Source organism: Bos indicus x Bos taurus, chromosome 15, assembly GCF_003369695.1.
Source record: "Bos indicus x Bos taurus breed Angus x Brahman F1 hybrid chromosome 15, Bos_hybrid_MaternalHap_v2.0, whole genome shotgun sequence".
NCBI classification, from domain to species: domain Eukaryota; kingdom Metazoa; phylum Chordata; class Mammalia; order Artiodactyla; family Bovidae; genus Bos; species Bos indicus x Bos taurus.
The window spans coordinates 55200087-55319272 of NC_040090.1; the positions used below are offsets into that span (position 1 = coordinate 55200087).

Genomic DNA, 119186 nt, shown 5'->3' on the forward strand with positions numbered 1-119186 from the left:
GGTAAAAAACCAAACAAGCAAAAGCATGAGAACACAGCCATCACTGCACAAGGCAAAGACGTCATAACCTGTGACACAAAAATGTAAGCCTGCTTTAAAAGCTGCATTTATTAATATCCCTAATGGGTGCAGTTATATATCAAGTTTAAAAACTGGAAATTTATTTTGAAACATTATGGGTAGAGACCTGGTAGTTAAAGGATCACTGGTTAATTTGACTTTTAAAATAATTAGGATTAGCATTTAGCATTTTCTCTTTAGCCCTATTCTCTTCTCGGAGTTCTGTCTAGTGACATCTAGAAAATCCTATTGCTTAAGACCCAGGAAAAATTATGGGACTCTAAAACAAATGATACATTATGAATCATTACTTGTTCCTGCTGAAGTTGAAGTGTCTAGTGAAACTCACATAGTGCCTCACATAACTCATGAGTTAGAGTTCAGATGTAAGTTTGTGAATAAACACATAAAAAGCAAACCATCCCCCTCTCCCATTCCTGCCCTCACAGTGCAATAACCGGTTTAAATATCCGAGCATAGAGAGGATGTAGTTAAGAGTTAGGAAACCAGGAATCAGGTCCTGCATTCCAGTTCTCTAACCCTGATTCACTCATCTCTGGCCAACGGTTCCACTTCATTTCATTCTACACTGAAAAGTGAGGAGAGCAAAATTTTGTTTAAAAACTTCTAAGCTAAGGGGCTTCTGCCAACTTGCATAAGGCCTTTGCCTTAGCTGAGGCCGGCAAATAAGGAAAACATGCAGCGATAGATGCCATTTTAAGAGAAAAGAAAGAGTTTTGCTGCTGATGTGTCCTTTATGGAGGCCTTCCCATAGACTGCTTTGAGAGCCTTGCTTCTCAGTCTTCAGAGGCAGCTTTCTTCTGGGATGGGTTGATGGGGGGCCAGATGGTGATGGTGGAGTAAACAAACTCCAGGGTCTCAAATCCAGGGCCATTTGGCTCGAGTGTTTACCTTCAGTGCAGTGGGGTGAAATTTGGAGCCTCCAGTGAAGTGGAAATTAGTTTCCCTCATGTAGCAGTAACGTGGCTATCATGCAATAAGGCATCCTTCTACTAGAAATATTCAATATTCAGATGAAATCATAACAGGATTCAAAGTAAGGCAATGATGATCAAAACATCACTGCTGATAATATTTACTTGGCTAACATTACTTTAAAAACAAAAACAAAAATCCTGGGCTTATATGGCTTTCTTTCTATGCCTCCACCTGAAAGGTCATTAGAAATGGTAACCATTTTTCTACCATCACGTTGGAATTCACTATTATCTCAGAACTATATCTATTCACTTGTTCTATTAACTTCCTTACCCTCTTGAGACCTAAAGTGAGATGACGTCAAGGTAAAAATGTAAGTGATCCTTAGGGGGAACAATAGCCATTTTAACAAGGAGGCTGTAATTCAAAAAGCATCCAACAGTGTTTTAATTGCTTTTGGACTTGACAACACTGGAATGTATTATAACTTCAAGGCTCTAAACTTTTTTACTTTGTGCCATGAGTTCAACATATAATTCCTATAAAAATCCTTTCATGGTCTGCGTGTGTAAATCCTATCAGGAAGAGTATGGTGCTACAAACTTAGGTATGATGTGCTTCTTTCAGCTCTATGAAGGACATAAATCCTGAAAGGCAGGCGTGGCAGAGAAAGAGGGAGTTAAGATGATCAATGCCGAAGGAGTTTCTAGGATTTTCAGATTTCAGGCTAGGTCTTCTGTAAAGGAGCTTCTGCTGCCACACTCTCACTCTTCCCTCCGAGGCCTTATGAGAAGGCAGCCCTGGGTTAAATTAACCTTGCTTGGTAGTGAAGGTCTGCTAATCAGAGGTCCAAACCTCTGAGGTTCAGAGTTAGAGGTTGAGATGCAGGAGTGACTCAGCTGGCATCAGCTTTGTAGCAGTCTGAGCCTGCAGGCTTTCAGGAAATGAGTCCCCCAGGCCTGCATCTCCCTCTGTGGCAAACTGCCACTAAACTCTGCTGTTTATCAACCTAGCACCAAACACAGTAAGTTAGAGTTTGCTGATTTACTGTTTGAAAACCTATGATATACAAGCCAGATAGACAATGTGATAGACTAGGATTACAAAGCTGAATTAGACACTGTACCTTCCTTAAAAAGCTTATAGTTTAGCAATGGGAATAACAAATGTTAAATGTGTCATTAGGGTACAATGCTGTGTGCTGTTAAGAGGCCCAATAGGAGGACAAAGGGAAGCAGTTTACAAAAATCAGAAAAGACTTCTCGAAGTACAACAGAGATATACAGGTAGAAAGAGGATAAAGGCAGAGGGAATAGAATTTATAAAGGTACATATTCATTAATGGATAAATTAAATTATTCATCACATCTGTATTGAGTGACTATGTACTTGAAACTTGGAATGTATCAGTGAACAAAATAGATTTTTAAAAATTTCTGGCCTTTTGGGGTTTGCATTTATTTTAGCCAGGTAAATCAATAAACATAACAAACCAGTAAATCATGTGGAATGTTAGAAGTTGAAATTTTTGGAAAAAGGCAGGGCAGGAGAGGGGTATTTGGAGGGAGGTTTCTGGCAATTGTAATTAGGATGTTTGGGGAAGCTCACACTGAAAATACTGAGTGAGGCGAGGAAGCCAGCCCCGGGAGTACCTTGAGGGAGAGCATTTCAAGCTAAGTAATCAGTAGTGCTAAGGCAGGAGTTGCCTGGTATGTTTAAAGCGCAAGGGGGCCAGTGGAGCAGCATGAGAAAGAAGGTGGAGGGAGGTGAAAGCCAGATCTTGTTGGGCCTTGTAGCCTACTGTAAGCCTACTCAGGTTTAGCTTTGAATCTGAGCAAGGCAGGAACCACTGAAGTATTCTGAGCAGAGGAGTGACATAATCTGACTTACCTTTTGATAAGATCACTTTGCCTGAAGTAAAGAATGGACCACAGACAGGAATCTTGGAAGTGGGAGGCCATGTATAAGGGCATTTCAGCAGTCCCCGTGAGAGGACAGCACTTTGGTGTTAGCAGTGGAGGTTGTAAGAGACAGACATATTTTGAAGGTAGAACCAATAGGACTTCTTGAAGGATTGATGTGGAACATCAAAGACAGGAATCAGGGATGACTCCAAAGGTCTTTAGCCTTGGCAACCTGAAGGACAGAGCTGCCATCAGCTAAGAGGGGGAAAACTGTGGAGCTGGTTTGGGGTGGGAATGGGGAAGAAAATCAGGAGTTCAGTTTGGATATATTGAGTGTCTATTAAACACCCAAGTGGAGGTGGAGAGGCATATAAGCCTAGAGTTCAGAGGAGAGGTATAGGCTAGAGCTATAAATTGGAGAGTTGTCAGTTAATGTGTCAAACCCTAAGCCTAGATGAGATCTCCCTTTAAGGCAAGTTTTTAATGGAATGATGGCAGGGAGGGGTGGGCATGCACAGGGAGAACTGAGCCTGATGTTTGGAATAGTTCAAAGGAAAGGAGACCAGAAAAGGAACTGGAAAAGTGAGCAAAAAGCAAGGAAGGAGGAAGGCCAAAAGAAAGCTCTGGAAGTCTATCAGAGTGTGCATCAAGCAGGAGGAAATAGCTGAGGCCAATTTTACTGAAAGATCAAATGAAGTGAGGATTGAGAAGTGACCCATTTAATGTGTCAGAGCTGTTTCAGTGGAGGAGTAGGAATAAGTGCTGGATTGGAATGGGTTGAAGGGAGAAAAGGATTTGGAGATATTGAATACTGATAACTTTTGAGGTGTTTTGCTGCAAAGAGGGGCTAATTTTGTAAAAAAAAAAAAAAAATGGGTTAGATAATATATATATATATACACTCTTAGGAATAACAGAATAGGGGGAGAAACTAATGATGTAGGAAAAGGGCAGAAATGATAGCAGCACAGACCTTGAATAGAGGGACTGGCTTTAAAAAGGAGCATGATCTAGGCAAGGTAGAGAATACTTATGAGTGCAGATAGCGCTATGTGAGATGATGCTGTGGGTCAATGGAAGTTCTCCAATTGTTTCGGTTTTCTTAGTGAAGTAGCAAGCCAGGTCATCAGCTGACACAAATCGCAGCCCAGAGAAACAGTGTGGTTGTCTGGTAGCACTGAGCGCCTTCTTAAGGTTTTGATCATGAATATAGTGAGGCTAGCCACCTTGGCTGTTTCCTCCAGCTGCACTCAGCTACACGGGCGCAAGTACAGACTAAGACTAAGCGGATTTGGCCAAGGATGTGGTTTTGGCAAATGAATACAACAAAATGAGAGGCAAGGCAGTTCAGGGTTTAAGACAGAGATCCTGAAAAGACTATGGAATATAAATAAACTGGGTAAGGAAGGAAAAGAGGACATCAAGTGTGAGGGAGGTGTCAATTTATTGATGGTCATGGTAACTCCAAATTAATAGTTGGGCTATTAGAGGGAATGGGCTGGAAAGATAAGTAACAGGTGATCAAGAGAAAAGGATGTGTGAAACTGGAACTATGGACTGGTTGAATTTCTTGGTAATAACAGGAATGAGTGCCCAAGGCAGGTGAAGACATAACTGTTGGACTTTTTAAGGGAACTGAGGATAGTTTGTTGGAAGCATCAGTTATGTCAAACTTTAGCATGCATCAAAAATTACAGAGAGCCAGTTGAAACAGATTGCCAGATCCCACACCTAGGTTCTAGGTAGGGCCTGAGAATTTTAAATTTCTATGTTTCCTTTCTCTGAAAACTACTGATCCATGTGTATGTTGAAATTACCCAGAATTAAGACAGAAATAGTCTTGTAGAGTGACATACAGTCAGGAGAAAAAAATTACCAAGAAATATAGAGCGGCCTGGTGAGTGGTAGAAAACCATGACAATCAGGGGCAATGGGTACATAATCTGAAAATTAAAGCTTCGAGCCTTATGGGGACTGGTTAGAAACTGTGGCTGAAACCCTGATTGGTAGCAGAATGAGATTAAAGCAAGGCTAAGGCATATTGTCAAGGCTAAAGGCCTGGCATGTATTTTATCAGTATTTTAATAGTATCAGGGCCTTTCATTTGGCAAACAGGCCTGGTAAGGGAATCTCTGGTGGAAGTGCTATTGTATTCATCTGAAAAGTGATCATGGTCATACCCAATTATATTTCAGTAGAAATGAAAACCACACGAATTAGGAAATATTAAGTCTCACAAAACTAGGTATCACTTTACATAAGATTAAGTAGCCTGACATCTAATGGGATAAAAAAGCTTAACAGTTTGATAGCAGGGCAAAGGACTGAGGATGTACAACACAGAATGGAACTGTGATTCAACGGGAGGAAGTATGTAAGGAGTAAAGGAGGGGCAGAGACTACGTGGGATCACCCCTGGAGCCCAACTGTGGTCCCATTGATTATGGGATCCTAGCCAAATCACCAAGTGTTTCTGATGCTTAGTTCCTGACTTCTTAAGTAGATCTACCATTTATGCCACATGCCTCAGAGGAAAGCTGAGGGCTAAATGAGATAGTGCTATACAAATATGATATGTTCCCCACTATCTCTGGTCTCACTTCACTATCTCTGTAATTGGAGTCAGCTGTACTGTGCTCAGAACAACCTCAAATGCACCAGATCTTCTCTCATTCACTAGTTTTGCAAGACTGTTTTACCTGCTCAGTATACTTGTTCCATTTTTCTTGGTTCTTACTTTTCTGGTTTACTTTAGATATTAGGTCCTCTGACAGCCTCCCTTTCTTTGGGACTCTGGGTTGAACTCTTCCATTCACACCTTGCACTTTCTTCATTATAGAACACCACACGTTACCCCAACTTAGAGGGTAACTTAGAGTAACCAGACCAAGCTCTGTGAAACAGTCAACAGTCTTGTTCATGAATGTTTCGACCATTCAGCATACTTGCATTTAGGAGGTGCACCATAAATATCTGAAGTACACTGAAGTTGCCAACAGCAAAAACCTGACACAAAAAACTTCAGTCAAAGACAGCCTGAACGGTTCTGTGCTACGAGGCAAGACATTTGGGGTTTAGGAGGTCAAAATCAACAGGCCTGCAGAAATGGCTGCTTCATGGAGTCCACTGCTATTTTAACACAAGAGAATGCTGTACATACACTGTTAGCCACCACACACCAGAGGTATGCCAGATGGCAAAGGAGGAGGAAGTAGTAGTGAAGTGAGTAGTAAATATTTATTTTGAGGACCTTCTGGTGTGACCATGTGGTCAAAACAAAATCACATTACATATCATGAATCAACCACACTCTGTAGGTTCTTACTAGTGCCAGCGGACCACATAATACCTTTATATTAAAAAAAAATTAATTGCACTACTCACTCACACATGCACTAGAGAAACTCATGAAAATCACCATTATTGTAGTAGGGTTTTCTCAGTCTTCTGCTATGCATATTTTAAGTTACTGAATGCTTTTGAAAAGAGGTAGTTTCAGTTTTGACCACCTGCAGCAAGCTAGGCATTATCTCACAGTTCAGAGTAGCAGTGTCTCCGTGGAGAGTTCTTGCCTATCATGAAGAAAAGCTGTGCCCTTTACTGGCTGAAGCAGCAGCATTCTGAGCCAGCTGGTGAATTTGGGATTGACGGATAAAGGTTCAATACTGTTAAAGGATTAATACTATACTGTGTGCCATGCTTTTCCAACAGGCAATCATCTTTTGGTTATCAACAACTGCTATTCCATGTTGTGCAGTGGCTGCAAAAGAGTCACCACAGATTCAGAAATGTACCAGTGAGCTATTCATAGATGGTAAGAACCCCAGGAAATGCCAATGAATGATTAAATCATTCCCAATCCTCAATAAAATGGCTCAAGATGACAGACTTATACCAATCACTTACATTTATTTCAGGACATAATATACTATTTAGACCCAAGGACAGTGCTAAATCATAACTCTGTTAAATACCTACAGGATATTTCATTTTTGCGAAGATAGGTCCTTAAAAACTGGACAGATTAATAATATAACAAATATCAAAATCAGATGAAAAATACGTTATTGCTCTCATTCACTCTGTCCTAATGTTAAAGATGTTACAAAGATATACAGATTATCATCATGCTGTTCTTTTGGGAGCCTATATTCAAGCTGATAAGAAGGTGTTGTCAAAGGGATCTTTCTCTGATTTTTGCAAAGAAAAACAGCCCAAATTGTATTCTTAATGCTACGTGATTTAACTGTATCATGCTTGGCACATGGTATTATTTCGCCTACTGGAGCAAGTTCTCATTTTCTCAAAGCCTTCCCCCCAGCTTTTCTAGAAATAAAGCTTAAATATCATTTATTTCAAGCTTTCAGAATAAAGTTAACCTCATTTATACAGGTACCAGGTTGGTGTACTCATATATATCTTTTCCAATTGCAGGCTAAGCAAAGGCATGCATTTAGAACCGTATTAATATATTAAAGCGAAAGACAAACCAACTTAATGTCAAGAGAAACTGTGACCTTCCATGTAGTGTGTGATAGAGAAACACTGATTCTGACACATTGTCTTATTTTATTCAAATAGCAGTCTGCTCACACGTGGTCCAAGAACACTTGAATAATAAAGCAAATATAATCACATGTTAAAAATTGGTCTTCAAACATCATAGCCAATGATGCCACGCTTGCCTATGATCTCGCCAACATAAAACCACATCCACACCTCAGTGGCCACCAAACCATTCAGTAGAGCTTCCTGAAAAAAGAAGCACAAATTTTAATGTACTTTTTTTCCCTTATATATTTAAAACTATTCTTTTCCAGGATTAAGTGACAGAGAATATAAGGTTGCTATTCAAATTAGAGGGCAGTTTTAGTCAAAGTCAAGAATTACTGATGTTAACTTTAACTGCTGAGAACCCTTGAACTTTCAATTATGTAAGGTAAGTAGTCCAGAGCTTATAAATTCTTTCAAAGCATTCTTTGAAGACCTGAACTGACTTAACCCTTTCATTATTAGTTTATGAGACACTTTATGAGCCCTGAAACAACCCACATCCTGGAAATAGCTGCCACATTTAGAAAGGGCATTCATATGAAAGGATGGCTATAGGAAGGCAAGTCTCTGAACAGACATTTTTGTCTGGCCAAAGAAAATCTGTTGCAAGATGAAGTATTCTCTCTTTCCCTTTAGACATCATTTTTATTCATTTATTATTTGGTTTAATTCTTTCCAGGTATTCAGCAGTTACTCAGTTTCAGAAAATGTACACAGTTACAGAAAACAGTGTTTCATACATGCACAAATATGGATCTTGAAACTCAAGTTGAAAAACAAAACCTTTCCACAACAAAATCGGGCCTTTTTCTTTTAGCACCTGGAAGTGAATTTTCCCCTTCAAATGAAACCAGAAATACTGGAAATCTCTTGAAAAACAAATATATTTTGTAGAACGCAGGTTCTAAAGTCAGCAATAATTTATTTCGGCTTTTTGTATCCTGTGCTTAGATCAAGCAAACATAAAATCCCAGTTCCAATTCTTTTTTGGGGGGATGGTGGTGGGGGGAGTGTGCCGAGAGGCATATGGGATCTTAGTTTCCTGATCAGGAATCGAATCTGTGCATCCGACACTGGGAGTATGGAGTTTTAACCATCAGTCTGCCAAGGAAGCCTGCAAATTCTAATTTTATGGTCTTTAGATTTTATCTCCACTTTTCATATCATATGCTTCTAGGTTTTGGTATTTTTATGTCCCATGAGTGTTAGTTACCTGATTGTGATATAGTCCAAGAAATCTTTTGGCCAAATTGGGGAAGTTTTAGGACTACAGACAAAAAAGTACAGAATCAACAAAGCAAGTCATCCTATTTTAATGCACTAACCCCAAATAGGAAACAAAAAAAAGCTACCCAGTAAAAAACCACTTCTTCATTATAAAATTATTAAGAATATAAGACATAAAACAGTCCAATTATTTCAACCCAGATGACAAAGTTAGAAAGGTAAATATCTTTCTCTGCAGTCAATAAAGAGATCATCTCTCATTATGCTGGTCCCAGCCTCACTGAAAAATACATATATTAATCAAAACAATCAGAGAAATCCCAAGGGAAGACATTTTCTGTACGCACATACGTTTTCATTTAGCCCATAGTTACCTTAACAGTGAGCTGTTTGAAGCTACCGGTTTTAGCACTGTTGATAATTTTTTTCAAGCTCTGAATTGCTGTAGGGATCTCAGCAGGGGTTGGAGGAACCAGCTCAACCTTGGCATAGTACCAAAACGTGGCCAATCGAGGCTTCGAGTAAGTCACAGCAGCTGGAAAACAAAACAAAACAAAACACCAGGATGAACTCACTAGAGACCGAAAGAAGCAGATGTGTGGGCTGGACACAAATATTTATTCATGCATCACATTCATTCACTGCTTATACCAAATGTGCACCCGGTGTGAAAAGTCAAAGCTGCTCCCTGGTAACCAGAGGCTTTTAAAGATACAGAACACCTGTGTCACAAGCCAGTTCAGTCAAGCAGGCAGCTATAAGCACATCCAATTATGCCAGGACCTCACCAGTGGCCAGTACCAGAATACTGGTACTTCATTTATTAATGGCAAATCTAGTTAACTACAAAGTTACTAGAGTTGGATTCAAAAACAAGAAAAGAGCAGCAATGTAACCATATTTTCCTGTAGAGACAAAAAATTGGGGGGAAGTGGTGAAGGGGAGGGAAGAAACTAAGTAGAATGGCACCCTTAGGAATAAGATTAAAACTTGTCATAATATTGGCCACAAATCCAGATGGAATTATACCAATTAGTACCCATTTTGGGTATCCTCATCAATGTGCTGGATTAACAAAAGCACAGCTGCTCTTCCTTCAAAATACCACAAATAGTAAAAATAAAACCTACATGTATTGTTAGGAACAGCCAAAACTTGAATCTGTTATTAAGCTGAAATTCGTCAGTAATAGTAAACAGTATTTACTATTGCAGGAAAAAAAAGATTTTTAATGAGGTTAGATGGGAGACTATGATAGTGATTCAGGAGGAGAAAGGTATTTCACATAAAAAATTACAAGACAGCATAATAAAAACTGCACAAATACATAAGCATCCATCAAGTGTCTGCTGTTCAAAGACTGATAATCCAAAGCTCCTGGCACTTCCCCTATTATTAACTGCCTGTATTTAGATATTTCGCTACTCTTAAAATTACTATTTCCATCATCCTCTGGCTTAGGGCCATGGGTAAATCTTCAAGCAGACACAAAGCTCTAAGAGAGAATTCTAAATAGAACTGCCAATGCCTGTAAAATGGTGTTATCAAGGAGAACAAAGTCTTAACAGTCAACAAACTGTCTTCAGGTTCGATGCACGATACTGGATGCTTGGGGCTGGTGCACTGGGACGACCCAGAGGGATGGTATGGGGAGGGAGGAGGGAGGAGGGTTCAGGATGGGGAGCACATGTATACCTGTGATGGATTCATTTTGATATTTGGCAAAACTAATACAATTATGTAGTTTAAAAATAAAATAAAAAAATAAAATAAAATTACTGAAACACTTGGAAAAAAATTATCTTCAACACACAGATATAATACTCTTAAAAAATACAAACAAATCAGTACAATGTATACAAACACTGTACTTAAGTTAGTAAATTTGCTTCTCAGGGAGCATAGGTTAAAAAGTTTGAGACTGCTTTTACATGTATACAAGGGATGAACAAAAATAAGTCAATGAATGGTGGATGATGGCAGCTAGGTTTCTTACTAAAATAGAGGAGTTTTAGATGAGGGAAAAACATATCCAGTGGTACTGGATTAGAGTTGGAGACATTCAGTATGAATTCATGTTTAGTTGATATACAGGTGGATCGATATAGAAACAATTACAGTTGACCCTTCAACAACATGTGTTTGAACTGTGTGGGTCCACTTATATGTGGATGTTTTTCAATAAATATGTAATACGGTACTTCATAATCTGAGGTTAGTTGAATGAATGGATGTGCAACTGTGGATATGGAGGGCCAACTGTAAAGTTATATTAGGATTTTCAATTGCATGGGGGTCAGTGTCCCTAACCCCCACATTGTTCAATGATCAACTGTGTGTGTCTACACACCTATGGGTGAGTATACAGATGGTCCCCAATTTCAGATGGTTCAATTTACAACGTGAAAGTGATACACAATCAGTAAAAATGAATCTTGAATTTTCATCTTTTCCCAGGCTAGCCACAGGGGTACCATACTTTCTTGTAATGCTATTTCAATGCTGAGTACTGGCAGCAAGCTGCAGTTGACAGTCAGTCATGTGTTATGGGGGTAAACAACCAACACACATTCTGTTTTTTCACTTTCAATACAGTACTCAATAAATTCCATAAGATAATCAGATTTTTTTTTTTTTTTAATAAAAACAGGCCTTATGGTAGGGGATTCTGCTGAACTGCAGGCTAATCTAAGTATTCCAAGATTAAGGTAGGCTAGGCTAAGTTACGCTGTTTGGCGGAATAGGTGTAACACATGCATTTTCAACCTACAATATTCTCAACTTGTGATAATTTTACTGGCATGTAATTTTCTTATTAGTAGAGGAATACCTATATACAGATACCTCCTTGTCCACTGTCAGGGCCTACAGGCAATGATATTCTAGTACAGCCGTTCCCCCTTATCTGTGATTTTGCTTTCTAGTTTTACTGTCTGTAAATATTACGTGGAAAATTTCAGAAATAATCTCTAAGTTTTAAATTGTATGCCTTAAGTATGATGGAATCTCATGCTGTCCCTGCTCCATTCTAATGTGACATCACAATGCCTACATCATGCTCCTCACCTCATCCCATCACATACACATAACATCTCACTCACAAGAAGGGTGCTGCTGCTGCTGCTGCTAAGTTGCTTCAGTCGTGTCTGACTCTGTGGAACCCCATAGACGGCAGCCCACCAGGCTCCCCTGTCCCTGGGATTCTCCAGGCAAGAACACTGGAGTGGGTTGCCATTTCCTTCTCCAATGCATGAAAGTGAAAAGTGAAAGTGAAGTTGCTCAGTCGTGTCTGACTCTTAGCGACTCCATGGACTGCAGCCCACCAGGCTCCTCCACCAATGGGATTTTCCAGGCAAGAGTACTGGAGTGGTGTGCCACTGCCTCAGTACAAAAAGATATTTTGAGAGAGACAGCCCATGTCCACATAACTTTTATTGCAGTGTTAGTCACTCAGTCGTGTTTGACTCTTTTCGACCCCATGCACTGTAGCCTGCCATGCTCCTCTGTCCATGGTATTTCCCAGCAATACTGGATTGGGTTGCCATTTCCTTCTGCAGGGGATAATCCTGACCCAGGGATAGAACCCAGGTCTCCCACACTGCAGGTGGATTCTTTACCTCCTGAGCCACAAGGGAATTCCTGTGGCTTGAAGCCCTGAAGCCCTTTATCACAGTATTTTATTACAATTGTTCTAGTTTATTATTGTTGTTAATCTCTTACTGTGCCTAATTTATAGATTAAAATTTATCATAGGTATTATAGGAAAAAACTAACATTTAGTACTATCTGTAGTTTTAGACATCTGTCAGCGGTCTTAGAACTTATATTCTGTGAGTAAAGGGTGATTAACACAGTCGAGTAGCAAGGAACATACCCAGTATCTAGATCTTAGCTTCAAAATGCAATTGTCCAATAAAAGGAACTAGGGGTCCTTGGAGAAAGGGCAAATTCTAAGGCTGGGGCAGGAAATACATGAGTCTGGGAAATTTCCTGGCAGTCCAGATGTCAGGACTCAGTGCTTGATGGGGCCCAGGTTCAATCCCTGTAGGGGAATTAAGATCCTACAGGTCATTTGGCATGGCAGGAGAAAAAGCTGCAATTATCTAACAGTACTGGAAAGTACAGGGGGATGTCAAAGGGGCAGAAGTGCCAAACTGACAGGGTTCTCAATGGCCAAAGCTGGAACAACCTGAGCAACAAAATAAATAATGTACTACTGGAGGTACAAGGTATGAAATAAATGTACCTGAGTCCATACAGTATGGACTGAACAAATATTAACTAATGGGGAACAGACATATCTTTCTCACAGAAGAAATTCTATTTAAATATATGTAGATATTCCCTCCTAGAGGAGATAGAATCCTGACTCTGCCTCCCCCAATTTAGTTACTTTTTTCTAAAGAACAGAGTATGGAAAGGAAAAAATAGTACCTTTAGGAGAAACTTAGTGAAACTGCCTTAACCAAGTGGTGAGAGCTAACTGCACTAGTGAGCACGTACGGATATCACTTGTTGATGCATCCTGACATGTGATTAGGGGGCTTCGCGTCTGTGGTATTCTTTCTCAAAATCCATAGCTCCATGGAGCTTCCCTGGGGGCTTAGTGATCAAGATGCCACGTTTCCTCTGCAGGGGGCGCAGGTCTCCCTGGTCTCGGAACTAAGATTCCCCCAAGCCACGAGGTACAGACAAAAAAAGAAAAAGAGAAAAAAGAAAAAAAATCCATAGCTCCAGACTCATTATGACAAGAACAGCAGACAAATCCAAATCGCGGAACATCTTTATAGGACAGATACCTAGACAGAGACCTACATAAATACCTTGAGACTGTCAAGGTCATGAAAGGTAAGGAAAGATTGGGAAACTGTCACATACACAGGAGACTAGGGAGACTGACAACTCATTGCACTGCAGTACCCTGTATTGGCTCCTGGAACATAAAGAGATTAACTGGAAAAGCTGGTGAAATCCAAATAAAGTCTCAAGTTTAGTAAGTAGGAAAAAAAATAAAAACAAAAATCCCCAGACTCTATGATCTTTTTTGGGGAAGTCCGATCAAAAAAATTACTTATTTTTGTAAGCTTCTTTGTCCTCCAGGAGAATTAACAGATAAAATCAGTAATTTTTTTAGACAGTTAACATTAATACCATAGAGTTAAGTGACAAAGCAGCTCCACTTTAACATTCTGGCCCAGTTGAGTTCTCCTGAGTACTTCTGAAAGGATAACAACGCTTATCTTTAAATTATTCATAATAATAGAGGAAATGGTTGATATAGCTCACAATTAAAATTATCTTCACATTATTTTCTTTTTGTAAATTATTATTAAAATTAGTTTGCAATTCCCCAAGATGCTCCACCAAAAAGATGTGAAAGCCATGGAAAGTGAAAGTGAAGTCGCTCAGTCGTGTCTGATTCTTTGCGACCTGATCCGTGGACTGTAGCTCATCAGGCTCCTCCGTCTATGGGATTCTCCAGGCAAAAATACTGGAGTGGGTTGCCATTGCCCTCTCCAGTGAAAGCCATGGAAGGAGGGTAAAAAATCCATCTGAAATTTGTGATTATAAATATTAGCCTCAAATCATCCATAAAGTCCAAATAATGAAGCCACTACTACTTCCCCTTGTATTATGTAAAAAAGTAGAGCTTTATCTTAGTCAAGTTGCAAACGTAAGTTCTTTGGTAAAGTGTGTAAACTGATAGTAATAGTAGTGGACCATGGGTTTCTGTAGGAGAGGATCAAGTATTTATAGTATCTGACACTGTCAGGCCTTCAGTAACTCATTGTTCCACTGCTGATGAAGAAAACGGAGGAGACAATGAATAAGAAAATACCGATCGCAGTAAAATAGGTTCAAAAATTTACACGTATTAAAAAATTCATTCTATTTACTTTCATAATCAAATCTGAGCGAAAGCCATTCAGAGATCTGTGTTTCAACCACTTACTAGAATACAGCACATACAGCACATAGCGAAGAAGCTTCCGTCTACTTAAGTGATCTCATTTGGGGGATAAAATGAACAGCTTGCAGACATGAAATATTTACTGAGAAGACTACCATTCTGGGGTATGACTATTCAGGGTTGTTCTCCAATACAGCGTTCCACCCGTGAAGGACGCATTCAGCTTTTTCAGAGTATCCCCACGAACGCTAAGCAGTGATAATAAACATTACTGTTTACACATATCCCTTTCTGTGTTTACCGGAGCAGGAATACTCGACCGTAATGCTCAGTTCCACCTAAAAATTTCCTTAAAGGGGAAGCATTTCAGTATCTGGTCAAAATAAAAAGCAAAGGCAATGTTTCGAAAGTCATCCATCCTTAGAAATTCTGCAGCCTTCCAAATACTCCAGTGAGAAGCAGACAAGAGGATGGGACCGTTATTTCCACGCTTTCACGTGTTTCTGCCCGCCGTCTCCCTCGCTCTCGCAAAAAAGCCATCCCTTCCGTATTCCTCCTCCTGGAGGTCGAAGGGCGTCATGGCGGCTGCAGATGGGCAATCCCGGCTGTCTGCACATTCCCTCCCCTCACGGTCGCGGTCAGAGTTCAGAACCTCTGGGTAGCAGAGAGAACCCAAGCCGCAGGCGTGGCCAGCGGAAAGGTAGAAAAGAACCGTAAATCTGTCTTCTCCCTCACCTCACCCCACCCCTCCCTCCTCACTTCAGGCCCGGCCAGCGGCGGCTCCCTCCGGCCGCTCGAGTCCTCTCCTCCGGCCCTCGCAGGCCTCCCCGGCGCCTGCCCGGCTACCCGTGCCGGCTGGCTGACGCCCCCGCTCACCGTTGACCAGCGCCGGGGCCTTTTCCGCGAGGTTACGGACAAACTGGGCCATGGTCCTAGGACGGAGAGCCCGTCACCCCGACTGGCCGGCTGAATGTCACCCGCCTGGAAGGACCTGCCTCAGGACCCCGGTCCGCTTCCAAGGTCAGGCCTCCCCTTTCCGCGCCGGTACGAGATATTTAGGTGTCCCACTGTCTTTCCGGCATCCAGTGGGCCAGTTTCTTTTCTTTAGTCACAGAGGAGAAAGTGGGTACGAGAAGATGAGATCAGAGAGCACGTAAAATACAACGGAGTTCCGCGGAGAAGCAGGCATTTCTCTGGGCAGCCGCTCGCAGAGGTCCGGGAGGCCGGCACGAGGAGGGAATGCGCATGCGCCGTGCGCCTCCCGGGCAGCCCGAGGCGCAGACCTCGGGTGTTTGGGGTAGGTCTGCAGCTTTTTTGAGAGAACGAGACGAGTTAGGGCCGGAAGGCACCGCTGCAGTTTTTCTAGGCCGACGTACTCGTCTTACAAAGGCAGAGAGGGTCCTAGACCAGACACGTAAAGTTAGGGGCGGAGCAGGCGCCACAACTTGTCACCTGACTCAGCCCATTGCCTTTAGTTGACCTTTTGTAATCCCTGTCTCCCTTGACTCCTGTATCAGGATTGGAATCCAGTTCCCCTAATTCCCTAACCAGCCGCAAGGAACTGTGCAGATACAAGGGACAAAATCACATTTACCTAGGGCCTCCAGTCTGTCAGCTTTTTTGGAATTTAAAGAAAGCCTGTGTGTTAGGTAGTGGCCTCACTTAAGACCGGCATTGGTAAATAAATGGCTACAGAGCTATTGAGTGGCAGCGTTGGGATTTGAAAAGGTGGCAATGGAAACAGAAGAGGCATTAGTACAGGATTATGTGTGGTGCTGATGTGGGAAGATTTCTTAGAGGAAGGGATCCTTGGGTTGATATACAATGGAATAGCTATGTACTATAGAGCTGAACTTTGCGGTTATTATGACTGGAAGAAAAGATACACGTAGGGATGTGACCTTCGATGAAGAAAATAGAATAAGTAATTACCCGGGGAAGCGTAAATAGAAGTAAAACTCTGATTGATGGAATAGTTAGAGGTGAAATGAAAAATTAGAGTGCTCTCAAGGAGTCAGGACAGTGCTTCAGCAAAGGAGTGATTCAGTTGCCTAGTACTCTAGAGTGAAGTAAGCCAGAAGGAAAAACACCAATACAGTATACTAACGCATATATATGGAATTTAGAAAGATGGTAACAATAACCCGGTGTACGAGACAGCAAAAGAGACACTGATGTATAGAACAGTCTTATGGACTCTGTGGGAGAGGGAGAGGGTGGGAAGATTTGGGAGAATGGCATAGAAACATGTAAAATATCATGTAAGAAACGAGTTGCCAGTCCAGGTTCGATGCACGATACTGGATGCTTGGGGCTAGTGCACTGGGACTACCCAGAGGGATGGTATGGGGAGGGAGGAGGGAGGAGGGTTCAGGATGGGGAACATATGTATACCTGTGGCGGATTCATTTTGATATTTGGCAAAACTAATACAATTATGTAAAGTTTAAAAATAAAATAAAATACAAAAAAAAAAATTAACGTAGGTATATAGAAACATTAACTAGAGCAGGTTCAAACAATTAGGATAGAAGCCAGAGTGAATGAGTGAAGAAATATGGCTATAAAGGGATAATGGTCAGAAAACCAAATATGAGTGATAGGAAAATCAATGGAGATTGAAGATGGAGAAGTGGGATTGAGAAGATTCTGAATGAGACCGAAGTAAAGTTGGAGTGATTAGCCTTGGAATCTTGGGACCTTTTCCACAGATGGGATGATGAAGTTTGAAAGTGGAAATTCTGCAGGCTATGAAGTAGAAGGCAAGGTCACCCGAGTGTGAAGGGCAAGGGGGAGGGTGGGAGAAAATTTAAGAGGTTGAAATTTGGACTAGCTGTTGAAGTTAAGGACACACAGAAGGGTCGTTAGGGAACATTAGTGACAAGTCTTCGGTTGTACCACTCTAAAGATGGTGTTATTTATCTCCAACAGTAGTCTGGCTGGGATACTGGAGCAGAGGGGAATGCTTGGGTTAATCTGGGCTGAGGTTTTGCATAGCAGGGGTACCGAAACAAGGGGCAAGAAAATGGAACTTGATAATGAATGATTAGAATGAAGGACCTGGGGGACTTCCCTGGTAGTCCAGTGGTTAAGACTCTGAGCTTCCAATGCAAGGGGCAAGGGTTCAATCCCTGGTTAGCAAACCGAGATTCCACATGCTGCAGTGTGGCCAAGGCAAAAAAAAAAAAAAAAGACCTGGGCTTTAGGCCAGATGAAAAAAAGTGAAGCCAAAAGTGATCTGCTTAGGAAAAAACATGCCCCGAGACTCATCTGAAGATAACTCCAGGGTCTCGAGGCCTGGTAAGTCAGGTTAGGTCAGGCAGGCCAGACATTTGTTACCACTTTTTAAAAAAAGTAATGTTGAGAGCCCTGTAAATTTTCAGAGGGATTTCTGAAACTGCTCCTAGATTTTTAATACTGTAATAAAGGAAATGATAACAGAGGTTTTAAGTCAGATGTTCATTTATTAAATACAAGCTTTGAACAAACACCCCCAGGCAAGTTTGACAAGAAGTAACCTTCCTGGAATGTTTCAAAATAGTTACGTTGATCAAGTTTTATTTCAATCAATCTTTTTGTCATTTTGTTCATTTTCTTTGTTTCCAGGTTCTTTTTCCTGTTTACCAGTTAGAGCATGTGCATTATTTCCTCACATGACATCAACAGTGCAGCATCAGCCTCTGGCTTGTAAAGGCACCCAGTAGACTTATGCTCTGTGCAATGGCTGCTTAGCAACCAGCATCAAATAAAGTAATGAAGCTTTTGTAGAGTGTGATACCAAATAGCAACTGGCACCTTCACCTGCACCATTAAAAAAAAAAAACCTTTGAAGTTTCTTTCGGTTTTCACATATCCATTAAAAACTATATTAAAAACAAACAAATCCAGATTGCTTGATAAAGCCTACTTAAATAATTTTCCAAGTTTAGTATTACCCTCTTAGTAAGCAATACTAGAGCTGATTAAAGAGTCTTCATTTTTCTATCATACTCTAGCAAAGTCAACACATAAAGCTAGGTACGTCAGAAAGTCTGCTCTAATAGATTTAGAGCTTGCTTCTGAGTTCTAGATACCACCACCCCTCTTTAAGCTTCCAAGTGTCCATATGCACCATGTACCAAGATGAGAATGTTTTAGTCTCATTTTTGCGATGTTCTTGAATCATGTCAAGGAAAGGAAAAAGGCACAGAGGACACTCGGTTTCCTTACCCACAGTGGCCTTAAGCTATGCACTTGCCTTTGGGATGAGTTTAAAGATATTCAGCAGCATTCATGGTGCCACAGCCACTCATAAAAAGTTTCAGGAAAAGAGCTTTAAAAAAAATTGCCAGAAAAGACTTACAATCTGAAGACTTAATACACAAGTGGAATACAGACACAGATACAAGAGGCAGCATTAGGTTGTTAACTAGAAAGCTGCTGGGAACAGCTGCCTTCTGAGGTTTTGTGCCCGTTTTTTCCTTCCTTTCTCCTATAAAACTCTGGTCTTTTCCTCACTTCTTTTAAAAGTAAAAATATCCTATTTGATTGGGTTTAGAAGATAAATGCAAGTAGACTGAAGCTTATTTTATACAGTTCATTCTCAGAGAAGTAGAAGATAATAAATAGGAAATGAAGCTCATTTTCAGAAAATAAACAAATCCTGTCAACCTGTGCCTTAGAGGCCCAGGGAACACACTGATTTAGTAGCATACGTTCTAGTATTTGTGAGAGTCCTGGACTGCCTTTTTCAGTTATAAGCACAGTTGACAGGCAACATCTATTTTTTATCTAGTGTGGGATGCCCTCTAACTTCAGAGTTTCCTGCTGGAACCATCAAAAACACATCAAGGACTGCTTGTAACAACTTGTATTGGATTACCATAAAACTACCGTCTTATTTGAAAGAGGCTATGGTTAACAATAATGTCCTTGAAGTGAAGCAATGACCTCTACTTCTAGATCATATCACTCTTGTTAGTTGTATTTTCGGGTTTAGAGGGATACTGGTATAGACAGTCCATAGGGGAATGAGACTTACTCGGCATGTTAAGCTGCACGATTTAGTAGGGAGCTCAAGCTCAACTTGTAAAGTGAGGGGCCCATCCACCTGCTAAATAACTATTTAGGGCTAAGTGGATATTTAAAATGGCTTGTGGACACGGTTGTGCTCAAATTCCTATTCTGTTAATTGATGACCTAAGGCTGAGTTAGAAGCAGCTCTTATCAGGTCATAAGTCCAAACGAACATGAACTATATACATTTTACAGTCTCAGAATTCTGTCTAGAGTAAATGTTAGTAAACACGGCCACATACTGCATACATCTTACCACGGAAGAGACAATATAAAGTGGTTCTCTGTATTACACTAGGCCAATACAAAAAAGTACATGGTGTGTGTGTGTATATATATATACACACAGATACACTGCTGATATTAGTGTCTTGAAATGACATGTCTCATTGGTTACAATATTTGTTGCCTAGCTTTTCTACACAAGCCTGGTCCTTGATTTCCAGTAAATAAAAAGGGCCCCAACAGCCTTCTTTTTTCACCTTGGAGTTTTCTGAATAAAGTGTCAAAACTGCAAATTTGTTCTACCAATCCTCCTAAAAATATCATAGGGCTAAGTTTCCTGTGTAATGACAACTCCACGGAGGAGTGTTTGCCCTCCAAGGCATCTCTGAGTTAGAAGAGAACACAAAACTGAGAGCTACCCACCGAAGTTGCATAAGATTCCTATTTTCATCTCATCTGTCATCTTATTAAAAAAATCTACTCAAACATCAAGGTATCTGCTTTTATATAAAAAGTTATTCTGTAACAGTGTAGAGCTGTAACAAGGAAAGGGGCTGAAGTCTGGGTCATGAAGACTAGTAAGTACCTTGATAACACAGGACTTTCTGATACCAGCTGTCACTGAAATATGTGATATCATATACTTAAAAGCAGTGCTCACCAAAGATGTTTGAGCAGTTCTTGGAGAAGAAATAGTAAGGAGGCGGGAGGTTTTAATAGCTGAAGTTAATATAATTTAAGGAAGGAAAAGGGAGAAGGAACAGGAAGAGATAACAAAAGGTAAAAATTAGTGATTTCTAAATGTGGTGATGCTATAAGAAGTATAATTTCCTGTAAGCTAGGTGCATTGTAAAGTTCTTAGGAATTTTAATTATCATAATTTGAGCAAGAGCAGTTCTCTAATTCAGTAAAGGGGAAAAAAAGTAAAAAATAAAAGTCAAGAAAAAGGAAAGGAAGAGAACCAGAAAGAGAGAAACCACAACTGTTTATCTACACTCTGGGGTTGGTTTTTGGTTTGCTTAGGTCATAGTATTTATTCAAGTTGCTCCTTCTGTTGTTGTTTCCTCTCTGCGAGCCACCGTTGGATTTTTTCTTTTAGTTCTGTGTTTGGCCGGATCTGGTCCATGGTGAGGGGACTACGGTTAAAGGGATCTGTTTGGTCACTGGGACAAAGAGAAAAAAGGAGACGGGGTTATTTCTGTAAGTTCTCACATCCTCAGCCAAAAACAGAACACCTGGGCATCTCACCCTCAGACTGAAGCTAGAGGGTATTACTCTGATTCTGAATCAAGTGCCAGCTTGAGGTTAGAAAGAATGAGATAAGAGAGAGAGTGATTCGGAAGAGGTTTCTTTGCAGATTATTTACTTACTTTGTCTCTGATTCTGAATCAAGTGCCAGCTTGAGGTTAGAAAGAATGGGATAAGAGAGAGAGTGATTCGGAAGAGGTTTCTTTGCAGATTATTTACTTACTTTGTCTCTCTGCTTAACAAACATTATCTCAACAATGCTCTTCAGATGGGGGGGGTGTGTGTGTGTGTGTGTGGGGCGGGGTGTGTGTGTGTGGGGGGGGGGGCGGGGTGTGTGTGTGGGGGGGGGGCGGGGTGTGTGTGGGTGTGTGTGTGTGTGTTAGCTGCTCAGTTGTGTCTGACTTTTGTGACCCCATGAACTGTAGCTTGCCAGGCTCCTCTGTCCATGGAATTCTCCAGGCAAGAGTACTGGAGTGGGTAGCCATTCCCTTCTCCAAGGGATCTTCCTGACCCAGGGATGGAACCTGTGGCTCCTGCATTGTAGGCAGATGCTTTACCATCTGAGCCACCAGGGAAGCCTCACTCTTCAGATGGTATTTGATTCCATTTCCCTAAGACAGAGACCCTGTACAATCATGTCAGCATAAAGAGCTGTTAGGAGTTTTAGTGACAGACTCCTGAAACAGTATAAGACGTTAAAGGATAAAGCTTTGTAGACTGACACTTGATTTAGTTAACCAACTACTCTTCAACTAATGCAGATTATGGCTTCCTCCCAGGTAAGATGATTTATAACATATTTTAAAGGCTAATATATCTTCTTTCTGTATTCTGAAGCCACAATAAAAATATAAATTCTCAGTGACACTTTGGAAAAGACATACTGCCCAGCACAGCATCATGCATATAGTGAGTGCTTAATCACAAACCATCAAGCAAAACATCCTTTTTTCCAATATTTAAAAAATATTATTTCCCTAGATCTGGTCAGCTTATATAACTTCATTTTAAATAGGCAGAGTCTCCCAGGACCCATTTCTATCTAATGTTGTACTTAGAGAAGGTAGGCTGAGGAAAACTTGAAGTCACCATGGCTGAGTCTAACAGCTGGAGCAGAATGTCGGTACTCCCATATGATGAGTGTAAAACCTGAATTAAAAACAAAAAAACCCAAATAACTTGTCTTTTATATTTTTACAACTAAAATTGAAAGTGAAGGTTGCTCAGTCGTGCCTGACTCTTTGCGATCCCATGGACTATACAGTCTATGGAATTCTCCAGGCCAGAATACTGGAGTGGGTAGCCTTTCCCTTTTCCAGGGGATCTTCCCAATCCAGGGATTGAACCCAGGTCTCCCACACTGCAGGTGGATTCTTTACTAGCTGAGCCACAATTTCCAATCAACTTATACTCCAGGTTGACATATTTTCTAATAAATATTGATAGGAATCATTTCCTTGAGGAAGAAGAGGTAAGGTTAGCGCCAGCATTTCTTAACAGAGTGTCTTATATTGGATGTTGACATCCTTAACACTCAAGTGATATACTTCCACCAAAATGCCTCCTCCACACAGCACGTTAATAAACGAACAATCTGGGGTACCTACTGGGTGCACAGTACTGCAGTGGGAGAAAAAGATGACAGCAGATAAAGGTACATGTGTACTCCTGAGGCTGCTTCTGGGGGCTGGCTCACCTGAGCAAATGTCTGGCAATGGTGGATCTGTCCACAGTCACTCTGGAGGACGGCAGCACCACAGGGTCAGACATCAGTGTGCTCATGATGGGGTCCAGGAACTCATCGCAGGCATCAGCATAGGTCTCCTCTTCCTGCTGTTGGAGGTCTGCTAGGGACTGAGCGTAAGAACCAGCCAGTTAGGGGGAATTAACAGAAGCAGCTGAGTTCAAAATGCTCTGTGACGATTCCCTAGTCTTAAGGGGTCATTAATAACCCTGTACAGAGATAGGAATAATTTTTAGCTTTATGGTCTAAACAAGCCAAGATGGATATTACAGGAGCAAATTTAACATTTAGCCCCAACTCTGAGTCTTCAGTCAGTTTGGCTCAGCTGCTAGTGGTCATGACTGGAAATGAGTTTAAGTGTTAACAGGGAACAAAACAAAACAAAACACCACAGACGACATCCATACTTCCGACAACAGCTCTGTTGTAAGGGGATGCGAGGTTGCCGGGGTTCTTATTTGCATAATTACAGAGCCATTCATGCAGTCTGTGTATGAAAAGCAGTTTCCGGTTTTAGGTACAAACAGGTATAGGAATTTAAAAGTGCCTTCAGCATTTGATTCCTTCATGACTCTAGCTCCTCAGGGATCCATCTACCTAAACTCTAGGCAAAGATGAAGCCCAATTCAATAAAAAAGTAACTCAATGAAGGGAAGACTGTTATCAATTAGGAAGGTTTTCCATTAGACTCTGCCATAATTTTTCCTTTTTCATAATTGTTAATGAAGCTGCTCCCACCAAAAGAATTAGCTGAGTACAATATAGTATTTTAATCTTTAAAATGTATGGCTATTCCTATATAAGCCATTTACAGAGAACAGAGAAAAATCAATAAAAATCAATGACCCAAAAAAAAAAAAAAAAAAAAAATCAATGACCAGAAGCTACCAATCTTGAATTCTATTCTAAAAAGTTCTGCATTAATATCACAGATTTTCAAATCTATTGGTAACCTTGTACAGAGAAGTTTTCATAAAAACAACCTATTAAAAATCTGTTAATTCTTTTCTTTTAGCAGAAGCTTATTTTTCTGTGCTCACCTTCATATTGAAAAGAATATTACTATTAAAGAATATGGTCGTTTTACTTATCGACTGGCCAGGAGGATTCATTCATTTATATTTTCTCAACACAATGCTCTTTCCCCCCATAAAGTTGGGTAAAAAAGCAAAACAGCTGAGATGACAACATGATTTTTATTGAACATGTTAATAAGCAAATTATCCTCCTCACCTTGATTCTCTCTGCTAAGTTGCTGAAAGCCACAATCATATTCCCAGGCTTATTTATTTTCTTCAGGACTCGGACTGTCTGTGCAAAGAGAGTTGGGGAATAGGAACGGCCATCCTTGGGCACAGTGGCACAGAAATTCTCCTCATCCCTGGAAGGTCAGAATCAGAAAGAAACTAAGCATCAGAGGGTAGATCAAAGAGGGCAATAACGGAGGGCTTGAGGAACAGAGTTCCCCATTACTTAGGTATCATGAATGTTCTTTTGTTATAGAATGACCTCTTCTAATTTTTAGGAAAGAAGTCTTATTAAGTACCCGGTGACCATAAAAATATACTGGTTTAAAAAAAAAGGAAAAAAAAAGTACTGCTTTTCCAAACAATGAAACAATTAGTAAAGTTTATCTTTGAACAGATCAAGGCAGAATACTGGAAATTCTAAATAACATCCCACAGGTCATACGAAATCTCATGATTTAAAACTGCAGAAGACTACTTCGTCAGCCAACTAGAAACAAATCTTTTCTACTTCCACATAATTACCAGCTAGTTATTTCATTTTATTAGCAAAACCCCCAGTTAAAACATGAGCAAACCCTCTGGCCTGCCCCATTTATATCTCAGGTACCCAAGATTTAAGTAGATGGTGCAGATATCTGAAACGAGCTGCTGGGGTTTGAAGTCAAATTCACTGAAATCCTTGACTTTTAAGGCCCCCATCTTGGGGCCAACCAGGTGCTGCAGGAAGTAGTTCAGCATGGAGATGATGCGCTCGGCCAGGAAAGGATGCACAAAGAGGGACTTGATCTCTGGAAAAAAAGCCAAAGCCTGTGAAAACCCAATCCACTAGAAATCTTCAATTTACTGTGTCCTAGAGTTTTACTCGGAGAAGGCAATGGCACCCCACTCCAGTACTTTTGCCTGGAAAATCCCATGGATGGAGGAGCCTGGTAGGCTGCAGTCCATGGGGTCGCTAAGAGTCAGACACGACTGAGCGACTTCACTTTCACTTTTCACTTTCATGCATTGGAGAAGGAAATGGCAACCCACTCCAGTGTTCTTGCCTGGAGAATCCCAGGGACGGGGGAGCCTGGTGGCTGCCGTCTATGGGGTCGCACAGAGTTGGACACGACTGAAAGTGACTTAGCATAGCATGGCAGAGAGTTTTACTTAGAGACCTCTGGGGACTGCTTTTTTTGAAATACATTTTCACTGCAGTAATATTAGAAAATATTAGATAAGCAAAGCAAACAAAATACAAAAACAACCACTCAGAGTAAACACTAGTTACATTTTGCTAATATGTCCTAGCTTTTCTGTCCATATTTACACACACATACATTTTTAAAACAAAGTGATTATCATATTATATATACTTTTTTCATTAACAGTATCATAAATATCTTTCATTTATAGGTTCCTGTGCTGTCCAACATGGCAGCCACGAGCCACATGTGGCTATTTAAATTAACCAAAACTAAGTAGAACACTCCAGTTTCTCAGGTACACTAGCCACATAGCAAGTGTTCAATGGTCACGTGTGGCCAGTAGCGGTAGTATTGGACAGTATAGATTTACACATTTCTATCACGTAAAGTCGGCTTCCCAGGTGGCTCAGTGGAAAAGAATCTGCCTCCTAAGCAGGAGAGGTGAGTTTGATCCCTGGGTTGGGAAGATCCCCTGGAAAAGGAAATGGCAACCCACTCTAGTATTCTTGGCTGGGAAATTCCATGGACAGAGGAGCCTTGTTGGCTACATTGGCGGTAAAGAGTTGGACATGATACAGCAAATAAACAACAATCATATAAGGTACTATACGACAGTGATGATTTATACCCTTAATGGCACCCCACTCCAGTACTCTTGCCTGGAAAATCCCATGGACGGAGGAGCCTGGTAGGCTGCAGTCCATGGGGTCGAGAAGGGTCGGACATGACTGAGCGACTTCACTTTCACTTTTCACTTTCATGTATTGGAGAAGGAAATGGCAACCCACTCCAGTCTTCTTGCCTGGAGAATCCCAGGGACGGGGGAGCCTGGTGGGCTGCCGTCTATGGGGTTGCACAGAGCGGACACAACTGAAGCGACTTAGCAGCAGCAGCAGCAGCAGCAACCACCAATATGATTGCACCATGAATTATTTATTTACTCTATCTCTGTTGCTGGATATTATGATTGTTTTAAATATTTTCCTGTTAAAAGTATTATACTAATTAATGAACTTCAGTGTGTATACATACACCTTTTAGACTTATTATATCCTATAACAAATTTATAAGAAACTGACTGCTAGGTCACTAATTCCAAAATAATTACATACATGCCAAGTGCAACAAGCCAAGTAGAGTACAGCTTGTTTAGTATTGCTGGTTCTTAATTTTTCCATTTTAGTCATTATATATTGACTCTACTACTGGTGAGAGTTTAGTTCATATTCTTGTCCCTCTTCTCCTAATATAAATTTCCCTAATATATAAACAGATCTTTGGAGAAATAATTTAATTTTTCATTAAGAGCGTGAAGATATCACTTACAACAGAGCCACACAGTATTCTAAAAATTATATAAAGTAATAATTATATATATATATACACATATATACATACATACCTTTTTTTTGCTGATATAGCAAGATAATTGGAAAGGGGTGCATGGGTGGAGAGCAGGAGGGTAAGGGAACCCAGGACGACTGCTCTGCCATGTGGCTCACAGTCTCAGGTTTTATGGTGATGAGATTAGTTCCTGGGTTTTCTCTGGCCCATCATTCTGACTCAGGGTCCTTCCTGGTGGCACATGCATTGCTTAGCCAAGATGGATGCCAGGGAGAAGGATTCTTGGAGGGGGTAGGGCACGTGGCATCTCCTTTTGACCTTTCTCAAATTCTTCCGGTTGGTGGTAGTTTAGTTCCATGCTCCTTACCAGGACCTCCTGTCATAAAATAACTCACGCTAATTGCTACTATGGTGCCTGGCCAGGGTAGGCAGTTTCAGTCAATGTGTTTCCCCTAACAACTCCCAACTCAGAGACTTCATACTCAAGATACTTCTTGGGAATTGGGGTAGAGGCCTCTTTGTTCTGTAACTTGTTTCAGCGGACAGTGCTGCTGCTGCTAAGTCGCTGGGGTTGTGCCTGACTCTGTGCAACCCCATAGACTGCAGCCCACCAGGCTCCTCTGTCCCTGGGATTCCCCAGGCAAGAATACTGGAGTGGGTTGCCATTTCCTTCTCCAAGGCAGGCATGCATGCTGAGCCGCTTCAGTCATGTCCAACTGTGCAAGCCTATGGACAGCAGCCCACCAGGCTCCTCTGTCCACAGGATTCTCTAGGCAAGAATATTGGAGTGGGTTGCCATTTCCTCTCTAGTGAGCTGAGTGGGTATACTTTTAATAAAAATTTTAATCATTTTTTTGCTTACTTTCAGAGTACCTATCATTAAATCTTTCTAAATTCTCCACCAGAAATGCAGAATTCTAAAAAACAGTTTTTAGAGATGTTTTTTGGAAGTTTCCATTCATCACTCCAATCTGGACTCCAATTTTATAGGCCTATAGTGTGGTGGTCACACAAGCTACCTCCACCATCAGCCTGGGAACTTCCTTTGCATCTCTCTTATGGGATTCCACTTTCCTCCTTCATTTTGATGGAGTATGTTTATCTCTCTGTAGCTTCTCAAGAAAGGGTACACTGGAAGTAAATTTGATATCATCACCTCTGAAAATTTCCTTACATTTACCCTCAAACAGGATTGACGGTTTGGCTGGCTATAGAATTCTAGGCTGAAAAGATAGTTTTCCATCAGAACTGTGTTACAGCTTCAAATGTCACTGTTGTGATATTCGAAGACATTTTGACGCTTAAACCATTGCACATTACCTGATTTTTCTTGGGGACCTTTTATTTTTTTTCTAATTTTATTTTTAAACTTTACATAATTGTATTAGTTTTGCCAAATATCAAAATGAATCCGCCACAGGTATACATGTGTTCCCCATCCTGAACCCTCCTCCCTCCTTCCTCCCCATACCATCCCTCTGGGTCGTCCCAGTGCACTAGCCCCAAGCATCCAGTATCATGCATTGAACTTGGACTGGCAACTCGTTTCTTACATGATATTTTACATGTTTCTATGCCATTCTCCCAAATCTTCCCACCCTCTCCCTCTCCCAGAGTCCGTAAGACTGTTCTATACATCAGTGTCTCTTTTGCTGTCTCGTACACCGGGTTATTGTTACCATCTTTCTAAATTCCATATATATGCGTTAGTATACTGTATTGGTGTTTTTCCTTCTGGCTTACTTCACTCTGTATAATAGGCTCCAGTTTCATCCACCTCATTAGAACTGATTCAAATGTATTCTTTTTAATGGCTGAGTAATACTCCATTGTGTATATGTACCACAGCTTTCTTATCCATTCATCTGCTAATGGACATCTAGGTTGCTTCCATGTCCTGGCTATTATAAACAGTGCTGCGATGAACATTGGGGTACACGTGTCTCTTTCCCTTCTGGTTTCCTCAGTGTGTATGCCCAGCAGTGGGATTGCTGGATCATAAGGCAATTCTATTTCCAGTTTTTTAAGGAATCTCCACACTGTTCTCCATAGTGGCTGTACTAGTTTGCATTCCCACCAACAGTGTAAGAGGGTTCCCTTTTCTCCACACCCTCTCCAGCATTTATTGCTTGTAGACTTTTGGATCACAGCCATTCTGACTGGTGTGAAATGGTACCTCATAGTGGTTTTGATTTGCATTTCTCTGATAATGAGTGATGTTGAGCATCTTTTCATGTGTTTGTTAGCCATCTGTATGTCTTCTTTGGAGAAATGTCTATTTAGTTCTTTGACCCATTTTTTGATTGGGTCGTTTATTTTTCTGGAGTTGAGCTGTAGGAGTTGCTTGTATATTTTTGAGATTAGTTGTTTGTTGGTTGTTTCATTTGCTATTATTTTCTCCCATTCTGAAGGCTGTCTTTTCACCTTGCTAATAGTTTCCTTTGATGTGCAGAAGCTTTTAAGGTTAATTAGGTCCCATTTGTTTATTTTTGCTTTTATTTCCATCTTGGGGACCTTTTAAAATCTCCTCTTTACCCTGATTTTCTAAAATACCTCAATGATATACCTTAGTGTGGGGGTCTTGAAGATTCCCTGTGTTGGGCACTTGGGGGCTCCTTTTGATTTAGAACCTCTTAGTTTTGGGGAATTTGGAGGGTATCATTTCTTCGCTCCCTTTCATTTTTCTCTTTTGAGACTTTCTAGATTGATATTTTCTTCTCTTCTAATTTCCACCTTTTTTTTTTTTTTCTGTTCTGCTTTTGTTGAAGAGTTCCTTGAATTTATTTTCTAACTGTCCTACTGACTTTTCAAAATTTCTGAAGTTGTATTTTTTCAACTTGTTCCTTGGATAATCTCTGGTACTGCCTCTTTGTTCTTGTCTTAGGTATGCTGTATCTTCTTTCATCCCTCTGAGACTTATAAAGATATCTGAAGGCGTTTTCAGCTATTATTTGTGTTAAGAGGATTTTCTCAAATGCCTGGTGATCCCTAGTTGTCATTTCATGTGTGTGTGTGTGTGCTTAGTCACTCAGTTGTGTCTAACTCTGACCTCATGGATTGTAGCCCGCCAGGCTCCTCTGTCCACAATTTTCCAGACAAGAATACCGGAGTGGGATTCTCCAGGGGATATTCCCAACGCAGGTCTCCTGCATTGCAGGGAGATTCTTTACCATCAGAGCCACTAGGGATGCCCCCATTTCATATATAACCAATATAAATTATTAATGGAAGTTTTTACTTTTAGATACAAAGTTTTGCAGTGTGTATTTTCTACTTACAGCACATCTCATTTCTGACTAGCTGCAGTTTAAATGCTTGACAGACTCATGTTGTGAGTGGCTACTGAACTGGACAGTGGAGCTACAGAGGGAGTGGAGATAAATGTCTCTGATCTACCACATTTAACAAGAGTTCAAGGATATTTTTTCAAGTTAACACAAACATCCCCAGATATATTTATATGGCTATGTTGTCCTCAAGAAAAATGACACTAACGTGCTTTCTGGCGGCTGTGTGAGGGTGACCATTTCCTCATTTCCATGTCAACAATGGGCAACATTCTTTCTGAAGCTTCTCTAGTGATTCACTTCCTCTCAGACTGTGGAGGAGGATACGGTCACCAGAGCCTCAGTGGGGCTGATCCCTCAACTGAAGCAGATCTTAACCACTGCATTTTTGGGGAAAGCAGTGTGTTGTGTCTTTACCTGATGTCAGAAACGCAAGGGTACCGATTGTTTCATTGGACATGATGTTATGGAAACGTGCTAACTGTCCAAACATCTGTAGGCCTGCCTCCTTCTCTCGGCGGGCTTCTGGAGTCAGATTGTCCCATTCACCTCGGTCCTTCTCAATTTGCTGAATCTTTATCTTGCTCAGATACTACAGAAAGCAGAGGTGGAATGGATCAGAGGACAAAGCGTATTGAAAGGAAGATGATATTTAAGAGGTCCTATTTAAAATCTAGTCCACTAAGCTGGGAAAACCAAGGACTACAGAAGAGACAGGAGACTATTAAGTTTAAAAAGAAATTGTGGAGAGATTTCCCTGGTGGTCCATTGTTTAAGGTTCTGTGCTTCCATGGGTTCCTGGTTTGGAAACTAAGATCCTACATGCCGCATGGCACAGCCTTTAAAAATTTTTTTAAAAAAGAAACTGTGGAAACATTGTTTCAGTCTGGGGAGAGTAATGGGTTATTCCCCTGGAAATATTATAGTCTATGAAACAGAAAGGAGGATAAACAGTATATGAAACATTGATAAAAGCAAACAGGCTACAGGGAAAAAAGGTTGACCCCGTCCTGAAAGAAGGAAAACAAAACCACCCCCCAAAACTGCTTATGAAAAAACAAAGCTCATCAAATATGCAAGATGTCTGGAAGGAGAACCATAAATATTTAAAACCCTCTACTTCTCATCACTCTTGCTGTTGCAGCAAGCATGTTATGCTTATAGTCCCATGGAGATGCCATCTGTGTCATCTGTTCTGTTATATAGCTTTTGCTGAGAAAGGTCTATTTATTACAGGACTTGTTTTCTAAGGCAACAGATCTAAAAATCTTCAAGTATGGGATTATGATCAAAGCAGAAGCATTTTTTCACAATTTAAATACAAGTTACTGGGAGACCGCTAATCAACACGAGGCCAGTGTGGGCTATCCGACAGGCTACCCTCATGACTTACCTGCTCTGTCTCCCTCTGGGTCACTGCCCTGTCTTACACCTGTTGCAGATAAAGGGAATTTTTATAGGAGCAAGTAGCAGCTCCACAAGAGATGGTTAAGCTGAAGGAGCTGAGTGGCCTCTGGTGTATATAGTAAAACTCATGTTTCAGATAGAGCTAAAGATTTGGGAAGCAGTGTACAAACGAAAAATACTGATGATTTGGAGTCTCTATGTGAAAAAAATTACCCAAACCAGAGACTTTTTTCAAATAGTGGCATAAAAGTCAGAGTCTTTTAGGAAAGAGGGGTAAGGATCATTGCTTTAGTTGGTCACTGTTACCAATGTCTTGCAATGGAAGAAAGCTGAAAGTCACTAACTGAATGAAGATTCTCTGATTTCTTTCTGTAGTGCTGGACTGATTAGTTGGGCCAGTCTGGCCTTTTTTCACACTTTCTTTTCCACTCTGCCAAAATCTCATCCTAGCTCGTAAGGCTTCGATGACCCTTGATCTTGGTCTCTAATGGAAGAATATCTATCAAATTAAAATGGCAAGGTTGGCAGTAATTACTACTTTCAAAATTTTGGTGTCCAAGACAGGTGCTTGGGGCATGAGGATTGCTCTGTTATGACTAAGAGGTAAAAAGTATGTATGATGGTATAAGAGCAGTTAAATCTGTTTGTTTTACCTGTATGGCTTCATCCAGAAGGAAGATGGCATCATTCATTAGCAGGTTAAGAAAGCGGAGGAAGAGCGGGGGATTCATGGCTTCTAAATTCTTAGAGGCATAGTCAGCCAAATCCTGTAAGACCCAGCCCAAGAGAAAACCAGTTTAGTCTTGAATCACAGCCCACTGGGGCTTATCTGCAGCGAAGATAACTCAGTTTTGGTTTCAACAAAAACACTCTCACCTTAATGCTCTCTCGATAGGTATCTGTTCCCCACATGTACTTGAGGATGGGATACATGGGGCGGCGGTAATTAAACTTCTGCTCAAACTGATGGGGGTCTCCTGGAGTAAGGTAGAGCAAAACATCAGCAAAGCCAGTGCCATTAGAGAAAGAATACGAGCTTATGTCTATGTGCGGACAGATGGATATCAATCCTGTCTAACTCTTTGCGACCCCACATACTGTAGCCCACCAGGCTCTTCTGTCCATAGGATTTCCCAGGCAAGAAAGATGGAGTGGGTTGACATTTCCTCTCTCCAACGGATCTTCCTGACCCAGGGACTGAACCTGTGTCTCCTGCACTGGCAGGTGGATTCTTTATCTCTGAGCCACTGGGGGAGCACTATGTCTATGTGTAGCCATTTTTAGAAAATTCTGAATGTGTTAAGGATCCTGGTAAAGCCAGTCCTGGGAGTTTATAAAGATCTAGAGTTGTAGCCAAGTGTTTACTTATTTCCTTATCGACAGAACAAGAGGGAGACAGATATAAAGGATACAGACCTCAGAAAAGGATGAGGACTGAGCTGCAAAATAAAAGCCAAGGGAAACAAATGCTTTCACATCCAAACATAGAGTGCTTATCTGACTCGGAATGAGGCCTCTGAGCTAGCCATTGTGGCAGTGACAGCCACGTGCAGCATGGGCCACTAAGTAATCCCCACATTCTTCATGGATAACATCCCAGCTCTGGGGCCAACTGGGTCCTGATTACTCTGAAAAATCAGGCCAGGAGCTGAAAATCTGAGGCTTGTACAGCTTTTGACATGCCAAAGGTACCACTAGAGCTCTACAGGCTGGGTCATAATAATAAAGGAGGAGTGTGGGATTTGGAGTCAGAAGACTTCGGTTTTCCTTCTGGGTCCACTTAATGCAAGTCTCTTAAATCTTTTTCAACTTCTATTTTCTCAGAAAATAAAAGTTATTATAATTCACCCTCGGGATTTCCCTGGTGGCCCACTGCTAAGACTCTGCATTCCCAAGGCAGGGAGCCCAGGTTCATTCCTTGGTCAGGGAACTAGATCCCACATGCCTCAGTTAAGAGTTTTCGTGCTGCAACTAAAGATTCCACACGCCACAACAAAGACTGAAGATCCTGCAAGCCACAACTAAGACCCTGAGGAGCCAAATAAATAATTATTTTATAATTCATCCTCTAGTATTACAACCAAAGAGTTGTAGTGGCCATAAAATAATTGCAATGTTCACTGTGAAACTTCTTATATATATATATATATATGTATATATATAAAATTAAAATTTACATATACTATCTCAATCATCACTTCAACCCCATTTTATAAATGAGGAAACGAAGTCTCAGAGGTGAGCAAGTAACGAAGTCCAAATTCTAATACAGAAAAGCAGTCAGTAAAATGCTAAATCTCTCTTTAATGTTAACTGTATTTATCACCAGATGGTAGGACACTCCCTTTAAAGGGGTCTTAAATAACTGCTTTGCTATCTTGTTTACTGCTTGAGATGGGGTAATGCTTAACTCAAACACAGCATCTCAAGGTTAGAGCTCAAAAGGCCATGAGAGAAATTAGGCAATGTTTCCTGCTGTTATTCTTAATCTAACAAACTAGGTGAGTTAAGACTGTCTGGACAAGGTAAAAGAATACGTCAATCAGTACACTGTCTTACTCTTCACCATTCTGTCATTTTGAGGCAAGAAAAATATACAGACTCAGGTTTTAACTGGACAGCCATCAGTCGTGTCCGACTCTTTGCGACCCCATGGACTGTAGACTACCAGGATTCTCCATCCATGGGATTTTCTAGGCAAGAGTACTGGAGTGGGTTGCCATTTCCTTCTCCAGGGGGAATCTTCCCAACCCAGGGATCAAACCTGGTCTCCCACATTGTAGGCGGACACTTTACTGTCTGAGCCACCAGGGAAGTCCATCAAAAAATACAGTAAAGTTATTAAGAGTATATGTCTTTCTTTTTTAAAGTGAGATAGATCTGATTCTACCACTTAGTTGTATGACATAAACAAATAATCTTTTTTAAGTATCCATGTCTTCACAGGGAAACAGGGATAATACAGTAAAACTTTCCTGTATTTTTGACAAGGAAATTTTGACAAGGTGGTGACAAGGAAACACTGTGAAAAAAGCACTTAGCATCAGGTAGCACATGGTAGATATTCAGTAAATGATGGCTTATGGTATTTTCCATTTAAAAACTGATTAAGCAATGCATTAGCTTCTTGGTTCTAGATTGCTTTACCTGTAAACTCAATGTCCACAAAGACCTTGATGAGAGCTTCTGCAAGGTGGGATGCATAGGGAAAGTTGCAGAACACACGTTTCCGGTGGAAGACACTGGATACTAAAGGATTTGGGGTCTGATCCATGTGGGGCATCACTGCTTCCAACACCTCAGCCAGTTTGGCCCTTAGGTGGGGATTCTTCATCCTATGAATAGGACAGAAAGCAAACTGAGCAAGCAGAAAACTTTACTCCCAAATTTATAACTTGTTTTTCTCCACATGAGGAATCAAAACATCATATCATCATATAATATCTGTAGAGAGAGTTACAGGAGAAAACAGTACTGAGCAGTTTTGAGTCTGTCACTTTCTTGGGGATATGCAGAGTATACCATTCAGTTCTTAAGATCACAGCTTACCAATCATGAGGGTGAGTATGTAAGTTTTTATTTAATGCTTTGCCTTTCTGTTTATTTCTCTTTAATAATGTATTACTTACTGTTTACTATTCTCTGACAGCTTCACCTGGGATAAACTTGCCTTTCCAGGCTTTCTGGGGGTAAGGACCAGGATATAATTAATTATTCTACATTATTTACAATGCATACCAGGTGTGCCTAACACTTGTTGGTTTAGAATTTCTCACTAGGCCCGTTCAGTTCAGTGGAGGAGTGGGTTCTATCTACATCTCCCCGACACGGCTCAGGGGACTGTGGCTCTGTGCAGAAAATTCTCACTTACGTACACATTGTTTCCTTTGGTCTACCACCACCAGGAAATCAGAGAAGCAACTCTACAGGAAGTCAGTGAGCATCTTCCTTTGGGAAAGAGGACTGCTGCTGCTGCTGCTGCTAAGTCGCTTCAGTCGTGTCCGACTCTGTGCGACCCCATAGACGGCAGCCCACCAGGCTCCCCCGTCCCTGGGATTCTCCAGGCAAGAACACTGGAGTGGGTTGCCATTTCCTTCTCCAATGCATGAAAGTGAAAAGTGAAAGTGAAGTCACTCAGTCATGTCCGACTCTTGTTGACTCCATGGACTGCAGCCTACCAGGCTCCTCCGTCCATGGGATTTTCCAGGCAAGAGTACTGGAGTGGTGTGCCATCGCCTTCTCCGGGAAAGAGGACTAGAAGCTGTGAATGTAAGTCTTGAGATCAGAGAGCATTTACCCAAGTTTACTGCTCATCCAATTCAGGACTGTAGAGCAAACTTTGTTATCAGATATTAGAAGATCATCAGCGCCTGGCAAGTTCTCTGGCATGAAGGTTAAGTATTTTAACCAGGGACTAGCAGGGGAATTCCCATCTGGTACCTTATATGCAGGTTCAAATTCTCTGTGGGCAAAGTCCTTTGTTTATTATGCCTCTCAAGTATGGGATTTTGGGCTACTCATAAGGATAGTCAGGTGATTCATTAATGTTAACACAACTTCTGAAGGCAACCCCTTATGAGTCAGGCTTGTTTATTTCTTGGCTTAGAAGTCTTCTGAATGTTTCACAGCTCTGCACTGTGACAGAGCCACGCTTTCAGCACTTCACCTTTCTATGCTTCCAGTGAAAATGGTGATAAAATGAAGGACATGTTCCAAGGAATCTGCCGATGTCTCCAAGATGTCATCGGCAAAGCGTCGGAGAAAAATGAGGAAATCACCCAAGTTATCTGCAAAAAATTCTGAGAAAGAAAATTTTCACTGGAATTAGCCAAACATCTGACTCTCTGTATTAAGCAATATTTATATTCTTCTCTTTTACTCTACTTAGTGAAGGTTTACAAGAACCCCAAATGTTTTACAGGTACTAGGAAGGATGATAAGTTAAAAAAAATGCAGAATCTCCTTTGAATGTAAGGCAATTTTTAGTTTTATCCAAGTAAATTGAAGAACAGTAGAGATATAAAACGTTAACATACCAGTGCAGTTTAAGAAAGTACACTGATGGATATGTATTTCCACACTCAAGGTTAACTGTGAGTTAAAATAACCCTTCAGATGAAGAATCTTGAATAGAGATGAAAACATTAGATGACTATGGTCATCAGTCTCTGGGGTGCTCCACTGATCCTAGCCTTCTTGTATTTATGCCCTTGTATATCTCCTCCTCCACTACTCCAGATGATGGCATGTCATTTCCATAATTAGGTTATAAAAGCCTACAGCTTCCATTTTTTCCCCTGATCTGAGAGACGACAGCTGCCATACCATGAATAGTTACTAAAGAGAGTCCTGTGTGGCCTGGAAAAGAAGCCAGCAAGCAACTGCGATCTGCCAGCAACCACATGACGGCTTGTAAGCAGATCCTCCAGCCCTGGTCAAGTCTTCAGATTCCTATGGCCCTGGTGGATAGCCTGGCTGCAACTTGGACCATGTAGCTAAGCTGATCCTGGATTGCTGACCTGAGGGAACTGTGTGTAATAATGTTTGTTGTTTGAAGTTGCTATGTTTGGGGTAATCTGTTACTCAGCAATAAATGACTAGTACAGGGATTAAAAGCATGTAACCTGTACCAAGGGGAAAAGAAGTGCAAGCGGATAAATGAGGAGTTTGGGATTAACACATACATACTACTATATGTATGTAGGACATACTGTATAGGTCCTGTGCTATACAGTAGGTCAACAAGGACCTACTATAGCACAGGAAATTTCTCAAATTTTCCAATTATATGGAAAAAAAATCTGAAGAAGAATGTATGTATGTATATATATAACTGAATCACTTTGCTGTACACCTGGAACCAACACAATATTGTAAATCAACTATATTCCAAGATAAAATAAAAATTAAAGAAAAAAAATGTAACCTAAATTTGATGGACAATATCTGCTGACCTCTCAACCAATATAACAGACATACACACTCTCCGTTCTGGGTTAACCAAGAGGAGATGACTTTTTTCCCCTAAAGACTAGCACAGGGGGGAGGGTTAGACAGATAAATTTATAAGTTGAATGACAAACTATATTAATGATAGAAACTAACAGCTCAGAAAACCCTGACTGCACTTCACCCTCTGAAGACTATTTTCTGATCTGCAGAGCAGTGGCAACATAACTGAGGAACCAGCTGTCAGTTCTCCCAGGCTCTGACCACAGACATTATCTACGAGTTTGAGTTGTTTCTCCAAAAACAGCTGAATGATAGCTAAGGTAGGATATTTTGTGTATTATACTTTCAAAGTGACCCAGTTAAACTCAGATGGCTATAAATAGGAAGTTCCCAAGGGACAGCCAGCTCACCTGGCACGTAAGCCAAAGAACTGTAGCCATCTGGCAAAGGAAAAGTCAGCTCCATCAGCTGTGAGCCCTCGTTGCCTATGGCCAGCTGAACCAGGAGAACAGCCATGGACACCTGCAAGTTTAGGCAGTTTTGTAGCATCTGTGGCTCAGTCATGGCCGTCTTGGTAGAAAGATAGACGGTCATCAGTCGTTCAAACTGCTCCCGGAGGTTGTCAGCAGCAGGGCTGGAACTTTGCTGAGCGTCCCGCCAGGCTACCTGCAGCCGATGCAGATTCTGGTTGATTTTTACCATCTGATCATGCAACCTGCCCTCAAGAAAGCAGAAGAGACTGGGTCAGAAGGCTCACACACAGATGGCTGAGTACAGACTGTTTCTGAAAAACAAATCCTCACGTATTTATTCTTCCCTTTTAGGATGTAGGGCTGCAGTTGTGATGACACAGATATCACAAAAGTTACTGACAGGATCGGGCTGGGAACAGAGCACTGGAAAAATGTTATTCAACATATAGTTAGTTGCCTTTGGCTGAAATGCACTATCCAAAGAATAGTGGCTTGGCTGAGCAGGGTGTAGACTGGGCTTTTATTATGTACGATATATAATGATTAGACAAGGTACAAGATAGTTTGACACCACCCAAGGGCAATGATTGTAGTTGGATGTGGGTATATGGACAGTCTTTTCATGGTTAGTAGAGAACTAAAGCTGGTGAGAATGGAGTCCAGATTAGCAGTGGTGGTGATGGTAGTAGTGGTTTAGTCACTAAGTTGTGTCCGACTTCTGCAACCCCATGGAATGAGGTCTGCAAGGCTTCTCTGTCCTTGGGATTTCCCAGGCAAGAATACTGGAGTGGGTTACCATTTCCTTCTCCAGGGGATCTTCCTGACCCAGGGATCAAACCCAGGTCTCCTGCACTGCAGGCAGATTCTTTACAGATTGAGCCACCAGGCACGTCCCAGATTAGCAATGACCACATGTAAACCAGAAGCCACCTGGAATGCAACCTAACAGCAGCTTCCAGTTCTCGGATGGTCAATAAAAATTAAATGATTCTTCAAAAATGGTCATCCAAATGTTCTCTAATGAAAGGAAGACCCAGAGTTCAATGTCATGGAGAGTTGTGTCTGCGTGTACAGTCCAAACTCATTCTCTCTGGCCCCGTGGATGATGTCTAGTGTTAGCTAGCCAATAATGAGAAACTAGATGACTTTCACTTTCCGTTTTAATAGGTTAATAAATACATGGTAAGTTGTTATCTACTGTCTCATTTAAAATATCAATGACAGAGACAGAAAGTAATCTCTAGTAAAGATATAATTTCATTTTTTGAAAAATCTGATGAGCTTTGAAAAATGCTATGTCATTTTAAGTTTCCCAAAAAGGCATTAAAAATTGCTGTCCTCAATATGCCTTCCTATAGGCTATAACTATGAGTGAGTAGCTATTTTCCCCCTTATTTATAAAATGTTCGTCAAATTCAGCTAAATCAGAGCAGGGAAAAAAAAATCATAGAACGACATGCGGTTAGCCAGAACCAGACCATTTTCGGAAGTTACACACCTTAGCTTTCAAATTTTCACACATCCAGAATCCTCTTTGATACACAGATTTTTATAATCGTTCTGAAATCTCTTAAAACACTTCTTTTTGTCAATTTTGTCTCTCTATACCACAGAATAAAGCTTTCTCTTTTTTCATCAGGCATAGTAAGTAATGAAAATTGAAGAGCAGAATGTGAAATATTAAAGGAAAATTCCACTTGTGGGGATGACAAAAGGAAGATAGTGATTTAAAAATGTGCAGATCAAAAGAAATATATAGTGTATCTTTACACTATATTTATATAATATACTGTATCTTTAATAAAAAAGCTTAACAGGTCAAAAATGTAAAATAAATTCAAGGTACATGGATAAAGCCAGTTGATCTAGACACAGATTAATGCGTATAATGCCTTTTCCTTTTAGATCCTAATGTAAGCCTTCAGAATAAAGTGAGATTATTATAATACTCACTTTTAACCTTCTGATATCAACACAACCAAACAGTTCTTTCCTAATGACATCAGAGGAGCTACCTGTGAAATCCCAAGTACAAGGTGTACTCTGTCAGGACAAGGTTCTCTGTTACAAGGTTGTAGTTCTGGGGAAACTTTGGCTCCTGTACAGCTGGAATCAAACAGGTCTCTTTGTCCAAACCTCAAAGAAATGAAAAGGAAGAGTAAATGTCTTGCCATAGACATCTATCTTGGCTCCAGTGTCCCCTTATTCTAGTTCAACTTCCATCCTGCTTCCAGTGAACTGAGTAATATCTTCTTAAAAACAGATCTTGTAACATTCCTACTCTCTTGGTCTAAAAATGTCTTTTAGCTTCTGTCTATAGCAATGCAGTTAAATCTTTTTAGCTTGGTCATGAAATCACCAAATATTAAAAGGAATGATAGACAGCACTGTAGATTTTTCCAGGAGATAGGTAATCATTTGTTACTATTTTGTGCTTTTTTGTATATAAGATTATTTGCTTTTGAGCATGTGTTATTTTTATAATTAGAAGAGCTAAAAAACTGGGAGGAAGTACATAATAATTAAGAGTGATTCATTCTCAGTGGTAGAACTAAGAGTGGTTTATTTCCTTCTTTTCACTTCTCTGTATTATTTGAGTTTTCTCCAATTTGGCTTCAACATTCTTTCTCCCCAGGCTTATTTCCTGCCAGTTTCCATACCCCTTCCCCCAGCTACCCCATGTTCTAGCCATGTGGAGCTTCCCACTGTTCTTAGTTGTTTCACAGCTCTGTACCTTCACAGTTATTTCCTCTATAAAAGGGATTCCTTTGCTTGATAAACCCAACACATTTTTCAAGACTCAACTATGAAGACCTCCACCTTCTGCAGAATTCATCATTTACTCCCTTCTCTGGATTCCTAGCCCTAGACCGTATTATGATGATCTGTTAACATATCTGCCTCCTTTTGGAGCCTTTGAGTTCAAAAAGGACAGGGACTGTCCTTTATTCATTTTCCTAAGAATGAATGAATGAGTGAATATCCAAGTCTGCCAAATTCAGAGAGAAGGTCTCAGTAAAGCATAACATCTAAAACTATCAGTTTTTAAAAGTCTGCCTTTTAAAAATTTATAATGGCTTTTCTTTTTGCCTTATCTTCTTTGAGAATGAGGGACCTTTGTGGAAAAGGATATGGAAGTGAAGGCCTTATGTTACACACACACAGTTTTGAGAAGACCAGCTCCCCCCTACCTCTCATGTGTACATTTTTAATTTTTCGTTCTTCATCATTCAACTCCTTCAGGGCACAGTAAGTAGGATTAAAGGTGAGGAGCCGAGAGGATCTGGGTTTGCAAAATGGCTGGCATAGCTTCAGGAGAGCAGCACCCAGATTCAGAAAGAAGGCATCCGAGGCATACATTTGGAAGAAGATTTCTGGCATCTGATTGGCCCAAATCTTGGTGCGGCCTGCGTTTGCATGCAAACAGTTTCCGAGCCAGGACAAGATACAGTGTTTGGTTTCTGGAGAGAGCTGGAGTAGGTTCTTCAGCATCTGGTAGATCTTTTCATGGTACCGAGCCATGAACTGTTTAACCAGAAAACACAACCACAGAACATTCCAGTTGCACAATCCTAATATTTGTTACTCTCAAACCTTAGCCACTGGCAATTTCCAAAAATACATGAATCCTGATCTTTCCCTTACTCTCCCTGTGCCTTACCCTGCCCCCCACCATTCTGATTTTAAAAAAGTAATAATAATTCTGGGCATGTGTAAGTCTTCCTGATGAGCTGCCAAACTACAGCTAGCATTTACATAGCTTTAGAGTAGGGGCAGAGTAGGGGCTGGTAAACTTTCTCTTCTGAAGGCCAGATGATAACTATTTTTGGCTTTGCATGCCATATGGTCTCTGTAGCACCTATTCAACTCTACCACTGCGGCATAAAGTCAAGCCATAAACAATACACAGAAATATGTCTAGGTTCAATACAACTACTTACAAAAAAAGGCGGCAGGCTGGATTTGACCACTGCTATAATTTGCCAACCTCTGCTTTAGAAAGGTGTGATGATGGCAGATTTAAACTGCCCCCAGTTCAACCACTGATTGCCGTATGTTGGCCAGACTTATACCATATAATTTATGCTAGGAAGCCCAAACAGAGATGACACAGGGGAAAGGAGGAAAAGGAAAACGATTTGGCTTTTAAGCTGGAGTTCATTCAGAAGATTTTAGGACCTGAAGTTTTAAGAAATACCTTGGTGAGGAAAATGAGAATTGAGAGCAGGTGACTGTGCTACAACACAGGGCAAAGAATAGTAGCAGCTCATTCTGAACCAAACAAGGGTCTGTCCTCTGCTCTTAGCGCACGCTAAAAAGAGGGCCATTTCTTTACACGATTACGTAGAGAGTCACCCAGATCAATCTGCTTTCCCAAAAGGCTCAAGTAGCCTTGTCTGCATTTGCTTCCTGAGGAAACAATACTTAAGAGATTGGGGACTGGAATGCACCAGGAAATAGCTCCACCTGATGAATGTTGGCCTCTTGTACTTTGATCTCCTGGGGACTGGAACGAGATGGGTTCAGGAAGTAGCCATGATTTTCTATGACTCCCGGTGTCTTTAATAAGCAGGAGATATTCAAGATTACTCCTAGCAAGGTCTTCTGGTACATCTGTCCATTACTTGGATCCTTGGGCTGAATGTAGTCTACAAAAACCTGTAGGAAAAGACAAGTCCTAGTCAATTGTCTGTATGATGAGGTAAGTGATGGGGTGAGAGAGCTTCAAAGAGTTAGGACTATACAGCAACCAGGACTTCCCTGGTGGTCCAGTGGTTAAGGATCTGCCAATGCAGGGGACGTGGGTTCGATCCCTGATTGGGGAACTAAGATCCCACAAGCCACATAGCATAGCCAAAACAAAACAAAACAAAAAAAGACTATGTAACAACCAATGTACCTTTCTTATACAATAGGTAATATTACAGTGCCCTCAGGACAGGGAAGCATAAGCTTCCAACTCAACTGAACACATGTGAACTTTCAGACCTACCTTGGCCATATCCTTCTGCTTAGTGAAATAGAGAAGAATGTCCAGATACGCGTACAGTAGAATCTGGCAGAGTTCTAGATCTTTGATTCGGCTCGATAAAATGTCAAACACTGGAATCATGACTTCTGGAAATGTTCGAACTTCCTCATCTAGTATCAAAGCTTCGATGACCTCATCCAGAAACTCAGCTACACTTTCAAAATCTGATGGAAGACAAACAAGAGAGAGGAGGCCAAAGGAATTTCTATATGCCTTTACACACAACTCTTTACTTTGCTGAACTTTTGATAATTCTACTGGTATTGAAACCCATTTTATTCATTTATGCTGGAACCATAGTGCCTCTGAGGCTTTTTAATGCAATCAGAGGAATGTTACAGAAATCAAATGCAGACGCTCACAGATCTTGCTTATGTACTCACGGCCTCCTAGGATGGCTTCCACCATCAAATCTACCAGCTGCTCGTGGATGTTTTGGTCAACATAGATCTCTGGGGTGAGGAGGACTGTTCGGGTATTGGACACAGTGAGGTTCCTGCACTGTACTGCAAAGGGTAGCAGGTTCTCTGGAACTTTGGTAATCTGGAAACAGCAACAAAGAGAGGGAAGATGCTAGCTCTGTGACCTGGCACAAAGGCAGATACAGCAAACAGAAGGGGAAAGACACTGTGTCTCAAAACAATAGGGCTTTGGTATGGATGCTTGAAAAGCCATGAGAGTTCATTCCTTGGGTTAAGGAATCACCTCTTAGAAATTCTATTGCTGGAAGTGATCAAGCTTAGTCTACTCTGTTATACACACCTCAGTAGAAATGAATTTATCAGATTTTTTTTTTTTATAAAGGTGTGATTTTTTAAAGACATTTGTAGAAAGAATAATAAGAGGCATTTGTTAACTGGGGAATGGGAAGACCCCAAGCCACAGAAAAGAAGAGATTAAAACTTCAGAAAACAAACTAACAGGACCTCTGATATCCAGTTTCAGATACACTGTGATGTATACAAATTAATATAAAAGACACTGATCCAATCCTCTGGGTTACATCATACCCAAGAGTACTTAATGGCAATGATTCCTTTACCTCTTCCTTGGCTCTTTGAAAGCAGGAATAAAGGTAACAAAAAATGTGCTTCTCCCCTGCATCTCGATCAGCAGAGAGATTCAATGTTGTAGAAGAAGTCATGTTAATCAAGTGGTTGCCTGGATCTTGAAGTAATAAGCGAGTGAAGACAGCCTATTAGGAAAAATAAATAAATGAGAATACTAAATCACTGCAAAGTTAATGTAACTTTGCATTACATTTTTGTTTTACATAAATAATTTTTAAATTTTTATTTATTTTTACATTTTATTTTTTTACTGAAGTATAGTTGATTTACAATGTGTTAGTTTCAGGTGTACAGGAAAGTGATTTAGTTACACACACACATACATATCTATTCTTTTTCAGATTCTTTTCTATTATAGGTATTATAAGATATTGAATGTAGTTCCCTGTGCTATACAGTTGGTCTCTGTTGTTTATCTATTTTGTATACAGTAGTGTGTATCTGTTAATTGCAAACTCCTGATTTATCTGCCTCCATCCCTGTCCACTGCAAAGTTAGTTTTAGAACATCAAGACATAAAAGATAATTTTGACACAGGTAATTATGAGAATCACAGAATGTAAAAGGGAAAAAAGGGCAGGAGTATAGATGCAGACATAGAGAATGAACTTGTGGACACAGGGGAGGGAAGGGGAAAGTGGGGTGAATTGAGAGAGTAGTACTAACATAATACTGCCGTGTGTGAAATAAAACGCTAGTGGAAGCTGCTGTGTAACACAGGGAGTTCAGCTCAGTTTCAGAGAGGTGGGATGCGGAGGGTTGGTGAGAAGGCTCAAGAGGAAGGGGATATATGTATATAATACTTACAGATGATTCATACTGTCGTATAGCAGAAACCAACACAACATTGTAAGGCAATTATCCCTCAATTAAAAGAAATTATGTATACAAATTTAATTGTTTATATCATTATCCTAAAGCAAGCTTAAGTGTCTAGCATAGCCCCAAGCACAGAGTAAGCATTAAAAGAATATTTGTTGAATAGTGTGGAGAATGAGAGATTAAACTTATATGTGAAATCTACTACTCTTCATGATTGCTGATTTCATTCAGACTTTATATAGACAGTTTAAACGTATGAAGTTAAACTACAAGTTGTCAAGTGTCTTCCCTACTAAACTTTCATCCATTTAATATTAATTAAGCACTTGTAAGGTAGAATGTAGTTTTGATTTTGAAAAAGATATAAAGAAAGAGAGGGGCCTTGGCCTCAATAAGTTAAGTGTCTATGGGAGAGAGAAGAGAGGTACATAGAAAAGCCACAACTTGGGATGGAAAGAGACAATTCTTATAAGAGATGCAAGAGATTACTGTAAGTGCCCAGAGAGAAAATAACAACTTATACCTGGTGAAACTTTGTAAACGGGATGACTTGTTAACTGTGTCTTGCAGGATGGGTAGATTTGGACATGGGACCATGGGTAGATGAGCACATCCAAAAGAGGGACAACACAGACAGTGTAAGAGACAGAGCTAAGAAAGCCATGGTTGGAGAATGGAGAGCAGAATTCAGCTGCATGGCTCATTTTTACTGAAGGCACATGTAAGGAATGGAAGAATGGTACCTGCTCTACGTTGTTCATATCAAGCCAGTCTTGATCTTCCAGGTCTACTGCCATTTCTTCCAAATACACACACCGGCTGGGGATGCCATTCCCACTTTTCAGGCTTGGGTCACCTGAGAAATGGTTTTAGTCTGACAGGTTAAGAATAATGCTTCTGCCTTACACAGACAACTGATCTTGACAGCATTTCTCTCGAATCCGAAGTGTGACTCAGGTAATATCAGAGTGATCTTGACACACAGAACAGTATCTACAGATTTAACCCCCCCACCCCGACCCCAAAGAGCACGTGCTTTGTTATAAACCTAACATCATGACATTTAAAGAGTAAATCCCAGACATCAGGAGTAGTTTGGGGGTTTAACTACAGACAGCGCACAGAGGGGAAACATTATCTAAATCTTCTTGGGGCTTGCATCAAAATGTTTAGATCACCTCTGAGAAGAAAACAGACTTGGCTACCATGCCCATCACCCTTTTTAAAGTAGAAAAGGCAGCAGAAGCTACACGGTCCAGTCAGAATCAAAACAGAAATGAAAGTTGTATGTGTGTCAAAATACTGCTTTAACAAAAGCTTCCTGGAAAATATAAATAAACCCTGTGTTCCTGGGAGTTTGGTGGGTTTGTTTAACCATCAGATACAGTAAGTTTCTAAGACTGAATCCTTAGCCCAAGCAGGAAAGGCAGAGTAGTGAATCCACTGGCTGCAAATCTGTAACTCACTGTTGTCCAGAGTGATGAGGAAGATCCTTTGGATCATGTGATTGATGTTGAGTTGCTCACATATTTCCTGCTGTGAACGGAATGAGCGGCTGATCTCAGCCACAGAGTAATCAAATTCATCCAGGCTCTCTGACACACTATTATCCGAGTCATCTGGGCTGGCTGGGAGTTCATCTGCCAGAAAATGTAAGTCATTAACAGTTACAATCCTCTCTTTAAGAGAAAACCAAGTATACATGATAAATGTCACCAAGTGGGGGAGGTTAATTTTGGATGTTAACTTATTAGTGAACATCTCAAGTCAGTCAACATCTTGTTTTTTTTTTTAATTAAGGTATCATTGACATATATTCATTCCAGGTGTACAACATTACAATATTTGTATACATTGTTAAATGATCACCACGATAAATCAGGTTAACATCTGTCACGGTACGTGCGTGTTTGCTAAGTCACTTCAGTTGTGTCCAACTCTTTGTGACCCCATGGACTGTGTAGCCCGTCAGGTTCCTCTGTCCATGAGATTCTGCAGACAAGAGTACTGGAGTGGGTTGCCATGCCCTCCCTCAGGAGATCTTCCCAACCCAGGGACTGAACCCACGTCCTCTTGTGTCTCCTGCGTTGGCAGGTAGATTTTTTACACTAGCGCCACCTGGGAAGCCCCTATGTCACCATAAATAGCTACAATTTTTTTTCTTATGGTAAGAACTTTTAAGATCTACTTTCTTAGCAACGTTCAAACACTCATGTAATACAGTATTGTTAACTACAGTCACCATGCTGTTCACTGCATCCTTATGACTGTTTTATTACAGGAAGTTTGTACCTTTTGGAAGTCTTCACCCATTTTGTCACCCCCAACCCCTGCCTCTGGCAAGCCCAAATCTAGTCTGCCTGGTTTTTTTTTTCTTTTTAAATATTCCAATATAAGTGAGATCATATGGTATTTGTCTTTCTCTGACTTATTTGCCTCACACAATGCCCTTAAGGCCCATCTACTGTCCACCTGAATAATGCTGCAATGAACATGGGGGTGCATATATCTTCTCCAATTAGTGTTTCTGTTTTCTTTGGATAAATACCCAGAGGTAGAATTGCTAGATCATATGGTAGCTTTATATTTAATCTTTTTAGGAACCTCCATGCCGATATTTTCCACAGTGGCTGAACCAACTTAAAATCCCACCAACAGTGCACAAGGGTACCCTCTTCTCCACATCCTTGCCAACACATTATTTCTTGTCTTTTTGATAATAACCATTCTAACAAGCATGTGTGGTTTTGATTTACATTGCCCCAATTAATGATGTTGAGCACTTTTTCATGCAGATGTTGACCATCTATATGTCATCTTTGGAAAAACGTTCATTCAGATCCTCTGCCCATTTTTAAATTGGATTGTTTGGCGGTTTTTGCCATTGAGTTGTATCAGGAAACATCTTAAGTACAGAATTCTGAAATCCCTGGTTATAAAATCTACCATATTTCAAAAACTAAGTTTTATTTTTTCTACTCATAATTAATTGTATTCCATAATGCCAAAAGTAGCAACACTATCTTCCCTAAAGAATCCTAGTGAGCAAAGAATTATCTAATAGATCAATAAGCCTTTACTTATATTAAATATATGGTTTTTCCCTGATTTTAAGAGAACACGTTTTTCTTATTTTTAAATTTTTATTTATCTATTTTTGGCTGTGATGCTTGGCTTGTGGGATCTTAGTTCCCTCACCAGGGATCAAACGTAGGTCCTTGGCAGTGAAAGCAGAGATATAACCACTGGACTGCCAGGAAATTCCCTTGCCTTTTAAACTTAATCAGCACCAACACCTCTCTGTTAGGTCATTTATAAGCCAACCTCATTCTTTTCAATAGCTGCCCTGTATTACACTGAATGCATACAATGTGATCTATGTAGCGACTTCTCAACTGATGGACATTTGTATTGTTTCCAATTTCCCATGATTTCAAACAACACTATACCACATATAACTTATTATTTTTGTGCACCTGTATAAGTACTTCTGTAGGATAAATTCACAGAAGTAGAACTGCTGGGTTAAAAAGCCTGAATATTTAAAAGTTAACATATATGTATTACCAAATTACTTTAAGAGAGACTACTCTGGGACTTCCCTGGTGCTCTAGTGGCTGAGATGCTCCCAATGCAGGGGGCCAGGGTTTAATCCCTGGTTAGTGAACTAGATCCCACATTTGTTGTTTTTGTTTAGTCCCTAAGTCACGTCTGACTCTTTGTGACCCCCAAGGATGGTAGCCTGTCAGGCTCCTCTGTCCATGGGATTTCCCAGGTAAGAATACTGGAGTAGGTTGCCATTTCCTTCTCCAGGAGATCCCACATGCCACAGCTAAAGATCCTGTGCAGCTGGACCTCATGCAGCAAAAAAGAAAACCAAAACCACTACAATTTACATGGCTACGAGTATATGGGGCTTCACCAGTACTCAGTGGTAAAAAATCCACCTGCAAAGCATGAGACTAGGGTTTGATCCCTGGGTCAGGAAGATCCCCTGGAGATCTTCTCCTAGAGAACGAAATGGCAACCCACTCTAGTAATCTTGCCTGGAAAATCCCTGGACAGAGGAGCTTAGTGGGCTACAGTCCATGGTCACAAAGAGTCAGACACAACCTGGCAACTAACAGCAGCACCAGTGTATGAGAGAGTGCCTGTTTAAAGCTTCACAAACTGCACAGACTAAAACTATCTAATTGTTGTCTTAATGGGCATTTCTCTAATGATTAGCTAGATTGGATTTTTTAAAGTAATTTGAGTATATATAAATTGTCCCCATTTTCAATTAGTTATTTTTTTCTTATTGATAGAATCCTTTTACTTTTTTATAAAGCAACTTAAAAGAGAGCTTCTCAGAATGGTGCTGATGCTAAAGGGGTGTATAAGTAGTGTTGCTCACTAAAAGGCACATGCAAGCCTGTATCTGCATTTTCCTTTGCTGATAAAATGGTTACTCTGAAAGTCTGGGCAAAATTCTCAGGTGCAAGAGTTGCTTCAGCGTGGTGAACTGAGCAAAAGTGAAGCTCAATACAGGAGGTCAAAGGTTTTGCTAGAGTACTAACTGCTGGAGGAAAACAGGTTAGACCTGGTGACCTGGCAAACTCAGTGTAAACAAACTAAGACAATGAGGTGCCAAAATAGTAACAGAAGGGCATGCACCTGACTTGTTCCCACTGCAATGCTCCCAGTCCTAGCCAGCCTTACGTCTGTTTATGGCCAGAAGGATGAGTGTTCAGTTGCTCTGTTCCTATACCATTAAGGTCTCCTCTGAATTCCAAGAGTGACAAGCGCTGATTACCAGAACTTTCCCCAACCACATACTTAAAATTTCTCATTTCCTTATTTTCCCAATTCCACACTTTTCAATCTCCTAATCCAAGGGTTCCCATTCTGAGCCTATATTTTAGAAATCTGGGAAAGTTTTCAGAGACTGAGACTCAGAGCTGCCTCTTTCCATCACGTTAAAAGGTCAGCATTACATGTATTTCTTCTGTTTCATCTGTCTCTGTCTACTACTCATCTGTCTTGCTCTCACTTCCTTTTTATTCAATCCTAATCAGAGAGTAAGGCCATATGTACACAGTAGTATACATATCTGAACACTTCTGAAATAAACACAATAAAGGCAAAGTATAAATGTTTCTCCTTTCCTAAAAATAAAAACACATCTTTTTTGGAGGGAGGAGAAAGGGAGCAATTTCTGGCCTGAAAGTTTGTGTATACGCTCAGAAAACTAATATATTTGGGAAATAGCATCCTAATTCTTCTAGTTCATATATTACCTATAGGGCGGAAGCTAGACTTGATCTTTACTTTGGTCCCAGATGAGGAAAATCACTTTTCTGATTAGTGAGATATTGTCCTAATTTTTTTCACATGAAGGGTAAGGATCAGATTTTCCTACAAGTCTGTTCTAAAAGCAGTAAGCTATGAAAGTGTAATGAAAAAGCATTTTACTTGAGATAAGACTCTGAAGCACTGGGCTTAAGAACAAACCTCATTTCTCTATAGGCTAGAAGGCTCTAAGTCTTCCTTTAACACACCTGCTGTCTATAGCTGCATGTGACTTGTTTCCCACACCTACAACTATAACCTGTTTCTTATGTTAAAAAAAATTTAGCATCTTTGTTAAGAATCTTTCGCTAGGTGATTTGTAAAACAAGAAAGCTTGACAGCTTTGGGAGCATGATGGGCATCTGTTATTCCAGAACCACCTGTTCTCTGGTCTTTTTAAGCCAGGGATAGGACAAGGAGAAGTCCCCCAAACCAAACAAACAACAAATATGAACAAAATGCCAACTTCTGCCCTAAATATAAATTCCAGTTGCAATTAAGGACCCAAAGGATATTTAATTTGGGAAGACCCCATTCTAGGTCATCTCATCCACTGCTACTGGCTCCTCCACTTACCAGACTGCTGCTTCAGCTGCTCTTTTTGGATTGCTGCAAACTGTTTGGCATCAGCCAAGGAGCCAAAAAGAGCAGCAAAGGGGTTACTTGAGATGTTGTTGTTATTCTCCTGGTCTGTCATTTCACTTTAAAGTATCCTCCATCCAGACCTAGGGGGAGGGGCTATAGAAAGGACAGGTATTAAGACGTGGAAGGGCAGATAACACAACAGTTGTGATAAAATCATTGTTGTTTCTTTTCCCATTCCTTGACTATGGTACATTTTAAAAGGCTTTGGGTAAGACTTGCCAACTTTTGTTCCAAGATTCAAGGCATTTTTGGCAAAATGGTTACAAACCGACCAACTGGACGAGCTGGCCTGATTTGGGGGTGGCTAAAACCAAGAAACTTAAAAGATGCTCAGGAATGCATTTATCTGTTGACATGTTCTATTTGCTATACCTTTAAAAAAAATAGGTTAAATAGAGAGGATTATTAAAGTCAAAGAGGAAACTGAGCTACTAGTTGTAACAACAAAGTAGCACTTAAACATGACAAAAATTTCCCATAAATCTCTAGGCTGGTTGACTAGTTCTCATTCAGCATGAGCATAAAGTGGTGCTTGTGCTTGCTCAGGCTTCTGTGACTTAAGGGTTGGAGCCAGGAACTCCTCAGCTACACAGAAACTAAATGGAAGCCTATATGTCAGAAGTGGAATTGCAAACCAGGATAGGAATCAGATTAGGAGCATACCATGGGTTTTAAATCTATATTAAACAATCCATCTCTACTTCCTGGCTTATGACTACTGATGTTTCTTCCTCCAAGAACTAAATGGTCTTTGCTTAATTCTACATTTAACCTTCCCTGTTTATATGGTTTTGACAATACTGAAGAAACACAATTCCTGCTGTGTAATATGAAATAGATATATACCTCAAAGGTATTTAGAGGAGCTGACTGAGCCTGCATTTGCACTCTTCTGATAAAATTTCCTCATCCAAGCGCCAAGGGGACTCAGGGGTATAATGGGATGAGCAGAGCTCCCTGAAAGGCTTTCTCCCCTTTTGAAATTTTAAGCCCACAGCATAGAAATACAACCCTGAAAAGGGTGAGAAGAGACAAAGGGTATGAATATTCTGCTCACGAGGATGCTGAACTGCTACAAGGACAGAGGTTCTTAGAAGGAGTGGGGTCAGGGATACAAGGCAGGAGGCAAAAAGAACATTTGGTTTACCTTTAATTGAGGTAAGACTCCTTACGGAATCACACTAACAAAAGCTAATACAAGTTGAAAAGTTCCTCTTTTTTGGAGAGAGACTATAACACTTTTTTTTTTGGACAGTGCTGAGGCATCTCTACCTGTTGCTTCGTGCTCCTCTGTTGAGCTTTCTGCCTAAAAGCTAATGGTTACTGAGCTGTAATGACAGTCTAGTCTCGTCTCAGCATGCTGCTAGTCTTGACTACTTCAAAGAACTCAAAGGTTAGATGTTGCTCTATATATTTTACTTTTTATTATGTATAGTTTAGTTGAGCTTAATCATGCAAAAAAGAAAGACAGCATAAAATTGGAGTTAACAATCCTTGCGAGGTCTTTCCTTCCCTTTAAACACTGCAGTGTTGTTCAGTCGCTAGGTTGTGTCTGACTCTGTGACTCCAGGGACTGCAGCACACCAGGCTTCCCTGTTCATCACTATCTCCCGGTGTTTGCTCAAACTCATGTCCATTGATTCCGTGATGCCATCCATCCAGATCGTCCTCTGTTGCCCCCTTATCCTCCTGTTCTTAACCTTTCCCAGCAACAGGGTGTTTTCCAATGAGTTGATTTTTTCCAACAGGTGGCCAAAGTATTGGAGTTTCAGCTTCAGCATCAGCCCTTCCAATGAAAATTCAGGGATGATCTCCTTTAAGATTGCCTGGTTTATCTCCCTGCTATCCAAGGAACCCTCAATCTTCTCTAGGACCACAGTTTGAAAACATCAATTCTTTGGCGCTCAGCCTTCTTTACAGTCTAACTCTCACATCCATACATTGCTACTGGAATAATCACAGCTTTGAATATATGGACCTTTGTCAGCAAAGTGATATCTCTGTTTTTTAATATGCTGTCTAGGTTTGTCATAGCTTTTCTTCCAAGGAGCAAGTGTCTTTTAATTTCATGGCTGCAGTCACCATCTGCAGTGATTTTGGAGCCCAGGAAAATAAAATCTGTCACTGTTTCCAATTTTCCCTCATCTATTTGCCATGAAGTAATGGGATCAGACGCCATGATCTTCGTTTTTTGAATGCTGAGTTTTAAGCCAGCTTTTTTACCCTCTTTGTTCACCTTAATCAAGATGCTCTTCAATTCTTCTTCGCTTTCTGCCCTTGGGTGGTGTCATCTGCATATCTGAGGTTCCTGATATTTCTCCCAGCAATCTTGATTCCAACTTGTGCTTCATCCAGCCTGGCGATTCCCATGATGTACTCTGCATAGCAGTAAAATAAGCAGGGTGACAATATACAGCTTTGACGTACTCCTTTCCCAATTTTGAACCAATCCTTTGTTTCATGACAGTTCTAACTGTTGCTTCTTGACCTGCACACAGGTTTTGCACGAGACAGGTAAGGTGGTCTGGTATTCCCATCTCTTGAAGAGTTTTCCACAGTTGTGATCCACACAGTCAAAGGCTTTAGCACAGTCAATGAAACAGATGTTTTTCTGGAATTCCCTTGCTTCTTCTATGATCCAAAGGAAGTTGGCAATTTGATCTCTGTTTCCTCTACCTTTTCTAAATCCAGCTTGTACTTCTGGAAGTTCTCGGCTCACGTACTGTGGAAGCCTAGCTTGAAGGATTTGAGCATTACCTTGCTAGCACGTGAAATGAGCGCAACTGTATGGTAGTTTGAACATTCTTTGGCACTGCCCTTACTTATTTCCCTTAATTCACATAGAAGCACCAAGAATTGTGTCACTGTTAGCTGACCACCACCCTATCTCTATCCTGAGGTACCCAGAAGAATGCAAAAAGTGTAGTGAGCTCTTTTTATTTTTCTGTCTCCAAAATATCAATTTCTTTTCAACATGACACCCCCAGTTTTCCTTTGAGGATCCACTCTGCTCCCAGTCCATGTGTTCAGAAGGGATGAGCTCGCCCATTAGCTCTAGGAATGGGCATATGAATCTGGCTTGGCCAAAAAGAATACAGCAGTCTCTAGCCAAAGGGACTGATTCAGGAGTGGGCACTGATTCTCTAGCAAGGCCTGTTATTAGATTGGTGCAAAGGTAATTGAGGTTTCAGACCATGAATTTTGTATCATTATAACTAGGCTCTAATACATCTTTATTAATTAAAATAGGAACCATTACAATCAACACATTTTTGCCAACAAGAAATAAATGTTTGTTCCTGTGGCATAAATGCTTCAGGATTCGATGAACTCTTGGGAAGCATTTTCTGCATCCTGCAGGTTGTGGAAATGTTTTCCTTGCAAAAAGTTGTCGAGTGCTCGCTTCGGCAGCACATATACTAAAATTGGAATGATACAGAGAAGATTAACATGGCCCCTGCGTAAGGATGACATGCAAATTTGTGAAGCGTTCCATATTTTTTGGACACCTTATCTTTGACAAAGGAGGCAAGAATATACAATGGAGAAAAGACAATCTCTTTAACAAGTGGTGCTAGGAAATCTGGTCAACCACTTGTAAAAGAATGAAACCAGAACACTTTCTAACACCATACACAAAAATAAACTCAAAATGGATTAAAGATCTAAACGTAAGACCAGAAACTATAAAACTCCTAGAGGAGAACATAGGCAAAACACTCTCTGACATACATCACAGCAGGATCCTCTATGACCCACCTCCCAGAATATTGGAAATAAAAGCAAAAATAAACAAATGGGACCTAATTAAACTTAAAAGCTTCTGCACATCAAAGGAAACTATTAGCAAGGTGAAAAGGCAGCCTTCAGAATGGGAGAAAATAGCAAATGAAGCAACTGACAAACAACTAATCTCAAAAATATACAAGCAACTCCTACAGCTCAACTCCAGAAAAATAAACGACCCAATCAAAAAATGGGCCAAAGAACTAAATAGACATTTCTCCAAAGAAGACATACAGATGGCTAACAAACACATGATAAGATGTTCAACATCACTCATTATCAGAGAAATGCAAATCAAAACCACTATGAGGTACCGTTTCACACCAGTCAGAATGGCTGTGATCCAAAAGTCTACAAGCAATAAATGCTGGAGAGGGTGTGGAGAAAAGGGAACCCTTTTACACTGTTGGTGGGAATGCAAACTAGTACAGCCACTATGGAGAACAGTGTGGAGATTCCTTAGAAAACTGGAAATAGAACTGCCTTATGATCCAGCAATCCCACTGCTGGGCATACACACTGAGGTAACCCGAAGGGAAAGAGACACGTGTACCCCAATGTTCATCACAGCACTATTTATAATAGCCAGGACATGGAAGCAACCTAGATGTCCATTAGCAGATGAATGGATAAGAAAGCTGTGGTACATATACACAATGGAGTATTACTCAGCCATTAAAAAGAATACATTTGAATCAGTTCTAATGAGGTGGATGAAACTGGAGCCTATTATACAGAGTGAAGTAAGCCAGAAAGAAAAACACCAATACAGTATACTAATGGATATATATGGAATTTAGAAAGATGCTAACAATAACCCTGTGTACGAGACAGCAAAAGAGACACTGATGTATAGAACAGTCTCATGGACTCTGTGGGAGAGGGAGAGGGTGGGAAGATTTGGGAGAATGGCATTGAAACATGTATAATATCATGTATGAAACGAGTTGCCAGTCCAGGTTCGATGCACGATACTGGATGCTTGGGGCTGGTGCACTGGGACGACCCAGAGGGATGGTATGGGGAGGGAGGAGGGAGGAGGGTTCAGGATGGGGAACATATGTATACCTATGGCAGATTCATTTTGATATTTGGCAAAACTAATACAATTTGTAAAGTTTAAAAAAAAAAAAAAAGTTGTCAAGATGCTTGAAGAAGTGCTAGTAGGTTGGTGTGAGGTCAGGTGAATATGGTGGATGAGGCAAAACTTCTTGCACTGTGGTGGGAATGTAAATTGATACAGCTACTACAGAAGACAGTATGGAGATTCCTTAAAAAACTAGGAATAAAACTACCCTATGACCCAGCACTCCCACTCCTAGGCATACACCCTGAGGAGACCAAAAGTGAAAAAGACACATGTACCCCAATGTTCACTGCAGCACTATTTACAATAGCTAGAACACGGAAGCAACCTAGATGTCCACTGACAGATGAATGGATAAAGAAGTTGTGATACATATACACAATGGACTATTACTCAGGCATAAAAAAGAACACATTTGAGTCAGTTCTAATGAGGTGAATGAACCTAGAGCCTATTATACAGAGTGAAGTAAATCAGAAAAAGAAAGATAAGTACTGTATACTAGTGCATATATATGGAATCTAGAAGGATGGTCGGAGAAGGCAATGGCACCCCACTCCAGTACTCTTGCCTGGAAAATCCCATGGATGGAGGAGCCTGGTAGGCTGCAGTCCATGAGGTTGCTAAGAGTTGGACATGACTGAGTGACTTCACTTTCACTTTTTAGTTTTATGCATTGGAGAAGAAAATGGCAACCCACTCCAGTGTTCTTGCCTGGAGAATCCCAGGGACGGGGGAGCCTGGTGGGAGGCTGTCTATGGGGTTGCACAGAGTCGGACATGACTGAAGCGACTTAGCAGCAGCAGCAGCAGAAGGATGGTACCAAAGATTTATTTGCAGGGCAGCAATGGAGAAACAGACATAGAGAACAGACTTATGGACATGGGGAGAGGGGAGGAGAGAGTAACATGGAAACTTACATTACCATATGTAAAATAGATAGCCAATGGGAATTTGCTGTATGTCTCAGGGAACTCAAACAGGGGCTCTGCATCAACCTAGAGGGGTGGGATGGGAAGGGAGATGGGAGGGAGGTTCAAGAGGGAGGGGACATATGCATACCTATGGCTGATTCACGTTAAGGTTTGACAGAAAACAACACAATTCTGTAAAGCAATTATCCTTCAATTAAAAAAAACAAAACAAAAACTTCATAGCCCAATTCATTTAACTTTCGAATCGTTGGTTATGTGATGTGTTGTTGGGAGCTGTTGTGGAGAACTGGGCCTTTTCTGTTGACCAATGTCAGCTGCAGGCATTGCAGGTTTTGGTGTATCTCATCGATCTGCTGAGCATACTTCTCAGATATAATGGTTTCTCTGGAATTTAGAAAGCTGTAGTGGATCAGGCTGGTAGCAGACCACAAAACAGTGACCATGACCTTTTTTTGGGTGCAGGTTTGGCTTTGGGAAGTGCTCTGGTGCTTCCTCTCAGTGCAACCCCTGAGTTGGATGTCACTGGTTGTCATATAAAATACACTTTTTGTTGCATGTCACCATCTGATCGAGAAATGGTTCGTTGTTGTTGCATAGAATAAGAGAAGACGACATTCCAAAAGGACGACTTTTTTGATTTGTGGTCAGCTCATGAAACTTTTCAACTTTCCAATTCGTTTCAAATGCTGAATGACCACAGAATGGTCAGCACTGAGTTCTGTGGCAACTTCTTAAAACATGTAGTTGTAAGAGGATCAGCTTTGATCATCCTCTCAATAGGTTGCTGTAACTTCTGACGGCTGGCCACTACGCTCATCTTCAAGGCTCTCAACTCCTTTGCAAAACTTGAACCACCACTGCATTGTACATTTATTAGTTCCTGGGCCAAATGAGTTTGATGTTTCGAGTTGTCTCCACTGCTTTACGACCCATTTTGAACTTGCATAAGAAAATCACTCGAATTTGCTTTTGTCTAACATCATTTACATAGTCTAAAATAAATATAAATAAATAGCAAGTAATAAGTCATTAGCAAAAAAATTAAGGGAGAAATGCACATTAAAATGATGTAACCATATTTAAGAATGTATTCCAATATCAAATGGTAAACTTCAACAATGCAGAAACTGCAATTACTTTTGCACCAACCTAAAAGAATCAATGAACACTAGCTTCAGACCTTTGGCTAAATCAACAGAAAAGGGAACTCTTTTTATTTTTCCTGCTTAGGTTGCTAGGCTGTAAGACAGGAACCTGGAGTTGCCGTCTTTCCACCATCTAGAGAAGGCCTAGCCTAAAACTAAACCAACATGCAGGAAAAGACATGTGAGATGGAAAGAGAGCCTTCTCAGGTATAAAAAAGCCAGTAGATTTCCCTACACTGTGGGAGCCAGTTCAAATGGGTTTTTAAAAATACAACTGAAAAGAGTTCAGATTAGTACAAAGGAGATGCATCATCTGCACCATGCAGAAAGGAAGGAAATCAAAAGCCAAGAATTAGCATGTAGGACACATATGGGCTCTAAGACTATCAAGAGACATAAAGAGGATTTATCATCATAAATGGCATTATTTCCTCCTTTCTCAATACTACACTGTCACATTACATAAAGCTAGCTTAAGACTTCCCTGGTAACCCAGTGGTTAGGACTTCACCTCCCAATGCAGGGGGTGTAGGTTCAATTCCTTGTCCTCCCTGGTCTGGGAGCTAAGATCCCACATGCCTCACAGTAAAAAACAAAATATAAAACAGAAGCAATACTGCAACAAATTCCATAAAGACTTAAAATGGTCCACAAAAATTAGCTTCCCATGACATTTTATCTATATCAACAGGACTTATAACTTTCTACACTGTATTTCTAATGTAGATCTTCTTTTTACTAGAAGGTAAGCAAGCTGAGTACAGGCTCATACCTAATTATTTTTTTCTTGTGTCTGGTATATTCCATAAACACAAAATCCCAAACATGCATCAAATGAGTCAATCTTACATGTAATTACTCCTGACCTTCTTGTAATCAATAGCAGCACCCATAATCCTACTTTAAGGTAAGGGTTTTACTGTTTGTCTTGGGTTGCAGTGGAAGGTCAAGGTATCAGGCCAGGCACTTGTGGCCCTTTGTTATCTCAGCATGTGTAGAACAGAGAATGGAAATAAATCTCTGCTGTCATCCATGATGAAAGATAAAAGAGCTTTGCCTACCTCATTAAGCTCATCTTTCTCATATGTACTTCAAATCTGTGCAACAACTATTTTCATGGAAAAAGAGCTAACTGTGCAACCAGGAAAGTTTTACACGAAAAGGGAGGACTGATCATTTGATGGAACCTTTGTAGGGAAGTCAGTTTAGATTTGGTCAAGGATCTCACAAATGTAAAAAGAGCACCCAGATGTGACCCACTCCAAAAGAAAGGTCTGATAAAATGGAACCTTGATATTGTTTAATATTCAATATCACTGGGAATTTATAATCTCCTTTCAACTACCATACAAAGATAAAGCACTATCTTGTCGTCAGCCTTTGGCATGACACATCTACCAATTCTTAGAAGTTTTTGGATTTGATTTTAAATACATCCTCTTTATTTATTTATTTACTTTTGGCCGTGAGGCTTGCAGGATCTTGATTCTCCAACCAGGGATTGAATCTGGGCCCTTGGCAATGAAAGTGCAGAGTCCTAACCACGGGACTGCCAGGGAATTCCCCCAATACATCCCCTTTAAAAACACATTTCTGATAGATGTGCTGCAAGGCTCTACATTTATAAAAGTTGTCTACCTCCAGTCCTATATAATCTTTTTCCCCTCGCCTGAGTTAATCTTTTGTTTATAAAGAATATGGCTAATCCTCTCAAGGGGGCACTGTCAGCCTTTAAAGAGATGACCACATAAATGTTTTAACATCAAATTTGGTATTGCTTTTAAACAGAAATACTTGGAATACTTCACAAAAATGAGACTGTCAAAATCAAGCTTTTTTAAATCATACTCCACAAGGTTTCTTTCCTGGCGAGTAATACGTGTGTGTGCATGCAATCGCATGGCTGCCCAGCTGTGTCTCACTCTGGGACCCCGTGGCCTGTAGCCCATCCAGATCCTCTGTCCATGGAATTTTCCAGGCAAGAATACTGGAGTGGGTTGCCATTTCCTACCCCAGCGGACCTTCCCAAGGCACGGATGGAACCCGAGTCTCCTGAGCCTGCCTGCATTAGCAGGTGGATTCTTTACCACGGCACCACTTGGGAAGCCCCGAGTAATACATAGATCAAACCGAAGAAGAAATTGTAAAAATGATTTCACCGTTACATGCTCCACCCAATAATCCTTTCAGGCCTCTACGTGCCAACAGATCCTTCCGTTACATCAAACTAGAAGGATCTCATCAACTCACAAAGCAGACAGCATTCCTTCCAGTTTTTAAAAATATTTATCTATCTTATTTATTTATTTGGCTGTTCCTGGCCTTAGCTGCAGCATATAGGATCAAGTTCCCTGACCAGGGATTGAACCCTGGCCCCCTGCATTGGGAGCACAGAGTCTTAGCCGCTGGATCACCAGGGAAGGCCCTGGGTCCCATTTTCTATGAGGGCTCCCATGTGAGACCAAAACAGCCTATGGCAGTGAGACTAAACATACATATCCTTATTCTTGGGAGTGAAAAGCTGATTCCAAAGAGAATACCCATCAAATATAAGCTTCTGCGCTCGGTTACTTAATTTTAGCAGTGTCCTCTAAACCCAAATGTTGAGGAAGCAAGAAGCAGAGTAACAGGAGAGTTTTGAGGGGTGAATGATCACTTGCCTTAACAAATGTCAACACCTTGCCATATGGATTCAACTGGTTTGACTACAGGGACCCAAGTTTAATTTTCTCTTCTTTGGTACCAGGGTATCTGTTGTCTACTCTTTATATTTTATCCCCCCAGGTTCCATAAGGGATTCGCGGCGCACAGGGAGACCTACCCACTAGGCGCACGTTCTAAAGAAAGAACGCCAAAGATAATGCAAGGCCAGGATTCTGGCCTTTTCCAGGAGCGGAATGGCAACGAGGGGCAGAAATGCCAGAAACAGGAGCACTGTAAGGGGTTCCCAAACCAGACAGGGTCGAAGTTCATGAAGGAGAGCCAGTGTTCAGGAAAGGACAGAATTTGGAGGAGGTAAGCGTGCAGAGATTTGGACTGGTATCCGACTAGGAGAAAAAAAAAGTCCCACTGCAGACTCAACGATCCCCTCCCCTCCAGCTATACCCTCTCTTACCAGAGCCTGAAAGGCCAGCAGCGACGACACGACAGAGTCTCAGCGGCCGAAGAGCTCCCACTTCCGATTCAGCAAGGCAACCGGAGCTGACGTCATGATTAGGCGCCAAGCCTTGTGCAATCTCATCCGGGCGCCGGAAGCTGGGTGTGTCGCCCTGTGCTGGGAGCGGGCGCGCAAACATTCCCACAGCGCATGCACTAACTGGCTGCTGCCGGGCGGAAGCGGCCGGAAGCGGCCTTGGGGTTGGTTATGTTCGGGGCGGGTCGCGTTGAGCTGGCAGAAGGGTGTTTTGGAGGTCGGTAGGAGTAAACGGGCCTGGAAAACCTATGTATCGGCAATAGCTATGAGGTGGTGAACCCTGGCGCTGCTAAGGCTTCTACGGACTTATGCTTTCTATTTTTCCCACCGATATGCCTTACTGAAACACCTTCTATGATTCTTCATAGATCATTTTTGTCTGTGAAGCAACAGTAGCATTAACTGAAACTTGTGAGCTCTTATTAGGTGCCAGGCAGCGTGTTCAAATATGCTTTGATTGAGTTGCAGTTTTCCTGTTTGTCAGGTGAAGAGGATGCAGATCCTCAAGGGTACTTTGAAGTTACACAGAGGGAAAAAATGGAGCATACTTTTCAAGTGCAAGTGAAAAGACAATACCTAGAGTGATGGAAAGTATCTGTAAATCACATTACTGATTTAAAAAATTATATCCAGTTATATTAAAAAGAATATAACTCAACAATAAAACCTCAAACAACTTGATTAAAGAATGGACAATGGGCTTGAATAAATATTATTATATAGAAGATATGCAAATAGCCAATAAGCCCATGAAGAGGTGCTCAGTGTCACTAATCATTAGAGAAGTGCAAGTCAAGACTACAATGAAGTACCACCTCATCCCTCTTAGGAAGGTGATTGTGAAAAAATAAAAAGAAAATAAGTCTTGGTGAGGACGTGGTGAGATAGGGACCCTTGTGAATGTAAACTACTGGAGTACTTCAGAAAAAGTTTGGTGTTCCTTAAAGAGTTAAACAGAATTATCATGTGATGCTGCAATTCTACTTCTGGCTAAATACAAATAAATAGTTTTTTTATTTATAAACAAACAAATAGTTATTTGTACAGCACTGTTCATAGCAACATCATTTGTATTAGGCAGAAGGTGCTGCTGCTGCTGCTAAGTCGCTTCAGTCGTGTCCAACTCTGTGTGACCCCATAGACAGCAGCCCACCAGGCTCCCCCATCCCTGGGATTCTCCAGGCAAGAACACTGGAGTGGGTGGCAGAAGGTGGAAACAACCCAAATTTCCATTGACAGAGGAATGCACATACAGAATATGGCACATACATACATGTGATTATTATTAAACCTTAAAAGGGAAGGAAATTCTGATACATGCTACAACATGAATGAACCTTGAGAACATCATGCTAAGTGAAATAAGCCAGACACAAAAGGACAAATACTATATGCCTCTACTTATATGTGGTACCTAGAGTAGGCAAATTCATAAAGACAGAAAGTTAAATAGAGGTTATCAGGGACTGGGGAGAGGGAGGAATAGGGAATTATCTTTTAATAGGTAGAGTGTTTCTTCAGTATAATGAAAAAGTTATGAAAATGAGAGTGCTGATGGCTGCACAACATTTTGAATGTACTTAATGCCATTGAATAGTACACTTAAAAATGGTTAAAATGATGTTTTACTTTATTTTAACACACACACACACACACACACAGACATGAACATGTACACACCAAATGTTGAGGAATCTTAGAGTGCCTATTATGTTCTAGCATCGTTTTAGCTTCTCAAGCTACAGTAGTGGAAGGAAAAAAAACAAGTCTTCCTTTTTGGAGCTTACAATCTGGTGAGAGTGGAGCATTTAAAATCAATGTGCACAAGATGGATTTTTCAATAAATAGTTCCAGAGTAAGTGGGTAGCTGTGTGATTTAAAAGTTAGCCAATATATTAGACCTTTACACCTTGGATTAAATTAGTCTAAGATGGATCAGAGATTTAAATATATAAACCTGGAAAATGCTAGAGGAATTAATGGAAGAAAAGTTTTAAAAGAATACTCTTAGAATGGGAGAAGGCATTTTAAAATATGAAACAACCTAGAAGCCATAAAAGAACAGTGAATTCTACTACATGCAAATGTTTGTAAAACGTGTATAGAAAACCAACCATATGTAAAGTCAAAACCCAAATAACAACACTGTGAAAATTTTTGCAACTAATATTGTAAACAAAAGGTCTAGTTTCCCAAATATGTAAAGGATTGTTGCAAGTCAATAAGACGATCAAAGGATATGAGCCTATATTTCATGAGCAGGAAAAGCAAATGATTCACTCCCATTTTTAATTAGAAAAATGCAAATTAAAATTAAGCCAAGATACCATTTTAACTCATCTTATTTACAAAGTTGAAAAAGCTTAGTAGTGCATTTTTGGATTGTGTATGAAACAATAGGAACTCTTTAGAATTATGTATTGGTCCAAGCTCTGTGAAGTGCAATTTGGTACTATTTCATTAAATGACAGGTGAAAATACATTATGGTCCTGCAATTGCATTTATTTGTATTTGTTACAAATAGTCTTAATGTTCAACATAATATTTATTGTTAGAACTAAAACTATAAAAACATCTTTGTGATCTTGGGTTTGGCAAGGATTTCTTAGACATGACACCAAGCACACAATCCATAAAAGAAAAAAAAAAAAGGGTAAAACAGATTTCAGCAAAATTAAAAACAATTGCATTTCAAAAGACACCATTAAGAAAATGAAAAGATGAATCATAGACTGGTAGATATATCTGCAAATCATATATCTGTTAAAAGACTTGTATTTGAAAATATATAAAAACTTTTACAATTCAATAGTAAGAAGAAAAACAAATAACTGAATTTTAAAAGTTTTGAATACACGCTTCACTAAAGATATGATGAGAATAGCCAATAAGCACATGAAAAGATGTTCAACATTGTTAGTCATTAGAGAATGTAAATTAAAGCCATAATAAGATACTGTTTTACATCCCCTAGAATGGCTATACTAAAAAAGATAGTAACAAACATTTGTGAGGATGAGGAGAAAGAGGAACCCCAATCACTTATCGCTGGTGGGAATGTAAAATGAAACAGCCAGTTTGGCAAACACTTTGGCAGTTTCTTAAACTGTTATAGATAAATTTACCATACCACCCAGCAATCCCTCACTCCTAGGTAGCAATCCAGAGAAATGAAAACATATGTCCACGTGAAGACTTGGCACGAGAATGTCCAGAACAGTGTATCGTATGATTCCATTTTTCCAGAAAAGGCAAATCTAAAGAGACAGAAAAGAGATTAGTGATTGCTGACTGAGCTGTGAGGGAAGCCCACAAAAACAGCACAAGAAACCTTAAGAGACTGATGGAAATGGTCTAAATCTGGATTATGGTGATGGTTGTACAACTGGGAAAATTTGCTAAAAATTACTTGGAACAGGTGAAATCATGTAAGGTGAGTGATTTTATAGCATGAAAATTATACCTCAGTACAATTTTTAAGAGCTTCCTTGGTGGCTCAGATGGTAGTCTGCCTGCAAAGCAGGAGACCCAATTTGATCCCTGGGTCTGGAAGATACCCTGGAGAAGGGAATGGCTACCTACTCCAGTATTCTTGCCTGGAGAATCCATGGACAGAGGAGCCTGGAGGGCTAGAGTCCATGGGATCATGAATTGGACATGACTGAGCAACTATGACTACTACAATTTTTAAAAATGACATTTCTACAGTCATTGTGGCATTGTAAGAGCAAAAGAACCAACTTAAACGTCCATCAGTAGAGGACTAGTTGAGAAAATTATAGGGGATCTGTACAAAGTGGCTATATTTTTTAAAAAGGAGCTCCTTTATATGTTGGTATGAAGTAGTCTTCAGATTTTATTGAGTAGAATAAAATCTTGAGAAGTGCAAGATGTATAAGACAACATTTGTGTGAAAAATATGGGGAGAATAACGCGCACTTGGCATTTGCTTATATATGCCTAGAATATCTCCAACATAGAGTATTTTATATATCTTGTAAGACTGTATTGTTATTGTTCAGTCGCTCAGTCATGTCTGACTCTTTGCAACTCCATGGACTGCAGCACGCCAGGCTTCCCTGTCCTTCACCATCTCTCAGAGCTTGTTCAAAATCATGTCTATTGATTCCATGATGCCATCCAACCATCTCATCCTCTATCATCTCTTCCTCCTGCCTTCAATCTTTCCCAGAATAGGGTTTTTTCTAATGAGTCGGCTCTTTGCATCAGGTGGCCAAAGTACTGGAGCTTCAGCTTCAGCATCAGTCCTTGCAATGAATATTCAGGATTGATTTCCTTTAAGATTGACTGGTTTGATCTCCTTGCAGTCCAGGGGACTCTCAAGAGTCTTCTCCAACACCAGTTCAAAAGCATCAGTTCTTTGGTGCTCAGCCTTCTTTATGGTCCAACTCTCACACCCATACTTGACTACTGGAAAAACCATCGATTTGCTGGACCTTTGTTGGTAAAGGTCTTTGCTTTGTCTCTGCTTTTTAATATGCTGTCTAGGTTTGTCATAGCTTTCCTTCTAAGGAGCAAGTGTCTTTTAATTTCATGGCTGCAGTCACCATCTGCAGTGATTTTGGAGCCCAAGAAAATAAAGTCTATCACTGTTTCCATTGTTTCTCCATCTATTTGCCATGAAGTGATGGGATTGGATGCCATGATCTTAATTTTTTGAATGTTGAGTTCTAAGCCAGTTTTTTTTGCTCTCCTCTTTCACTTTCATCAAGAGGCTCTTCAATTCCTCTTTGCTTTCTGCCGTAAGGGTGGTGTCATCTGCATATCTGAGATTATGGATATCTCCTTGCAATCGTGATTCCAGCTTGTACTTCATCCAGCCCAGCTTTTCATATGATGTACTCTGCATAGAAATTAAATAAGCAGGGTGACAATACATAGCCTTGACGAACTCCTTCCCAATTTTGAACCAGTCCTTTGTTCCATGTCTGGTTCTAACTGTTGCTTCTTGACCTGCATACAGGTTTTGCAGGAGGCAGGTAAGGTCGTCTGGTATTCCCATCTCTTGAAGAGTTTTCCACAGTTTGTTGTGATCCACACAGTCAAAGGCTTTAGCATAGTCCATGAAGCAGAAGTAGATGTTTTATTTTCTGGAACTCTCTTGCTTTTTCTATGATCCAATGGAAGCTGGCAATTTGATCTCTGTTTCCTCTGCCTTTTCTAAATCCAGCTTGAACATCTGGAAGTTCTCAGTTCATGTACAATTGAAGCCTTGCTTGGAGAATTTTGAACATTACTTCAATAGCATATGAAATGAGTGCAGTTGTGCGGTAGTTTGAACATTCTTTGGCATTGCCTTTCTTTAGGATTGGAATGAACACTGATCTTTTCCAGTCCTGTGACCACTGCTGAGTTTTCCATATTTCTTGGTATATTGAGTGCAGTACTTTAACAGCATTATCTTCTAGGATTTGAAATAGCTCAACTGGAATTCCATCACCTCCACTAGCTTTGTTCATAGTGATGCTTCCTTAGGACCACTTGACTTCACATTCCAAGATGTCTGGCTCTAGGTGAGTGATCAAACCATTGTGGTTATCTGAATCATGAAGATCTTTTTTGTATAGTTCTTCTGTGTATTCTTGCCACCTCTTCTTAATATCTTCTGTTTCTGTTAGGTCCACACTAATTTCTGGAAACTAGTATTATTGTTTGCCTCTGGAGAAGGCAACTGGATGGCTGGGTAGGGAGTGAGAGGGAGACCTTTCACTGCGTATTTAAACAATGTGAATTATGACTTACACTGAAAGTAAATAAAAGTGTAAAAAAAGATATTCAAATAAAGGAGGTTGTTTGCCCTTTTCATTTTCCTTTTCTAGAAAAATTACTTCCAATAGGTGGCGCTCCTGAAACACCATACGAGTTCAGTCACTGAGCTGTGTCTGACTCTTTGCAACCCTATGGACTGCAGCAAGGCAGGCTTCCCTGTCCTCCACCATCTCCAAGTTTGCTCAAGTTCATGTCCATTGAATTGGAGATGCTATCTAACCATCTCATCCTCTGCTGCCTTCTCCAGGCACCCAGTTACCCAGTTAATACAAATTTTGCTTTTACTTTGAGAGAAACCCAAATTTGCTCTGATGGCCTTTCTTCTCCATTTGTCACCTTTGGGAAGTCTAGATTTAGGGCTGAAAATTTCTCTGCTAGGATTGCTCCAAAATGTATTGCTTTGTTTCTGAGAACTGGATAGAAGGGAAAACACCTGGATTTTAAAAAAATGCAATTGGTTCAGAAAATCAAATATTGCTTGGGCCCTGTTTCCCTGATTGAAGTTTCTGTTTGATTGAATCAGAACTTCTGATTGATTGGAAGATTAATATAGGTCAGTGATTCTTTTTTTCCCCCTAATATATATATATATTTTATTGAAGTATAGTTGCCTTACAACGTTTCAGGTGCACAGCAAGGTGATTCAGTTATACACATACACAAATATTACTTTTGAAATTATTTTCCATTATAGGTTATTACTTGGGCTTCCCTGGTGGCTCAGATGGTAAAGAATCTGCCTGCAATGTGGGAGATCTGGGTTCAATCCCTGGGTTGGGAAGATCCCCTGGAGGAGGGCATGGCAACCCACTCCAGTATTCTTGTCTGGAGAATCCCGTTGGACAGAGAAGCCAGGTGGGCTACAGTCTATGGGGTTACAAAAAGTTGGACATGACTGAGCAAATAAGCACACACAGCACAAACATATTATTTATATATATGTATACAAAAGTTTTCTACTATGCTTAGTAATGGCTTGAGAATTATAGATCAGTGATTCTTAACTAAGGGCGACTTTGTTCCCGAGGGGATATTTGCAGTATGTGGAGATATTTTTGTTGTCAGGACTTGGGGGTGCTACTGGCATCTGGTGGAGAGAGGCCAGGGATGCTGCTATAAATCCTACAATGCACAGGAGAGTCATCCCCCTCCCCCTCCGAATGATCAGTCAACTCTCCCTACCCTCCCGTCCTTATAGCTGCTTGGGGAAAGGAGATAGGCTTGGCAGTAGTTGGGAGGGCAGGTAATGCAAAGGTACTTCCTTAGAATTAGTGTAGAAAGACATACCTCTCTGAGTCTTGGGTTCAGTTCTTCCTCAGGTGGCTGTATTGGTCATCTTCCCGTTCCTTAAGGGGCTACAAAGGACATTTTATCATCATCCTCTATGAATTAATTTGATATGTATTTATTTTTTAATTTAAAAAATTTTATAAAATTTTTTAGCTTTTACTTCCAATGTCTAATTTTTTTCACCGTTCTTCAGGTATACATATTTGTGCTTTTTGTCATTTTTTTAATATTTAAGTTTTATTAGAATATAGTTGATTTACAATGTTGTGTTAGTTTCAGGTATCAGCAAAGTGAGTCAGTTATGCATATATCCGCTTCTCTTTTTTTAAGATTCTTTCCCATTTGGCCATCACAGAGTACTGAGTAGAGTTCCCTGTGCTATACAGCAAGTTCTTATTAGTTGTCTATTTTAGATATAGCAGTGTGTAAATGTCAATCCCAATATTCCAGTTTATTCCTCCCCACTTTACTCCCTGGTAACCATAACTTTGTTTTCTACTGATGCATACTTATTGAGTGCTTAAGTTCAAGGTTTTGGAGTGGTTTCTTCATGGTCCTGGGGGCAGAAGAGGACAAGGATGGAGGAAGGCGCTGCATCTGGCTTCTCTGTGTGGCCCTCTCAGTATGTTCTTCAGCTTTTCTCACTAGATCCTTACCTCAGTCTCTCCGGACCATTCTCTTTGTTTCGTCCATTCTACCCAAAGGGATAACGATGCCATTGTCTGTTATGTCCTAAGCAGTTTTTGTGTACATAGTAACTTCCAAATAACTTGCCCACCCCACCCCCGTTCCAAAATTTTACCACTACTAACTAGCACTGTCTCTTTCATTTCATATTCACGTACCTGGTAGAGCTGGTCATTGTTCAACAGCGTCTGCTTGTCTGAAGCTGCACAAAAAAATAAACAAAATGTACACATAAACAAGACAGAATGAATAATAAACTGGAGTACTGAATAGCAACAAGAATTTGTGAACTACATCTACACACCACATTATGGATGGATCTCACAAGCATATTGTTGAGTGAAAGAAGCCACACACAAGAGTACTTAATGTGTGAGTCTATTTACATAAGGATCAAAACCAGGGAGAATGAGTCAATGTTGTTAGAAGTCAGGAGAATGGTTGCTTTGGGGACTAGGTAGAGGCTGGAAGTGACCCCAAGGATTAATTTACTTTCTTTAACTTGGTGCTGAATGCATGTGTGTGTTTGCTTTGTTAAAAAAAATTTTGAGCTGTATATATGTGATTCATGCACTTTTGTGAATGCAGATTTTACTTATATAAAGAGATTTTTTTAAAGTACAGAGGACAGGGACTTCCCTGGTCGTCCAGTGGTTAAGAATCCATCTGTAAGTGCAGGGGACACAGTTTTGATCCCTGGTCTGGGAAGATCACACATGCCACTGAGCAACTAAGCCTGTGAGCCGCAACTACTGAGCCTCTGTGCCCAGAGCCCATGCTCTGCAGCTAGAGAAGCCACTGCAATGAGAAGGCCTCGCACTGCAACGAAGAGCAGCCCTGCCTGCCACAACTACCAAAAGCCTGCATGCAGCAATGAAGACCCACAGCCAAAAATAAATAGATAAAATTAAGTAAACAATGAGTAATTTTTTTAAAAGTACAGAGGACAAGTCAGATAGAGTTGTATCTTGAAACAGGCAAATATGCTATGAAAACACCAAGTGTCCTTTTCCTCCTGCCTTCAGAGTCAGAGCCTCACTGGACCATGCTCATCAGCAACACTTGCCAACCCAGCCTCTTCTATTGGGTCTCTTTTGGTAGGAAGGAGGCTGAGGGTCCCAGATAGCCTCAGCTTTCATCTAAGAACATTATTTTGTTTTGTTTTTTGATGTATTTGACTGCGCCGGGTCTTACTTGTGGCATATGGGATCTAGTTGCCTGACTGTGGATCAAACTCTGGGAGCTCAGAGTCTTAGCTACGGGACCACCAGGGAAGTCCCTGAGAACATCCTTTTACCTCTTGACTGGCGAACTCCTTCCTGTCCAGCAATGAAATAGACCCCAACAGCAAGGAGGAAAATGCTGACGATTTCAGTGAAGATAAAGCCAGCCACAGTAGACGGATTCAGTTCAATGCAGTTCTGACACACTGTGGGGAGAGGGAAGGACAAGAATTCCTTCAACTCTGGATTTTTTTCTCTTCAGATAATATTTCTGTCCAGGGCAGCAGGCCTCTCTGTGGGTGGTATGGCAAGGATATTGCCTGGAAGATCCTTGGACTAAGAACTCAATGCTTTTTCATGTTCCTCTATTGTGCGGGAGTCCAGGGGAAATCCATGTGGTTTTACTACCAACAACTATTGAAATAAAAGGAAGACCATATCCCATTCTCCATGCTACAGTCGCTCAACTTGTAATCTCCCCTGTCTCCTTTACCTATCTTAACTTGGTTTATATAAACTGCTGACTCCTCCAAGCAGTGGGGCCTACATACAGGTGAGCCAGGCTTTATAAGACAGGCTACGCTTTTTCAAAATGTTGGGGGAACTGCTTTGTTAAATTAAAAGTAAGCTGAGATTAAGAAAGCTGATTCTTACATTACTGTTTAGCATCTATGTCTATACCCACCCCAGACAAGAAGCTCACCAGAGCACCCAGTACTGCTTAATTTCACATAAGCAAACCAAAGGGGATACGTACTTCTATAATATATTTGGAGTGATTTTGATTGGTTATTTGATCCTTCACATTTATATATTCCTCGAGGGTCTTTGGTACTACTTCCAAGATTCCAAGTATTTTTCTTTGTGTCTCCAGAACCTATTTGTTCCACATCTTTAAGCCATGTGATCGTTGTGTCATTCGTGACACAAATCAGAATTACGGAACCATCTTCTCGATTGTCATCCACTTTTACTGAAAAAGGAAATGCCTGTTAAGATCTTGCCTCTGAAATTCTCCTTGTCTCGGGGCACACATGATTCACATGGGAATCTGGTTAGAATTCCAGGTTCTATTCAATAGTGCTGCTAAGTCGCTTCAGTCGTGTCTGACTCTGTGCGACCCCATAGACGGCAGCCCACCAGGCTCCCCCATCCCTGGGATTCTCCAGGCAAGAACACTGGAGTGGGTTGCCATTTCCTTCTCCAATGAATGAAAGTGAAAAGTGAAAGTGAAGTCGCTCAGTCGTGTCCGACTCCTAGCGACCCCATGGACTGCAGCCCACCAGGCCCCTCCATCCATGGGATTTTCCAGGCAAGAGTACTGGAGTGGGGTGCCATTGCCTTCTCCGGGGAAAGCACCGAGAGTTGGCATTTCTAACACACTCCCAGGTGAAGCCAATGCTGTTGATTCGTAGGTGGTGCTTTGAGTAATGCCTAGCTGCTAGGGACCCGTTTCTCCTCCAAGCACCAGACAATTAATTGTTTAGCTCTAGGAAACCCAGGGAGATCAAGACTGGCCACTGATTTGGTTAACAATGGAAGGGTTTGCTCTCTATCCTTTATCATCCCATCCCTTCTAAGCTGTTCACTTGCTCCTATAGGAGTGCTGTTGTGAGAGGCCATATTTCCATGAATTTCCCCAGTTTGATGATAGAAAGAAGACATTTCCCCTACCTTCTTTCACATGGGCCATAGTACCTGTAGAGACAGAAGACAGACGATCAGCTGGGCATGGAGTCCTTCAGATCTCCTGATGTATCATTTCCACAGTCATTTGAGGCCAAGATAAAGAGAGAGAGCCTAATCTATGTGAGTGACAGTATCTATACTTATTTCCCTGGATGGTAGCCTAAACCACCAAACTGAATTTAGGGTGTTGTATAATAAGGAATTTGTCTAGTCTTTGTTCTGGGCTTCTTGGAGGGAGTTTCTCAACCCTTGGAATTTTATGAATGATAGGATTGCCTTTGTGATTCTTGGTGGACCCTTGGATCACACATGAATTTATGTTAAAGAGATGACTCAGGATGAGACAGGTCAAGACCAAACATGTGTTTAGAGAATTGGGACTTTGAGCTCTAGGAGGTGGAGGAGGGAGTGGATATTGAGTTCAGTCACATGATCAATGATTCAATCAATCATGCCTATGTGATGAAATCCCAAGAAAAACTTAGTGGCACTTCCTAGTTGGTAAACATATCAACATGCCAGGAGGTTGATGTATTTTAATTCTGGAAGGAAAAAGCATGGAACCTCTGTGTTCAGGAACCCCAGACTTCACTCTATGTGTCTCTTTATTTGTCTAGATCTAATTTTTTTTTTTTTAATAATGAAACTGTACTAGTGAGTATAGGACTTTCCTGAGTTCTGTGAGCTGTTCTAGCAAATTCTGAGGGGGTTCTTGGGAATTCTCCAGATTTGTAGGCAGTTCATCAGAAGTGTGGGTGGTCTGAGGATCCCTGAACCAGTGCCTGCCTTTTAAAGTGAGGGTAGTCTTTTTGGGGACTGTGCCCTTTACCTCTGGGGTCTGATCCCAACTCTGGATGGTGAGCACTGCGCGATTGTATTGCACTATATGTAAGGGTATTGCCTGTACAGCGTGGGATGCTCTGCTCCTTTAGCAGCTAAAGCCTTGGAAAAGATTGAGTGTATACTAGCTAAAGTCTTTTAGAGCAGAATTACTTCTATAATGTTCAGCTTTGGTGATCCATTTTTGTGTGTGTGTGTGTGTGTGTGTGTAAATCCTGAATGTCCTGAAGGAGTTAGCCACTAAATAGCCCTCAAATCTGTCTCAAAACTCAGAATAGTAGAGTTGCATGCTAGACATACTATAGAGAGCCAACACTGGAGTTCAATTCAGTTGGATTTAATCCAAACACTTACCGATCACTATTATGTGCCTGACATGAATAAGGATTATGGAAGAAAAGGGTGGTGATACAAATATTAGTTGTTGCTTCTAAAGAGTTTACAATGAAGTGGAAAATAACCCACAAATGTAATAAATGTAGTAGTACTTATAAATTATCATTTAGTACTTGTATAAATGCATATGGAAGGGGGTAGAAACTATTGATTTTGGCCAAGGGTGAGGGACAGGGAAAGCTTGACAGAGAAGATAGCAGTCTTAGAACTTCACACAGAGTTGAACTGAACTGTTTCTGAATACCACTTAGCACAGTGCCTGAAACATGGTAGGAGCATTCTATATTTTGAATGAAAGTATGAATGGATAAATGGAAAAAAAAAAAAAAGCAAGGCAAAGAATTAAGCAGATATCTAACTAGCTCTTCTCCCCAGCAACCTGGTCACTGTGAGAGAAACAAAGAGTCCTCTCATTCTAATCCTGATACCATAGAAAAGACAGTACGATTGATTGCTGGCATTTAAAATTTTGATTATCTGGATTCTAGTTCTTCTAGGACTTGAGAACTCATGTAGCTAAATTTCCTAGGTTGATGGCTGAGAGAACTGAGCCCAGAGGAGGAGGCATTGCCAAGTTCACCTGGCTCATTGGTGACTGAGCTGCACACAGAACTCAGGTTTCTATGGCTCAGTCCAAGCCTTTTTTTTGCTCTACAGAAATAGCTGCTACACAAGCTTTCAACACTGCCCCTAACTCTGTGTTGTCTTCAGTTGGCTCTTTCTCTATTCCTCTCAGAAATAAGTCTAAACTCCAACATCTCTTCTAGTCCCCCACTCAGTCATCACCCAGCTCAATTTTAGCGGGTTACACTGCTGCCCACTTAGTTCACTGAAAACATGGATGCCATAATGGCTCTTTCTTCTTCAGCTTCTTTTCCATCCACAAGCGTCTTTAAGGCTGGAGCCATCTGCGCTTCCTCTCTTCTAGTCTCAGAGGGGGAGATTGCCTTGTGCTCTGTTCCCTTGATCCCACTCTTGACTGCAGCCTTCAGTATCAGTTCCAGGGCCTCCCTCTACTCACTGTCTTCTCCTTTAGCTTGGAAATGTGCTCAAGTTTCTTTCACACACACACATTTCTTCTTAGAGTCTGCTACTTCTCCACTTACCACTCAACCTCTCCAGCCTTCTCATCCAAACTTCTTTAAAGAACATTTTACACTTGCTGCTCTTTCCCCCCTTGCCCTCCACTTTCTACTCATTTCCACTTGGCTTCCACTCACACTGCTGCTGCTAAGTCGCTTCAGTCGTGTCCGACTCTGTGTGACTCACACTACCTCACTTAAACTCTTTTAAGTCATCCATGACCTTTGTTTTGCCAACTCCCACAGACTTAAACTTTTAAATATATTCTTCTATCAGTGGATGTATCTTTAGCATTTCATACTTTTGGTGATTCTCTCCTGGAAGTTCTCTACTCCCTTTGTTTCTATGGAATTTCACTCACCTGATTATTTCACCTCTTTGATCATTCCTTTATCTCTTTCCTGACATTTTTTTCCTCTAACTTTCCTTAACAGCGATATCCTCACAGTTCCATCTTCGGCCTCCTCTTCCTCACATCTCGCATAATACTTGAATGATGTCAACAACTTTCAATGTCTAGAGTCCATATTCCAGGCATCGAGCCAGTTCATCCACTTCCTACTGTATTTCCAAAAGAATATTCATACAAGTACCCTATACTGTGCGTTATACTCAGTCTGGAAATGTTTAAACTTATCACTGCAATCAGACTATGAGCTCATGGGGGGCAGAAGGTTATTATTTACCTTTATGTTCTCCTAGCCTGATACATACTAGGATTGACCTCACACATATTTGTTGACCAGCTGACCAACCGAGTAAGTGAAGGCTCTATAAGTCTACTCCTAGCCGGAGCTCTGAGTTAAGGAATACAAACTGTTTCTCTTCAGGCTCCTGGCCTGTGCCCTTTGGGCTACATTCAAACCTAAGATGGTGGCATCCGGGTCCTCTCTCAAGTCAGTAAAGTCCTCTGTTTTGATTTCTTAAGAGACAAGCACTCCACCTCTCCCATGGAACACTGCTTCTCTCTAGCAGAGAAACTTCATTTTTGCCCTTCCTTCTTTGAACTTTAGGGTGACATCTCAAGGTTAGGGGATCCCAATACTCTTGTCCCCCTGGTGATGGGCTTCTTCCCTTGAGCCCTTCTCCGGGCTGTCAGACCCCCTAGCGGACCCTTACCTTGAAGAAGAAAGACAGCCAGGATGAGGCCAGCCAGATGCTTCCCCTGCTCCATATCCATCTCTGTTCTCCGCAGAAGCACTGAGCGGCCTGCAGCAGCCAGCAGCCAGTCAGCCTGTGCTAGCAGCTAGCCTGGCCCCGCCCAGCATCCTTAGGGCTGGGGCCCCTGTGAGCCTCCACCCTGGGCTGCTAATGTGGGCAGTGGGTGGGGGCAGGGCTCAGGAGGGCTGCAGGTGCAGATGCCTCTGACTTTCCGTTGGGGAGAGGAGCGTGGGAGGTGGAGGAGAGGGAGCGGGACAGAGTGCTGGATTTCCATCTTAGAGACTCAGCTTATACAGAAAGCGCCCTTGGGTGCGGGGTGGAAGGTGTCCTGGGCCCCTTTCTTCATGAGGAGGATAAACACTTCCGCCATCATCTGTTACTCGGAGCTCAGCCAGTTGTTGCCTGTTGCTAGCTGTTGTTAGAACTGATGAACTTAGCTGGGAACCCTTAGGTGCTTAGGGCTGGAGCTCTGAACAGAGAGCCACCTCAGTCCAGGGATTTTTTTCCACTGCTCTTTGAAGATGAGATCATCAAAGTGGTGCCTGCCTGGAAGGGAATAGGTAGGATTATTCCTCCAGGACAGGAAATGCATTTCCAGGGACAGGGGCCTCAGCTGAATTCCCAGGATCTCAGGCCCCTCAGCCAGTTAGCCAGTGAATCAAGGAAAACATACAGAGCTCTTGTCAGGTGTTTGGAAAACAAAAGCCAGCAAGGCATGTACAATCTCTACCCTTGGGTAAAGAATGATCTAACTGCAGCAGTTTTGGATCTCCATATCCCAAAGGGAAGAAGTCCATTTGTCTCCTGGGGAAGTTCAGTTGTGCCTGAGAGTTAATCATATTGCTATTATTATTTTTAATATTTATTTATTTATTTGGTTGTGCAGATCTTAGTTGCAGCACGTGGAATCTTTGGTCTTCTTTGTGGCATGTGAACTCTTAGCTGTGGTGTGTGGGATTTAGTTTCCTGACCAGGGACCGAACCCAGGGCCCCTGCATTGGGAGTCTTAGCCACTGGACCATAAGGGAAGTCCCAATCATATTGTTATTAATAACTCTTACTTAGCACATGTGAAGTGTCAGTATTAAGTGTTAGTTGCTCAGTCATGTCCGACTCTTTGCAACCCCACGAACTGTTGTCCTCCATGCTTCTCTGTCTATGAGGTTCTCCAAGCAAGAATACTGGAATGGATTGCCATTCCCTTCTCCGGAGGATCTTCCCGACCCAGGGATCGAACCCAGGCCTCCTGCATTGCAGGCAGATTCTTTACAGTTTGAGCTACAGGGAAGTCCTATGAAGTGTCAGGCACAATAAAAGATTCTGTTTGAATTCTTTTCATGATACTGAGGGAATTAGTCTCTGGAGAATTCTGTGACTGGCGCAGATGCAGCAGGTAGACAGTATTGGAGCCAGAATGCAAATCTCTCATTAGGGGGCCCCCAAAGGCCAACCTCCCGCTGATAAGAAGCTACTTAGTCTGGTACCTCAGGAGGCCCAAGAAGGAGCTTGGGCAGGGTCCCAAGAAAGACCAGAAAAGGAAGAAACCTAGCTGGTCTGGCTTATAGAATGGGATTCACATCTTCTATCAAGGGTTTTGAGAAGTGGCAGTTTTCAGATGGTGAGTAAATGTAATGATGTTGCTGACAGGAACTTGCTGCTGCTGCTGCTGCTAAGTCGCTTCAGTCGTGTCCAACTCTGTGCGACCCCATAGACGGCAGGAACTTAGTTTCTTATTTTTCATCAGCAACTCAAGAAAGGACACCCTGAATCTCCTTCTACTTCCTAGAAGTCCCAGCATCCTTTTCCATAGCCTCCGCTTCCAGCTTCTACCCCACCCCCACACTCCATACTCTGAGAGAGAGTGATTTGCAGCTGCTTCTTTCCTACCCCACCCCCAGCCTACCTCTACCCCAGCCGCTCCTGTCACCAAGAGCAGACAGAGAAATAGGCGTTTTCTAGTTCCTCCCCCACCCTTTACTTTTTCCGGGTACCCATGAGTCAGTTGGGGAAAGGCGGCTTTAACCCCGGCTGATAGTCTGTGACCTGTGTCTGTCTCCTGGATGAATTCTGCTGGGAGATGGAGCACAGCAGGTTTCTCTCTTGCCTGATACTGGCTGCCCTTCTCTCCCAAGGTAAGGCTTCCCCGAGTGCACCGAGGCATCGTGGGGAAGGGACCTGAGAGGGACATTACCACCTGGAATGAGGTCCATTCGAAAGCGCCTCAGTACTCCGGTGTTGTCAAGGAGGGCCGTGTTGGGATGTAACACAGGGTCTGGGAAGCACAGGCTCTTTTGGCTTTGACTGACTAACTAGGGCGGCATCTTGGCCTTCAATGTCTCTCTGAAGACCTCAGGCCAGAGGTCTATAGGAAGTTTTGTAGCAGATGTGCACCTGAGCCTAGGGCTGGTACTGGGAGCTTTGTTCCGTCTAGGGTAGATAGCCTCCGGGGTCCAGGACTCCAGGTCATGTGGACACCATACATCACCACCTGGGGCCATGGCCCAGCACTCAGGGGAATGCTATAAGAGAGAAGTTTAATTGCGGCTGAGCAGGAGTGAGGGCGGATTTGGGGTGATAGCATGATGCACTCAGCCCAGTTTGCATGGTTTTAAAACTGATAGTCTGATGTTCCAGGAATTCCCTCAGTTCCAGGCAAACCGGGATGAGTGGTTACCTTAGTAGTCAGCTTCTTTGGGAGATCCAGGATTTCCACTGGAAATGGATCCCCAAGGAAGACATGAGTGTATGATGTGGAACATCTGATGTTCGTGTGTCTCCCTGAGAATATATGCATGCTTTCTTGACAGGCACAAGGAATGGCTCTGTGGGGGATTTTCTAAAAGATGCTCTTCTATCCAAATTGGTAACTGACTATGAATCTCAGGGACAATGTAGATTCCACTTTTCCCTGGGATTGGAGATACACATTCCAGTGCCTCTGTGGGCTGTGGAGATATTCTCAGTCATAGCAATTCAGTGGTCCTAAAAAGATGCTGTGCATACATCCGGCCCTTAAACTCCCCACAAGACTTGACTTGTGTGGAGCCCCAAGAAAGGATTCAATAAAAAAAATTTTTTTCTGACCCTCTCCCCCAGGCATAGATAGAACAACTAAAAATCTTTACATGGGATTTGCCTTAGGTCCCCTTTTGGACCACTGGAATGGTAATTCATATTAGCTTCGCTCCTATCCCCAGCCATCACTGGCCCTGGGAAAGGCTTTGGTAGTACCATTCTCTGGGCAGTGGTTGACCATGAGTGAGGAGGAGGGAAAGAATATGAGAAGTTGATGTTGGAGTGTGGCAGGTGACTGGGAAGTAGAATTAGAAGTTTTCTTAGAGAAAAATAATGTGGACATCTCCAATTGAGAACCATTCTTCTGCCTTTCAATATCTCTTGGGTGTTTTAGCATTCTGGGCTCCCTTGCTACTTCTATTCAATGATCTGAACACATTTCCATGAAGGTTTTGGATTAACCCAACTCCATGATTTCCTTTTTTGCTCTGTGTTCATCAGGGCCTGTCCTCTGTTTGGATTACATCATGTCCTTCTCTCTTTTTTTAAATGGAGGATAATTTCTTTACAATGCTGTCTTAGTTTCTGTTGTACGATGAAGAGAATCACCTATATGCATATATATGTCCCCTCCCTCTTGGACCTCCCTACCACCCCCTCTGTGTCCTTCTTGGCCTCGGCAGTTTGTGGGGTGCCTGCTGAAGCCTTTCTCTTGTGACTTCCGTCTCTCTCAGCAGAAACCTCGAACTGTTCTAGACTTGGATAGTGGTCCTTCTTAAGTAATGAGCCTCAGCAGAACAGTGGTCTGGTGCAGACTAAAGAGCTGGCTCCAGTCGTGGTATTTTTTTTTTTTTTCTTAGTGAATCCCCGCATTCTAAAAGTGCTGGAACCTGAGGACAAAGTAATGTTGGAATGCAATTCCAGCATCACATTGCTACAAGGAACAGAAGGACAAGAGGTGTCAGGCAATAATAAAACTCGGGACTTAGGAAAACGTATCCAGGACCCAAGAGGAATGTATCAGTGTGGTGAAAACACCCAACAACTTATTCTGCAAGTATACTATCGAAGTATGTGCTTCCAGGATCCTTTGGGGGTGGAATAGGTGGGGGCTTCTGGACATGGGAACTTCCTTGCTGGAGGGAGCTCCAGTGTACCCATCTGTGCTCTCAACAAACTGGCTTGCTCTTGTAAGGATATGAACCAGATTTTGAAGCCTTGAGTGGGAAAGAGCTTAATGGTAAAAGAGCAATAGTAGTCTTGTGACTCAAGCAGTAGGGGCTTGGTCTGGAGCGTGGTTGGCCTACTGCCTTTTTAAAGTTCCTACAAACCTGAGACTACTTCTTGGACTGAAGGTTAAAAGTGGATGGAGCAAGGCTCTTTTTCCAAGTTTGGGTCTTGACATGAGAGCTCCTAGGGCTGCCCTAAGAGGCATGGTTCCCTGATCTTGAAGACCCTCCCCTTCTCTTCTGGCCTCCCTTCCCCCACAGTGTGCCAGAACTGTGTGGAGCTGGACACAGCCACCCTGGCAGGCATGATCATCACCGACATCATTGCCACTGTGCTCCTTGCTTTGGGTGTCTACTGCTTTGCTGGACATGAGACTGGAAGATTCTCCAGGGGTAGGTGGAAGGGACCGAGCATGTATATGTTGTGGCTGTGTGTGTATACCTGCTAAGGAATGGGGCTGGCATTGGGTTGTGCCTCATCTGGGCGTCACCATTGCAATCTCCTAAGGATTTCTACAACTGGTAACTGACAGCACTTGGGTACCCACAAAGCTCATGCAGACTTCTGAGGGTGTTTGTAGCTGCAGTCCCCCGGCAGCATTCATGGGCCTCCCTGTGCCACCTCTTTGGCTTTTGCTGACCCTTTTTCTCTGGTTCTTCTAGCTGCTGACACTCAAGCTCTGATGGGGAATGACCAACTCTATCAGGTGAGCCCTGAGGGGAGAAAGATGAGAATGGGGGTAGGAGTGAGTGGGGATGGAGAGCCTGATACTAAGTTTAACGTGTGTGTGTGTGTGTGTGTGAGAGAGAGAGAGAGAGAGAGAGAGAGAGAGAGAGAAGGTCCTAGTGGGGAATTCATCACTGGGGAGTCCCATGAGCTCTCATCTCTGGGGTCTGCTGGGATTCCCCATGGGAGAGTTCTGACCCTGCCTCCCTGTTCCCCCTTCTCATCTCTTAGCCCCTTCGAGAGCGCAATGATGCTCAGTACAGTCGTCTTGGTGATAAGTGGGCTCGGAACAAATGAACCTGATGCTGGTGGCTTCTAGGCCCATCAGTTATCAACTGGACCTTCTCTCCTTGCTCAGCCAAGAAAGATGTCCTCCTCTGCTTAGCAGGCGCCTGGATTTTTGAAGGTTCCTGGGCATGCCGTGGGAGTGGCCCTGACCTGGCTGGGCCCTTGCCCTCACTGCCCACCTGTGTCCTTCCTTCATGACTTGCGTCCTCTGCCCCCCATGGACTGTGTGATGGGTGACCTCTCACCATATCCTGACCCACTGGTGTTTCTGTCCCACTGGTGGGCTCCCTGGATGCAGGACCAGCCCTGCTGCACTCTCTTGGCTCTAGCCCCTGTTACAATCCTTCTACAGCTTTGACTTCCTCACCACAGGCGAGGACGGGCTGCTGTCTTTATGTACACACAGGCCACATAGAAGTTTCCATGACATCACAAGCAGAGGTAGCAGAGACATCGAGGGCCCTGGAGAATCACTCCTAATCAAGGCTCTGAGAATGTGTATGACAAAGTCCCACTTCTGCTAAGGGGCTTTATGACCCCATGTGGACTTGTGGCTACCAACTATGAGGAAGTTTCAGTCAAGGCCTCTTTAGTACCCATTTCCCTGTATAGAAGGTACCATTCTGTTTTCTTTCCCCAGAACCTGTCCCTGCTCCACCTTGCCTTCTGCATAATAAACTGGCATCAGAAACTCTTCATCAGTTAAAACATATGATCTTTTTCCACCCACTTGGAAAGCTGGAGTCTGAGACTGGGTGGGGAATTGGGATATTTTCAATAGATGTCATCTTTAGCCATTGGGTTAGTAGTTGTTCTGAAACTTTGGGATTTATTTTAAAAATACAGTGACTTCCCTGGCAGTCCAGTGGTTAAGATTCTGCACTTCCAATGCAGGGGGCCTGGGTTCAATCCCTGGCTGGGAACTAAGATCCTGCATACTGCAAAGCCAAAAAAAAAAATTGTAAGCACAACTTGAAAAAAAATCAAAAATACACACTTGGGTCCCACTTGGGAACATGCTTGGGTCCCCAGGTAATTCTGAAGCAGCTCCAATTCAAAGACTCTCTGGTTTAGGGAAGAATTGAAGCCACTTCTTCTTTTGTGTCCTTTATGCCCTTTCCTGTCTACCATGGGTGGGAAACCCTCTTTCTATTCTCTGTATAAGAGTAATTCAAGGAACTTCAGGGCAGTTTAATGAGAGCGGGGGTTTCTTAGGCCAGGGTTCCCAAAAGAGAAAATTATTAACAACCACATAGCCAGAGATATGGATAATTCTTCCCTATCTCCTTGACATACATACAAACTCTGACTTTGTTAGAGACTGAATGAACTTCCAATTTACACATGCTTCATTCATGGTTATGAGTTATTCCTTCCCTTTATACCCTCTGCTGCAGTCCTAGCCCTAGATCCCTCTTTTACACAGGATCTGTCCTCCCTGGGCAAGGCTTCCATGGCTTGCACTGCACCGATGCTCATGTCCTTCCCATGCACTGCACACCTCCTCTGACCCTATGCGCCTCATATACCCTTACATCCCCCCTCTATTACTCACCAGTTCTCAACATTTGCTGGACATTGGATCTCCTGGGGAGCTTTCGAAGTCCTGATGCCTGTGTGCCACCCTCAGAGAGTCTGATTATATTGTGCCTCAGGTGATTCAAATGTGAAGACAGGGTTGAGAAACACTGACATTCACCTGAGCCCTTCTGGAAACTTGGGTCCCTTCAGCTCCCTCCCTTTTTGTGTGCTTTTAAAACATAGCTTTATTGAAGTAAAGTGCGATGAATAAACTACATATATTTAAAGTGTGAAATTTCATAAGCTTTGGCATACGTATACATTTGTGAAACATCATCATGCTTGGTAAGTATGAACCTACTCAACACTCTAGACAGTTTTCTTGTGACCTTTTGCATGCAGATTTTCCCTTAGCCGTTTATCCTCCAGGCAACTACTAGCTTTCTGTCATATAGATCAGTTTCCAATTTTCTAGAGTTTTATGTTAAGTGAAATAATATAATATATACCCCTTTTTGGTCTGGCTCCTTACATTCAGCATAATTATTTTGAGGTTCATCATCTTGTTGCATCTATTAATAGCTCATTCCTTTCTAATGTTAGTAGTATTCCATTGAATGGATATACCACAAGCTGTTTATCCATTCACCCCTTGATTGTCTTTTGAGTGGTTCTTTGTTTTGGCTATTACAATTACGTTTCTATGAACATTCATATATAAGTCATTATATAGGTCATACATACAAGGACATACACTCTTATTTCTATTGGATAAGTACTCAGGAGTGGAATGGCTGGGATAAAATTTTTAAAGAAAGTAGTCTAACTCTTCTCTTTTCAGTCCCATATGAATTGGCTTCTCAGTTACTACAGAATGCCTACTGAGAATTTGATCGGGATTGGTTCAAATTTATTGATCAGTTTGGTGCGAACAGATATCCTAGTGATATGGAGTCTTCCAATCCATGAACACATCTTTTTTATAAATTAGAAGGCAGATCTCCTTTTTAAAAATAATTTTTTTTTTTTTGGCTGACCTGGCTCTTTGTTGCTGCAGGGGCTTTTCTCTAGTTCTCTAGTTATGTTGAGCAGGGGCTACTCTAGTTGCAGTGGCTTCTCTCGCTGAGGAGCACAGGCTGTAGGGCGTGAAGACTTCAGTAGCTGCAGCACGTGGGCTCTGTAGCTGCGGCTCCTGGGCTCTAAAGCACAGGCTCAAGAGTTGTGGTGGACGGGCTTTGTTGCTCCGAGGCACACGGAATCTTCCTGGATCAGGGATCGAAGCCCTGTCTCCTGCATTGGCAGGCTGATTCTTTACCACTGAGCCACCAGGGAAGCCCCCGTGAACACGTTTTTTGGTCAGATTTATCCTTAAGTGTTTTAATCTTAATTCAATTTATTTACTAGCTAAAGGGCTATTTCGGTTCTCTATTTCTTCCTAGTGGGTGGAATGCCTTCTCTTTTGTCTTCAGATTCTATCTATCCTTCCCTTCAAGACCCAGCTCAAGTCTCCCCCTCTCTGTGGAGCTTTCGCCGACCACCTCGATTCTCCCAGTACTTCTTAGGAACACTGATAATACCATCTGTAGTACTCCTATGCAAACTCACATTTGTTCTGTTGTTTTTTGCATAGTTGGCCTCTCTTACATAATTGTAAACTCCCTAAAAACAGAATCCATTTGTTTCCTTTTAGTACTTAGCAGAGTGCTGGTCTGTCACATGAATGATTAGAAAAGCTCTCATAGGAGGAATACCTAAGCAATTCAATACAGAATTTTTAAGTCAGGAAAATGGAGAGTGTTTCTAATGATCACAGTCAGCACTGGGTACCTGTTGGAAGCATAGGAGTTGGACAGCCTGGGTTGCTAATTCCAGCTCTGTCCCTGACTGACTATGCACTTTGGGTGAGTAACTTCACCTCTTTGAGCCCCATATCCTCATCTGTAAAATAAAGACAACATCTATCTTCTCAGTTGTCACAGGATGAAACAAGGTAACTCTTATAGAGTGCTAAGCACGATTTCTGTTGTTGTTGTTTCGTCACTAAGTCGTGCCCAACTCTTTCGTGACTCCATGGACTGTAGCCTGTCAAGCTCTTCTGTCCATGGGATTTTCCAGGCAAGAATACCTAAGTGGGTTGCCATTTCCTTCTCCAGGGGATCTTCCTGACCCAGGGATCGAACCTAAGTCTCCCACATTGGCAGGTGGATTCTTTTCCACTGAGACACCAGAGAAGCCCTCAAGCACAATTTCTGCTGCTGCTGCTGCTAAGTCAGTTCAGTCGTGTCTGACTCTGTGTGACCCCATGGACGGCAGCCCACCAGGCTCCCCTGTCCCTGGGATTCTCCAGGCAAGAACACTGGAGTGGGTTGCCATTACCTTCTCCAATGCATGAAAGTGAAAAGTGAAAGTGAAGCTGCTCAGTCCTATTCGACTCTGCGACCTCATGGACTGCAGCCTACCAGGCTCCTCTGTCCATGGGATTTTCCAGGCAAGAGTACTGGAGTGGGGTGCCATTGCCTTCTCCTAGAGCAGAGGAAATGCTTCCTAAATGTTCGCTATTATTGCATTCACTATGCTGAGCCACACCTCCCTTGGTGGGCACCATTATATGCACCTGGGACAGAACTACCACCCTTGGACCAGCCTGCTGATCAGCAGCTAGTCACGGTCAACGTCATGGAGATTCCTTTTGAGCCTAAGTGCTGCTTACAAGGACAGACGTAACTTCAACGCAGGCCAGTAAACAGAAACAGCAGCCACAAGACCGAGGCTGAATGTGTACAGTATATGGGGGTCTGCAAACCACAGAGGACTTTTCTGAGTCGTGGTCACACTCTTAAATAGTCCTGTGGTCAGCAGGGTTTTCTGAGTGCAGAAAGCCGGCTGATTTGAACTGGGCTGAGAGAGCCTCAGTGCTCCTGTGAAGGCCCTTTGCAAGCTGAGCATGTGCCTTGGGAGGTCGAAAAGGAAGGCCTCCCACATGGGCCCTGCTGCTCTGCGCCCATCACCCTCACTCAGAGCGCAGCCCACATCCGGGCGGCTAGACCACAGCCGGCTTCTGGCTGCCTTGCACTACTTCTCGCAGCAGAGGCAGAGATCCCTGCTCTGCCGCACCTCCACCTCCTCCCTCCCCTCCCCCAGCACCCGGGCGGCTCCTCCTCTCCTCGGAGGGGCTTCCTTCTCGAGGCAGCGTGGAAATCTGTATTCCCCTCCCCCACATCCCAACACCCGCTGACACACACCCCTTCACCTCCTCTTTTCTTTCCGCTGCCTTCATCTGCCTTTTAAGACCTTTATTTCTGTCTCACCCGTTTTCTGAACGGAGCATTCATCAGGCACTCTTTGTTATTCTTGCTGTTTTTCTCCAAAAGGGATTAGTCAAATGATTCTTTTTCTCCCTGTCTTTCTTTCTTTCTTTCTTTCTCTCTTCCCTCCTTCCCTTCCCTCCCTCCCTTCTTTTTCTTTTCCATCTTCATTTCTTTCCTCTCTGCCTCCTTCCCTTTCTCTATATCCACCCCCCACCCCCTGCCCCTCTTTGATTTATTCCCTGATGCCCTTTTCAAAGAGAGCTTCAGGTAAGGCCTGTTCCAGTTGTGGAAACAGGTAGTACTTGCATTTGAGGTCATAGCTAGGAATACAGTCAAAGGTAGGGAGGACCTGTGTTGTTCAGGAAACAAGACAGCCTGAGGGCTTCCCAGAAAAGAGGGACAGCAACTCTTTCAGCCAAATACACTTTATTTCTTTTCTTTCTCAGCTGACAAGGAATTTAGCACATTCATGGAGCTACAAATGACCATCTAGGAGTCTGCAGTGGACACAGGGAGGGAGGGGGCACAGAACGAGCTCTGGGTTGGGGTCTGTGAACAGGGCAGGACCTCTGCCAGCATTTACCCAGTCCATTCCCACCAAGGGTTTCCAAACAGAGAGCTAGAAACAGAGAAAGGTAGGTGGAATAGTTAGGGATGGGGCAATTTCTCTGCAAGAGAAAGAGGGAACCAAGGGGAATAGTAATATCCACTGGGGAAGGAACAAATGGGGGCAGGGTGGGGTGAAGAACGGAAATAAATATCCTGACAAGAAGGCCAACCAGGTGTGAAGGGGTGAGTAGCTGTGATGTTTCAAAGGATAATAAGGCAGCAATATCCTTGGACTGGGCGCCAGCAGAGAAGGCAGGAAGGAGGCTGTGGGGACAAGGCTGAGGGTGGAAGCTTCCCACAAGGCAGAGGAACAGTTCTCCTGTGGGGTCCAAGATTTGCCCAGGGAACAAACAGGGAGTGGCAGGCCTGGAGAGGAGGCAGACCTGGGTCAGTGGGAGATGGTGTCAGGAGTTGTCAGACGCCTCTCTGATTCAGGCCAGCATACAGGTCCCGCTGGCCTTTCCGGATGGGCTAGAGGTGGAATAGAGAGCGGGTGGTCAGCAGGGTGGGAGGAAGTCATTCCTGAGAAAGAAGGGCTTCTGCAGAATTAGCTTTAGAGCAATGGGAAGATCCTAGGCTAGGAGGCAGGAGGTGGGCTCAACTGGTAAGAGAATTGATCTGGTCACCTCCTGTGAACCTTAGTTTTCCCATCTCAAAAATGGGAAACTAAAGGACCACTTCTTAGGGCTTTTGTCAGAATTAAGTGAAGTCACTCATGCAAAAGTAAATGCCACATGCTTGACTGGTGCTCAGTAAATATTTGTTGAGTTTTTCCAGGTGTGACATGCAAAATATTTAACCATTGGTGGTGCATACACACCGATCAATTAGAACAGTCCTGGTGATTCTCTGCCGTGTCAGGCAGTAACTCTTTACTTGCCAGATCAGCTGGTAGGTACATGCTGGTGGGATGGCAGTCACGAGTTTATGGTGTTTGAGTTGGGTGTATGGTATTCCCCATGGCTGCTCCTGAGCTAATTAATGAATAAACCAGAGAAAGAGGAGTGACACCGCCACCCCCACTGCTTGTGGCTGTGGGAACCCTGCAGCCTTTGAGATGACCGCGTTCTACCATGATAGAGGCGGGCACATTGTGGGTTGTCCTGGAGCCCTGAAGGAGGGGCCTTGAAGTGTCTGACAGGCCAGGTGGATAGTCCCACCTGTCCCTTTCTCCCCTAGAAATTCCCCTCCCCCACTGTGTCCCTCATTACCTCATAGTCTGGATTGGGTACAGGGGGTGGCCTCCCCTTGTTTTGTCCTGCAAAGGAGGGAAGGGAAAACGATTCATTTCCAAGAGGACACACCAATCTCGTGAAAATGAGACCCAAATCCAGGATGGCGAACTCCCCTCTACTTCTCAGTTTTTTCTGCTCCAGCTGCTATTTTTCTTTGCCTTTTTTCCATCCCATCTCTGATGACCCTACACAGTTCTTATCATTTTGTGACCTCTGCTCAAGGTCCTTCCATGGTTTCTGAGTAATCTGAGATGGGACATTCTGTGTCAAGATCTTGGCCATACCATGACTGTTCTAGAGAAGCTGTCTTGACCTGGTCCAGGCCAGACATCCCCTCCTTGGTGGGCATCTCCTCCGTGATCTTACCCCGAGGCCTACCGCCAGCACCCGCTCCTCTCGTCATAGGCGAGGCTTTGGCCTTTCGGCTCTTGCTCCAGTAATACACCAGCAGCAGCAAGCCCAGAGTGACACAGATGTCAACCACGATGATTGTGGCCACCTCCATCAGATTCACCTCCATGCAGTTCTGACACACTGTGAGGCAGGGGTCGGGGGAGAAGAAGAGAAATCCCCCAGAAAGGAAGACACAGGACACCGGAGATGAGGAAGGAACAAATGAAGCTCGTTCTCGACCTTTAGTACTCACGTACCTGCCGTGGCCAGACACCCCTCCCTCTGCCCCCAGGCTGCTTCAGCACCTTTATAACAACAAACGAAGTGTGGTGTTCATGGGTAGAGACTCTGGAGTCAGTCAGACAGTCCTGGGTTCAAAGCCCCGCTACATGACTCACTAGTTGTGAGAATTCGGAAATGTGTGTTGAACCTGCAAAGCTTCTGTTTCTTCATATATAAAATGGAAGTAAAATAGCACTGAACCCATATACTTGGTAAGAGGATTATATGAAATGCCCAGGCAAGTGTTTGATATAGTGCTTGAAACTTAGTAAGCATTCATTGATTGTTAGCTGTCATTATTGTTTATGATTATGCCTTAGTTTATGACATTTTCATAGAGTAGCTTTGAGTCCTTTTTGCAAATCCTGAAGAATTCATGTCTGGATAAAGCATCAGATAAACTAATATTGGGGTTCCATATTTTCTGGACAGGATGTAATGCAGACAGGATACCCAGTCCTGTCTCTTGGGAAGTTGTTTTGGATCTAGTGCTAAGGTTACCCTATCAGCCCTATATTGATGTTTAATCTATATTTCAGAAAACACTGATGATGTGTGGCCCCAGATAGTCTTGGATTGAGTACAGGGGAAGCACAAAGTTGCCAGGGAACTGTGAGTTGGGTAAGGGGAAATCCTGAGAATGCGATTTTAAAATATCCTCCCTGAAGAGTCTAGTAGAGCTTGCTCTGAAGACCTGTATTACCTCTTGCTTTCAGGTACAGCGTGTGTGCGGCCTCCTTGTTGCCTTCGGTCATGTAGCACTGATAATAACCACTGTTATCCATTTCTGAAAAGTTTTCCAGTAACAGCTGTTTCCCAGTATAGCCTTTCATTTGTTCATCATTTTGTTTCCAATGTATTTCACCTTCAAACTCTCTAGGGCATGTCAGCTCAACAGTGTTTCCAGAGATGGAGACTTCATATGCTGGGGAATGGGAGAGAAGAGAAGGGAAATTTAAAAAGAGAAACCAGTAACATTTAAGGCAAGTTAGTAGCCAAAGAAGCAACCAAATGCAGAAAGTCATCTGACATCCTAGATCTCAGATTTTCTTGTCAAAAGGCGACTCTGTTGGCTAAAGGATATGAAAGAGGAGAGACGCAGGAGAAGGGGCCCTAGAGAACCTCCTGAAGATGACTTCAGAGTTTAGGCATGGACATGGGGACTTGGAAGGAGAGGGTGAAAATAAAGAAAATCTATAGAAGTCCTTATTTGTAATGTTTCTAAAATGGGGAGTTAGAAATGTTGGGAGGGCCTCAGTTCTTGGGGTTAATCTCCCTCAATCAGGTGCTTCTTCCCAACCACAGATCTGCATCATTGATAGGGCAGGCGTAAGAGACTGAAAAACTTACGTTTCTGTTCATCAGCATCTGAAAATGAAAAAAGGAAAGAATGGTAAGAAAATAACCTTGGTTGAAGTTTAAATTGTGGGTAAAAAATTTTGAGTGGAGTTAGACACTGTCTCTAAGAATTCCCAGAGAATTTTTTGGGAGCCCCATGTCTTGAAGATGAGTTATGTACCAGGCCTAAGAGATATGCTCATAGACACAACTCAGGTGTATCAAACAGAGAATGTATCAGCATGTAAAGCTCAAAAAGTCTTAGAATCCTAAAGCTGAAAAATTCTAGACGTCTTCAAACTTACTCTCTTGCATTAGCAAGGGCCATATTCCAGATAGATATGAAAAGGATATCATATCCTTCTCAGAGATGAAGACCTTCATTTCTTTGAATCACTGATTCTTATACTCATCTGTTTTTCGTTATTCAGAAGTTCTTTCTTATAACTAACAGAAACCCTCATAGTAGAGATCAAATATCTTTCTTCTTATTCCATGCCACTTTCATGTTATTACCCTTAAACTATGTGAAGTTCTGTATACATTTTAAAGAAATAATTCTTCTAATAAAAAGTGACAGTATTTTAAATTATATCTCAGTGCAATCAACTCTTAGTTATATATGTTGGAACTATTGGTGTGGACAACTGAAATCCACTAATAAAATTTGGGGATCCAGCCAAATTCCCCAGAGTAGGTAATTTTGCCCTAGGAAATAGGGATGGGGAGACCCTGGTTTCCTGGAAGACCTGTGGCTGGGACCCTAGGCAGCACTGGGCTATGCTTGAGCCTGAATATATAACAGTTGGAAGAGCAGAGCGTGACGCTCAGAGGTACCGCTCTCTCTGTTGGGGGTGTTTTGCTACAGTGTGCTATGGGGACAGAACGCTGGACTGAGTCAGAAACCCTATGTTTGAATCCCAGATCTGCTTTAGGCTGTGTGACCAAGGGAAAATCATTTAACTTCTCTGAGCTTCAGTTTCTTCATCTGGGAAACAGATAAAACATCTACCTCACAAGGTATTTGTGAGAACTAAATGGATTATGAAACCGAAAATGGATGGTGCTTTGCAGATGCTCAAGAAAAATGTTTTTTACTTTCTTTCTTTCCTTCTGGGGGTCCTGCTAATGGAGAACAGAGCAGAGTACTGACCCACTTGCTTAGTCAGCACTCCAGCTGAGATCATATGGAATGTAAAGTCATTCTGCAGGTTTACCTATCTACTAATAATGGGGAGTTGAGTATAATGACAGTAGATCATCTGTAATATTTTGACTTGGAAATAATTTTTCAGCATTGATATTTCTTAGAAATATTAAACTAGAAATCATAAAATAATATAGAAGTAAATAGAAGTTTCACTCTGCATGGTATGTTTGTTTGGAAAAGCAATGTGAAAGAAATTGCTCACAACTCTTTTTGGCATAAATTCAGTAGTGAAGCGCAGACCAATACAATCTCATACGAGGGCGTAGATGTCTATGCTTAGAAGCACTTGTTTTATTATTATTATTTGGCTGTGCTCCATGGCATGTGGGATTTCAGTTCCTCAACCAGGGATCGAACCCATGGTCCCTGCAGTGGAAGCACAGAGTCTTAACCACTGGACCACCAGGAAATTCCCTTAGATGTCTACACTTAGAAACAGGACATATGCTCACAAAAATTTTGTACATGTTCATAATGATTAAAAGAATGAGTTTCAGGGACTTTCCTGGTGGTCCAGTGGCTAAGACTCTGTGCTCCCTGTGCAGGGGGCTGGGTTAGACCTCTGGTCAGGGAACTAGATCCCACAAACTGCAAGTAAGGCCTGGTGCAGCCAAATAAATATTTTTAAAAAAATGAATTTCAGCATCAGATAAATATGCATTTATATTTATATCTCTGATTGGACAATATATTTATTTTCTAAGTCTTGGTTTTCTTATCTGTAGAGTGAGGATGTTAGGAGAATTATGTGACAAAATTCAGGTAGAATATTAAGGGCAATACCTAGAACATGTATACTTAGTAAACTATAATGCTTATTATTTAGTCTGCATATTTCCCGTATAATGATAGCTAAACTCTACCAACTGCTTTCCGCCCATCAGATGATATTCTAAGTAAATCAGTCAATCCTCATAACAACTCTACAAGCTAGGTATCATTATTATTTATATTTCACATGTAATAATGCTATGGCACAGAGAAGTTAAGAAAATTATTCAGACACTCAGCAAGTAAGAAGTTGAGCCAGGCTATGATGCTCTAGTTTCAGAGTTAGACTCTTAGCCTCACACTCCACAACCTTCTTCACTGCCTGAGATATTGTTCCTCATAAATAAGGTTACTCTTTAAAACTCAACTCAAGAATCACCTCCCCTGGGGAGCTTTTCCCAACTATATCCTTTGTAGAGTTGGCCGCTCTTCTCTTTATATTTTATTTTACTCTTTACTCATAGCAGGAAACAGACTACATTATCAATTATTTATCTTTCAAATAAGACCATCAGCTTTCTTTTTTTTTTTTTTTTGCCGAACCATGTGGCTTGTGGGATCTTAGTTCCTTGACCAGGGATTGAACCCAGGCCCTCAACAGTGAAAGTATGAAGTTCTAACTGCTGGACTTCCAGGGAATTCCAAAGACCTTCAGCTTCTTGAGGGGGAAGGAACTAGTGATGCAGTCATATGCATGATCATTTATTCATTTAAAAAACAGGTATTGAGCACCTGTTCACAGACACACACACACACACACACACATTGAGCACCTACCATGTGTATTAGAAGTAAAAGTAAAGTGTTAGTGGCTCAGTCGTGTCCGACTCTGTGATCCCACGGACTGTAGCCCACTGGGCTCCTCTGTCCATGGGATTCTCCAGGCAAGAATACTGGAGTGGGTTACCATGCCCTTCTCCAGGGGAATCTTCCTGACCCAGGGATCAAAACCAGGTCTCCTGCATTGCAGGTGGTTTCTTTACCGTTTGAGCCACCTGGGAAGCCCATGTGTATCTGGCCAAGTAAATAAGGTGTTGTTTTGGCCTTCAATGAATTCATGATATACACAAAAATTCCAACCCACACCCGCATATATATTCTTTCCTGAATGGATGCTCAGGAATACACATCACTCAGCTGTAATCGGACCTGACAGTTAGCAACAAACATAGGCACATCTCATACAGATTCTATTGAAAGATAATTATATTTTCTCTCTAATGGTTCTGGCTCTTAGTATTTATTACTGTGACATGTCATGGTCATTTTGATCCACATTTGAAAGGAAGTTGTACAGAGCGAAAATCCTCTTACCAATTTCTTCTGAATCTGAAAAAGAAACTATTCGGAACACTTCTATCAGCTAATAAGATCAGACCCTTCCACCTTGGGTTAGGACTCTTCCCTCAATCTTCAGAAAACAATGGACATTTAAATTTTCCATGGCTGCATATGGAAAAACTCTTTCATATTCTACATTAAAAAAACCTGGTGGCTAATTAGTTATAAAAAAAGGGTCCTAAGTAATCATTTTGAATATAATGTCTATTCGATACATAAATATAAAAATATATTTATAAAATTAAAAATACAATTGGCACTAGTGGTAAAGAACCCACCTGCCAATACAGAAGACATAGAGATATGGGTTCTGTTCCTGGGTCAGGAAGATCCCCTTGAGGAGGAAATGGCAACCCACTCCAGAATTCTTGCCTGGAGAATCCCATGGATAGAGGAGCCTGGCAGGCTACAGTCCTTAGCGTTGCAAAGAGTTGGACATGACTGAAGTGACTTAGCAGGCAAGCATAAAATTATTACATTGTACCCCTTAAACTTATACCATGTTATATGTCAACTGTATTCCAATAAAGCTAGCAAAAAAGGAAGATCTGTATTGGGCATAAATTAAACGATAAACAAAAACCAACCCCAAATGACCAATAGCATGCAGAAGAGATTAGTTTTTCTGGAGTTTATCAGGGCTCTCAACATATCCCATCTGTCAGTAAGGTAACATTAACACATTCTCCATGATATATTTTTTAAAAAGGATTCTAAGGACACTACAATTTAGGCAGATTAAGGCTACGTAATGGAGACTGGCCCAGTGCATGCCTTTTAACACAAAATTGGTTCACTCAATTTGGAGGAGCTGACTGAAGAGAAAGCCTTCCAATACTGGGATATTCCTGCCTCTCTGCTATGACTGAGGAGGTAAGTCCAGGCCAGGCACACTCATATGCATGTGCACACATGAACACACATGCACACACACACACTTTCAGAGTATTTGGACGTGTCATTCTTCTTTTTTTTTTTTTTTTTACTTTTTGGTCATACCCCACAGCATGTGGAATCTTATTGCCCTGACCAGGAATGGAACCTATGCCCCCCACACATTGGAAGTGCAGAGTCTTAACCATTAGACCACTGGGAAGTCCCTGGACATGTAATACTGAATGTGGACTCAAATGCTGCCCCAGAGGCCTATTTAGTGCATCTCTAGGCATGCATTCAAGCCACAAATCCTCCACAAAAAAACTCACATCAAATAGGAAACAAAAACTTGGCATTATTTTAGTTGGCTCAATTCTTTTCTTCTGAATAGTTAACACTCATTATTTCCTATGATCTCTGTTGTATTCCTCCTCTTGGCTAGAACTATCCCTAGACTTATGGCGAAAAGGCAAAGGAGAAGATGAGAGAAACCCCTTTTATTGGTCTCTGTAGGAGGTCTAGTGAAAACATTCATAAATATAAAACAGATGGGCTGATTTGATAACAAGGAAAGAAAAAGCATAACTCACCTTGTGCCCAAGCACGAACTAGAAAATAAATAAGAAGAAAAGAGTTAGTAAATGTTGTGAGTGACTGAAATTCCAAGCAGAGAAAGTTCTATAGTCTAGTCTGACCATTTCTGAGCATCTGCGGTCCTTCCCACCCATTTCTGGATCACAGTTAAGCCTATACCCAGTGAGTGATATGGACTTCTGGGTACTGACCCGGGGTTTCTGGTCCGTTTGGGATGAGACAGAAGAAGGAAGCACCTAGCGTTAAACATGAACACACAGCATTTGACAAACAGATGTTAGAAAATGTTGAGGGGTGCTTCTGGGGAGACGGAGAAATAGCGGGAGAGTTTTGCAGCCGAGCCTCCATTTTAAAAAGAAATCTCTTGACTGTGGAAGAAAAACAAGCTCTGGGTTAGGTGCAAAGATTGAGATTCTTGTTCCGTCTCTGACTCCTGCTAGTCTGATAGTTCGGTTTTTCCATTTGTTTTCTACTTGAGACAGAGATGAGAATACTTGAAACCAATTACTCATTAGCTAGCGCCTGTGCATTGAAGAGTCCGATCATATTTCCACTGGGTCCTCCAGAGTCCCTGCACTCAGCAGTAATCCGGATTCTCTGTAATGACCAGTTTCCCTGACATCGCCTTCAAGTTTCATGTGTACCTATTTTATCAACAGCCTGTATATTGGATGAAACACCCCTCCCACTCACCATAACCAGAGCAGCCTGGGCACATTCTCATGAGGCCAAACCTCTAGGGGTGGTTGGGTCTTTGGTATTCCCTCTCTCTCCCTCTGCAGAGCACAGTATATACTATGGGGCTGTAACCCAATGCCTTGAGGAATCACACTCTGCCCCTTGACACTCCACATGTTCCCTGGTAGGAGACAAATGAGCCAGAGAGCTCATTATAAAGGCAGAAGGGCAGCCCCACTCCAGACCCACTGAAGCAGAAGTTGAAATTTAACAAGATTCCCCGGTGACTCGTGTGCACGCTCAAGCTAGAGAAACCCAAGATGAAGCAGGAAGTGGAGACGCCATGGCTATAGCTCTGAGATGCAAGCCCCAGCTGTGATAGTGTTTTCTAGATTTCTAAAATAAAACCCTCATGAGCTATTTGGCCTCACATCGTGCCATCATTAAGAGCACAGGTTGTAGGCAGTTCTGAGTTCCCAGATCAGCTTCAGCACTTACTAACTGTGGTTTTAAACAAGCTATTGAACTTCTTTGAGTACTAGTTTTTCACATCTGTAAAATAGGGCGGAGGTCCCCAGCCTCTGGGCCACAGATGGGTACCTTCGTCAGATCAGTGGCAGCATTAGATTAGAAACAAACTGCACAATAAATGGGGTGTGCTTGAAACATACTGAAATGAACCCCCCACCCCAGTCCGTGGCAAAATCATCTTCTACGAGACTGGTCCCTGGTGCCAAAAAGGCTGGGGACCACTGAAACAGGATACATATAACGTTTACCTTCCAAGGTGTAGGTAAAGATTAAAGTAGTTAACACAGGTAAAGACCTTTTTGTAGCATGGTATCTGGCACTCTTACTGAGTGCTGTTTACTACAGCAACCTTAAAAGAAAAAAAATCTTTGTCTGATATGAGCTATGGAAAGCCTCTTAGTTACTTATCAATTTATATTCCACCTTCCTTCCAACAGGACTAAAGTAATCGAAAGCACTTGGTCAACTGAAAAGGACTGGAAATTATGAAGTGCTTCATTGTCTCAGATACTAAGCTTGCTGTATAGTTGGTGCAGAGTTTGGGATCAACTATCTATTCTCCTCGCAATAAACAGTGAAGGCTAACTCCTCTAATCTCCTTTGTGTTAGTTCACAAGGGCTGGGCTGTTCACTGACAGAACGAGGTTTTTCTCGGAGGCACAAAGATCTCCTTGCTTTCGGTAGATATGATCACCTCAACTGCTTTCCTTTAGCTGTTCTCTGAAAGGTCTTCTGGGAACACACTAGCCTAGCCCTCGTTCCCTGTGCTAACACTGCACAAACATTTCCTTACATTTTCTAGAAAATGAGGCTCCTTGATACCCTGGGCAGTACCAGGTTAGGCAGTGAGCCTTCCATGGTCTGGAGAAACACCCATCTTTTCATTCCATCCTACTCACCTAATAAGAGGCAGAGTCCCAGAGCTCGCCAGAGATTCCCCGACTGCATCCTTCCCTCACTGGACGCTCTCTCTACCTAAGATGGCGGAGGCCAGTTGGCTCACAACTTCTGAAAAAGAAACCAGAGGACTTTTTCAAAACCCCTGCTGGAGTTGAGGACCCTGGGGCCATTGCTCCCAATGCTGGGATGAAAAAGGGGGCTTTGTAAGAGAGAGACTCACCATTTTCCGAAGCAGGCACCTACGGCTGGGAGGGGAGGCGGGTTTCTGAACCCCACACAGGAAGTGTGAAGGGGCCTCTGGGCCTGAAGGGTTCTACGTTTGAGACGGAGGCAGCCACCTGGGTTGGCTGGGGAGAGTTGGGCCCCGTGTCCTCCCATTGGATGAGGGAGACCTGAGGTGCTGTGAAAAAATACCTGCAACTCAGCTGCCCAGGCCTTGGCACACTGGGGGCTCCCTTCTCAGATACCCCTCCTCACCACACAAGCTGTGACAGGAAGAGAGAGGAGCACCAAAGAGTTGCTTTCTTTATGGCATACGTGGCTTGGGCCAAGGTGTTGGTTTGAAAATATATGTTGATTTAAAACCATGAGATGCCATTCTTTTTTTGCCTGTAATATTTACAAAAATATTTTTTAAATGTAATATTCGGCATTGGAAAGGGTAAAGAGTGACAGTCTTAGAATCTGCTGATGTGAGTATAAACGGTTATCAGATCAGATCAGATCAGTCGCTCAGTCATGTCCGACTCTTTGCGACCCCATGAATCGCAGCACGCCAGGCCTCCCTGTCCAGCACCAACTCTCAGAGTTCACTCAGACTCACGTCCATCGAGTCAGTGATGCCATCCAGCCATCTCATCCTCTGTTGTCCCCTTCTCCTCTTGCCCCCAATCCCTCCCAGCATCAGAGTCTTTTCCAATGAGTCAACTCTTTGCATGAGGTGGCCAAAGTACTGGAGTTTCAGCTTTAGCATCATTCCTTCCAAAGAAATCCCAGGGCTGATCTCCTTCAGAATGGACTGGTTGGATCTCCTTGCAGTCCAAGGGACTCTGAAGAGTCTTCTCCAACACCACAGTTCAAAAGCATCAATTCTTTGGTGCTCAGCCTTCTTCACAGTCCAGCTCTCACATCCATACATGACCACAGGAAAAACCATAGCCTTGACTAGATGGACCTTTGTTGGCAAAGTAATGTCTCTGCTTTTGAATATGCTATCTAGGTTGGTCATAACTTTCCTTCCAAGGAGTAAGCGTCTTTTAATTTCATGGCTGCAGTCACCATCTGCAGTGATTTTGGAGCCCCCAAAAATTAAGTCTGACACTGTTTCCACTGTTTCCCCATCTATTTCCCATGAAGTGATGGGACCGGATGCCATGATCTTCGTTTTCTGAATGTTGAGCTTTAAGCCAACTTTTTCACTCTCCTCTTTCACTTTCATCAAGAGGCTTTTGGGTTCCTCTTCACTTTCTGCCATAAGGGTGGTGTCATCTGCATATCTGAGGTTATTGATATTTCTCCCAGCAATCTTGATTCCAGCTTGTGTTTCTTCCAGCCCAGCGTTTCTCATTATGTACTCTGCATAAAAGTTAGATAAGCAGGTGACAATATACAGCCTTGACGTACTCCTTTTCCTATTTGGAACCAGTCTGTTGTTCCATGTCCAGTTCGAACTGTTGCTTCCTGACCTGCGTACAAATTTCTCAAGAGGCAGGTCAGGTGGTCTGGTATTCCCATCTCTTTCAGGATTTCCCACAGTTTATTGTGATCCACACAGTCAAAGGCTTTGGCATAGTCAATAAAGCAGAAATAGATGTTTCTCTGGAACTGTCTTGCTTTTTCCATGATCCAGAGATGTTGGCAATTTGATCTCTGGTTCCTCTGCCTTTTCTAAAACCAGCTTGAACATCAGGAAGTTCACGGTTCACAGATTGCTGAAGCCTGGCTTGGAGAATTTTGAGCATTACTTTACTAGTGTGTGAGAGGAGTGCAATTGTGTAGTAGTTTGAGCATTCTTTGGCATTGCCTTTCTTTGAGATTGGTTATGGTCTTTCTTAATTTTTGAGTATGCATCAATCAAATGGTTACGGTGCCAGGCACTGTGCTAAGGGCTTTAACCAACAGTTCTCTAAGGACTTCCTTGGCAGTCCAGTGGTTAAGACTCTGTACTCCCAATACAGGGGCACAGGATAGATCCCTGGTCAGGAGCTAAGATTCCACATCCTGAGTGGCATGGCCCCAAAGCAAACAAACACAAACAAACAAAAAACAAACTTCTGGAGTAGATATCAGGGTTTCCCTGATGGCTTAGTGGTAAAGAATCTGCTTGCCAATACAGAAGATGTGGGTTCCATCCCTGGGTCGGAAAGAACTCTTGAAGAAAGAATTGGCAACCCATTCTAGTATTCTTGCCTGGGAATTCCCATGGACAGAGGAGCCTGGCCAGCTATAGTCCATGGGGTCGCCAAGGGTCGGATGTGACTTATCAACTAAACAACAACAAGGTAGACATTAGGGTTAGGGTGTGGCCTCAACACAAGCGAAAAATGACCCTCTAAGACAGGTATGATTTTCATCCTCATTTTATGCTTGAGTAAACTGAGGCTCAGATAGGTTATCTAAGTTGTCACAGATTACAGAGTTGGGGTCCTCAAAAATATTTTGGTGATATTCATTGAATTAGTAAATATTTGATATCTACTTGGCTATAGTATGTGCTGGGTGCTAGTAATAGAACAGTCACAAGATAGATAGGCCTCATGGAAGATGAAAGGAAATGTGGACTTAAGCTGATTATTTCAGGAGATTGATGCTGAGAAAGAAGAAATACAGGGGCTGTGGGAGTGATAGAAGGAAGGCCTAATGTAGTCTGGGGCTAGGGAAGGTCTCCCTTCTGAGGGTGGCATCTAAGCTGAAACCTGCTGGAGGCCTGGAGTGAACCAGGAATGGGGGAGGACAAGGAAAGTATTCCAGACAAGAGGGAGCAGCATGTCTGGGGCCTGGGAATGAGGAAGAGAGACCCATTCAAGAAACCGGAAACTCAGAAAGGCAAGTAGCAGAGGTAAGAAATGGAACTGGAAACTCGGCAGGGGCCAGATGGAGAGGGATTTGCAAGCCTTGTTAAAGATTCTTTTTTAAAAAATTTTTAACTGGAGGATGATTGCTTACAATATTGTGTTAGTTTCTGCTGTACAACTAAGTGAATCAGCTATATGTATACATACATCCCCTCCCTCTGGGGCCTCCCTCCCACCTCCCATCCCACCCCTCTAGGTCATCACAGAGTGCCAGGCTGCCCTGTGCTGTACAGCAGCTTCCTACTAGCTATCTATTTTACATACAATAGTGTATATATATCAATGCTACTCTCCCAATTCATCCCAAAGGATTCTTAAGGATTATTTTAAGGGTAATGGGAAGTGATCGAAGAGTTTAAAACAGGAGAATGACAGCATCAAATTCTTTAAAAATTTTTAAATGAAAAAATTAATTGTGGAAGTAATATATGCACGTTACGGACGAAGGAAGAGCACAGAAGAGTACATACAACCGTCTCCTGACTCACCTTGTCTTGGCCCTATTCCTCTCCCTAGAGAAAACCACTTTCAACTTTGTAAACTGTTTTTCTGGTGGTTACCTTCTTATCTCTAAATGTGAGCTGTCATCATTTGGGTTCTCTGGGAAACAAACTGAGATGGAGATTTGTGTGCAGGTGGCTCACAGAGGGAAGCACAGGAACAGCTCTGGTCAGGGAAGGAAGTGGGGTTGGCCAAGGGAGAAGGGGAACTACAATGAGAGTTCAGCCAAACCAAGGGGAGATACCAGGCTAAGATTGTGTTGTAATAGGGAAGAGCCTCAATTCTATAATGAGTTAATCACTAAAGGAATGTTACCTATAAGTTAAATTATACATAATGGCTCATCGCTGGGAACCCTGGCTCCCAGGTAATGAGAGTTAACATGAAATACCTTTGTTCAGCTCATAGGAAACATCCTGACCAGGTTCACCTGTGAATGACTGCAGGAAGGAATAAATTAACACAATCTCTCCTGACTCTGGCTGGAACCAGAACTTTACACCCTCCCCTTTGGGAAGATGGTTCTTTGGGATGCTAACCTGCCATCTTCTCAGTCTTATGGCTTTTCCAATGAAATAGCTATTCCTTGCCTCCATAACTCCTCTCTCGATTTATTGGTCTGTCATGAGGTGGCTTTCTGGTATCTCTGTGGTGGCTCAGATGGTAAAGAATCTGCCTGCAATGCGGGAGAACCAGGTTCAATCCCTGAGTCGGGAAGTTCCTTGGAGAAAGAAATGGCAACCCACTCCAGTAATCTTGCCTGGAGAATTTCATGGACAGAGGAACCTGGCAGCTACAGTCCATGGAGTCGCAAAGAGTTGGACACAACTAAGCAACTAACACACACACACATGAGGTGGCACTAGTGGTAAAGAACCCGCTTGCCAATGTAGGAGACCTAAGAGATGTGGGTTCAATCCCTGGGTCAGGAAGATCCCTTGGAGGAAGGCATGGCAACCCAATCCATATTCTTGCCTGGAGAAGCCCACGGACAGAGAAACCTACAGTCCATAGGGTTGCAGAGAGTTGGAAGTGACTTAGCATGCATGCAATGAGAGGTACAAGCTTGGACTTGTTAACAGGGTGACCCATTAGAGCAGTCCTGAATTGAGGCCATAGGCATATCATCTAGTTTTCAGTATGAATTATTTCCAGAGAGGTGTGAACTCGGGTGTTGCAGCTGCTTCCGCTGAGAACAAGGCCTGTGAGAGGGCTAGGCTGTGAGCTCTCAGAGGACACAATCCCAGCAGATGGGTGAGTAAGTGGTCCTCAAGGGGGAATGTGGGCAGCATCACGCGGCATCCATGCAGGTCACCCCTCGGCCTGCTTATCCACTTGCTGTATAATAACTTCACGCCATTCTTTAATCAATGTTTTCAGGATTCTGGTTGATCTCTTTTTCTGGAGAAGCTTGTGAAAGAAGAGTTAGGTCCCCACTACAGCTGTTCTAGGGGCCCCATCTGATCATCATAATCTCCCTTCTTTGTTACTCATTCTAGACTGCTCCTGGCCTTAGATGTTAATAGCACTTCTGCTAATCTAAGGGAAGACATAGTGGGGAGCCTGAGCCCCTTGTTGGCATGGCCTTCTCAGGCTGTGAGCCCTCGGTTTCTACATGTATTCTCCCTGCTCCCTGCAGCCCTGACTCCTCCTGATGGTAAGGAGAAATTTATCCTGCTGGGAGAGTGAATTATTTTTTTGCCTACTGCCAACTGCTACATCCCTTGGGCCATTGGAAAGTCATATGTAGGACAATTTTTTTGTTTTGCTGACCTGTTCTCTGCACGGCAAGATGCCAGCATTTGGTTGGCTAAAGGCCTCTAGCATCCCACACAAACAACCACACACATTTCCAAAATACCCTCTAGAGAACAGTACCATCTTAATTGAGAGTCACCATTTAAGAGCTTTCTTCCATCTGTGTTTATAGAACCCAGTCTCCAGTTCCCTCTCAAACTGAACAGAAGGAGGCAACAGTTGACTAGGAAATCAGCAATGTGGTCACATGAATGCTCCAAAATCACTGCAGATGGTGACTGCAGCCATGAAATTAAAAGACACTTACTCCTTGGAAGAAAAGTTATGACCACCTTAGACAGCATATTAAAAAGCAGAGGCATTACTTTGCTAACAAAGGTCTGTCTAGTCAAGGCTAATGTTTTTCCAGTAGTAATGTATGGGTTTGAGAGTTGGACTATAAAGAAAGCTGAGTGCTGAAGAATTGATACTTTTGAACTGTGGTGTTGGAGAAGACTCTTGACAGTCCCTTGGACTGCAAGGAGATCAAACCAGTCCATCCTAAAGGAGATCAGTCCTGAATATTCATTGGAAGGACTGATGCTGAAGCTGAAACTCCAATGCTTTGGCCACCTCATGCGAAGAGCTGACTCATTTGAAATGATGCTGGGAAAGATTGAAGGTGGGAGGAGAAGGGGACGACAGAGGGTGAGATGGTTGGATGGCATCACCAACTCAATGGTCATGAGTTTGAGTAAACTCTGGGAGTTGGTGATGGACAGGGAGGCCTGGTGTGCTGCAGTCCATGCAGTCGCAAAGAGTCGGGCACGACTGAGCGACTGAACTGAACTGGATGCTCGGAATGAAATGTCTCTACTTTTCTGAACTTTGCCCTCACTCAGCCTGCACTACAGCCACTAGACTGGCCTAGGACTCCACTCTGTTTCCTGGGAGTCTCTTAGGTCTGTTCTTCCCTCTGGCTTCCCAAATGGTCTCCATCTCTGTTCTAGCAAATTTGCAGTCCCTAAGCAGTGTTCTCATTTTTTATTTTTGAGGATTAATTTAAAAATTTATGGTAAACATACATAACATAAAATTTACCATCTTAACTTTTTTGGGGGGTTGGGGATGAGGCATGCGTGATCTTAGTTCCCTGACCAGAGATTGAATCCATACCCCTTTCAGTGGCAGCACTGAAATGCAGTCGTAACCTACTGGACTACCAGGGAAGTCCCCATCTTAGCTACTTTTAAGTGAACAGTTCAGTAGTGTTAAGTACATTTGTATTGTACAACCAGTCCCCAAAGTCTTTTCATCTTGCAAAACAGAAACTCTATATTCATTAAACAACAACTCCCCATTTCCTTCTCTCGTCAGCCCATGACAACCACCATTCTGTTGTCTGTCTCTATGAATTTGACTTTCTCATTTAGGTGAAATCACATAGTATTTGATTCTTTGGAACTAGCTTAATTCATTAGCATAATGTCCTCAAGATTTGGACTGAATAATTATTCTATGTATGTACCATGTTTTGTGTATCTATTCATCTGCTGATGGTCTCTTGGCTTGCTTTCACCCTTTTGGCTACTACGAATGATGCTGCTGTTAACATGGGTATTCAAATCTCTCTTCAAGACACTGCTTTCAATTCTTTTGTGTCTGTACCTAGAAGTGGAATCGATGGATCATATGGTAATTATGTATTTAATATTTTTGAAGACCTCATATATTATTTTCCCCAGCAGTTGCACCATTTTACATTCTCTCCAACAGTGCATAAGGTTCCAATTTCTCCACATCTTTATCAGCACTTGCTTTCTCTTCTTTTGATAATAGTCAGCCTAATGTCTATTGTAGTGGGAATTCCTAATAATGTACTTTCCCAGCCTTGAGAAATTCCATAGAAGTAGAATCTGGAAAAACAGCATCCATTAAGAAACTATGCTAATGATTATCTTTCATGTTTTTCTTAGAATAATAGCCTTGTTACAAACCTCAAGGCCAGATCCAGAAGGGAGTATGACTGGGATCATGAAAGTATGGACTTTGGAACACCAGGTCAGCGCCAGGCATGAACTCTGCCTACGCACTTGCTGATTGCTCCTGAGACTAGCCCGGAAGGGAACAGCCTAGGGTAAAAACCAAGGAGATCTGGACTATGTCAGTGTAATCCATGACATTAAGGAGTACATGATTAAAACAGCGTATGTCTTGAGAAAGATAAGATTAAAGAAATTCTTGTAGTCTGCATTTAGGAATAAAAGCTGGACTCAGAGTGGGCTCTGCACCTCTGTCCAAGAGAGGCTGCAGGTCCCCTGAATCATTGCACCAGATTTCATGTTCTGTCTTCATTCTCGTCGCTTGTTCCCAGACCATTAAGGCAATAGGGTATGAAGTGGTATCTCATTGTAGTTTTGATTTACCTTTCCTTGATAATTAGTGATGTTGAGTATTTTTTCACGGGCTTGTTGGCCATTTTATATCTTCTTGGGAAAAATGTCCATTCAAGTCCTTTGCTCATTTTTAAAAAGCTATTTTATTATAAATTTTATTTATTTATTTTTGGCTGTGCTGGGTCTGTTGCTGTGCAGGCTTTCTCTAGCTGTGGCAAGTGGGGGCTACTCTGTAGTTTTGGTGTTCCGGCTTCTCATTGCTGTGGGTTCTCTTGCTGCAGAGCACCGGCTCTAGGGCATGCAGGCTTCGGTAGCTATGACACATGGGCTCAGCAGTTGTGGCTCCCGGGCTCTAGAGCACAAGTGCAATAGTTGTGGTGCACGGGCTTAGTTGCTCTGCGACATGTGGGATCTTCCAGGACTAGGGATTGAAATTGTGTTCCCTGCATTGCCAGGCAATTCTTAACCAATGGACCACCAGGGAAGTCTGTTTGCTCATTCTTTAATTGGGCTTTTTAAAAAAGCTATAGTTGTTTATATATTCTAGATGTTAATCCCTTATCAGACATAGGATTTACAAATATTTTCTCCCATTCCATATGCTGCCTTTTTGTGCTATTGTGAAACTGGATGCACAGCTTTAAATTTTGATATAGTCCAATTTATCTGTTTCACTTTTATTGTCTATGCTTTTGAAGTCATGCAGTGGCCCCCTTTCATGGCCAGTCTAGAGAACCCTTCAGGCTGGGGAACAGGAGGAGGAGGATTGAATTAATCTTTTGAGTCTCACTCAGTTATTGCAATGGTGGTATTTCTGCCTCCATGCTTGATCCCACTAATCCATTCTCTGTAAGACAGTGAGAGTGAAGTTAAAACATACTAAAAAGTGTGATTTTGTCACACTGCTTCCTGAAGTTTGAAACACCCATCATTCTCAGGATAATTATAAAGCCCTGGGATGGTGGTGAGAGTGGGAAAGGAATTTTGTCCCTGATTCTCTTTCCAGCTTTATCTAGCCCTCTATTTCTTTCTCCTTTTTCATGCTTTTGCTGTACTAAATTATTAATAGATGCCTAACCACTTCATGCTTTTTATTTTTCTTACTTCCAAGCCACTATGTACTCTTGGGTTTTCTGCCTAGGAAATTCACCCTCATCTAGGTCAGCTCATACTCAGGCTTCAGATTTCAACAAGATGCATCAGCCTCTGGGAAGTGTGCCCTGAACCCCAAACAAAAAATTAGGTTAGGCAATACTCCTCAACACAGCACTCATTATAATTGCCTTTTACTTTTCTTCTCTCTTCTAGACCACTGTAAAATACTGTGTCCTGTAAAATAGTGTTTCCCTGTCCAACACTTTGTTGAAGGAATAGGTAGGCAGCTGGTGTAACAAAGGTCTTAGTGTTACTGAATCAAACTTGTGTCTGCTCGCCCATGCTGAGTGAAGCCAGCCTATTGACACTGAGTTGTAGTGAAGTACAGTACACTGTTTATTGTACAGGGTCAAGCAAGAAGTCAGGCAGCTAATGCTTAAAAGACCTGAACTCCCTGATGGCTTTCAGGGAAAGGTTTTAAAAGACAAGGTGAGGGAGGGAGATTGTCGGGTATGTGATCAGGTTGTAGACATTCTTCTGTTTTGCTGGTGGTGAGGTTACTAGGAGTCAACATCATCAACCTTCTGGTTTCAACCAGTCTGGGGTCTATGTGCTGTGGTTAACATACAGTTAACTCTTTCCACCTGGTGGGGGTTTCAGTATCTGCAAAACAGCTCAAAGGATACGGTACAGAATATTATCTATAGCCCTTGAAGAGGAGCTGAAGGTCCTTGACTTTGTTTAATGGCTAAACTATCATTGTTTTGCTTGACTGTTTTCCCTTATTTCTGAATACTCTGACTTCTCTGACTGAACCCCAGTCCTCTGCATTAGAATTACCAAGTCTTAGCACTGGACCACCAGTGAAGTCCCAAGCTCCATATTTTTAAAAAATGTCTTGATTGATTTATTTTGGCTGTGCTGGGTTGTCATTGCTTCATGCAGGCTTTCTCTGGTTGTGGTGAGTGGGGGCTACTCTCTAGTTGCGGTGCTCAGGCTTCTCAGTGTGGTGGCTTCTCTTATTGCAAAGTACAGGTTCTAGGGCCCATAGGCTCCGTAGTTGTGGTGCATGGGCTTTGTTGCCCTGCGTCAGTGTGAGATCTTCCCAGACAAGGGACTGAACTGGTTTCCCTTGGATTGAAAGGCAGATTCTTAACCACTGGACCACCAGAGAAGCCCAAGCTCCATGTTTTTAATAGTCTGACCTTTCCCCACTTTTTTGACATGTTACCTGTATTATATTCCAAAGTTTAATATGTGTAAAGGTCTAACTAATGGCCTATGATTGTTTCACCGGTTAATTTTTCCATCCCCACATGAATACCACATCATCTTTATTGTTTTCTCTCTTTTTAAAAATTGAGGTAGAGTTGACTAACAATATTGCATAAACTTTAGGTGTGCAACATAGTGATTCACACTTTTTAAAGGTTATACTCCATTCACAGTTATTATAAAATACTGGCTGCATGCCCTACGTCCTGCAGTATATCCTTGTGGCTTATGTACTTTACACGTAGTAGTTTGTACTTCTTTATCCCCTATCCATTTCATGCCTCTCTACCCTTCCCCTTCCTCCCTAGTAGCCACTAGTTTGTTTTCTGTATCTGTGAGCCTGTTCCTTGTTTGTTATATTCACTAGTTTGTTTTAGTTTTTAGATTCCACATATAAGTGATAACATACATTATTCGTCTTTCTCTGACTTTTTTCACTGAGGATAATACCCTCCATGTCCATCCATGTTGTTGCAAATGGCAAAATTTCATCCTTTTTTATGTCTGAGTAGTATTCCATTCGGAGAAGGCAATGGCACCCCACTCCAGTACTCTTGCCTGGAAAATCCCATGGACGAGGAGCCTGGTAGGCTGCAGTCCACGGGGTCGCTCAGAGTCGGACACGACTGAGCGACTTCCCTTTCACTTTTCACTTTCATGCATTGGAGAAGGAAATGGCAACCCACTCCAGTGTTCTTGCCTGGAGAATCCCAGGGACGGGGGAGCCTGGTGGGCTGCTGTCTATGGGGTCGCACAGAGTCGGACACGACTGCAGTGACTTAGCATAGTATTCCATTGAGTACATATGTTACGTCTCTTTTATCCATTCATCCATTGATGGACGCTTAGGTTGCTTCCTTATCTTGGCTATTGTAAATAATGCTGCTATGAACACTGGGTGTATGTATCTTTTCAAATTAATGTTTTAATTTTCTTTAATATATACCCAGGAGTAGAATTTCTGGATTATATTGTAGTTTTATTTTTAGTTTTTTGAGGAACCTCCATACGTTTCCCCACAGTGGCTGCACCAATATATATTCCCACCAACGGTGTAAAAGAGTTCTTTTTTCTCCACATCCCCTCCAACATTTGTCACCTGTGGTCTTTCTGATGATAGCCATCCTAACGGATGTGAGGTGATATCTCATTGTGGTTTTGACATTTCTCCAACCACATTATCTTACTTTTTATAACTTTATTATAAACCCTGGCATCTGATAGAGTAAGCTCTAAGCTCTGTTCTTTTCATAAGTGTCTTGTTTGGGGCCTTTTACTTTTTCATATAAATTTGGAGTCATTAATAGTTTCATGAAAAATCCGTCCAGAATTTTGTTAGAAAATGAAATAGATTTGTAGATCAATTTGGGGAGAATTGGTATTTTTATAATATTAAGTCTTTGAATACATGAACATGGTATAGCTTTCCATTTATTTATTTTGAAATGTCTCTTGGTGGTGGTGGTTTAGTTGCTAAGGCATGTCCAACTCTTACAACCCCATAGACTGTAGCCCACCAGTCTCACTTGTCCATGGGATTTCCCAGGCAAGAATACTGAAGTGGATGAGTGAATACATTTCCTTCTCTAGGGATTCTTCCCAACCTAGGGATCAAACCCATGTCTCCTGTGTTCCAGGCATATTCTTTACTGCTGAGCCACCAGGGAAGCCCCAAAATGCCTCTTAAGAATGTTTTATAATTTCCTCTATCTAGGTTATATTTTTTGGGGAGTTAGCTTTTTGTTGAATATACTCTGAGACTATGGTAAGTGGTATCTTTTTTAAAATTGAAGTGTAGTTGATTTAAAATAATAGTTTCAGGTGTACAATATAGTATTCAATTCAATATTTTTAGAGATTATAAAGTCTTTTTTAAGCTGTTTTTTGTTAATTGTTGGGGTATAGAAGTGTTTCCTAATAGTATGTATATTAATCTTATATCTATTTCATTGCTAAATTCTGTTATTCCTAATCATTCGTTTATATTTTGTTTTGGTATTATGGAAAATTGTGTCATCTTCAAACAATTACAGCTTAGTTCTTTTTTTTTTTGCTCTGTAAGCTTCTAATTTGTTTTCCTTGTTGTACTGTGCTGGGTAGGGTCTCTGATACAACATGAAATAAAAATAGGGACACTGGGCATTCTTCTCAGGTCTTAATTTGGAAATGAATCTGCTGTTAGGATAATATTTGCTGAAGGATTTTAGTAGTTACTGTTTATCAGGTTAAGGAATTCCTATCTTGTTCCAATTTACGAAGAGTTTTTATCCTGCACAGGCATGGGATTTTATTTATGCTTTTTCTGCTTCTATTGAGCTGCTCATGTGGTTTTTCTCTTAACCTGTTTATATGGTGAATTACATTCGTAGATTTTCTAACATTAAGCCATTGTTATATAACTCATGTTGGGCTGTACCCCACAGGCTGACAAACCTTGTAGTTGCCTGGCCTTGAGACCAAAGAAAGCCTGGAGACAGTGACAGAGACATCAGGGGTGTATTGGACAGGGGAGCTTATGAAAACAGACGTGGGGCCACATCCCACCATGTGCAGCAAGTGGTGAGAACACAGCAGTTTTTACTCCTGCAGGGGTGAGCGGAGTAGTGGGAGAAGGAGGCCACCATTTATAGGGAGACTGACACTAGGTGGGCTCAGTTACCAGGGACTAGTTAAGCCCTATAATTAAGAGGATTGGATAGTCATGACAGTGAAGCAGGGACTGGTCGAACAGATGTACAGAGAGCAAGAGAATAGCCATCTTGAATGGTCTGCCCATATGACTAGATAAATTCTATTTTGTAGTGGTTCCTTCCTTCCTCCTTCCCTCCCTCTTTCTCCCTCTTCTTCTTTTTTAAAACTTGGTTCGATTCAATTTGCTAATATTTTGTTTGGGATTTTTCCTCTATTTTCATTAGTGAATTAGGCTTGAAATTTATTTGTTATAGTGTCTTTGATTTTTGTATGGGGGTTATGCTGGCCTCAATGAATGACTTAAGTAGTATTTTATTTCTTCCAATACTCTGGAAGAAATTCAATTTTGGGGGTGGCATGATAAGTGATTGGCCACCCATTTACTGGTTTTTCAGCTTCTGAACTTTTGTTCCACTTCCTATCTGCTGTTATCTTCATATTCTCCTTGTTTTTTATGGGTAAATGCCATTTTAGCAGGGTTTCAGAAGTTAAAGGGGATAAGTACCACATGTGTGTTAACTTTGTCATGTTTAACCCCATTTATTTGTAAAATTGAACTAATTGAGAGTTGATGGTATAAAAAGTAGATTCAGATCTGAGCTTGCATATTTAACTTCAAATTATTCATTTTAATGGAAGGACTGAGAAGCCTATATAACATAAAACAGTACGTAATTCAAAACAATTTACCAATCCAGTAGTAATAAGTACCCTTAATGCCTAGGTTCAGTTCACTTCAGTTCAGTCACTCAGTTGTGTCCGACTCTTTGCAACCCCATGAATTGCAGCACGCCAGGCCTCCCTGTCCATACCAACTCCCAGAGTTTACCCAAAATCATGTCCATCGAGTTGATGATGTCATCCAGCTGTCTCATCCTCTGTCGTCTCCTTCTCCTCCTGCCCTCAATCCCTCCCAGCATCAAGGTCTTTTCCAATGAGTCAACTCTTTGCATGAGGTGGCCAAAGTATTGGAATTTCAGCTTCAGCATCAGTCCTTCCAATGAACACCCAGGACTGATCACCTTTAGGATGGACTGATTGGATCTCCTTGCAGTCCAAGGGACTCTAAAGAGTCTTTTCCAACACCACAGTTCAAAAGCATCAATTCTTCAGTGCTCAGCTTTCTTCACAGTCCAACTCTCACATCCATACATGACTACTGGAAAAACCATAGCCTTGACTAGATGGACCTTTGTTGGCAAAGTAATGTCTCTGCTTTTGAATATGCTATCTAGGTTCGTCATAACTTTCCTTCCAAGGAGTAAATGTCTTTTAATTTCTTGGCTGCAATCACCATCTTCAGTGATTTTGGAGCCCCCAAAAATAAAATCTGTCACTCTTTCCACTGTTTCCCCATCTATTTCCCATGAAGTGATGGGACCAGATGCCATGATCTTCGTTTTCTGAATGTTGAGCTTTAAGCCAACTTTTTCACTCTCCTCTTTCACTTTCATCAAGAGGCTCTTTAGTTCCTCTTCACTTTCTGCCATAAGGGTGGTGTCATCTGCATACCTGAGGTGATTGATATTTCTCCCAGCAATCTTGATTCCAGCTTGTGCTTCCTCCAGCCCAGCGTTTCTCATGATGTACTCTGCATAGAAGTTAAATAAGCAGGGTGACAATATACAGCCTTGACGTACTCCTTTTCTTTTTGGAACCAGTCCATTGTTCCATGTCCAGGTCTTACTGTTGCTTCCTGACCTGCATATAGGTTTCTCAAGAGGCAGGTCAGGTGACCTGGTATTCCCATCTTTTTCAGAATTTTCCACAGTTTATTGTGATCCACATAGTCAAAGGCTTTGGCATAGTCAATAAAGCAGAAATAGATGTTTTTCTGGAACTCTCTTGCTTTTTCGATGATCCAGCGGATGTTGGCAATTTGATCTCTGGTTCCTCTGCCTTTCTAAAACCAGCTTGAACATCTGGAACTTCAAGGTTCACAGATTGCTGAAGCCTGGCTTGGAGAATTTTGAGCATTACTTTACTAGTGTATAGGCCTAAAAAATGATTTCCCACTAGAAGTAATCAAGGATACTTGAAGATTTGTGGATGATTTCAGATTTGGGCAAGAAATAGACAAGATGAGGCTGGAACATCTTGTCATATGTGTCAAAAAGCCTGTCATGTAAGAAATTTCCCTAATGTTATCGTGGCCTCCTGATATGTGCATGCTCTGTCTCTCAGTTGTGTCTGACTCTGCAACTCCGTGGACTGTAGCTGGCCAGGCTCCTCTGTCCATGGGCTTCTCCAGGCAAGAATACTGGAGTGGGTTACCATTTCCTCCTCCAGGAGATCTTGTGGACCCAGGGATTGAACCTGCATCTCCTGTGTCTCCTGCATTGGCAGGCAGATTCTTTACCATAAGCGCCACCTAGGAAGTCCTAATATACTATATACAAACAATCCCAGAGATCACAGAGCAGAATGGCTTACAGATAAAATGAATACCCTTGATTCATTTGGTGTATTAAATCAATTAAAAACATTTCATGGAAAAGAATCTAAAAAAGAGTAGACATACATACATGTATAACTGATTCACTTTGCTGTACAGTAGAAACTAATACTTTTTTTTTTTTTTTAGATTTGAGAGAACAATTTCTTGTTATAATGAATCAGAAACAAAAAATTCTACTGAAACTGAAAAGTTGACAGACTATGGTTGAACTTAAACCTTCAGGTGGAATAAGAAGAGGGTCAACAAGTCAATGAATGGAGAAGCCCAAGGTTAGTCTGGGGTAAACAAAAGGAAAACAGCACTTCAGCAAGGTTATCTTCTGACCCCTCCCGCCAGGTATCTGTCATCAATTTTCAGCCCTTTTCCTTCTGAGGCATCTGCCAAACAAAAAGGCTTTCTCCTCTTTTGTAGGATGTTCAGCCAACCCCAAAACATCCCTTAGAGCATGATGCAAAACCAAGAAGAAAAGTTTATAAATCTCATTCCAGGGTAGAAAGTGCGCATATCCAACCCAGCACAATGGTTGTGTGGCGCAAATGTACACGGTAATAACTTGAATCAAATCAGAGCTGCTACCATGTGTAACATGTTAGGTGGCCCGGTAGCTACATCAGTGTTCCCAATTTACTAAAGCATCAATGTGTCAGAAGGCATTTATGAGCTCCAGATTTTCTGAACACTTTAAAGAGGCTATTAAAAATGATGTAAAACAGAATTCTATCTCAGAAACCTAGATATTAAGGTGGAACACTTGTGGGCTCTTTCTGGGTGCCCGCCCACTGCCTGGAGGAAAGGAACATTCTTATCTCCAAAGATCCAGAAAGTTTCCCCCAGTGTAGTATACAATGACCTTATACTCCTCAAAATATTATTCCCCCACAATGGCCCACTCTTTCCTTTAGTATTAAAAACTTTATTATTTAGCTGCCTCGAGTCTTAGTCGTGGCATGAGAGATCTTTCTCTGAGCCATGTGAATGCTCTAATTGTGGGGCGCAGGCGTAGTTGCTCTGTAGCATATGGGAGCTTAGATTTCCAATCAGAGATTGAACCCACGTCCCTTGCACTACAAGGTGGTTTCCTAACCACTGAACCAGTAGCGAAGTCCCCACAGTGGACCACTCTTCATCAAACTCAGCAAAAAATACTCAGGTCTATTTCTTTGAGTCTTCATTTCCTTATGAAATCACCCATGTAGTGCAAAAGTTGCATTAAATCAATATGTAGGTTTTCCTCCTATGAATCTTTTTTAGTTTAATTTTCAGACCTAGCCAGGGAACCTAAGAGTATCAAGGAAGACTTTTCATTGTTGTTGTTCAGTCGCTCAGTCCTGTCTGACTCTGCGACCCCATGGACTGCAGCATGCCGATCTTCCCTGTCCTTTATCATCTCCCAGAGTTTGCTCAAATTCATGTCCATTGAATTGATGATGCCACCCAACCATCTTGTTCTCTGTTGTCCCCTTCTCCTCCTGCCTTCAATCTTTCCCAGCATCAGGGTCTTTTCCAATGAGTCAGTTCTTCGCATCAGGTGGCCAAAGTATTGGAGTTTCAGCTTCAGCATCAGTCCTTCCCATGAATATTCAAGGTTGATTTCTTTCAGGATTGACTGGATTGATCTCCTAGCTGTCCAAGTGACTCTAAAGAGGCTTTTCCAGAACCACAGTTTGAAGGTGTCAATTCTTTGGTGCTCAGCCTTTTTTATTGTCCAGCTCTTACATTCCCATATGACTACTAGAAAAACCATAGCTTTGACTATACAGACCTTTGTTGGCAAAGTAATGTCTCTGCTTTTTAATACACTAAGTTTGTTCGTTTCCAAGGCAAACCATTCAATATCACAGTAATCCAAGTCTATGCCCCAACCAATAATGCTGAAGAAGCTGAAGTTGAATGGTTCTATGAAGACCTACAAGACCTTCTAGAACTAACACCCAAAAAAGATGTCATTTTCATTATAGGGGACAGGAATGCAAAAGTAGGAAGTCAAGAAACACCTGGAGTAACAGGCAAATTTGGCCTTGGAGTACAGAATGAAGCAGGGCAAAAGCTAATAGAGTTTTGCCAAGAGAACGCACTGGTCATAGCAAACACTCTCTTCCAACAACACAAGAGAAGACTCTAAACATGGACATCACCAGATGGTCAATACTGAAATCAGATTGATTATATTCTTTGCAGCCAAAGATGGACTGTTTATACAGTCAGCAAAAACAAGACTGGGAGCTGACTGTGGCTCAGATCATGAACTCCTTATTGCCAAATTCAGACTTAAATTGAAGAAAGTATGGAAAAACCTGGCTCAGATGGTAAAGCATCTGTCTACAGTGTGGGAGACCTGGGTTTGATCCCTGGGTCGGGAAGATCCGCTGGAGAAGGAAATGGCAATCCACTCCAGTACTATCGCCTGGAAAATCCCATGGACAGAGGAGCCTGGTAGGCTACAGTCCATGGGGTCGCAAAGAGTTGGACATGACTGAGCGACTTCACTTATACTTATGGAAAAATCACTAGACCATTCAGGTATGACCTAAATCAAATCCCTTACGACTATACAGTGAAAGTGACAAATAGATTCAAGGGATTAGATCTGATAGAGTGCCTGAAGAACTATGGATGGAGGTTTATGACATTGTACAGGAGGCAGGGATCAAGATCATCGTCAAGAAAAAGAAATGCAAAAAGGCAAAATGGTTGTCTGAGGAGGCCTTACAAACAGCTATGAAAAGAGAAGTGAAAGGCAAAGGAAAAAAGGAAAGATATACCCATTTGAATGCAGAGTTCCAAAGAACAAGGAGAGATAAGAAAGCCTTCCTTAGTGATCAATGGAAAGAAATACAGGAAAACAATAGAATGGGAAAGACTAGAGATCTCTTCAAGATAATTAGAGATACCAAGGGAATGTTTCAGCAAAGATGGGCACAATAAAGACAGAAATGGTAGGGACCTAACAGAAGCAGAAGATGTTAAGGAGAGGTGGCAAGTATACACAGAAGAACTGTACAAAAAAGATCTTCATGACCCCGATAATCACGATGGTGTGATCACTCACCTAGAGCCAGACATCCTGGAATGGGAAGTCAAGTGGGCCTTAGGAAGCATCACTACGAACAAAGCTAGTGGAGGTGATGGAATTCCAGTTGAGCCATTTCAAATCCTGAAAGATGATGCTGTGAAAGTGCTGCACTCAGTATGCCAGCAAATCTGGAAAACTCAGCAGTGGCCACAGGACTGGAAAAGGTCAGTTTTCATTCCAATCCCAAAGAAAGGCAATGCCAAAGAATGCTCAAACTACTGCACAACTGCACTCATCTCACACGCTAGCAAAGCAACGCTCAAAATTCTCCAAGCCAGGCTTCAACAGTATGTGAACTGTGAATTTTCAGATGTTCAAACTGGATTTATAAAAGGCAGAGGAACCAGAGGTCAAACTGCCAACATCCGTTGGATCATCAAAAAAACAAGAGAGTTCTAGAAAAACATCTACTTCTGCTTTATTGACTATGCCAAAGCCTTTGACTATGTGGATCACAACAAACTGTGGAAAATTCTTCCAGAGATGGGAATACCAGACCACCCGACCTGCTCCTGAGAAATCTGTATGTAGGTCAAGAAGCAACAGTTAGAACCTGACATAGAACAATGGACTGGTTCCAAATCAGGAGTACGTCAAGGCTGTATATTGTCACCCTGCTTATTTAACTTATATGCAGAGTACATCATGAGAAACGCTGGGCTGGAGGAAGCACAAGCTGGAATCAGGATTGCCAGGAGAAATATCAATCACCTCAGATATGCAGATGACACCACCCTTATGGCAGAAAGTGAAGAGGAACTAAAGAGCCTCTTGATGAAAGTGAAAGAGGAGGGTGAAAAAGTTGGCTTAAAGCTCAACATTCAGAAAACGAAGACCATGGCATCTGGACCCATCACTTCATGGAAAATAGATGGGGAAACAGTGGAAAGAGTGACAGATTTTATTTTTCTGGGCTCCAAAATCACTGCAGATGGTGATTGCAGCCATGAAATTAAAAGACACTTGCTCCTTGGAAGAAAAGTTATGACCAACCTAGACAGATTATTAAAAAGCAGAGACATTACTTTGCCAACAAAGGTCCATCTAGTCAAGGCTATGGTTTTTCCAGTAGTCATGTATGGATGTGAGAGTTGGACTGTGAAGAAAGCTGAGCACTGAAGAATTGATGCTTTTGAAATGTGTTGGAGAAGACTCTTTAGAGTCCCTTGGACTGCAAGGAGATCCAACCAGTCCATCCTAAAGGAGATCAGTTCTGGGTGTTCATTGGAAGGACTGATGCTGAAGCTGAAACTCCAATACTTTGGCCACCTGATGTGAAGAACTGACTCATTTGAAAAGACCCTGATGCTGGGAAAGGTTGAAGGCAGGAGGAGAAGGGGATAACAGAGGATGAGATGGTTGGATGGCATCACCAACTCAATGGACATGAGTTTGAGTAAACTCCAGGAGTTGGTGATGGACAGGGAGGCCTGGTGTGCTGCAGTCCATGGGGTTGCAAAGAGTCGGACACAACTGAGCGACTGGACTGAATTGAGGTTTGTCGTAGTTTTTCTTCCAAAGAGTAAGCATCTTTTAATATAATGACTGAAGTCACCATCCACAGTGATTCTGGAGCCCAAGAAAATAAAGTCCATCACTGTTTCCATTGTTTTCCATCTATTTGCCATGAAGTGATGGGACCAGATGCCATGATCATAGTTTTATGAATGTTGAGTTGTAAGTCAGCTTTTTCACTCTCTTCTTTCATTTTCATCAAGAGGCTCTTTAATTCCTATTCACTTTCTGTCATTAGAGTGGTATCATCTGCATATCTGAGGTTATTGATATTTCTCCCTGCAATCCTGAGTCCAGCTTGTGCTTCAAGGAAGATTTTCCCTCTCCTATATTCCTTTGGAGGATTCCCAGGTGGCAGCAGTGCTAAAGAACCCGGCTGTCAATGCAAGAGACATAAGAGATGGGTTCTATCCCTGGGTTGGGAAGATCCCCTGGAGAAGGGCATGACGACCCAGTCCAGGATTCTTGCCTGGAATCCCATGGACTGAGGAGCCTGGCGAGTTGCAGTCCATAAGGTCGCAAAGAGTTGGACATGACTGAAGCAACTTCACACACACACACACACATACACACACACACACATGCACACTCACACGCAGACACACACTCTGTTGCAGGATCACAAGGGCAAGAATTCCAGGTTGCACCTGTAGTGTGCCAGTTACCATAATAGGCAGCTATGGGTTCTACCTGCATATCTTTTCACTCTCCTCTTTCACCCTCATCAAGAGGTTCTTTAGTTCCTCTTCACTTTCTGCCATTGGAGTGGTATCATCTGCACTTCTGAGGTTGTTGATGTTTGTATGTGCATGCTAAGTCGCTTGGGTCATTTCTGACTGTGATCCTATGGACTGTAGCCCGCCAGTCTCCTCTGTCCATGGGATTCTCCAGACAAGAATACCGGAGTGGGTTGCTGTGCCTGCCTCCAGGGGATCTTCCTGACCCAGGGATCAAACCCCTGTCTCTTTTTCTCCTGCACTGGCTGGCGGGTTCTTTATCACTAGTGCCACCTGGGAATGATGTTTGCAATGCACCGAATACGTTTAACACCATGAGTTTATAATGACCTACAAACAAACAAACACATACACAAAAAATCTCGAAGTGGTAACCATTGGATGATACTAGTGAACTAGCTGGGTAACCATTTTGTAGATGAGGGAAATTCTCTTCCTAGAAGTAGCCAGGCTAGTAAATGAAGCAGGAATGATAGAATTAGAACTCATTGTTTTGTAACACCTAATGAAGGAGTAGTTCTAGACACTGAGTATCAAAGACTGCTAACATCACCAAAAAAAGACAGGAAGAACACCATATCATCTATGAGGTAGAATCAACTCTGAATCTGACTGAGTCTTGGTCAAGTCTACTTGACCAAGTAGACTCTTGACTAAGCATGACTCTTAGGTGTAGTCAGCATCAGCTGACAACCTGTTAGAAATGTAAAATTTCAGGACTTGCCTCAGACCAGAAACAGAAACTCTCAAGGTGAGGTCCAGCAAGCTGTTTTGACAAACCATTCAGAAGACACTCTGATGCCCACTAAAGATTGAGAATCATTGCTCTAAATCCGATAGCAATTTATAGGAAATACAGAGGAATATATTATATAACATCCTAGCAACGCAAGCCAAAAATTCAGACTCTGAAAAAATCCAGAGACAAGTGACCCAGTTTCTTTAAATGTAATTTGCAAGGAAATAAAAAAAGGGATGAAGAGGAACATATAGATTAAAAGAGACTTAGGAAATATATAGATCAATTGCAAATTTAGCACATTATTTGGATCCTAATTCAAATATATAAACTGAAGGGACTCCCCTGGTGGTCTAGTGCTTAAGACTCTGCACTTCCACTTGAGGGGTAGGTTCGATCCCTGGATGGCGAATTAAGATCCCACAAGCCGTGTGGCACAGCCAAAAAAAAAAATGATAAGTTGTAAAAACATTTATGATATAATTGGAAATTTTAACACTAGATATTTAATATTTAGGAAATGTTCATTTTTTTATGTGTGACAGTGGCATTGAAATTACATTTATGGGTAAAATGGTATGATTTCTTCAATTTGTTCAAAATAAGATTAGATGGGTAGGTCAAGGTATAAATGTGAATAAGTTGACTGAGGGTTGCTTATAATTGGAGCTGGGTGATAGGTACCTAGGGGTCATTATACCATTTTGTATACTGTTGTATGTGTTTGAAATTCTCTATAGTAAAAAGCTAGACAAGAAATTGCCTTTGACTCTGTGGGGCTTTGTGAAAAACCCATGGGAAAAGTTTTGGATTTAAATACAGAATTCCCAGACTGGGCCCCGATTCTTCCACATACTTTATAGGGGGACTGAGCTGGATAGCGAGGCAAATCACTTCTTATCACCGTTCTCATTTTCTTCTGTTAAAAAGAATATTGAGAATTAAAGGATGCAATGTCTTCAAATGCTTTGCACAGTGCTTTGCAGATGGAAGGTTCTAGTATCAACTATCTGTGAATTTCTTACAGCTGGCTAAGGCATCTTCTAATGTTTCTTCAGCACAGTGTGGGGCATATATCAGGTGATCCTTAAGCGTAGACTCAATTTCTTTAATCAAATCATTATTTATTAAATAAATGAGTGAAAGAATACATTCCAAATTCTGTTTCAGAACTCCAGGTTGAATCATTCATTCAATAATGAAGACCTAGAATGACTGAATAAAAGTAGGATACATATCCTGACAATTATAATTTATTACATTATCCATTTTCAAATAGAATCTACTATATATTATAGACTGTAGTTGCTCCCCTCCTTTCATGATGGCTCCTAGGCTGAAAACAGTGTAAGGAGGAAAACTGCTGATCAGTGTGTAGCCTTCAGTCATGAATGATCTTTGTGTGGGTGTGTGCTCAGCTGTATTCCACTCTTTGGACTCTATGGCCTGTAGCCCATCAGGCTCCTCTGTCTATGAGATTTTCCAGGCAAGAAAACTGGAGCGGGTTGCCACTTCTCCAGGGGATCTTCCCGATCCAGGGATCTTTGTGTGCCAAGTCGCTTCAGTGGTGTCTGACTCTTTGAGACCCTATGGACTGTAGCCCACCAGGTTCCTCTGTCCATGGGATTCTCCAGGCAAGAATACTGGAGTGGGTTGCTATTTACTTTTCCAGGGGATCTTCCCGATCCAGGGATTGAACCGCATCTCTTGCATCTCCTGCATTGACAGTCGGGTGCTTTAGCGCCACCTGGGATCTTTACTGAGATACAAAAATAAGCAAAGTTAAAACTGGAACTGTTTTAGGTCTTTACCCTGGAGCTTCTTTGGGTTCCACCAGAGGGCGCTCCATATCGTGTGCCTTTGTTGAGATGTGGCGCCCACAGGAACCTATGCTGTAAGTATGCAGTCACCCCTTTAGCAAACGTACATTCAGCTTCTACCATGTGCCTAGAAGTTGTAGGTACTGAGGATACAGAGGTGAAAAGACCTGGAACTGTCCTCAAGGGACTCAGACTAGAGTGGAGACAGACATGTAAACAAGAAACGATGGCTATAATAAAGATATTACAAGGTGTA

At 41.9% G+C, this 119186-nt stretch overlaps 5 protein-coding genes and 1 non-coding gene across 8 annotated transcripts; 2 read left to right on the plus strand and 4 right to left on the minus strand.

Annotated features, from left to right (window-relative positions):
- Positions 1-6796: 6796 nt before the first annotated feature.
- Positions 6797-15785, minus strand: ATP5MG (ATP synthase membrane subunit g). Its single transcript, XM_027563595.1, has 3 exons — positions 15472-15785; positions 9059-9219; positions 6797-7655 (listed from the first exon to the last, which is right to left on the minus strand). The coding sequence occupies exons 1-3, from the start codon at positions 15521-15523 to the stop codon at positions 7557-7559; spliced, it is 312 nt and encodes a 103-aa protein (XP_027419396.1). The 5' UTR covers positions 15524-15785; the 3' UTR covers positions 6797-7556.
- A 2254-nt stretch (positions 15786-18039) lies between these two features.
- Positions 18040-60808, minus strand: UBE4A (ubiquitination factor E4A). 3 transcript variants are annotated; one of them, XM_027563599.1, is made up of 21 exons: positions 60736-60806; positions 50599-50760; positions 46158-46331; positions 45435-45547; positions 43842-43994; positions 43183-43342; positions 42761-42963; positions 42235-42426; positions 40959-41292; positions 39783-39903; positions 37705-38009; positions 36009-36141; positions 34490-34677; positions 32219-32319; positions 31996-32109; positions 30353-30527; positions 24725-24905; positions 24101-24248; positions 22820-22977; positions 22213-22272; positions 20844-21038 (listed from the first exon to the last, which is right to left on the minus strand). In XM_027563599.1, the coding sequence occupies exons 2-20, from the start codon at positions 50717-50719 to the stop codon at positions 22224-22226; spliced, it is 3123 nt and encodes a 1040-aa protein (XP_027419400.1). In that variant the 5' UTR covers positions 50720-50760; positions 60736-60806; the 3' UTR covers positions 20844-21038; positions 22213-22223. The 3 variants fall into 3 exon arrangements, with proteins under 3 accessions (XP_027419398.1, XP_027419400.1, XP_027419399.1); XM_027563598.1 differs by lacking the exon at positions 22213-22272 and adding an exon at positions 51514-51679 and having other exon boundaries at positions 20909-21038; positions 60736-60790; XM_027563597.1 differs by lacking the exon at positions 22213-22272 and having other exon boundaries at positions 18040-21038; positions 60736-60808.
- On the plus strand, positions 54063-54169 carry LOC113906088. Its single transcript, XR_003514778.1, has one exon. It is a non-coding gene; the product is annotated as a U6 spliceosomal RNA (small nuclear RNA).
- Positions 60809-63085: 2277 nt separating the features above from the next.
- CD3G (CD3g molecule) lies at positions 63086-75262 on the minus strand. The gene is made up of 7 exons (XM_027563600.1): positions 74932-75262; positions 71479-71502; positions 70562-70777; positions 69879-70010; positions 68740-68783; positions 67892-67959; positions 63086-64071 (listed from the first exon to the last, which is right to left on the minus strand). Exons 1-6 carry the CDS (start codon positions 74990-74992, stop codon positions 67909-67911), a joined length of 528 nt encoding a protein of 175 aa, XP_027419401.1. The 5' UTR covers positions 74993-75262; the 3' UTR covers positions 63086-64071; positions 67892-67908.
- A 1601-nt stretch (positions 75263-76863) lies between these two features.
- Positions 76864-82040, plus strand: CD3D (CD3d molecule). Its single transcript, XM_027563602.1, has 5 exons — positions 76864-77105; positions 78849-79058; positions 79479-79610; positions 79881-79924; positions 80176-82040. Exons 1-5 carry the CDS (start codon positions 77051-77053, stop codon positions 80239-80241), a joined length of 507 nt encoding a protein of 168 aa, XP_027419403.1. The 5' UTR covers positions 76864-77050; the 3' UTR covers positions 80242-82040.
- Positions 82041-85470: 3430 nt separating this feature from the next.
- On the minus strand, positions 85471-96146 carry CD3E (CD3e molecule). Its single transcript, XM_027563603.1, has 8 exons — positions 96040-96146; positions 95819-95927; positions 93707-93724; positions 88931-88948; positions 88284-88505; positions 87272-87439; positions 86882-86928; positions 85471-86141 (listed from the first exon to the last, which is right to left on the minus strand). Exons 2-8 carry the CDS (start codon positions 95865-95867, stop codon positions 86085-86087), a joined length of 579 nt encoding a protein of 192 aa, XP_027419404.1. The 5' UTR covers positions 95868-95927; positions 96040-96146; the 3' UTR covers positions 85471-86084.
- Positions 96147-119186: the final 23040 nt, after the last annotated feature.

Excerpts from the sequence above, each read along its gene's own strand:
- ATP5MG (XM_027563595.1), bottom strand. The coding sequence starts at position 15,523 with ATGGCCCAGTTTGTCCGTAACCTCGCGGAAAAGGCCCCGGCGCTGGTC. Across the intron at positions 9,220-15,471 it reads GGCCCCGGCGCTGGTCAACG|CTGCTGTGACTTACTCGAAG; the intron begins GTGAGCGGGGGC and ends TTTGTTTTCCAG. Across the intron at positions 7,656-9,058 it reads TCAAACAGCTCACTGTTAAG|GAAGCTCTACTGAATGGTTT; the intron begins GTAACTATGGGC and ends TTCTTTTTTCAG.
- UBE4A (XM_027563597.1), bottom strand. The coding sequence starts at position 50,719 with ATGACAGACCAGGAGAATAACAACAACATCTCAAGTAACCCCTTTGCT. Across the intron at positions 45,548-46,157 it reads CCTCATCACTCTGGACAACA|GTGACCCAAGCCTGAAAAGT; the intron begins GTGAGTTACAGA and ends ACCATTTCTCAG. Across the intron at positions 30,528-31,995 it reads TTCTGGATGAAGCCATACAG|TATCTGAGCAAGATAAAGAT; the intron begins GTAAAACAAACA and ends TGCTTTCTGTAG.
- CD3G (XM_027563600.1), bottom strand. The coding sequence starts at position 74,992 with ATGGATATGGAGCAGGGGAAGCATCTGGCTGGCCTCATCCTGGCTGTC. Across the intron at positions 71,503-74,931 it reads GGCTGTCTTTCTTCTTCAAG|GTACTATGGCCCATGTGAAA; the intron begins GTAAGGGTCCGC and ends CTGTCTCTACAG. Across the intron at positions 67,960-68,739 it reads ACAATGACCAGCTCTACCAG|CCCCTTAAGGAACGGGAAGA; the intron begins GTACGTGAATAT and ends TGTCCTTTGTAG.
- CD3D (XM_027563602.1), top strand. The coding sequence starts at position 77,051 with ATGGAGCACAGCAGGTTTCTCTCTTGCCTGATACTGGCTGCCCTTCTC. Across the intron at positions 79,611-79,880 it reads GACTGGAAGATTCTCCAGGG|CTGCTGACACTCAAGCTCTG; the intron begins GTAGGTGGAAGG and ends TGGTTCTTCTAG. Across the intron at positions 79,925-80,175 it reads GGAATGACCAACTCTATCAG|CCCCTTCGAGAGCGCAATGA; the intron begins GTGAGCCCTGAG and ends CTCATCTCTTAG.
- CD3E (XM_027563603.1), bottom strand. The coding sequence starts at position 95,867 with ATGCAGTCGGGGAATCTCTGGCGAGCTCTGGGACTCTGCCTCTTATTA. Across the intron at positions 86,929-87,271 it reads TGCTGGCGGTAGGCCTCGGG|GACAAAACAAGGGGAGGCCA; the intron begins GTAAGATCACGG and ends CCTCCTTTGCAG. Across the intron at positions 86,142-86,881 it reads TACCCAATCCAGACTATGAG|CCCATCCGGAAAGGCCAGCG; the intron begins GTAATGAGGGAC and ends TTCCACCTCTAG.